This window comes from Dromiciops gliroides, chromosome 3, assembly GCF_019393635.1.
Source record: "Dromiciops gliroides isolate mDroGli1 chromosome 3, mDroGli1.pri, whole genome shotgun sequence".
Lineage (NCBI taxonomy): Eukaryota > Metazoa > Chordata > Mammalia > Microbiotheria > Microbiotheriidae > Dromiciops > Dromiciops gliroides.
In genome coordinates this window covers 465,585,663-465,729,841 of record NC_057863.1, presented here as the reverse complement: position 1 = coordinate 465,729,841, position 144,179 = coordinate 465,585,663, and the positions used below count along the sequence as shown (strand labels likewise).

Genomic DNA, 144,179 nt, shown 5'->3' with positions numbered 1-144,179 from the left:
GATTTTAGCATATACACTTGTTTAGCCACTTATTGGCAAGTGGACTGATGAGATATGTGGATTTTCCCAACTGGAAGGAGATACTATAGGGTTATGGGAGATGGAAGCTCCAGGAGATCAGTAGAAAACCAGGGGATGTGAAAATTTCTAGATCTCTCTCTCTCTCTCTCCCTCCTTCTCTCTCTCTCATTTAGCACTTTCCACTAGCTGAAAAAATAAAAGGAAATTATACTTCCCATAGGCCCCTTTGCTGATAAAGTGGTCTACTGGACTCTAGGTTATAAGATCAATACTTTTTCAGCTTGAGATTTGGGGGATGTAAAGTTATAACCACAAGAAAGATTGTTGGAGGAACACCTTTAAGGCTGCATTTGGCTCTATTGAGTTAAAACTTCTTTTTTGAGGGGGGGGATGGAAATTGAACAAACAATAAATACAATGGGCCATATACAGAAAAAGTTAATCAGATGAAAAATGTCTATTTTGCAGACTTCAGAAAAGAGTTGGATGGCCAATTCATTGCAATAATATATCAGTATATATATTTGGGACGTTATACTGATATATACGGAATTGAGTTCAAAACTGAAAAAGACAGAAAAGAGCAAAGCTGATGGCATTGGGGAATTATATAGTACTTTTAAGGATCCCAACTGTTATCTGTGCAAAGGATCATATGTTTAACATAAATCTTCTCCCAGTAATGTTTTATAGTTGGGAATCTTAGAACACTAAAATCTCCAAGAAATTAAAATTGAAAATAATCCAAAGATGGATAGAGAGATTCATGGTGAGCACAGGTCAGCAACAATCTATGTGTAATGATAACCAACATTCACAAAAAAACCTAAGGGATCTCACTATGAAAAGGAATTTATGCTCAGAACATGAAGTGGGACAGTTATGTACCATGATTGAGGGATAACTAATAGATAGCATGTTCTGGCCTGAGACTGTCTCTTGGTATTTTAGAATAAATATTCAAACAAAATGAGAAATTTGTAAATCATTTAATAATTTAAAAAAAGGAAATTTACTTAGGATTGGCATAGAAGACACCTCAGGTGGATTTAGTTAAGGGAAGGTCTTGTGTCTGCTTTACCCATTGGGATCCACCAGTCAAACTTCTGATGACTTCCCCTCCCCAAGTCTTTTAGAATTCTTTAGACATAGGTGAAGGAGAAGTGACATCAATAGCCTGAGTCATTAGTGCTAAGTCAACTAAGTCTTAAGAAATATAACTCAAAACTTTCAAAGGAAAAAATAACCTAATCTGCATGGAGGAGGGGTTAAGATATTGCTCCTGGCACACTTTACCCCTGTGTGTTAAAGTTGCTAAGATCTGAAGGATCTTCCACCATTTGAAATGACTTTAGGTCTATTAATGGCTTACTCTGACCTCTAGTTTTCTAGAGGCCTGATATAGGTAGAACTAAAGGAGGAAGAGAAAATTGAAGTAGAAACATAACAACAGCAACAACAAAAGCCAATTTTTATAGTTTACAAACAATTTATAAGTTTATAAACAGTTATAAACAGTTACCTCAAGGGTAACTGAATCTGGAAGAGTCCTAGAAAGGACTGAGCCTTGCATCTAAATCATTAAGTCCACATAGTGGTTATGTTTAATCTTCAGTTCATAGTGGGTGCTACAGTGTGAATATGGTGACCATAATAAGCAGTTGCAGCACCAGGAACATAAGGGCTACTGAAAAGATAATGATACTTCCTGTGTAGTCACAGATTATCACAGATCAGGGACAATTGCATAATATTGTCATCTATTTAGTATTCCCTGGTCTGTTTTCCGTGAATTCCCCCTGGAGGGGTGGGAGGAATCAGTAGGGATATAAAAATCTCTGGGCAGCTAGATGGCACAGTGGATAAAGCACTGGCCCTGGATTCAGGAGGACCTGAGTTCAAATCTGGCCTCAGCCATTTGACACTTACTAGCTGTGTGACCTTGGGCAAGTCACTTAACCCTCATTGCCCTGCCAAAAAAAAAATCTTTGCCTCATAAGAGGCCTTTAAAGGACTGTCTCCCTTTTTATGCTGTGGTCTTCTGGGGAATAAGTAGGGGGGTAAACACTTTTGCCTTCACTTTTTGCTATAAAGCAAGCTCCCTCCCATGCTACTCCCTGTTCTTCCTAGATCTCTGTGGAAAGGAATTGTGTAAAGATCACTAGGTATTGTATGGCAGCAATGTGGAGAGGCCTATCAATTTTACATTACAGTAATCAATGGATTACAATGGACCAGTATTTTGTCACATTGGTGCCCACTCTTCTGTCACTTGGCTTCTACTCCTGCAAGGAGCTGATCCAGTGTCCACTGCTCACTACTTGAAGGCTTTTCTCTGTTATTGCTACCTCTTTCCCCAGTTCCCTTGAGGCCTGTGTCTCTGCCTGCTTACTGCTTTGCCAAGGTCACTTGTGCCAGAGCAAGACAACTACTATTACTAGGGTCTGAGGTCTTCTGCCATGTGGTGGGACAGTGTTGCTCTTGGACTGAGAAATACTGCTTTGTCACTCCTGGTGTATGAATGCCCAACTATGGAAGGCATGAATCTACTCCTATCACAGAAAGATGCTGCTGGCCTAGGTTGCCATTACCCTTCTGTATGGGATAGGAGCATTGTGGGGTCTGGGCTGCTACTGCTAGGGCTTGACGCTTAATGAGAAAGAACAGGATTGACATAGTTTTTATCAATGAAGAGGGAGTACCCCCACTGATGAAATCATCAATCATTGAAGTGATGAAGCTTAATATTATAAACAGTTTTATAACTCTCAGGAATCTTTTTGTTTGTTTGTTTTTGTTTGTTTTTTTTTGGTTTTTGCGGGGCAATGGGGATTAAGTGACTTGCCCAGGGTCACACATCTAGTAAGTGTCAAGGGTCTGAGGCCAGATTTGAACTCAGGTGCTCCTGAATCCAGGGCCAGTGCTTTATCTACTGCGCCACCTAGCCGCTCCAGGAATCTTTTTTTTATATGATTCCAGCTTTAGTATTGCTATCTGCCTGGCTCAGTTAATAATAGCTAACATTATAAAACTCTTTAGGGTTTACAAAACACTTTACATATATTATTTCATCTGATCTTCACAACAGCCTTTAAATAGATGTGTAGAGGAAGTCCATGAACCTGAGTTCTGTTAGATTGTGGAAAATATCTCCCCAGAAAAAGTAATCTCTCAGGCCAAGGAAATATAGCTATGGATTTCATACTTTGTACTTTTTATATTTTATACTTTATTTTCCTAGGGACTCCACCATCTTTCCTGACAACACTGGTAAATCTCATTAGACTACCATCAGAGAAAAACATTTCCCAAAAGAGGAAACTTGACCGACTTATGGCAACATCTATGACTCTGAACCATATGTATATATACATACACACATATATGTGCATATATGTATATATATATGTGTGTATGTGTGTATCTATGTGTGTGTATCTATGTATGTGTATACATACATAGATACACATATACACACATACATATATATATATATATATATACCATGCCTTCATTTCATTTTAATCAAGGGATGATGCTGGCTAATGGCCTGTGTACTCTAAATGAGCCTGAAAATCGATAAAAGCCTATTCTGTACCCTAAGTAGCTGGAGCCTCTACCAGCCTGAGCAGTCTTAGTGCATTAATAAATTTATTTTCCTTTCAATCTAGCTATTAACTTTATTTAACTCCCAGTTCTATAGATCCGAGAGTGGGTAAGATTTTCCCAGAACACTTAAGAAATCCTGGCTGGGAAACTCTCACAGCAAAAGCTATTGTTATCCCCGTTTTGCAAGTAGGAAAGCTAAATTTGAGAGAGGCTAACGGACTTGTCCAGGTTGTATAGCTAATATATAAGGATAGATTGAAACATGAGTTTTCCTAGTTTCAAGTCCAGTCCTCTGTCCAATCTATGGAGTAGATACCTGAATGAAAAGTTTTGACTTGAGACTTTTAGGCAAGACATGGATGATTATTGAAAATCAAAATAAACAACATATTCAAACTTAAAATCTTCTAGATGGCTTAAAAGTTCTTAGCACCTCAATTTCGAGGATATTTATGATTCATTTTAATATTTTGAAGACTGGGGAAATCTTTCTGTATTCTTGTTATTGCACTTATGAGAAATCTTTTTTTTATTCTCTTTGGGGCTCAAAGATATTTTTCTTTATTTCCTGATGCAATCCTAGCGACTACATTTCCTTCCTGGAGTCTCCCAGGAGTATATTTCTGCAAAATTCACCTTTTTGTAGTGATTTTTGAAACACTTTCAGAAAGCAGTAGTACAATCTGTCAGCAACCCCTGAGGGGTAATCTGTGGGTTTTAACAACAGCAGCAGTGGGGCTATGATCTTAAATTCAGAAGCTAATAATCAATCCATAACTTTTAAATCCCCATTTAGACAAGTAAAACTGGTAACCCAGAGGTATGAAGAAATCCATTTGAAGCCATTAAAGCAATAAGCTACTCTATTACCTACAACAGAGACAACAGGAGTTCAGGGCTATTCTGAGCAGAGGTTAGCAGTGAAGCAACCATAGTCCTTGCAGTTTGCAGCTCCAAAGGATCAAAAAGCTGCCTCCCACAGCTAGCAAAGCACACCATTGTTTGGAGAGGTAGCTGGCTACCTATAGTATCTGTTTCAGAGAGATTTATATTTATTCTCTGACTTTTTTTAATACTTCCATTTGTTGTATCTTCCGTGTTTAACCCAGTGCTTGGAACATAGTAGGCACTTAATATATATTTATTGACTGATTGATCTGACAACATATACAACATCATGTCTTACTGGTCCATGCCTCTATGTTATGAGAAAAGAAATATCTTTCATTATTCTTTTGTACCACCATTGGCTTCTAAATTTCTCGGTGCTTCCTAGCACTGGTCAAGGTTCTTTTGAATTTCAAAAGCACTTACTGTTTTTAGCCTATTTTTTCTTTTGATATAGTTTATTAGTTCCTTTTGGCATCATACTTATTTGTGTAAGAAAAGAAAAACAGAAACATTCCTCCTCTTCTCCTTGGGCTTTCCCTTTTTAGAAGGAAAACAATCAATCAAAGTTACCTGATATAGTGCAGTAACCCTAGTCCCTCTTCTCTTCTCCAGCTATACAATTTCTTTTTTTTTTTTTTTTTTAGTGAGGCAATTGGGGTTCAGTGACTTGCCCAGGGTCACACAGCTAGTAAGTGTTAAGTGTCTCAGGCCGGATTTGAACTCAGGTACTCCTGACTCCAGGGCCAGTGCTCTATCCACTGCCCCACCTAGCTGCCCCCAGCTATACAATTTCACTTGGTGATCTCAGCAGCTCAGCAGCATGGAATCATTTATCATTTCTATGCTAATGATTCTCAAATCTAGTTATCCAGTGTTAACCTCTGTAACAATTGGAATGACGCCACCTGCTGGAGACTTACTGTAGAAGAGTTCTGCCCATGAAGTGAAGGTCTTTAAGGGCAAGACCAGGAGTCTTTTCTTTGGCGTCAGGAAGTGACGCAGGCTAGTGGGAGGGGGAAGGAAGAGACTGGCGCTCGGTCTCACACTCTTTCCTCTGGACTCTGGTGGAGAGTGGAGATAGAAATGTGCTCTCCTTTTAATAGATAGGAATCTAGGCCTTTCTCTCTCTTTACCAAATTCTTATTCTCCTTAATAAATGCTTAAAAGTCTAACTCTTGCTAAAGCTTATAATTTATTGGCAACCACTCATTAAATGTTTTAGACAGTTTAGCTAGAATTTTAGCCCTTAACAGATGGCTGACCATGAAGAGGAAAGCTAAACCTCAGTCTTCTGATCTTCTGGTTGGGTAAGAAATTTCCCCTACCCTATCCCATTAAATCCAAAGTACTGCTGAATTGCCTGGTGTTTTCCCTTTAAATTTTTTCTAATGGACCTTTTAAACTCCCTAATTACCCTATTTTTGATTTTAGTCTGTTTAACCAGACAAATGGGAGATAAGATCATGTTAATGCTTTGTTTTTGTGGATTTTCTATTTTTCTTTTTATTTTTGTTAGAAGAGCCAGCAACTTACTCACACAAGGAAATATCTCCCCCTCTCCCAACCATGCTTTTTCAGAGAAACCTGAAGAGATTCCTGCAGCTTTTCCCAGTTCTAACACTAATTGTTGCTCTAATTTTGCATGACTGGAGGCAACGACCCACCCTCTAGAAGCTTTTAATCCCCTAGCACCTAGAGGCAAAGTGGGTGAAGAGGAATCCAGGCCTGAGTTCAAAATCAAGTCTGATTCAAATTGCTCTGGTCCCTCCCCTCCTCTCCAGACCCCACCCTCTACTCCTCCCATGGCCAAGCCCATTGCTTCCCCTGCCTGGGAAGTCCAGAGATCTGATGCGCATGCTCAACTTTCTCTAACTACATTTGCAGCTTCAGGTTTAGTCCTTCCCCAGCCTGGCTGTGCTTTTGAGACAATCTTAGAAAACTCTTTAAATTCCAGATATGCTCGTTTTGTTCATAATTTTGCTAACCTGCTTTTGTCTTTAATTAGTAATCTTATAAAGCATTTGTATGGTGAAAAGACTGACAGACAATATAGAGGGGTTAAAGAAGAAAAACTTAAGCTGAATAAGAATGACAATTATCACCATAGTTCAAGACTCCGCTTCTTTTGCCATGGAAGGGTACATATTTTACAGAAATGTAGAAGTAAGCAGCAAGGTATTGATATGAGTGTTGGGGATTTTAGATATTGGAATCAAAAGTGTTCTGAATTCACTCAGAGTAATAATATCAGTTCAGAGGTTACATAGGATTTCTATGCTATTACATAAACATTTTGAAATTAATGGTATGGGTCTATTTTCATAGAGATTTTCATGCTTTTGAGATTGTGTTTTATACTTAGTTTTTAAAACAAGGAGAATATAGTCATGTGATCAAGTTTATATTTTATAAGACTCTTATTAATATTAAATTCATATTCATTTAGATTTCCTTAGTTTGAATTTCATTGTCTTTTATTGTTCCATGTGTATTTTCTTCTATTTGTTTATCTAATTTTGAAAAATTGCAAGATGGTTTTGATTTCATAATACAATGTTAATTCTAGGAGTATTGTGCTCCCATATTCTGAGTTGTTTGTTTTTGTTATTTTTTTCTCAACTGATTATTTGATCAAACTCTTTAAAGCATTTCCTTGGCAAATTGGTTGCCATGGCAAGTGTAAATTGATTCTAGAAGTATTATTTTTGATAAGCATATTCAAAAAAAAAGAGGCGAATGTTTGTAAAAGTTTTCTTTTTTCAAAAAAAGTTTTCTTTAGGATTGTGTTGTGCTTTAACTTGTATTTAAATATGTTCAGATTTTTCACAAAAGTAATTGTATACTAAGTAAAAAAAAGGTATTATTTGAAATTGTTGCATATTTATATATTATATTCTGAGTCACGATGTATTCACATTTTTTGCAATCATTTATTATCCTCAATTTTTAAATCCATATGAGACTAGGGTTATGGGAACTTATCATTTAAGACATTAATTGCCTTTATTCTGAGTTATCAGATGCCAGTTGGCCAAGATACCATCCAATCACAAGAGGAATACATGCAAGAGCAGACACTGAACTGTCACATGAAGGGAGACATGCATGAAGTTAAGGTATGACCAAGAGAATGGCTTTTGACAAATGTTGAGGTTGGATTCTCTTGGTTTAATATTTTATTCTCTTTTTCCCCACAATATTGTACAGATGGCTGGAAGTATTCATCCCACCCATCTCATTTCTACACCTGGCTTCTATGCTCCCTCCTATATGCCTGATGCCATGGACATCTCAATCCCATGCATCTGATTAAGTCTGACTCAGTTTCCTCCAATATGTTTGGTGGCATGGACATATATTCCATCCACCTCTTTTAAGCCTGGCATACTGCATGGGCAGTACATATTGCTCAATGTTCTTTTATGGTAACCCCCATAATTATCTCAGGTGTCATGATAAATACAGTATTGAATTTGGCCTTGACACCTGTTACCAATTATATTAGATTTAAAAATTTCTCATAATGGCATGAGGATAATTAGGCAGATGATGCAAAAAGTGATGAAACAAAGATAAAAATTATTTTTAAAAATTAATATCGTTGGGGGCAGCTAGGTGGCGCAGTGGATAGAGCACCGGCCCTGGAGTCAGGAGTACCTGAGTTCAAATCCGGCCTCAGACACTTAACACTTACTAGCTGTGTGACCCTGGGCAAGTCACTGAACCCCAATTGCCTCACTAAAAAAAAAAAAAGAAAGAAAGAAAAATTAATATCGCAGCAATTATCTTCTCAATTACCCTCCATAAGGGGGGGACTATAGTAATATTATAATTTTAAAGAATGTTTCAATTTTTGTTTTATGTTTTGGAGAACTTTCATTGTTTGATTTGATTATTGACAAAGCTATTTTAAAGTTGTGTTAAGCTCAATTTTGTAGGAAATTTTCCTGGCTTATTACCAGCATCCACACATCAACCCCTGAAAAGACTTCCGTTCCACAACTACACCTAGAGGACATCTGAGAAAAGACTTTCAGAGACTTTAAATGAAAAGTTTTGTTTTGTTTTTGTTGTTTTTTTTTCCTTTTTCTCTTTCTGTTATAATATAAACCATCTGTAATATGTACTCTCTGCAGAGGCCCTCCCTTTGCAAGACCAATGTCAAAGCGTCGGTTCATGAGGACAAAAAATTGCCCCTCTGGACAAAACTTTCCTCTCTCCCTTTTCTATATTGTTATTAACATATTATTAGTTAGCATAGGTTATTATATTCTGTTATTTTTGACTGTTTCATCAAGGAAACGTACCGTTTCTTGAGGAAACAAAGCGGGGAGCTGTAACGATTGGAATGATGCCACCTGCTGGAGACTTACTGTAGAAGAGTTCTGCCCATGAAGTGAAGGTCTTTGAGGGCAAGACCAGGAGTCTTTTCTTTGGCATCAGGAAGTGACGCAGGCTAGTGGGAGGAGGAAGGAAGAGACTGGCGCTCGGTCTCACGCTCTTTCCTCTGGACTCTGGTGAAGAGTGGAGTTAGAAATGTGCTCTCCTTTTAATAGATAGGAATCTAGGCCTTTCTCTCTCTTTACCAAATTCTTATTCTCCTTAATAAATGCTTAAAAGTCTAACTCTTGCTAAAGCTTATAATTTATTGGCAACCATTCATTAAATGTTTTAGACAGTTCAGCTAGAATTTTAGCCCTTAACACCTCTCTGCTGATCTCCAGTCTCATCTCTTTCCATCTGTCTGTTAAACATGTCAAAGTGCATGGACACCTTAAACTCAACGCATCCCAAACTGGACTTATTTTTCCTCCCAAGCCCTCTCTCCTTCTCAACTTTATACTGCTAACAAGGATACTACTATTCTCTCAGACAACCAGGCTTACAATTTAGGAGTTGCCCCCAACTGTTCATTCTCTTTCACTCCCCATATCCAATCTGTTTCTAAGGCTTGTCAATTTTATCTTTGTAATATCTCCTGAATACACACTTTTTTCTCCTCTGACAATTCCACCACCTTAATGCAGTGTCTTCACCTCAGTCCTGGACTACAGCAATACAACTGCTGGTTGGTCTTCCTGACACAACTCTTTCCTGTACTCCAATCCATCCTCCCCTCAGATGTTCAAATGATCTTCTTAAAGCACAGATCTGAATATAAAATGCTCTGCTTCCCCCTGTTATGATGATTGTATGGACCACCTGGATTTGATGGAGCTGCTTTATTATCCAAAAGGATTTTATAAAACACAGGATTAATAAGAGTGAAATGTCCTTTGACTAAACTTCAAACTGAACCTAGATAGCTAGCAGAGAAGTCCCTATCTGCTAACTTCTTTCCTCAGGATCATAAGTTCCTATTTTGTAAAAATATCTGGGCATCCTCCTCCTTGAAAACTCTTTTTGGGAATCATCTAATCTTATTATAGTGTTTCTGTTAAGTTGAACTATAACTGAAATTGTTAAAACGTCCATTCTTATCATGGTATTTGCTTTTAGGTTGATTTGTATCATATTAATAAAACTGATAACACCCGGTAGCCAGTGAACAAAGAAACCTTATATACCCTCAGAAAGAAAAAGTCTTGGAGCTCCTTCTTTGGAAGGGGTATCCACATGATTCATGCTTGCTTGTTTTTGGGACAAATAAACTGGTACTATGTTTTTCCTGTCTGTCTCTGATATGGTTTTTCATGTAGGAGACATTAAGAAAATAATTTCTCTGATTTGTATTTTTTATAGGAAACAAGCATAAAAACAAAACTTGACACCCCCATTCAGTAAACTCCAGTGGTTCTCTATCAACTGCAGGATAATAAACAAACAACGTTTGGCATTCAAAGTGCTTCATAATCTTCTCCCTCCATCATTTTTTTCAGGGCAATGAGGGTTAGGTGACTTGCCCAGTGTCACGCAACTAGTAAGTGTCAAGTATCTGAGGCCACATTTGAACTCAGGTCCTCCTGAATCCAGGGCTGGTGCTTTATCCACTGTGCCACTTAGCTGCCCCCCCATCCATCTTTAGAGTCTTAGCTCTTCTACCTCCCATGTACTCTGTGAACCAATGACACCAACCTCTTTGATCTTTGTTAACCAGACAGTCCATCTCCTGTGTTTTCACTGCCTCATGCCTAGAATGCGCTCTCACTTCATATCCTGGCTTCCCTGTTTTCCTTCAAGCTTTATCTAAAATATTTCCTTCTACAGGAAGCCTTTCCTGATCCCTCTAAATTCTAGTGCCTTGTTTTCCAGAGGAGAAGATCTCCCCATGCCAACATGCCTCTCATGAAAGATCTCCTGTACCCCTCTTCCAAGGAGGAGAAGCAGGAACAGAAGAAGAAGCGCCTGGTACAGAGTCTGGACTTGTATCTCATGGATGTAAAGTGCCCCGGGCTGCTATAAAATCACCACTGTCTTCAGACATGCACAAACAGTGATTCTCTGTGTCAGATGCTCTACCGTACTTTGTCAGCCTACAGGAGGAAAGGCAAGACTTACAGAAGGATGCTCCTTCAGAAGGAAGTAGCACTAATGACTGAATCAAGATGAATGAGGAAGTGTAAAGAATAAAACAAATTTGGTACAAAACAAAATTCTAGTGCCTTCCCTCTATGGGTTATTTTCAATTTGTTCAGCTTATAACTTGTTTGCACATAATTATTTGCATATTTGATTTTGAGCTTCTTAAGAGCAGGGACTATCTCTTACCATCCTCTGTGTTTGGCACATACTAAACACTTAATAGATTTATTGGCTGATTGACTGATTTTCAATGCATACAACACTATGTCCTACTAGGTCCTTGCCTCTATGTTATCAGAAAAGAAGTATGTTTCTTTATTCTTTGGTATCATCATTGGATTTTTACCTAAACATGCCCTTGATTTCAGGCTTGTAGCCCTAGACACCTTACTATATTGGGGGATTTAAAAACAATCGAAAGAGTAATGGAAGAGCTGCACTCTATGTACTTCTCAGTTCTTTCCCTAGGATTCTGTCTTGTAAGATTTAGTAGGATTTATGTAAATTATAGATCACTTCACTCTTTGTGCCTACTTTATTTATATCTTTTGCTATATCACTAGTCCTTTGAAATCTTCCATTCTGCAATTATTAGATCCTATCTACCTCATCCAACAACCCTTATTCCCTTCCCAATTCTAAGACCCATCTAAGAATGCTCTTCTTGATTGGAAAATTCAAGTGAGAAAACCTAGTGAATGGTTTCTATTTTCTGCTAGAGATAAAAGCATGCATCCTGCAATACTGTCAGCTTGATTAGCAAAATAATGGTATTTTATTCATCAATAATAGATTTTACTTGTCAAGATCAAAGTACTTTTGGAATAAAAAAATCAGAAATATACGGTGCAGCTAAGTGGTCTGTTTATAACTTTACTAGGTATTAGAGGTAAAATCAAAATATAGATGGTATCCTTTAAATCTTAATGCAGTATTTAGCTTTAATAGTTTAAAAGGGCAGCCAGAGGTCACAGTTGGTAGTAGTTGGACCCTCAAGGTGTCAATCTCAGTATCTGGAAATTACTTCCTTATATTTTATGACTATTATATGTATAAGGAAAAATCACCATGTTCTTAATCTATATATGATATGTGACTACAAAGTAATGTGACTGATTTTTTTAATATAACAACCTATTTAATTAACTCCTTTAAAGTCAAAGAGGCAACATAATGGCCCATAAGGGCCACAAGTTCATCATTTCCTCTTCAGTTTTAGGGAGTTTATTTTTTTTTAAGTTATAAGTTTAATCAAAACTACAATAAGCTTCCAGATAGGAAAATTTCCAATCTTTAGACAGAAGTCGACTTTCTGACTAACTTTCCATTTGTGTCTATCCGTAATTAACCCTTTTGCTGTTTTGTGGCTAAGACAAAATTCAGTTTGCTAGAAACCTTTACACAATAAAATAGATTATTTTTAGTGTCTATGGATAAACAGGAATTAGGAGGGGAAGTTTGCGGAAAAGGTGACTGTTTTTTGAGCAAAAAAGAAAAGTTGTTCTCCCAGCCTGTATCTTCTGCCTCCAAATGGCTTTAGAATTGGTTGATCATCATATCACTTACTTTAAGTTTTTTGTTTGTTTGTTTGTTTGTTTTTTGTTGATTATTTGAGTCTGACTTTATGGGATGCTATTTGGTGTTTTCTTAGCAAAGATGATGGAGGGGGTTGACATTTCCTTCTCCAACTCATTTTACAGATTAGTAAACTGAGTCAAACAAGGTTAAGTGACTTGCCCAGAGTCACAGAGTTACACAGTGTCTGAAGAGATTTTCAACTCAGGTCCTCCAAACTCCAGGGCCAGAACTTTATCCACTGAACCACCTAGCTGTCTTTTAAGTGGGGTAGAATTGTGTAAATAAATCATACTAGCCTTATAATTAATTAAATCTATCATAACTTGAACATATAAAGGTTGCTATTTTCTTCAAGGTAAGGTGTTATTTTCCTCCATCCATGTAATAATGATTATACCATTGCTCAGAACATTTTGGTAACTCTCTTGGAATTGCCTTGAAAACATGTGACATTCTTTTAAATTTTCTCATGGGTGAAAAATCTCTCACTTTTGAAAATGAATTTGGTTTTTAGAAGCAAGTGAAAGTCATTTAGAGTCAATTCTAGTGATAAAGTGAGTAATCAAGTGGGATATACTTTTTGTAAGAAAAAAAAATAACGTGACTCCATTGTGTGAGATTCCTTCTGATTTCATTCTATAATTCATAACCTGTTTTGGAAGGCAATTCTAAAAGAATTATTCTAAAAATATTTTGACCTATAATAGAGTTGGTAGATTAAATGCATTCTCCCAGGGTGAATACTTTGGAGGAATTATTCATTTTGGTATGTTTAAAAAAAAACAAAAAAAAATCCCCAAAGCATTTTTTAATAATAATAGGCATACATAAATGTATATATAATACATATGTGACATATAGATGTATATGTATATGACACATTTATTTGGTCCTTAATATTTTCAAAATGCATTTTACATCTATTACATTTTTTATTTTAGTATAACTCCTTACTATTTTTTTCAATCACTACTATTCCTCATCATAGTTAAAAATATCCATAGTTAAAAAACATTGATTCTATAATTGTGCTATAGGAAACAACAAATATTGGAAATTCAGAGAAACATGAGAAGACAGATGACCTGAAGAGTGAAATAATTTGAACCAAGAAAACAACATCCACATTGACTAAAGCATGTAAATAGAAAAATAAAATAGATTTCAATGTTAGGTGATTATAATGTCTAAATTTGAATCCAGGGAAGAATTGTAGAAATATAATTACTTTTTCTCATTGCACAGTTGAGAAATTATGGATATGGAATATCCATGTGCATATTGTATTAGACATGGTTGATGTGTTTGTTCATTTTGCTAAAATGCTTTTTTTTCTCTTAAAAAATCTTTGTTAAAAAGGATGACTCAGGAAGCTAAGGAGGAGGAATCTATTTAGAAATGGATTTGGCATAAGAATAAAAAGTATTGATAAACTAAAGTCAGAACAATTGATTGTTGGTTATTACAGCAAAATATCTTATTTTAAAAGATCTTTTTGTCAGGTTTTTTTTTTTTTGTGGGGCAATGAGAGTTAAGTGACTTTCCTAGGGTCACATAGCTAGCTAGTAAGTGTCAAGGCTGGATTTGAACTCAGGTTCTCCTGAATCCATGGCAGGTGCTTTATCCACTGCACCACGTAGCTGCCCCCATTTAAAAAGATCTTAACTGATTTTTATTGGGAAGTTAGTCATGATCATTTCTAAGAAGAAGTCAGTTTGGGTGTTGAGTAAGTTTAGATTTGGAGATATATCTTCATACTGGATAGAAGAGTAGCTATGAATCCAGAAGGCTTAAAATGATCATAAAGCAAATGTTTATGAAGTTTCTTTAGAAACATAGTAAACATGCCCTTATAAGGGTGAGGTGAGACACAGACAGCTTGTGTATTTAATTTATGGCTTAATTCTTGGCCAAGGTATGCTGATTGGTGCTGCAGAATCACTTAATAGATATGGAAATTGATGTTTTACAAATTGTCCTAGTAAAGGAGTCCTAGAGTCTATCCAGAGTTAAAGTGTAATATACCATCCTTTTGACAATCATTACCTTATTTATTTTGTGTGCTCAACATTGTACACATATCAAGGGGAGAAAGAATCAGACACACACACACACACACACACACACACAGACAGACACACAGAGGAACACATAGAGCCAGAGAGAGACACACACACAGAGACAGAGAGACAGACACACAGAGACATACTCAGAGAGAGAGAGAGAGACAGAGACATATAAACAGAGAGATCCTATATTTAGTTGGAGGTTTTGTACAGTGGCCTTGTTCTATACAGTAGCTCCAGAATAAGTCCAAATGACTTGACTGTATACTCTTTGTTATTCGCTCATGTTAATAGTGAACACAGTCACCCTCATAATTATTTTCAGCATCATGGCAATATGACAGGTATGACCTTGTTTATTGTCATAATTCGCCATAGATTTACAAGATTTAACTCCTGAAGGGACTTAAAAGAGCACTGGTCTTATTCAATAAGTGCCTAATATGTACAAAACACATTGCTAAGCACTAGGGATACAAAGAAAGGCAAAAACGAGTTCCTATTCTTAAGGAGCTCATAATCTAATGAAGGAAGACAGCACAAAAAGAAGCATAGAGGAGAGCACAGATGAGGCGGCATGATGAAATCCAAAGGAGTGCAGCTGGGTGGGATATAATGACATCTTTAAATATCCCAGCATTTTACACCAAATATGAAATGCTTTTTGGGTAAATTAATTTTGAATGAGTGAATGAATATATATATATATATATATATATATAGTCCTCCATCTTCCTATCCCTTATTGATAACAAAAGTACTTAAGATAGATTCATGAGGAATCTTAAGGTGTAAGTTTTTTAATTTGAGTGTTTTACATATCTAGTATAACAATTCATAAAATTATCCTTTTGCTCAATATTGTTCATCTATATCACCTCAGTTCTTTTGATATGGATTAAAGTGACAGTTCCAGTTATATTAGAGCTGCTATGTGAATGATCAATTTACAATTCTAGCAATTCTTTGTCTTTAATTTATCAGGGTCTTATTTTGACACCTACTATTGATTTGCCTATACTTTCTCTCCACTTGGCTCTACCACTTACTATGTGGGTGATTTTGGTCAAAACTCAACTTCTCTATATCTCAGTTTCTTTCAAATTTAAAATAAGGGCCATGGTAAGAACACTATCTATTATATGAAAGGTTTTGCTAATGTAGACTATCATAGGTTTCTCTAAAAGGCAAATAAACCATCCAAAGATCCAAAGCCTTAATTAGTTAAGGGGACTAAATCTCAAACTCTTGACATAGTTTTTTTTGCCTAAGTTCAAAGACCCAGCACACAAGGAGTCAGAGATTTTTAAATCTGACACATGCTCCTAATATGAAATGCACTCATAGAAAATACAGAGCCAGAGGAGCTATGTCTGACAAAACTGAATTACTGTTATATGCTTGCAAATGCATTTCATGGCATTGCTAAGTGACCCCATAGTTGTATCATTTAATTCCAATCCTGAACTTGAACCACCAGACCAGTCTAAATTTGGCTTGGTCCACAATTTTTGTCCTAATTTGCAGGTTTAGGTTGACCTAATTGGTAATCTCAGAGTTACAGCAAGAGGAGTCTGTAGAGGAAGATAATCCCAAGGTGATCTGATTCCCTGATACAGATGAATTATACCCTGTGGTCATATTTCTGGTGGTACTTGTGTTTGTGCTTCTGGCCATATACCTTTAATCCTCCATGGGACAGGAAGAGTCATCTAAAAGGGAGTAGAAAATAAACTTTCTATGAGCACTCAACAACTAGGGAAAGATATGACTGTGCTCTTTGTCTTTAAGAACAGTGCCCTGGGGGGCAGCAGGGTGGCTCAGTAGATAAAGCACTGGCCCTGGATTCAGGAAGACCTGAGTTCAAATCTGGCCTCAGACACTTGACACTTACTAGCTGTGTGACCCTGGGCAAGTCACTTAACCCTCATTGCCCCCCCCCCGAAAAAAAAAAAACCACACACACCAGTGCCCTGAAGGTGATAAATTTTGTGAACTATAAGTTTTTGAATTTGTATAACTTTGCATTTGGGAGTGATCATGATCCTCAGGCCAATGACTTGTGGCCCTAGGCCCTACCTGATGACTGTTCCTTTGTATATTGTGTAAGAGCTGTGCTGCATAGCATTTAGGATGCCATTAAGAACTGTGCCATGTGGGCTTTGTTGAGAATCTTTAGTGCCAAGCACTATGGAAAGCATTTGAAAGAACAAGACATTACATCTCCCAACTCTGGACATTTTCACTGGCTGTCCCTCCACACCTGGAATGCTCTCTCTCCTCATCTTTGCCTCTTGTCTTTCCTAGCTCCCTTCAAGTCTCAGTTAAAATTTTACCTTCTATAGGAAGCCTTTCCCAATCTCTATTAATTCTAGTGCCTTCCCTAAGCTGATTATTTTGTATTTTTCCTATATATAGCTTGTTTGTGCAAAGTTGTTTGACTGTTGTCTTCCCCATTAGATTGCAAGCTCCTTGAGAGGAGGGATTCTCAATTGCCTTTGTATTCCCCGCACTTAGCACAGGGCCTAATACAGTAGTTGGTTAATAAATGTATATTACCTGACTTGAAGGAACAATACTTGGGCTTCTTCATGACCCCAGAGAACTTTCCAAAATTGAGTATGTGGACAATTGTGCCAGTTGTTCCCTAGTTGTTTTGCTATTTGCTGCAGACTTAAGGAAGTATAGAGCAACAGAGGGAAACAAGTGAGATATCTCACATCCTTATCCTAGTGTGTGGGCCACTGGGCCATGTGTAAAGCCCACTAATGAAAGGACTTGATGTTTTGAATTAATTGAGAAAAAATAAAGGTCATTCATGATGCTCCTCACCTCGCCCATCTCCCCAAATTCCAGTGCTACTGTCCCTACCATTTTTTGCTCCTTTGCATTCTAACCAATGCCAGCTAGGTTCTCATTATCACTTGCAGGTGATAACACAATATCCCTTGATTTTCCTATTTCCATTCTTTCCTTACTTCAAGCCATCCTTTTGTAAGCTGGAAAAGGGCTCTAATAGTAAAACATAGCAATAGAGAATCTCTGCATATGTCTCTACACCACCAGCATTTTGAGGCTTAGCCAGGTTACAAGAACATTTGCATAGGAAATTATCATGATAGTTAATAAAAGAACCAACAAAGAAGATTATGTGTATTAAGCTCTAACTTCAGAAGAGACTATAAAGGCAAATCACTTGCCTGTGCCCAAGATGGGAAAGAGATAAAAGAATATCACTCACCCTAACTCAGATAGGTGTTGTGACTGGAGACTCTATGGAGAGGACCAAGGACATACCATATAACAAATGCCTCAGGGGTCCTTTTGAGTACTACATAGATGGAAATGTGACCCAAGAATGAGTCCCTATATATGAAGCCTGGGAAGTGTGACAATAAAATGGCACTGGACATAGAATGTCTAAGAATTGGAGAAAAGCTTCTCTGGACAGTGGAGAAGAAGCTTGAGTCAGCAAGTGGCAGTAATTTTGGGAGAGTGACATCTATAGGAGAGCTGGTTGAGATTGATAGTAGTAGAGAGGAAATTGAAGCAGCTGACAGTTCAGTAGCAGAGCTGAATGTGATTTACTATGATAGAAGGAACCCTTGTCTAGTGACAGCAGAGAAAGCAAAGAACTGCCTGCAAGCCTAAAGCCCTCTTTCCAGCCTCCCTGAAGACACAAGTCAGAGCTGTTCTGTGAACAGTACCCCTCACTTTCAATCTGTAGCTTCGTTTGGTTTGAACTCCACAAGACATGGTTCAATTGAATGCATCATTATTTGATTTCTGATGATGGGCATGGTCAGTGAATACAGAATATGCTTGTTAGAGACTTGCCCTAATAATTCACATCTCTTCTCTCACAATGAACCAAAACATAGTTTAAGATACCCAGAGTGGAATGGGAGACCTCAGTTATAATTTGCCTACTACCAAAATAATCTTTCTTATGTATATATCTGGTCATATTATTCCCCTTTTCAAAACATATTTTTGTGAAATTAAAACTTCTTTTCTAGCATTCAAGGCCTTCTACAACCTGATTTCCAAAAAGAAAAATTAAAGTACTCTCCCTTGGTGTACTCCAAGCAAATAGGACTATTTGTCACTTATATATGAAATTTATACATGTATACATACATTCCTTTGTTTACATTGTTCCTATGAACAAAATGTTCTTGTTCTCTTTTGAAATCCTACCAGTCCTTTAAGCCCAACTCAAATATCATTAAACAATAATCAGCAATTATTATTTTTCACTTTGACTTCACACAGTACTTAATTTGCATCTCTTATGTACTTTTCATGATTTATTTGCTATTATAGTTTATATATATGGCAGAGTTCCCTAATAGATTATAATTCTATGAATTTAAGGACTATGTCTTATCTATATTTATGTCTTCTCCAGCTTTCCACATAATATATATTTAACTTATATTCCTTAAATTGAAGTAAACTTAGTTGAAGTGAACTCTTTTATGTGGTTTTCAAAAAAACAACAACACAAACCCATGACATTCTCCTTATTCTTTGATTTCCCTTATCTACAGAATGAAGATACTGTTCTACATCTTACCAGGAAGACATTTTTACAAATACCAATAAGATATTTAATAGAGCAATTGGCTATGAGCAAGATTCATTTCCCTTTCTTTTTAGTAACAAATTTACTTGAAAAATACACAGAAACTATGTTTATTTTTTAAGGACACAAAAAACAATCACCCTCAACATCCTTCAACATGCTTATACAATAAGACCTTAATGCCTGAACTTCCCTTTACTGTATAGACAACTCTTCCAAAGATCACTGTTGTCTACTAGACACTGTTGCCTACCCTTCACAGATTTGGAAGCTCACAATGCATGAAGATTCATTACTGAGGAATAAGAGCAAGTGTATTTCAGCATACTTTTCCAACATCTAGGGACACAGCTAGCTATGCTATATCCTTCAATATACTTTACTTGAATTTGAGAGTTATATATTAGGCTCTTATTTCCCCTTGTTGAATGGAGTAGTAGTAATGTGTAGCACATAACACTCAATTTAGAGAATTTTGCTGTTTAGTGTTGAGGGAAAAGTAGGAGAGATTGATTGTTTCTCTAGCCTCTGAAATTATCCCTTACACCTAGGATAAAAGTAAAGTAGAATGATGTAAGTCTGGAAAAGTAGACTGGTTCCAGATTGTGAAGGACCTTAAATGGCAGACTGAAGAGTTTTTATTTTACATTTCAGGCAATTGAGAATTACTGGTATCTATAGACCAAATACAAATATGTGGTTTGGCAAACCTGTCCAGACAATTCATATTACTTCTTTTTGTAAACTAGAACATATTCTGGCAAAATTGAACTGGCTGTTACCTTAATTAAGCTTTCTGTCCCTTGCCTCTATTCCTTTGCATAGGCTTTCTCTTCCTCTTTTCTGGAATGCACTGCCTCCTCATTTCTGGAATACTTTTGTTTCCTCACTTTGAATTCATCAAGGTTGTCTCATATGCCAAGTCCTACAGAAACCTTTCTTGATCCCACAAATAGTTAATCATTTCTTCCTCCTTAAGTTACCTAGTCTTAACTTATCTTTGAACATGTCATATCCCCAAGTAGATTGTAAACATCATGAAGATGGGAACTCATTTCCCCCACTTCTTGTCTCCTTATCCTCAGAACATAGCACTTTGCCTCTCAAAAAAAAAAAGTTTACTCTTGATTAATTGAAATGAACATCTTCACAGACACTTTTTAAGGGTCATACACAGACATTAAGCTGAAGATAAATTCATCTCTAAATAAACTGGAGGACAATGAAGCTAGGGAGAAAGGGGATATTTTCAGATTCTATCTCCCAAGATCTATTTAAAAAAAGGTACAGTCTTTAAGAGGAAGTTTAGGGGGCGGAGCCAAGATGGTGGAGAGGAAGCAGCAAGCTGCCTGAGCTCTCCTTCTGTTCCCTCAAAACAAACATTAAATCAAGCCTCTGGACGGATTCTGAAACTACAGAACCTGCAAAGAGACAGAGAGACACAGTCCTCCAACCAGAGATAATTTAGAAGACTTCAGGAAAAGGTCGGTCTGACTCGGGCAAAAGGGAGGCCCAGCGCAGGGCAGCAACCCAGCGCCGAGGGGGTCGGGGCAAGTCAGCAGGAGCTGCGGGCCACAGCCGAACAACTGAGGCTCCCGGAACCTGGTTCAAAAATCTGGTGGCCAAGAAGGACAGTGGAAAAACTTACCTGCACCGGCCGAGAGGGCCACGAACGGCGGGATCAGACGCCGGGGTCTGGCGCCTGGCTGGCCGAGCACAATCATACAGGAAGTGCAGGGCGGGGCATCTCCACACATCATAAAGGCCTCAGAGTAAAAGCCCGGTCACACAGCACCTATACACCTGCACAAGAAGCCCAAAACAGGGACCCTGGTGCCCCCAGAGCAGACCTCAACTTAAAGAATAAATAAATAAGGTGCAATAATGAGTAAGAAGCAAAAAAGAGCCCTCTCCATTGAGAGCTTCTGTATCAATAGGGAAGAAGCCAACACAAACTCAGATGAGGACAATAGCCTCAAATTGTCTATATCTGAAGCCTCACAAGGGAAGGTGAATTGGTCGCAAGAACAAAAAGCCTTCCTGGATGAGCTCAAAAAGGATTTTAAAAATCAATTGCAAGAGGTAGAAGAAAAAATGGGGAGAGAAATGAAAGCAAAACAAAAAAACTATGAAAAAAGAATCAGCAGCTTGGAAAAGGAAGCTGAAGAAAACAAAGCCTTAAAAAATTCATTTGGCCAAATGGAAAAAAAGCTGCATAATCTCACTGAAGAAAACAATACCTTAAAAAATTCACTTAGCCAAATGGAAAAAAAGGTGCATAATCTCACTGAAGAAAACAGTACCTTAAAAAATTCACTTAGCCAAATGGAAAAAAAGGTGCATAATCTCACTGAAGAAAACAATGCCTTAAAAATTAAAGTGGGACAGTTGGAAGATAAGGAATCCATGAGACACCAAGAATCAGTCAAGCAGAATAAAAAAAATGAAAAAATAGAAGAAAATGTGAAATACCTCATTGGAAAGACAACTGATCTGGAAAACAGATTGAGGAGAGACAATTTGAGAATCATTGGACTGCCTGAAAGCCATGACCAGAAAAGAATCTAGATACCATATTCCAGGAAATTATTAAGGAGAACTGCCCTGATATCATAGAATCAGAGGATAAAATCATCATTGAAAGAATCCATCGATCACCTCCTGAAAGAGACCCCAAAAGGAAAACTCCAAGGAATATTGTAGCCAAATTCCAGAATTATCAGGTGAAGGAGAAAATACTCCAAGCAGCCAGAAAGAAGCAATTTAAATATCATGGAGCCAGAGTCAGGATTGCTCAGGACCTGGCAGCTTCAACATTAAAGGACCGCAAGGCTTGGAATATGATATTCCGGAAGGCAAAGGAGATTGGATTGCAGCCGAGAATCTATTACCCAGCAAAAATGTGCATTTTCTTTCAGGGGAAAAGATGGACATTTAATGACATTGGCGACTTTCAATCTTTCCTGGTGAAAAGACCAGAACTGAATAGAAAATTTGATCTCAACATACAAGACTCAAGAGAAGTTTAAAAAGGTAAACAGAGGGGGAAAAAAAGTTACCCTATTAGGTTAAACTGTTTATATCCCTACACAGGAAGATAATACTCATAACTCTTAAGAACTGTAAATGTATTTGGGCAGAGAGAAGGACTTTATATAGAGGGTATAAATATAAATTGTCTTTGATGTGATGATACAAAAGAATTAAGGGGATAAAAAGGGAGTCTATGGGGAGGAGAGGAAAGGGGAGGTGGAATGGGATGAATTATATCATATGAAGAGGTGGAAAAAAACCTATTATAACAGAGGGAAAGAAAGGAAGGGGGAACATGGTTTCAACCCTATTCTCATTAGATTTGACTCAAAGAGGGAATAACATATACGTTCATTGGGATAAAGAAACAACTCATTCTTTAGGGAAACAAAAGGGGAAGGGAAAGGGGGGACTGATAGAAGGGAGGACAAAAGCAAGGGAGAAAAGGGTAAAGAAAAGAGAGGGGGGTGATAAAAAGGGAGGGCAGATTGGGGGAGGCAGGGGTAAGAAGTAAAACGTCGGTGAGGAGGAATAGGGTGAAAGAAGGGGGGAAAAGTACAAAGGGGGTAAATAGAATGGAGGGGAATAGACAGTCAGTAATAATAACTGTGAATGTGAATGGGATGAACTCTGCTATAAAACAGAAACGAATTGCAGAGTGGATTAAAAACCAGAACCCTACAATATGCTGTTTACAAGAAACACATTTGAAGCAGAGAGATACACACAGAGTAAAGGTAAAAGGCTGGAGCAGAATATATTATGCCTCAGCTAAAGTAAAAAAGGCAGGGGTAGCATTCCTTATCTCAGACAAAGTTCAGGCAAAAATAGATCTCATTAAAAGAGATAAGGAAGGAAATTACATCTTACTTAAAGGTACTATAGATAATGAAGTAATATCAATATTGAATATGTATGCGCCAAGTGGTATAGCATCCAAGTTCTTAGAGGAGAAGTTAAATGAGTTACAAGAGGAATTAGACAGTAATACTATACTAGTGGGGGATCTGAATCGCCCCCTCTCAGAATTAGATAAATCTAGCCAAAAAATAAATAAGAAAGAAGGGAAAGAGGTGAATAGATTACTAGAAAAGTTAGACATGATAGATGTCTGGAGAAAATTGAATGGGGATAGAAAGGAATATACCTTTTTCTCAGCAGTACATGGCACATTCTCAAAAATTGACCATGTATTAGGGCACAAAAACATCATAGTCAAATGTAGAAAGGCAGAAATAGTAAATGCATCCTTCTCAGATCATGATGCAATAAAAATTACATGTGAGAAAGAGCCAGGGAAAAGTAGAATGAAAATCAATTGGAAACTAAATAATTTCATTCTAAAGAATGAATGGGCCAAACAAGAAATCATAGAGACAATCAATAACTTTATCCAAGAGAATGACAATAATGAGACAACATACCAAAATCTATGGGATGCAGCCAAAGCAGTGCTTAGGGGAAAATTTATAGCTCTAAATGCTTACATGAATAAGAAAGAGAAAGAAGAGATTAATGAATTGGGCATGCAACTTAAAAAGCTAGAAAAAGAACAAATTAGAAATCCCCAATTAGACACTAAATTAGAGATCCTGAAAATTAAAGGAGAAATCAATAAGATTGAAAGCAAAAAAAACTATAGAATTAATCAATAAAACTAAGAGCTGGTTTTATGAAAAAAACAATAAAATAGATAAAATATTGGTTAATTTGATTAAAAAAAAGAAAGAAGAAAACCAAATTACCAGTATCAAAAATGAAAAGGGTGATGTTACCACCAATGAAGTGGAAATTAAAGCAATAATTAGGAAATATTTTGCCCAACTGTATGCCAATAAATTTGACAATCTAAATGAAATGGATGAATATTTACAAAAATACAAACTGCCCAGGTTAACTGAAGAGGAAATAAAATCCTTAAATAAACCCATATTAGAAAAAGAAATTGAACAAGCTATTAATGAACTCCCTAAGAAAAAATCCCCAGGGCCAGATGGGTTTACGGGTGAATTTTACCAAACATTTAAAGAACAATTAATTCCAATATTATACAAATTATTTGGAAAAATAGGTGAAGAAGGAGTTCTACCAAATTCATTTTATGACACAAATATGGTGGTGATACCAAAACCAGGTAAAGCAAAAACAGAGAAAGAAAATTATAGACCAATTTCCCTAATGAATATTGATGCTAAAATCTTAAATAAGATATTAGCAAGGAGATTACAGCAAGTGATCACCAGGATAATACACTATGACCAGGTGGGATTTATACCAGGAATGCAGGGCTGGTTCAACATTAGGAAAACTATTAACATAATCAACCACATCAAAAAGAAAACCAACCAAAATCATATGATTATCTCAATAGATGCAGAGAAAGCTTTTGACAAAGTACAGCACCCATTCCTAATAAAAACACTAGAGAGTTTAGGAATAGGGGGAGCTTTCCTTAGAATAATAAACAGTATCTACCTAAAGCCATCAGCAAGTATTATATGCAATGGAGATAAATTAGAGGCCTTCCCAATAAGATCAGGGGTGAAACAGGGATGTCCATTATCACCCCTATTATTTAATATTGTTCTAGAAATGTTAGCTTTAGCAATCAGAGAAGAGAAAGGAATTAAAGGAATTAGAATAGGCAAGGAGGAAACAAAACTATCACTCTTTGCAGATGATATGATGGTATACTTAAGGAATCCTCGAGAATCAAGTCAAAAATTACTTGAAACAATTAACAACTTTAGCAAAGTAGCAGGATATAAAATAAATCCACATAAATCATCAGCATTTCTATACATGACCAACAAAGTCCAGCAGCAAGAGATAGAAAGAGAGATTCCATTTAAAGTAATAGTAGATAATATAAAACACTTGGGAGTCTACTTGCCAAGACAAACCCAGGAACTCTATGAACACAACTACCAAACACTCTTCACACAAATCAAATCAGATCTAAATAATTGGAAAGATATCAATTGCTCATGGATAGGCAGAGCTAATATAGTAAAAATGACAATACTGCCTAAATTAATTTACTTATTCAGTGCCATACCAATCAGGCTACCTAAAAATTATTTTATACAGCTAGAAAAAATAATAACAAAATTCATCTGGAAAAACAAAAAATCAAGAATATCCAGGGAAATAATGAAAAAAAATTCACAGGAAGGTGGGTTAGCGGTACCAAACCTGGAGCTTTACTATAAAGCGGCAGTCATCAAAACTATCTGGTACTGGCTAAAAAATAGAGTGGTAGATCAATGGAATAGGCTAGGCTCAGGAAATGCAGTAGTAAATGACACTAGTAATGTAGTGTTTGATAAACCCAAAGACTCCAGCTTCTGGGATAGGAACTCAGTATTTGACAAAAACTGCTGGGAAAACTGGAAGATAGTATGGCAGAAATTAGGCTTAGACCAACATCTTACACCTTATACTAAAATAAGGTCAAAATGGATACATGATTTAGACATAAGAGGTGATACCATAGGTAAATTAGGAGAGAAAGGAATAGTGTACCTATCAGATCTTTGGAAAGGAGAACAGTTTTTGACCAAACATGAGATAGAGTATATTATAAAATGCAAAGTGGATGATTTTGATTATATTAAATTAAAAAATTTTTGTACAAACAGAAGCAATGCATCCAAAATTGGAAGGGAGGCAGAAAGCTGGGAAACAATTTTTGAGGCCAGTGCTTCTGATAAAGGCCTCATCTCTAAAATATATAGGGAATTAAATCAAATTTATAAGAATCCAAGTCATTCCCCAATTGAGAAATGGTCAAAGGTTATGAACAGGCAGTTTTCTGATGAAGAAACCAAAGCTATCTATTCCCATATGAAAAAATACTCTAAATCTCTAGTGATTAGAGAGATGCAAATTAAAACAACTCTGAGGTACCACCTGACACCTATCAGATTGGCTAAAATGACAAAAAAGGAAGATAATAAATGTTAGAGAGGCTGTGGGAAAATTGGAACACTAATGCATTGTTGGTGGAGCTGTGAGCTGATCCAACCATTCTGCAGAGCAATTTGGAATTATGCCCAAAGGGCAATAAAGCTGTGCATGCCCTTTGACCCAGCAATCCCACTTTTAGGTCTTTTGCCCAAAGAGATCATGGAAGGGGGAAAGGGACCCACATGTACAAAAATATTTATAGCTGCTCTTTACGTGGTAGCAAGGAATTGGAAGTTGAGGGGGTGCCCATCAATTGGGGAATGGCTGGACAAGTTGTGGTATATGAATACAATGGAATACTATTGTGCTGTAAGAAATGATGAGCAGGAAGAGTTCAGAGAAACCTGGAGGGTCTTACGTGAGCTGATGATGAGTGAGATGAGCAGAAGCAGAAGAACATTGTACACAGTATCATCAACATTGAGTGTTGACCTACTGTGATGGACTATATTCTTCTCACCAATGCAATGGTACAGAAGAGTTCCAGGGAACTCATGATAGAAGAGGATCTCCAAATCCAAGAAAAAAAAAAGAAAGAAAGAACTGTGGAATATAGATGCTGATTGAACCATATTATTTCTTTTGTTTTGGGTGCTGTTGTTTTTTTTTTTTTCTATTTTGAGGTTTTGCATCACTGCTCTGATTCTTTCTCTTGTAACAGGATTAATGCAGAAATAGGATTAATGTTATTATGTGTATATATATGTGTGTGTGTATATATATATATATATGTTTATGTATAGAGATATATAGATATAACCTATATCAGATTACCTGCTGTCTAGGAGAGGGGGGAGGGAGGGGAGGGAGGAAGAAAAATCTGAAATTGTAAAGCATGTATAAACAAAAGTTGAGAACTATCTTTACATGTAACAGAAAAAATAAAATATCTCATAAAAAAAAAGGTACAAATCTTTGTTATTGAAACCATATCTTTAAATCCTAAACAATACAAAGTCATGGACATTAAACAACAACAACAACAAAAACAAAAACAACAATGTAATAGGACTACAATGAGGAAAATACACAGGCATGTGCTGGAACCAGCTCTAACCATTGACCATTGTTAAGTTTCTAGTATGAGCATATATACTTCAAATTGTCAGTGCTTACAAATCAGCACGTGATTATTATTTTGTTGATTGTCTATATTTACGAAAGTATTAGTTCTATAGGTTAAACTTTAAAAGTATGTTTGCAGGTGGAGCCAAGATGGCAGAATAAAGGGAATAACTTCTTGGAGCTTCCCACACGATCATGAAAAAAACCTCCAAATAATGCCATAAGACAATTCCTGAAGGAGCAGAACCCACAAACAGATGACATAAGATCATTTTCCAGCCAAAGATGTCTTAGAAGGTCATTAGGAAAAATTTCTTGGACTAGGGTGGGAGTGGAGCCCAGCCCCAGAGCTGCACCATCCAGCCCCATGGTCATGCCTACACAGATCCAGTGCCAGGCAAGCCGTACCAGAGAAGCAGACCCAGAGAGGCTCTGAATCAGCTACAGTGGCAGCTTCTTCTGGAACTAAGCTCACAGGCTGGTGAGAGGGATGAGCAGTTGGCCCGGGGGGAGATTACAGGGGTCTCTGCTGACACTGAGGTAGAACTCAGTTGTTTTGCCTGTGTTGGGAAATAGGAAGCAATCTTGAGTGGCAGCCCAGGTGGGGAAGGGGTATAGGCTTGCCAGAGCTAACAACCACAGCAAAACCATTTTTTTTGTTTCAAGTTAAAGAGCAAGTAGGCCTAGTATTATTTACAGACCAGAACATAGACCAGGCAAGTTCAGAACTTGCCTCGCCTTAAATTTTACCTCCTGGGACCCCCTGAAGCTTGGGACAGTGTGTCCTAGAAGCCGTGCCCCACTTTAATAAGGAGTTAAAAGTCAAGATATAGGCTAGCAAATCAAACAGACAGAAAAGGGTGCTGACCCTAGAAAGTTTCTTTGGTGACAAGGAATATCAAAATACACACTCAGAAGTAGATAACAAAGTCAAAGCTCCTACATCCAAAGCTTCCAAGAAAAATATGAATTGGTCTTATACATAGAAGTACTCAAAAAGGACTTTGAAAATAAAGTAAGAGAGGTGGAGGAAAAAATGGAACGAGAAATGAGAGTGATGCAGGAAATTAATGGAAAAAATGTCAATATCTTGAAAAGCCAAATGGATAAGCTGTCTGAAGAAAATAATTGCTTAAGAATTAGAATTGAATAAATGAATGCTAATGGCTATGAGAAATCAAGACACAATAAAGCAAATCTAAATAAATAAAAAATAGAGGGCAATGTGAAATATCCCCTTGGAAAAACAGCTGATATGGAAAATGGAACCAGGAGAGATAATTTGAAAATTATTGGAGTACCTGAATACCATGATAAAAAAAGAGCTTAGACATCGTCTTCCAAGAGATTATCAGGAAAAATTGCCCTGATATTCTATAAGCAGAAGGTAAAATAGAAATTGAAAGAATCCACCAATTACCTACAGAAAGAGATCCCAAAATAAAAACTGCCAGGAATATTATAGTCAAATTACACAGCTCCCAGGTCAAGGAGAAAATATTGCAAGCAGCCAGAAATAAACAATTCAAGTACTGTGCAGCCACAGGCAGGATAACACAAGATTTGTCAGCTTCTACATTAAAGAATCAGAGGGCTTGGAATATGATATTCCAGAGGGCAAAAGAACTGGGACTATAACCAAGAATGACCTACCCCAGAAAACTGAGTATAATCTTTCAGGGGGAAAATGGGACTTCAGTGAAAAAGAGGACTTTCAGGTATTTGGGTTTTTGTTTGTTTGTTTGTTTTTGGTTTTTTGTGGGGCAATGGGGGTTAAGTGACTTGCCTAGGGTCACACAGCTAGTAAGTGTCAAGTGTCTGAGGCTGAACTTGAATTCAGGTACTCCTGAATTCAGGGGTAGTGCTTTATCCACTGCACCACCTTGCTGCCCCCCTTTCAGGTATTTGAGAAGAAAAGATCTGAACTGAATAGAAAATTTGACTTTCAAATTCGAGACGAGAAGTATAAAAAGGGAAACAGGAAAAAGAAATCATGAGGGAGGTAAAATGGTTAAACTGTTTACATTCCTACATGGGAAGATGATACTTCTAACACATAAGAACTTTCTCAGTATCAATGCAGTTGTCAGGAATAAATTTAGACAGAGGGCACAGGTGGGAATTGATTCTGAAGGGATGATATATGTAAGGCATTTATTTATTTTTATTTTTTTATGGGGCAGCCAGAGTGGAGTGGCATGCCTAGTGTCGAGCAGCTGGTGAGTGGCTTGTGTCTGAGGCTGGATCTGGTGTCAGGTCCTCCTGGGTCCAGGGTGGCTACTTTGTCCACTGTGTCACCTAGCTAACCCATGATGACAACTTTAAAAAATTTAAGGAGTGAGAGTATCACACTGGATGAAAGGGGAAGGGAGGGGTGGAATGGAGTAAAGTATCTCACATAAGAGAAGCAAGAAAAAGCTATTTGACTACAATGGAAGATGGCTGGGAGTGGGGAAGTGACTGAAACTTACTCTCATCAGAATTGGCTCAAAGAGGTAATGCCATGCACACTCAAGTGGGACTAGTAATATATCTTGCCTTGTGGGGAAGTGGGAGGGGAAGAGGATAAGGGGGGAGGGATGAAAGAAGGGAGGGTAGCTTGGGGGAGGGGCAGTCAGAAGCAAAACACTTTTGAGGAGGGAAAGGGTAAAAGAAGCTAGAAAGTAGAATAAATATCATGGGGTGCAAATAGGATGGAAGTAAACAGCAATAGTAACAGATAAAAACTGAAGCAAAGTCAAGAGCAATGTCAGATGAAGATGAAGAAGAAGATGATGATGGTACTTATTTTGCTGGGCTATTGTGAAGCAAATTCTTTGTCAGGTATAAGGTACTATATAAATGTTAGCTATTTTTGTTGCAATAATCAACCTTAGGGGTGTTTTGTAATGAAATCTCCCTTTAAAGTTCTATACAAATATATTTTACTATTAAAAAAAAAGGTGAGGAGGATGCTATCAGAAAAACCCAGGATGAGCTAATGCAAAGTGACAAGTACTGTATATAAAATAACAGCAATATTGTAAGATGATCTACTGTGAATGACTTAGTTATTTTCAGCAATGCAATGATCCAAGACAACTCTGAAGGACTTATGAAAAATGCAGTCCATCTATAGAGAAATAACTGATGGTATTTGAATACAAATAGAAGTAAATTTTTTGTTTAAATTTTTATTTTTCTGTAGGAAAAACAAACATACATTTAACCCCATTTAGTTGCGATTTCCTTACCTTTTGCCTTTTCTAGCTTGGCAATATGATCCACTGACTTTGGACCCAGAATGTTGTCACCCCAGTGATGATGGATCTCATCATATCTGTTGTAATTATTTTTGATGACTTCTACCAGCTTAGCCAGGGCTCCCTTATCTTCAGGGTTAACCTGTGTGAAGGCAAATCTTGTTCAAGTCTTTCTGTGAAATAAGTGACCCAGCCTGGCTTTTCCTTTAATAATACAGTAAGGAACTCCCATTTTTTGGCACAAGCCAGGAAGGAAGGCCACTAGCTCAATGGGGTCCGCATCATGTGCACTCACTACCAACTATGCTTTCTTGTTTGGTACCAGGGTAGTAACAGTGTTAACACCTACCCTGAGGACAGGTGGTCTCTTAGTGGGGGCATCACTTTTGCCTGCAGCTTTTTATTCAGCTTGAGCCAGCAGCCTTTGTTTCTTCTCTTGCTTTGTTTCAGGTCTGTACTTGTGAGCCAGTTTAAGCAGCTGAGTAGCTATCAGACAATCAAAAGCCTGGGTAAACTGGTTAACTTCTGGTAGCACTTTCAAATGCTTATAAAGGATAGATCTTTGATGCTGCAATATGATATATTGATGCCATGTGACAAATCGAATCAGGTCCCTTTTGGTCTGGAAGTCCTGACCAAGGCCAAAGTTCTTGGGCCATTTCTCAAACAGAGGATTAACCACTTTCTTGGCCTCCTGCTTCTTTACAACAGCAGGGGCCAGAGCCACCATCTTCCTTTTAGCCTTCTTCCCTTTTGGCATCTTGGCTGACAGAGCAAGAAAAAAAGCTGGAAGTATATTTTGTTGTTATTGTTAGTTCCTTTTTCTAAGGTTTTTTTTTTTGTCTGCTATGTTTTGCGTGGCTGCACGTATATAACTTATATTGAATTGCTTGAGTTCTTAAGGAAGGAAAGAAGATAATTTATAACACAAAGGTTTTTTTGTTTTGTTTTGTTTTGTTTTGTTTTATTTTATTTTGGTGGGACAATGAGGGTTAAGTGACTTGCCCAGGGTCACACAGCTAGTAAGTGTTAAGTGTCTGAGGCCAGATTTGAACTCAGGTCCTCCTTAATCCAGGGCAGGTGCTTTATCCACAGTGCCACCTAGTTGCCCCAGAATGCAAAGTTTTAAAAATTTATGTTACAATTTGTTTTTACATGTAAGGTGTTGTGACGTGTAAATTTAAATGTGATTACCTATTACTATCCCAAGTGTAGGGAAAATTAGCTGGGGTTTATCATATATTTGCTACTTAGAAATTAGAGGCTAATGCTCCAATTTGGGGCATTAAGCATTTATTAAAGCATATTAAATATTAGTAAAGAGAGCACACATGGGCCTGCCCACCATTGCAACTGCTCCAGCTTCCTCTCTGTCTCCCTGGAGTGCAAGGACTGTCCGGCTGTGGATGGTTAGATAGCCCCCCAGCGCTAGCTCATGTCCTCACTGCATCCAGCATGGACCTGACAGCAGCAATGGCTGCAGTAAGTGCAGGAGGAGGTGGAAGATGGTGGGAAGGCTTCTGACTTGTGTGGTGGACTGTGGCACCAGGTATACAAAACTTGGATATGCTGGAAATACTGAACCACAGTTAATCATCCCTTCATGTATTGCTATCAAGGAGTCTGCAAAAGTAGGAGATGGAGCCCAAAGGAGGATGATGAAGTGTATTGATTATCTAGACTTCTTTATTGGTAATGAAGCAATAGAAAAGCCAATTTATGCAATAAAGTGGCAAATCTGTCATGGTATAGTTGAAGATTGGGACTTGATGGAGAGATTTATGGAACAAGTGATCTTTAAATACGTAAGGGCAGAACCTGATGATCATTATTTCCTTTTGACTGAACCTCCACTAAATACATCAGAAAACAGGGAATATACAGCTGAAATTATGTTTGAATCCTTTAATGTTCCAGGCCAATACATTATTGTACAGGCTGTCCTTGCTTTAGCTGCATCTTGGACATCAAGACAGTTAGGAGAGCGAACACTGACTGGTACAGTTATAGACAGTGGAGATGATGTCACTCATGTCATTCCTGTGGCTGAAGGATATGTCATTGGCAGCTGTATCAAGCACATTCCAATTGCTGGGAGAGATATAACATATTTTATTCGGCAGTTATTGAGAGAACAAGAAGTAAGAATTCTTCCTGAACAATTCCTTGAAACAGCTAAGGCTGTGAAGGAATGTTATAGTTATTTCTGCCCTGATTTTAGTCAAAGAATTTAACATGTATGATACAGATGGGTCAAAGTGCATTAAACAGTATAATGGAATCAATGTAATTTCAAAGCAAGAATTTTCCATTTGTGTTGGTTATGAATGGATTCTGGGTCCAAAAATCTTCTTTCACTCAGAGTTTGCTAATCCAGACTTCACACATCCTACCTCAGAAGTAGTAGATAAGGTAATTCAGAATTGTCCCATCAATGTCAGACATCCTCTCTACAAGAATATTATCCTCACTGGGGGTTTAACCATGTTCAGGGATTTTGGATGTTGACTACAATGAAATTTGAAAAGAACCTGTTGATGCAAGGCTAAAACTATGTGAAGAATTAAGTGGTGGTAGACTGAAGCCCAAGCCAATTGATGTACAGGCCATTACACATAACATGCAGTGATATGCAGTATGGATTGGGGGATCAATGCTGGGTCCCATACCTTAGTTCTACCAAGTATGCCACACCAAAAAAGGATTATGAAGAGATTAGACCTAGTATTTGCCGCCACAACCCAGTGTTTGGGGTCATGTGTTAAAATTGACTTCATAGATAACAGTTAGGGAAGTGGGGAAGAGCTCATCTTTCTGATTACCTGTTTTGTCTGGATGGCTAATATTAAGATAGGAAACTGACTTGACAAGAAAAAGACCAAACAAAATTCAACAGGAATATTTTAATAAATGTATCAACTTACAAATGTAGAAGAAAGCCAAAATGATTAAAAGTGTTTTTTTCTTTATACAATATTTGAGTCTGTGTGTAACCAAAAGAAGTGGATTTTAGATCTTTCTGTGACCTGATATTTTGTATATTAATGGATTATCCAAGATTTGATGGAATTTAACGGTATGTAGTAGCTCTATTATGCTTGAATTATACTCTTTTTATTTTTACAGGGCAATGAGGGTTAAGTGACTTGCCCAGGGTCACACAGATAGTAAGTGTCAAGTGTCTGAGGCTGGATTTGAACTCAGGTCCTCCTGAATCCAGGACCAGTGCTTTATCTACTGCACCATCTAGCTACCCCCAAATTATACAATTTTAAGTGTACGATGCAATAGCTTGTTTATATTTCATACTTTTTTATACTTTGAGGAAAAAATGTCAAAGATAAACTATTGTATTTGAGGAAAAGGGAGACCAACTTTAAGGTAAATTTTTTAAAAGCTTCATGATACTGGCTTACACACTCATGTTATTCTAGTTATTAAAATTTTCAACCATCTAAAACAAATCTGGTTTTCTTTGCAAGTGCTTTTTGGAACTAAAGCTAATATCTTGGATTAATTGATGCCTGATAATGCTTTCTGAATATTCTTATTCTGTTTCTTACTTTAAAATAAAAGTAAAGACAAGACTGTTGGTCAAGTATTGTATAATTTCAATAGCATATAGAATAAATCACATCTAATATACATAAAATGAAATTATATTGCTATCTTAAAAAATTAGAAAAGGTAGTTGTCTCAATTTATTTTCCTTTCTTTGCATGATTCAGAGATTTAAAAATGCAACGAAAATCTAAACTGCATGATATTGTTGGTGACCAGGAAAAAAGATTCAAACTGTGAAAATTCATTATGCAAATGAAAATATCAAATATTGGTACAGTTATCAAAATGAAAGCATAAACATTGTATGTTTGCATGCTCTTTTTCCTCTTCTGAAGAGCCAGGCTGTCAAAAATTTACTAGCACATCCCTATTTTGACTATAAACATTGCGTGAGTTCAGCAGAATTTCATATTTTCAAGGAATGAAGTCATCATCAACCTGAAAACCTTTGATGTAGGATGATAACAACAACAACAACAACAGGTATTTAAGATTTGCAAAATGCTTTACGTCTATCATTCTGATCCTCCCCACACCTCTGAAAATACACCATCATTTTGGGCCATGCTTTTCAGAAAATCAAACTTAATTTCCTCATGTTGTCCTCCATGTAACATCCACTTCCATGTAATCTGGTAGACTTTTGCACCACTTTTTTCAAAGTTGTTACTTTGGGGGAAGATGGAAACTCCAGAATGTCCACTCTAAAATACATATTCTTAAAGTCAAGCAACAATAGAAATAGAAATTCCATTTAAAATAACTGTGCCCAACATAAATACTTGGGAGTCTACCTGCCAAGACAAACCCAGGAACTATCATGTTTCATGCAAATAAAGTGAGATTTAAACAACTGGAAAAGTATTAATTGCTCATGGGTAGGCTGAGCCAATATAATAAAAATGATGATCCTACCTAAGTTAATTTATTTATTTATTGCTATGCCAATCAAACTATCCAAAATATTTTATAGATCTAGAAAAATAATGACAAAATTCATCTGGAAAAACAAAAGTTCGAAGATATCATGGGAATCAATGAAAGAAAATATGAAAGAAGGTGTTCTAGCAGTACCAGATCTTAAACTGTATTATATAGTGGTAATTATCAAAACAATCTGGTACTGGCTAAGAAATAGAGAGTTGGATCAGTGGAATAGAATATGTACAAATTACACTATAGTAAATTACTATAGTAATCTAGTATATGATAAGTCCAAAGATCCAAGTTTTGACAAAAACTGCTGGGAAAATTGGAAAACAGTATGGCAGAAACTAGGTATAGACCAACATCTAACACCATATACTAAAATAAGGTCAAAAGAGTACATGATTTACACATAAAGGAAGATATCATAAGCTCTGATTCTTCTCTCATTATATTACTCATGCAGAAATATGTTTAATGTGATTGTGCATATATAACCTATATCAGATTACTTGCTGTCTTGGGGAGGGGAGAGGGATGGAGAAAAACTTGAAACTAGAAATCTTATGAAAACAAATGTTGTAAATTATCTCTAAATGTAACTGGAAAATAATAAAATATTTATATGGAAAAAAGAGAGTGTGGAATTATTTACCTGTCACATTTATGGGCAGACGAAGAATTTAGTATGAACAAAATACAGAGAGTAAAACACAATGCAAAAAAGATAATGTTGATTATATAAAATTTAAAAAGTTTTTGCACAAACAAAACTAATATAACCAAAATTACAAGGGAACCAGAAACCTGAGAAATAATTTTTGAAACAAATATCTCTGATAAAGGCCTTATTTATCAATTACATAGAGAACTGAGTCAAATTTATAAAAATATAAGTCTTTCCCCAATTGATAAATTGTCAAAGGATATGAGGAGGCAGTTTTCAGACAAAGAAATCAAAGCTATCTATAATCAGATGAAAAAAATGCTCTAGATCACTATTGATCAGAGAAATGCAAATTGAAACAACTCTGAGGCATCACCTCACACCTATCACGGTGGCAACCATAACAAAAATGGATGTTGGAGGGAATGTGGGAAAGCTGGGATGCTAATACTCTATTGGGGGAGTTGTGCAAAGATCCAACTATTCTGGAGAGCAATTTGGAACTATGCCCAAAGGGCTATGGAATTGTGCATCTCTTTTGATCCAGCAAAACCAATGCTAGGTTAAAGCCCAAAGACATCCCCAAAAAGAAAAAAAAAAGACCTATTTGTACAAAAATATTTATAGCAGCTCTTTTTGTGGTGTCTGAGAATTGGAAATCAAAGGAATGACCATCAATTGGGGCATTGCTAAACAAGCTGTGGTATATGATGGTGATGGAATATTATTGTTCTATAAGAAATGACAAGCAGTATGATTTCAGAAAGTCCTGGAAAGACTTGTATGAACTGATGTATACTGAAGTGAGCAGAACCAAGAGAACATTGTGCACAGAGACAGCAATATTGTTTGATGAAGAACTGTGAATGACTTATATTCTCAGCAATACAACTATCAAAGACAATCCCAAAGGACTATTGTTGAAACACACTATCCACGTCCAAAGAAAGAACTTATATTGAAACTGAAACTGAAGCATGCTATTTTGCACTTTCACTTTTTTCTTTTATTCAGTCTTCTTGTACAAAATGACTAATATGGTAATGTTTTACATAATCATACGTGTATAGCCCATATCTGTTTACCATCTCAGAGGGGGAAGGGGAGGGAGGGAGGGAAGGAGGGATAAAAATTAGAACTCAAAACTATAAATAAAAATATTTATTATTTTAAAAAATAAAATAAAATACATATTTTGGAAATACAATTGTCATTCCTAGTGTCTTTCATACTTTAATCACACAAGAAACAGAATATTTTGTAAACATTTATATTTTAAGGAAAGTGGAATGGTAAACTGGATAAAGATATTACTAATATGTGAAGGAAAAGATTGTGTGTTAGGCATATATTTCAGTCCATTCTTGTAGGCATTATCCTTATAGTTGTCTTAGTAACCGTGCTGAGGAACATAATTTAGTTAGGAAAAAATAAGAGCCTTGTCTTTTTTTTCCCCCTTAACAGTCACCTTTTGTTTGAATAATTAGTTATTATTTTGTTGAGGAATTATTTCTACCAAAGATAATAAATCTTAGAACTGCAAAGATCACAGAGGGAAATTGTTATATTCTTTCTTTCTTTCTTTCTTTCTTTCTTTCTTTCTTTCTTTCTTTCTTTCTTTCTTTCTTTCTTTCTTTCTTTCTTTCTTTCTTTTTGAGGGGCAATGAGGGTTAAGTGACTTGCCCAGGGTCACACAGCTAGTAAATGTCAGCATATGACATTTCTGTTTGTTTGTTTTTTTTTTAGTGAGGCAATTGGGGTTAAGTGACTTGCCCAGGGTCACACAGCTAGTAAGTGTTAAGTGTCTGAGGCTGGATTTGAACTCAGGTATTCCTGACTCCAGGGCCGGTGCTCTATCCACTGCACCACCTAGCTGCCCCAGCATATGACATTTCTAAGAGTACTTTAAGAATTTAACTTACTATTTTAGTAAAACAGCCACAGAAATCTGGATAAAGTCAGGGCAATTGTCTACATTTTAAATATTCTAAATTAGATTTTCATATGCTTATACTGTGTAATAACAGGGCCATTAACACCACAATTGGGAATGAGCTGACACTTTTTTTTTGAAAACCAGGACAAGAAAAATTTTGTGGTGAGGGTTCAAATCTTCCTTTGCAAACTGGAGAGTGTCTGGGTAAATACGTTTTGTATGGACTAGGGTAAAGATTTCCTAAGAATTGTTGTATGTCAAAAACAAAACAAAAACAAACAAACAAAAAGAATTATAGTATGTTAGATTTGAAATAGGCCTTGGAGATCATAGAGAATAGTTCCCACACACACACTTTTTTTTTTTTTTACAGATAAGGCACTTGAGGTGCAAGGAGATAAAGTAATTGACCTTAAGGTCATCCAAATGACAAAACAACAGAGCAAGGATTCAAACCTAGGCGCTCAGACATTTTTCTTCTTCTTCTTCTTCTTTTTTTTTTGTGGGGCAATGGGGATTAAGTGACTTGCCCAGGGTCACACAGTTAGTAAGTGTTAAGTGTCTGAGGCCGGATTTGAACTCAGGTACTCCTGAATCCAGGGCCAGCGCTTTAACCACTGCGCCATCTAGCTGCCCCAGATATTTTTTAAAAAATAAATTTTTGTTGATATATTTTCTTTTGATATAAAGTACATTTTTCAATATATCCCTACTTTCCCCCTCCCAGAAACCTATCCCCAATTATGAAAAAAATTTAAAAGAATAAAACAGGTCAACAAAACTAATCCAAACTTATTTTAAAAGTCTTACATTGTATCCAGGGTTTCATATTTGTAGTTCCCATTTCTACAAATTAGGGAATGAGATACCATTTCATGTCTCTTTGTAGAAAAACTTGGTCATCATATCTTCCCAGCATTCAGTTTTGACTTTTGTTATTGCTCTTTTCATTGTTGTAGACATTATGTATATTGCTCCCCCCCCCATTCTGCTTACTGCATCTTGGATATAAAATATAATGAGATGCATTATATTGTAGTCATTGATAGGACACTGGACTTAGAGTTAAGGGAAGCTGAGTTCAAATCCTGACACAGATACCTCTGGGTAAGTCTCAGCTTTAGTTTGTTCATGTTTAAGTGCAGATAATAATAGCATCTACCTTACAGGGCTGTCTAAGGATCAAATGAGATAACATATGTGAATTGCTTTATAGACCTTAAGCTGCTATGTGAATTCTAGCTATTATTATTACATAGCTAATCTGTGCCTCAGTTTCCTCTTCTGTAAAATGGGAGTTAGCCTCAATGATCCTTTCAGTTCCTTCTCAGTTTTAAATCTATGATTTTTATGATAGACTATTTAACATCTTGAATTTCAGGTCACTTATTAAGATTACAAACTAGACAATGCCATTGTGATCTTAGTTTGCAAGAAAAGTTCCCATGCTCATGAAAGCTTGGGGCTTTGAAATAAGATTCTGTGCTCATGTTTGGAGGAGTCTGAAGGGTATCTTAGTATTATATATGAATTACAAAAAGAAAGCATTTATGTTGGAAAAAGTAAAACATAGTCTTCAGAGAATACATTAAACCAGACCATAATTCATTTTTGGAGGAAGAAGCAACATGGATTTGTGTCTTTTGAAGAGAGACAGAGATAAAAATTATTTTTTCCATATTTAGTTCAATTATGTAAGGTTTATTCCTATTATATTTTTTAAAAACCATCCAGTTAAATAAATGAAGTCCCTCTTTTGGCCTATGTTCCCCTTCATGTAAATATGAACTATATACAAAATTAAACAGAGCTATTTCAAAGTTGAGCTTGTGGGGACCAATTTTTAATTGGGGAGTGCTAGCTAATCGGCTGGCCGCAATATTGGGGCAAGGAAGGAGACCAGCAGCCTCCCTCAAAACAGAACAAGATTTATTTTAACAAGAATGAACTTAAAAAAACAAAAACAGAAACAGGATCAGTAGGATCAAGGGAAAGGAAATAAAATGGGGAAAGGGAAATTATAATACCTGAAAAAATAGCACCGCCCAGGAATCAGCTGAAAATACACAGCAGAACACCTGTCACTTTCTAGCTTCCACCTAGAATGCCCAATTCTCCTCCCCCAAACCTAGAAACACCCCACACAGCCCCAGTCAATGGAATGGCCACTCTGACAGTCACATGACTGCCCTCGCTAGGCTTCCAATCATTATAATTTTCCCAGGCCCATGTAGTGGTGATGACTTGAGGTGCCAGAGCCCTGGCTAGGGCTACAACCAGTGGGTGGAGCACTGTGGTTTGCGGAGCCCCAGGCCAGTACACAAACCTCAAATAACAATTAATTCTTTACAAGCTGAATCTTGAAAGGAACCCTGAGGCTTCAGGAGGCAGAATTGAGGAGGGAATGGGAATAGCCTATAGTCATAGATGGTTTGTTAATTATAACACAGTCCAGATTATTGCATTTGAAGTTTCATTTTGAAGTATTTGAAAGTAATAATTCCATACTTCTAGGCTATGTGGGCATTTCTTTTACTAAGACCATCAGTCACATTTATTAAGTGCTTACTATGTGGTGGATGTTGTGCTGAGTGCTGGGAATACAAATACAAACATAAAGAAAGTCCTTGGTTTCAAGGAGCATACATTCTAAACTGGGAAGACAACACAGAAAAGGGAGCCAGCTGAAAGGGGAGATGACATGGAGAATGGTAGAGAAAGCCTTGTGGAAGTGAATCGATAATGCTTACCTAGGGAGGATTGAAGGCATATATGACCTGAACCTCCTTCACTTTAAATTGGAGGTACTGGGAAATTAGAAGGTGATGCTTCAGAACCCTAGAATCCTTCCAGAGGGAGAAGTATAGCAACCCTTGTATGATTAACCCAGGAGATTGTCTCTGTTAACTGTCATGGCTGGAAATTCATTGCCTCTTCCAACTTATTTAGGTCAACTCCTGTTAGCCAGTTGCTAAATTTTCATTCCTTCCTCCTCCCCTATATCACAAATATTATAAATCAAGGCTTGATTGTTTTGTTAATTGTCTAAACAAGAACATGGTGGAGAAAATGTTAATAATGCAGATTAAACTTAAAATTATGTAATTTATGTTTTTACAGTTCAATTCATTTTAACATTTTTTTTTTACTTAAAATAACCTATTAAAAAGAAAATATTAGAGGAAAAACTCTTCAGGGGATTAAAAAAATTGATAAGAATTGTTGTAGAAGCTAACAAGCTGTTCACAGATTCATTCTCTGGAGATCACTCTTATTTTAGAAAATCTTGTATTCAACATCTGCTTGCATTTTATACATGTCTTGAGTACATATTCTTTCATACTCCTAATTAGGCCTTGCTTTAGGCCAAAGGAGACATTCTTTTCTTTGCAATGAAATCACCAGTCTACAGGTGGTATAAAAGACTGTGTGGCATCATTAAAAGAACCTTAGACTGTAGGCAAGCAGACATGGGTCTGAGTCCTGTCTCTTCTTCTGTTTCTTTGTGAACTTCAATACACCATTTTCCCTCTTTGGACCTCGGTTTCCCCATATGGAAAAATGGACTAGATGATTTCAGGGGATAGAGCACCAGGTCTCTGAAGTCAGTAAGGTGAGTTCAAATCTGGTCTCAGGCATGTAATAGCTTCATGACCCTGGGTAGGTCACTTTAATCTCTGTTTGTTTCAGTTTGCTCATTTGTTTGCTTGTGTGTTGTTTTTAATTTTGTTTTGTTTTGCAGGACAATGAGGTTTAAGTGACTTGCCCAGGGTCAGGAAGCTAGTGAGTATCAAGTGTTTGAGGCCAAATTTTAACTCAGCTCCTCCTGAATCCAAGGTTCATGCTTTATCCACTGTGCCACCTAGCTGCACCCCAGTTTCCTCATCTGTATAATGAGAATAGTAATAGCATCTATCTTCCAGGGTTGTTGTGAGGATCAAATTAGGTAAATAGAAACAATGTTGAGAAATATCTAATAGGACATAAGGTAAAGTAAAAAATGAGTTGAATCTTTCCCAAAAAGACCTTCCTTCACTTTCTCATCTTAGCAGAAGGTAAAAGATTGTGATAAGATCAATATTTACCAGAATGCCACATGCTTCCCCCTCTTATATGATTAGGTTAGTTTTTTCTCTAAAAAACAAGGAAACTGTCCTCAGGATTTGATTGACCCACAGGACCAAGTTTCAAACCAAGTAGGAAAGGAAGCATTTTCCTCATGGCCTCAGGCCATGTCTATGTGGTTTCTTGATCACCTCAAGGCATTAAAGAGCCCACCTTAGAGAGGCATTCCCCCTCAAATACGGCCAGTGTTTTAAGGTTTTGAGAATCACCACATCCTGCCCTAATGTTCAGACAATTTCTGTAAAGAAGAGAGATTATGTCTACAGATCTGAGTACTGTACCCTAAGTTTTCTATGTTATGGCTAAGTAAATCTATTTTTCTTAAGTCTTAAAAGACATACTAGCATATTATTTCACATCAGCATCAGAAATAAAATACCAAGGGAGTACTGTCAGACAGGATCAGCCCAGGACAAACACTTTGAGAGCAAAGTGTTGCATATGTTGTCAGAAGTAGTCACTCTAAACATTGTTTTTTGCTTATTTTGTTATTGTTATTGTTAAAAGGAAGGGTTAAATTGAGGGAGAGGGGTTGCTATCCAGAAAAGACAGTAATATAAAAACAAAAAAGCATCCATAAAACATTTTTAAAGTCTTTCCTAAAATTTTAACAGTGTTTTATATAGTAACTGTAGATTTTATTTTTTAGGCAGCCTTTTGTAAATGTAAACTTTCCCCCCTTATCGATGTGCTAGGGACGTGGTAATACTGTCTGTTAAACTTATTTTTAAGTGTCATGGCAGGAAAGTTTAATTGTGATTTTAGGTAAATTTATTAGTAATGAAAACATAGACTTATGCAGGACTGGAAGAAAAGCACCAGAATTTTCCCTGTCTGTCTAAGCTTTGCAAATGTCCTAACTGAAAATGATTCTAATACCCTGAAACAGTGCATTAGCCAAGAGAAATCAAAGCCTTCAATCAGAGCTAGGAGGGGTGGCTAATATATGTAATAGGGTAAGGATCCAAAAAGAACTTGAAATGCCAGAATTGGGCAAATCTAAAGAGATGAAATTTACTTAGCAAACGCTCTTCCTGTGAAATTCATTCCATCTATATATGTCACCTGGTCCAGATCCTTGTTGCAGTCATCTATCAATCTCCAGTTTATTCTTCCCCTTTATCAGGAAGCTCAGGATCTGACTCAGTCTTCTTCTCTGCCCTAATCCTTGTTCTCATTCTCAGTGACTTCATTATGCTAGTCAGTGTCACCTTGAATATCCTGATCTCTGAACTCATCCATTCCCCATTACTTAAATCTTCATTTGCCCTGAACCACCCTTTGTGATAGTCATGCCCTTTATATTACCATCACCCCAAACAGTTCAATCTCCATAATCCAGACCTCTGAAACTTCTCTTTCCAATCATTACATAGAATTTAGCCGTTTCTCCCACTTCCCCATTCCTCCTAAACTTCTTCATTCTCACCTCAGCCTCTACCTCTTCTAACCCTCCCTGTTTTCCCAGTCCATTAGTCCATTACTCTGGTCTAGCTTCATTTTCCCTCCCATTCCAGTTTTGATTCTATGTTTGACTATATTGATTATACATTATCCTCTACCATTGAAATCTTCTATTCTTACTAGCATGCCACTAAACATTGCTGGAAAAAGTCATGCAGCCATTCCAATTGACTCCAAAATACTCAAGTTATTGTCTCAAGTCTTTCTATATTCCAATCCACCCTTTGAACAGATACCAAAATGAATTTCTTAAAGTGTAGGTCTGATTATATTACTTCCAATTCAGTCAACTACAGTAGCTCCCTATTTCCTCCAGTATAACAGAATTTGAGAGTTAGAAGGGACCTAATTGGGGGCAGCTAGGTGGCGCAGTGGATAGAGCACCGGCCCTGGAGTCAGGAGTACCTGAGTTCAAATCCAGCCTCAGACACTTAACACTTACTAGCTGTGTGACCCTGGGCAAGTCACTTAATCCCAATTGCCTCACTTAAAAAACAAAAACAAAAAAGAAGGGACCTAATTGACCATCTGGTCTAATTGGTATGTGAAAAGAATTTACATTATAACATATCAAACAATTCTCTTTTTGATGGCCACCTCTCAATGCAACACATTCAACTTTTGGACAGCTCTAATTGTTAAGACTTTTTCTTCTTGACAATTATCTAAATTTGCCCTTTCTTGCAACATCTGCCCATTACTTTTGGTGATACCTACTTAAGTTAAAGAAAACAAATCTAAACTTTTCTCTGAGTGACAACTCTTTAAATACTTGAAGACAAGTATCAAGTCCTGTCCTTGTGAAGGTGCGGGGGACACCTACTCCATCCCAAGCCTTTTCTTTTCCAGGTGAAACAAAGTTAATTCCTTCATCCAGTGCTCACATGCAATGGGTTCAAAGCCATGCCTTTCTGGTACTACTTTTTTTGATACTTTTCACCTTATCAATATCCTCAAACATCGCCTGATACATAGTGGATGCTTAAGATATGTTTGCTGACTTTACTGTGGTGAATAGAACTGAACAAAATATTTCAGATGAAATCTAATATGGACAGAGTATAGTGGCACTATCACCTCTCTATTCCTGGAAGCTAGGCCTCTCAATTAGCATTTTGGGCTGCCATAAAATACAGATAATTCATATTGATTGTGCACTCTCCTTCCCATCCCTTCTTTATCTGAACAACTGCTATCTTATCACACCCTCTATTTTAGAGGTTGATTCCCCCCCTGCCCAAAGTATAAGATTATATATTTATCTCTATGAATTTTATCTATGTCAATTCAGCCCAATGCTCATGTCTGCCAAGAACTTTTTGGATCCTGTGTCTTTCATCCTATGTATATGCTATCCAGCCTAGCTTTTGTCATCTTTAAATTTGATGAACATGCAATCTATACTTTTATCCAAGTCATTGATAAAAATGTTAAATAGCATACGGTCAAGTGTAGATCTCTGGGAAATTTCTTGGAGATTTTCTTCCATGTTGACATCAAAATGTTAACATTTGGTTTTCCCACTAGTTTTTAATCCAATTAAATATATTTTATCTATCTTGACTCTCTCCATATGCTCATTAAAAACGTTATGTGGTATTTGATCAAAAGCATGGTTAAAATCAAGTTATATTATATCTATAACATCTCTTTCACCTATTAGTTTAGTAATATAAAATAAATAAACATATGAGAATGTGAATAACTTGCAGTCAGAGACAAATTTTGCTTTATTTTGTATTCCTAGCACTCAACATGGTGCTTGGCATATAGTAAGTGCTTAATAATGCTTGTTGACCAACTGAAATGAGATTATTTTGGTATTACTTGTGCTTGATAAAGCCCATGCTAGTTCTTTTAAATCAGCACTCCCCTTTCTAAATGTTTGTCAACCTTCTCTTTAATGATCTATTACCGGATTTTCCCAGGAATAGATATGAAACTTACTGACCCATGATTGAGAGAGTGTGTAAATCATACTATTATAGGTTTATAGTTAAAAGAAACTGCAAATGTCATTAAGACCACCCCACCTCCCTTTTACAGATGAGGAAATAGAGGTGCCTCCTAGGGAAGTATAGTGAATTGGCTAGGTTTTGGTTTTGTTCTGTTTTGTTTTGTTTTATTTTTCGGCAGGGCAATGTGGGTTAAGTGACTTGCCCAAGGTCACACAGATAGTAAATGTCAAGTGTCTGAGGCTGGATTTAAACTCAGCTCCTCCTCAATCCAGGGCATGTGCTTTATCCACTGCACCACCTAGCAGCCCCCTTGGCTAGTTTTTAAACTCAGGTCTTCTTGTCTTTAAGTTCTACTAAACTATGCTGTCTCTGCTGTCATATCTCCCTTTGAAAATCAAGATATCTCTTCTTTAGACTTGAGACAACTCTCCCCTTTTCCATCCTCTTTCAAATTTCATTGATGGTAGCCAATTTATTTATTATGAAATATAAATTTCTCCCTATAACTTTAAAGCTCTATACAACCTGACTTCTTTCCAAACTTTGTACACATTGCTTCCCTTCCCATATTCTCTAGTCTAACCAAACTGTCCTTTTTACTGCTCCTTCATTTCCCATTTCCTGTGCTTTTATACTAGCTGTCCCTTGTACCTCAATTTCACCTCTTAAAATAATGTCTTTCTTTCAAAACTCTGCTCCAAACTTATCTTCTCCATGAAGTCTTTCCTGATCCTCTCACCTGTTAATGCCCTGCTGTGGGATCTGGTATATAAAAAATGGAATATCCATAAAAAGGATGGAATGTAGATTCCAAGACATGTAGTATGGATATCCATTTTTATTTTTTTTATTTTTTAGTGAGGCAATTGAGGTTAAGTGACTTGCCCAGGGTCACACAGCTAGTAAGTGTTAAGTGTCGGAGGCCAGATTTGAACTCAGGTACTCCTGACACCAGGGCCGGTGCTTTATCCACTGCGCCACCTAGCCGCCCCCATGGATATCCATTTAAGGAAGAATCATGTGCTGCACTTAAAGTACATATAGTCAACATTTAAACCAATCAGTGTCTTTCTTCTTCATAAACATTGCAACCAATGAATAACACTACTTAGAACAAAGAAGGCTCCTTGCCCTAGGTAACCCACATGTGTAAATATCAGAGGGGAATGGGAGGAAATTTGCAGGAATTTTAAGAAATTCACCATGTCCACGTGCCTCCATGGACATAATGACTACCCACCTCCTCCACCATAAGTAAGGCTCCTTTAAATAAATTCTATCTCTATCACCCTGGAGCTACCAATGGCTTTCTTCCATGCTGAGTTTTCATTTGGGTCCTGGGGCCTTATATACCCGAGACCCTGCCTTACCCTACACATTCCCTTAGCAATTTACTTAATATTTAATTAATATCTATTTTGTATACACATATTGGGCATGTGTTGCCACTACTGATAAAATGTAAATTTCTCAAGAACAGGTTCAGTTACATGGTTGTCTTTGCATCCCTAGTATCTACCACAGTGCTTGATGTGCATAGTAGTTACCTAATAAAGGTTTGTTGATTGATTGACAGGAGGAGGACATGATAGTTGTCTTCAAGTATCTCAAGGGTTGTCACCTGAAAGAGGGATTATTTTTCTGCTTTTCCTGAGAGGGAGAAAAAAAACTAGGAAGAATAGAATGAAAATGCAGAATAATTTTTGTCATAATTCACATATTATCTCATTTGATCTTTGCAATAGCCCTTTAAGGTGGTTACTAAAAGTATTGCTATTCCCATTTTGGAGATGGGAAAACTGAAAGAGGAAATGTTTTGCCCTCAGGTAACATTTAAATCCATACCTCTTAATTCTAAATCCAGTGCTCTTTACACTGCACTACACCACACCAATACTTCCTTCTATTGCTACAGGCTAATGGAAGACATTGTGTAATGAAAAAAAATTTGCTTGTATTTGGTTGGTATTGGGGAGTTGTCAAATTTTTTAGATTAGTGGGATAACATCATGAAAGTGTGACCTTATAAATATTAATATGGTGGTGAAGGAGGAATTGGAGGAAAGAGAACTAGAGGCATAACCCTCCTAACCATTAGAAGAATATTGCAAAAGTCCAGGCTTATGAGTATTAACTAGGATTACCAGAGTCAGAATAATAATTACTTTGGAAAGGAAGAGAAAATTTAAAAGGTATAATAAAGGAAAAATTGACCAGCATATGTAAAGGCTCTCTTCCTGTTCTTCTTCTACGTGATTGACCATTTCTTAGTTTCCTTTGGTAAATCAGGATCCATCTCCCATTCCCTCAGTGCAGGTGTGCCCCAAACTCTGCCCCACTCTCTCTATATATACCCTCTCTTGGTGATCTCATGAGGCATTGTTGGTTTAATTATTATTCTCTGCAAGTGATTTCAAATATTTGGATGTAGCCCTAATTTCTCTCCTTATTTCCAGTCTCACATCCTTAGCTGACTGTTGGACATCCTACCTAGATATCCTACACACACCTCAAACTCATTATGTCCAAAACAGAACCCTTTCTTTCCTGCCCCTGTACCTGTACTACACCCAAAGTTCCTTATTTCTATTTAGGGAATGATCATCCTTCCAGTCATTCAGGTTTGCAACCCCAGAGTCATTCTTATATTATACTCTTCACTCTTCCTTACATGATAAATCTAACGACTTTGTAGCAAAATATTATCCAATTCTATTTCCACCACATTTTTCTTTTTTTTAGGTTAAACAGTACAATTATGTTAAACATATTTGCGCATTAGTTATATTGTGAAAGAAAAAGAATAAAAAGGAAAAACAAAAGAAAGAAAAAAGAAAGAACAACAAAAAAAGTGACAATAGTATCCCTTAGTCTTCATTCAGACTCCATAGTTCTTTCTCTAGATGTGGAGAGAATTTTCCATCATGAGTTCTTTGGAATTGTTTTGGAACATTGTATTGCTGAAAAGAGCTAAGTCTATTATAGTTGATCATACACAATGCTGCTGTTACTGTGTACAATATTCTCCTGGATCTACATAATTGACTCAGCATCAGTTCATGTAAGTTTTTCCAGGTTTTCCTAAAATCCATCTGCTCATCATTTCTTACAGAATAATAATATTCCATTACACTCATGTACCACAACTTGTTCAGCCATTATCCAATTCATGGTTATCCTTTCAGTTTCCAATTCTTTGCCATCTACCACATCTTTCATGGAAGTCTCCTCTTTACTCCTTTAATCACCATCCTAGTTCAGGTTCTCATCACCTCTTGCGTAGACTATTGCAGTAACATCCTATTTGATCTCCATCTTTACAGTTTCTCTCATCTATAATACATTCTCCCCAAAGATGATAAAATAATCTTTCTAAAGAACATAGGAAGCCAATAAGGACCTTGTCACTCCCTTGATCAGAAAGTAGGTCCCTGCTGCCTCTAGGATACAAGACAAGCTTGTTAACCTTGCATTTATAGCCCTTGACAATGTATCCTTGGCCTGCTTTTCCCAACTTTTTTCACATTATTACCTCCTCAAGAATACTTTTTGTTTGTGGTTTAGCTGGCCTACTTACTGTTCGTCATACATGGCATTCATTCCCCCTCTTTCATGCCTTTAAATATGGTGTACCTTATTCCTGGAATCCTTTATCCCCTTACCACTGTTTCCTGGACCTCTAAACTCCAAACAGGAGTTCCTATAAGAAGCCTTTCCCAATTCCCACTGTTGTAAGGGCTCCTGTCCCACCCTTATCCCAAATTTAATTGTATTCATTTTGTATCTATTTATTTGTGTGTAGAAGGAATTTGTTCACCCCATAGTTGTGTATCCACAGCAAAAAAAAAAAAAAAAAAAGGAAAGAGACATTAACATGTTATTCAGGTATTATCACTCTGGGATCCCAGTACAAAGTGTTAACACATTCACTGAGTGGATGAGCTGGGTTAAAAATAGGTCAAGCCACTTGATGCTTTAAATAAGCCCTGGAGGGGCAGAAAATGGCTTAATGGATAGAGCAAATAGAGCAGCTGCTCTGGAGTCAGGGGCCTCAGACACCAGCTTTGTGGCCCTGGGCAAGTGATTTTACCCCAATTGCTTCTGCTAAATAAATAGCTAAACAAAGAAGTAAATAAAATCATTTAACCCCAATTCCTTCCAATAAATAACCAAATAAATAAATAAACCTTAGAGAAAGTCTAGGAATTCCAGTAAGGTCCAAAATGGGAATTTGAATTAGAGAAAGAACACTTTCTCTGAGAGATTTTTCTTTTTCCCCTTCATTGGCCACTTCACTTTGAAGGGAAGGTACTCTACCAGTAGATACTTTAGGGAGCAGGGATATGGGACCTAGATTGCTGGTGTTAAACTCAAATAGAATGAGAGCCACCAAACTGTATATAAGGATCCCTTTAGGAAATATTGGCTTAAAAAATCCATATATTAACATTATCTGTGTTCTGTACTATTTATTTATTTATTTTGATAAATGTTTTCCTGATTTTAATCTCATTCAATCCTATGGGAGTTTTCTAGGTTACAATGTGGTCAGCTAGCTCTTTGACAAGTTTGTTTTAGATAGATACGGATAGAGATATATTCATTCAAAGCTAAAAGCAGCTTCAGGAGGCACCTTTGGCAGAAACAAAACAAAATGGAAAACAAAAACAAAATCAAAAACAAAACCAAAAAATTACCTATGGACTTGAAGCAGAGTTTGCCCGAACAATTGAGAGCCAAACTGCAGTTGAAACTGTACAAGGGAAGAAAAGAGGGGAAGCCAGGTAGAACACCAAATAGGACACTGGGCCTGGAGTCAGGATGATCTGACTTTAAATCTGGCCTCACATATACACTAGCTCTATGATCCTGGGCAACTCACTTCATTCCTATTTGCCTCAGTTTTTCATGTGTAAAAGGGGACACACTGAAGAAGGAAATGACAAACCACTTCAGTGTCTTTGCCAAAACAAACAAATAAAAAACTGTGGGCTTCTGTCACATAGAGTTAGACATGACTCTAAACAATAACCAACAAGGAGAACGGACTTAGATGCCTGGCAATAACAGAGAAGTAAGTAGCCTTTGTCACATGTGTTTTTTGATTTGTTTTTCAGTTGTGTCTGACTTTTTGTGACCCCATTTGGCGTTTTCTTGGCAGGGATACTGGAGTGTTATGCTGTTTCCTTCTCAAGTTCATTTTAGAAATGGGGAAACTGAGGCAAACAAGGTTAAGTGACTTGTTCAGGGTCACTCAGAGGTAGTGTCTGAGGCCAGATTTGAACTTATAAAGATGATTCCAGGCCTGGAGTCCTATCCACTATGTTACATAGCTGTCCTGACATGTGTTTGTACTTTAAGTTTAAACCCATCTTTCCCATGAATGCTATGTGTATTAGTGGGGCAGTGTGCCCAAAGTTTATGGTGGTGGTGGGCAGTATTTTGTAGCTATTGTTCTTAATATTGTCATGGGAGATCTGGTTCTTAGATATCCTCAGTTAAAGAATTAAACTCTCACACACCAAGATTTTAGATAAATGTAGGATTCAGTTTTATTGCAATAGAGCAACTGACCAGGAAGAGAGAGCTCCTAAGTCTCAACCTCCCCAAGGAAGAAACTGCAGGCTTTTTATAGGACAGAATGAACAAAGAAAACAATGCAAAGGGTATTCCTTACTTTGTAGGGACCCCCTCTTGTGATACCTCAGGGGAATATTTTGTCCTGCAAAAGTCTCAATGCCTCAGCGGCTCTATCCTTGGGATGGGCCTTATCTTGGAACAGATATTAAGATGTTCTAGAGGCTCATGCCACATACTTATCTCCCCCAAAGGTTTGCACAATTAAGCTCTTCCTTATTAGGGGAGAGGGTTCCTTCCTGCTTATTGAGCCATAAGGAACTGTGAAAATCTGCTGCAGCTCTTTCTTATTATCATTCTGCTATTTCTGTTCCTGTAGCTGACTGAAAACCAAAAGAATTAGGCCATTCAGGCCAGCACAGTACTTTCTCAATGCCATTCTGCTACTTCTGATCCCATCTCCCACCTTACAATGACATCTTTTAAAAAAATTCAACTTTATTTTATTTTCAGTTCCAATTGTCTCCCCATTTCTCCCCTCTTACAGTCACTGAGAAATCTGGCAAAACAAAATCATTACCAGTGTGTATAATCAAAGAAAACAATTCTCTACATCAGGCATATTCACATTCTGCACTCTGATTCCATCACTTCTTTATCCTAAGGTGAATAGAATGTTTTATCATGAGTCTTCTGGAGTTTTGGTTGGTTATTGTGTTGATCAGAATTCCTAAGGCTTTCAAAATTGTTTGTTTTTTGGGGCTCTGCTAATTTTACTTTGCATCAGTTCATAGAATTTCTCTGAAGCTGCTCCTTTTATCATTTTTTTTATAGCACACTGGTATTCTATCACATTCATATATTTTAACTTCTTCATCCAAGTGTGAATGAACATTAGAATTATACCTCAAAGTAGGATGTACTATGCTGGACATATTGTTTGGCTCCAAGTAGAATATAAGCTCCCTAGGTGACATGGATTTATTATGTTACTATCTCTAGTACCTAGCATAGTTTCTGATACAAAGAATTATTTGATAACTGCTCATTGTAATTTTTTATCCACATAACATCAAAGTGAGTTGGGCAGGTTAGAGGTCCTGAATTCAAATTTTGCCTCTGACACTACTTGTATGACTTTGGGTAAGTCTCTTAATCTCTCTATGACTCAGTTTCCTCATTGGTAAAATTATGGGGTTGGACTGGATGGCCTTCAAGTTTCTTCCTGCTCTACACCTATCCACCTTTGATCTTATGTCTCTTATCTCCATTTCACGATAAAGGAAAATTAAAGCATAACAAGTGAGCATTGATTTATCTAAGGTCTATTAACTAAGTGAAGGGAAGAACTCGGGTTTCCTGATCCACACAATCTTTTTATCCACCCATTAATGTATTAAACAAATATTTATTAAATGCTTATTATGAGAAAGGTATTGACCTATATTCTAGGATGATAGGAAGATAAATAAAATATACTTCATATCCTCAGTGATGATCAAATCTGTAGGAATAGTAAGAAAGGGACAACTTCAAAAGAACTTGTGGGATAGAGTACCAGCCCTGGAGTCAGGAATACCTGAGTTCAAATCCTGCCTCAGACACTTAACACTTACTAGCTGTGTGACCCTGGGCAAGTCACTTAACCCCAACTGCCTCACTCAAAAACAAAAACCAAAAAGAACTTGTGAAAGAATTGACAAGAATATTTGAGAATGGGCATAAAGGAGAGTGAAAAGATAACATTCTGAGGACTGGCTTTTATGTAAGTTGAGAGACCTCAAAACTCCATTAGCAAGATTGTTGTTATATTTCAAATTTAAAAATTATATTCAGGGAGAAGTTATATAGAACCCTTATTCTATGAGGGTTAATTTTAAAGCAGTATATCTTACAGGGGAAAATGCAACTAAAAAGATAAGCTAATTAGAATCCTAACTTGAAAGGAAAAAAAAATCTGACTGTTCATTGAGTTTATGTGCACTTCCTTTTGGGTCATACTTTATATTCTAAGTTAAAATACAAATATATATGTTTTAAAAAGTATTTGAGGGCAGCTAGTCGGCGCAGTGGATAGAGCACTGGCCCTGGATTCAGGAGTACTTGAGTTCAAATCCAGCCTCAGACACTTAACACTTACTAGCTGTGTGACCTTGGGCAAGTCATTTAATCCCAGTTGCCTCACCAAAAAAAAAAAAAAAAGTATTTGACATAATGAGTGTTTAATAAAAAAATGGTACTAGATTTTAAAAAAATAATCTTTCAGTTTGAAAAGAGAAATGCAGCCTTGAATGCCGTTGCATTCCCAATGGAATATAACTTGTTTGCAAATTGTACAAATTAGAATTTTGTAAGCATGTCTTTTGTCTTTCATTAGATTTGTAAGATATGTACCATACACAGTAAGCTGAAAGAACAATTTTAAGCTTTGATGGCTGGTGTTAAGTCAGCTTCCATAGATTAAAGATGGTATAAAAGCTGTTGTATCAGCAAATTGCATTGCAATGTTTTGCCATTCTGAGACAGATGTTTATGAAACATTCAAACTATCTACACATTTGATGCCATTTCTTGTTCAACAAATAAACCTTCACACCCAGAAATTTGCAATGTAGCAGTGGACCATTTTAAGTCAAGAAATGCTTTGATTAGTTTTTAATTTTCTCAGTCATTTACCATATAGCTAGTGAGTATTTATTTAGGTAAATTTTTGAATGTAGTAAAAGATATCTTTAATGTAGGCTGGAAAAGGACTCAATTCAATAAACATTTTGCATTTTACACACAAATGCACATCTTTATCATGTTCTTAGAGGGAAAGTTTCTTTGAATTATTGTGTCATGGCTCCATGATAAAGCCAGAGTAGTACAACCCAGCCGCAGTTATTTTAGGATATACCAGCTGTTGGGAACACTAAAAAAAAACAAAACAGCACAGCTGTTGAAAGGCTTAGGTTGAAAGCTTTTGTATTCTCCTATGTGCTAACCGTGTTTCTGATCAAGAAAAGTACAATTAAGTCAATTAATTGACTGTTACAGTCAAGGTCATACAACAATTCTGAATCTCAGTAATTCAGTAGGCCTCTATTTTGTCAGCTCAGTACTTTGGAGGCAGAAATGGTAGGTTGGTGGAAAGGATAGAGAAAAGAAATCCATTCCATTTTAAAGGTACAAAGATTGAGATTTGCAGAGGTGATTCATTCAACTTCACAGAAAGGTAGCTACTTATAAAATTCACTTATCTGCATTTATTATTCCAGACTTGAAGATCCAAGTTTTCTTGTATTGAAAGATTTCAGTAGCCTGAGCCTGTGCTTTCCTAAAAAAAGAAATGACATAAGAATGACTAGGCAGTAAATCATGTTTCTATGTCTATTACAGCAAGGGCCCCCCTATTTTCCCATTGGATCTTTATCTCTATGTTTTTGGTTCAATCACAGTATTGACTGCTTCTTTTTTTAATTATATTGGAAGTGGAAATCAAGGAAAGACAGAAAGGGATTAGATTATTCCTTAGTGGTTTTAGCTTTTTTTTTTTTTAACTCGACTATGTCTTTTAACCAAGTAAATCAATGACTGACATTTGTTACAGTGATGCCCCCACCCACCCAAAAAAAGAGTCACTTCACCTTTCTGGATGAGTCACTTTATCTTCTTCAGTCTCAGTTTCCTCATCTGGAAAATAGGGATGCTAGAATAGATGACCACTTAAGTTTCATCTGGTGGGTAATTCTCTTGTCATATGGATCAGTAGTTCCTAGGAGCAAATAAGCATGCCTCTGTGAAAAAAATTTTTCTGGATGATAGAACATAAAACTCAGAAAGTCAGTCTAGTTTAACAATGATTACATTTATATGAATAACTTATACTGCATTTTTTCTGTTACTTATGACATTACTCACTATATGACCATTAGAGCATCCTTTTACCCACTCCAGTGTTAACATTCTTATCTTTTAAAGCCTTCTCATAACCCCCTCAGTACCCTCAGAAACTCTCTAAGATACAAATTCTAGAGTAGAAAATACTCTTGTTGGTATTAGTTAATCAATAAGCCTTAGCTGAGCTTTTTTTTTCAGATGAGACCACTCAAATAATTTCAGAAAGGGACACAAGAAAGAATGCAAGCTTTTTTTTTCTACCTTAATCTTGTATACACATATTTTGTCATTGAGTAATTTCATTGGTGTATGACTCTTTGTGATGCTATTTTGGGGTTTTCTTGGCAAAAATACTGGGATGGTTTGTCATTTCTTCTGCAGCTCATTTTAAGATGAGAAACTGAGTGACTTGCAGAGGGGCACATTGATAATAAGTATCTAAGGATGGATTTGAACTCAAGAAGATGTGTCTTCCTGATTCCAAGTCCACTGCTTTATGTACTATGCCACTTAGTTGTCACACATATAATACATATCTGTAAAATATACAAAACAAAATGAAAAGTTAAGATACAATAATCTATCAACTCTATTTGGGCTGTAATATTCTATAAAAAGACAGGCAGTCTAACTATGAAAAGTCTATTGAAAAGATTACTTTGATAAAAACAACAAAGTAACATTTCCAAGTATAAAGATTCATAATCCAATATTTTAACAATACAGACTCCATACAAGGTCTACTAAATGTACTGAGGGACTTCCTCATATATCTCTTTAATAAAATGTTTTAAGCCACTTAAAAATTAAATTCCATTTTTGTCATCAAAAATCTACTTCTCTCTCTCATCCTGTGGCATTGCAAAAACCTAGTTTTTGTTAAAAGTGGAACTTGAGCATAGATCTAATATAAGAGAACAAATCTCTATATATGATACCACACTGCTTCACCACTGGAAGAATTCTTTCATTAAAATGATACTTTGGGGGAAGAAGGGTTACGATTAGCTAGTGAAATTAATCATAACATGATGGTCCAGCAAAATTCCTTAAGATAATTGTTTTAAAGGAAATCATTTAATGTATCCAGGATCTCACCAATATGGATATTCTCTTGCAAATCCTAATGATAATTCATCCATATCCTTTAATCCTCTCTAATACTTGTCCATATTCTTCCCCATATGCCCCAAAGTATTCCTCCCAATATACTATAGCCTTTCCTATGGTTACTTAAGAATCTTGCAGAATCATTATTGGAAATCAGACTGACTATGGTTTGTCATTTTTTAATTCCTTTTTTTAGTGACATGCCTTGCCCATCTCCTTTTCTGGTCAAATAAGTTCTTTACAACACTCTTTTAAATGAAAATTATTGACAATTTTCTACAGCTTCCTTATACCTGTCACACATCTTTACATGGCCCCTTGGGTCAACTCAATTTTGATTCTTCTGAGATTGTGGTATTGCATGATTTATAGTCATAAGTATCACCACATGACAAAATGTGAAATAGCCCTATCTTCTCTTCCTTTTCAATTGTAAGTCTAGTCCATATGCAATCTGGCAGAAATTTACACTGACATGAATTCATCATCTTATCCCAGAATCTAGACAACAGAAATGTTTCATCCACTTTATTTTTCCTGTACTTATTGATAAATTAATATCTCTTGCTTGACCATGGATCTCATAGAGGACATCTAGTTATATTCTGGACTTAACACACCTGACCCAATGGGTCACAATCATAAGCATCTGAAGAAATTCATCCTTTCTAACAAATCTTCAGCATATTGGTATAGTAAAAGGCCCTAATTAAAAATCACATAATTGCCAAGGGAACTTGCTTTCTGCTAGGGAGTTTTGGTCATTTTCCTGATGGATAAACTACTGATTTATAATTTGTAAAAGTATTTATTTTTAACTAAATTTGATATTTCATTGTGTAAAGAATTTAATTGTTATTTGAGGTTTTATGACACATCTTTTGGCTAGAATTTTAAAAACCCCGGCCTGCACACTGGCCTGGGGCTCAGGCACCATGCCTCCTTAAGGCACAGTGCTCCACCCACTGGTTGTAGCCATCACCTACGGGCCTGGCAAAATTATAATGACTAGAAGCCTAGTGAGGGCAGTCATGTGACTGTCAGTCAGTGCTGCCAGCCAATTGGCTTGGGCTGTGGGTGGTCAGCCTGGGGTCCACTGGGAAGGAGAAGGGAGGAGTTTTGCCATTCTAATCTTGAAGCTGGAAGCAACAAGACACAGCTATGTGTTCTCAGATGATCCCTGGGCGGTGGTGTTATTTAGGTTGTTTCGTTTCCCTTCCCCCATTTTTTTTTCCTTTCTCTTAATTCTACTGATCTTGCTTGTGTTTTTAAGGTTGTTCTTGTTAATAAACTGTGTTCTGTTTTTGAGGGAGGCTGTTAGTCTCCTTCCTTGACCCAATATTGCGGTGAGCCAACTGGCTACACTCCCCTATTAAAATTTGGTCCTACAATTGGTATACACATGTCATTTCATTCTGCACTCACAGTGAGAAACATCCCCTTCTCTCTACTCAACATAGTTCCCAACTTATTGCAGGTCTTATTACCTCTTACTTAAATTACTGCAATAGCTATTTAAAAAAAAAATGTTTTTGTTTTTATCTTTTGTTTTTATATCATCTAAATTTCTCCAAGAAAACTACCCCTTTCATTTTATTCTGTATATGTCTTTGCCTTTTTAGACATGTTTCATATAAGTAGTAGATTGTGGGGTTTTGTTTTTTGATTCAACTCCCACTCTGCTATTTCATTGGGTTCTTTAATTCATTCATATTTAAATTTTGAGAGTTGTATTAATATTTTCTTTCTCTTTTTTTTTAGTCATTGTCATTTTCTTCATTATGAATATTTTCTTTCTTCCTCTTGTAAGTTTGTACTTTGTCTCTATGATGAGCCTTTCCTTTATCTATTTTAGCCAATCCTTTCCCAATAGGCTTTCTTCCCCTCACCTCTGAACCCCTCCAAACCTTCTTCCTAGTCTATTCAAGACCCTAGTTCTAGAGTTTTACTTAACATTTCTTTATTTTTCTTTCTTTATTGTATTTAATTGTCTAAATCTTCCCCTGTTATTCTCCTTTCTTTCTTCCTGCTCTCAGTTAAGTGATACTTTTAACATTATCTCCTGCATCTACCCTACAGTCTATCATACAGCCATACTTGCTGGTTCTGAGACAATGATACTCCATCTCATCTCTCTTTGTTCATTTGTATTGCTTAGGCCTCAGGCCTAGAATGCTTTTCCTTTGCATCTGTTTCTTAGAATCCCTTTATCCTCTGAGACTGAGTTCAAATATACACTGGTCTATCTAGCTTGCTAGTGCCTTCCCCTCAATGGTTGCCTTGTATCTGCTTGGGATGTACAGAGTGGACCAAAAATCACAAACAGGGTTTCAAAATTATAATAACTCATTTATTTGTTGTTTTTAAATTACAATACCATAACATCATATGCAGTATATATAGGAAATGAATTTACATTCTGTGTGAAAAATCAAATCTCCTAATGGCAAAAACTAAATAAAAATAATTTTCAAAATGTTATTAAAACATTATGACTTCCCTCCCCTGCCCTGTATTTTGGACATACTAATTTATACACATGTTCACATCCATTTGAATGTAAGGTACAGGACTTCTGGGGGTGGAGCCAAGATGATGGAGGAAAGACATTAAACACACAGAGCCCCTGACACCATTATCCCCCAAAACAGAAATAAAACAATCCCCTGGAGCAGCAAAACCACTAAAAGATGAGCTGAGATTATTTCTAGTAAAAGACAGATTAGAGGGTCCCTGCTGTGCTGCAAGAAGAGCCCAACCCGGTGATCATGCCTACACACTCCCCAGCAGGCTGCACCAGAGAAACTTTATCCCCTGAGCCTCAACTCAGCTGCATACCCTGTGTCTTCTGGAGCTAAGCTTACAGTCAGGTGGAGAGGGCTGAATGGCTGGCCTGGGGCGAGGGGGTGGAAAATACGGGATGTCTATGGGACCTAAGGAAGGAATTTGGGTATCCCACCCCAGCGGGGAACCAGAAAGAAATCTTGAGCTTTGGGAGGCCCAGGTGGGGGAGGGGCACAGGTCATCAGAGCTAAGAAACACAACCACACAAAGTTTGCTGGCTGTTTAATTAGCAAGGTGGATTGAGGTTATCTTTAGGACCAGAGAACAGGCCAGGCAAGAGAAACACCTGTCTTCCCTCAAACCAAAACACCTACAACCCTCTGAAGCTTGGGAGAGTGTAGCTTAGAAGTAGGGCTCCATTGTAAGAGGGTGTTCAAAGTCAAGTAAAAGACAGCAAGATGAGCAAGCAAAGAAAGTTGAGAACTATAGAAAGTTCCTTTAGTGACAAGGAAGAGCAAAGTGCACCCTTAGAAGAAGATAACAAACTCAGGTCCCCTACATCCAAAGCTTCCAAGAAAAGTATGAATTGGTCTCAGGCAATGGAAGCACTCAAAAGGGACTTTGAAGAGAAAGTAGGAGAGATATAAGGAAGATTTAGAGAGGTGGATGAAAGCATAGAAAGGGAAATGAGAGCAATGCAGGAGAGTCATGAGAAAGAAGTAAGCACCTTGAAAAGCCAAATGGAAAAGGAGATACAAAAGCTCTCAGAAGAAAATAATTGCCTAAGAATTAGAATTTAACAAATGGGAGCTAGTGACTTGATGAAAAACCAAGACACAGTAAAGCAAATCAAAAGGAATTTTAAAAATAGAGGGCAATTATGAAATATCTCCTTGGAAAAACAGCTGATCTAGAAAATAGATCCAGGAGAGAAAATTTGAAAATCATTGGACTACCTGAACGCCATGACCAAAATAAGAGTTTAGACAGCATCTTCCAAGAAATTTTCAGGGAAAATTGCCCTGACATTCTAGAAGTAGAAGGTAAAATAGAAATTAAAAGAATTCACCAATAACCTCCTGAAAGAGATCCCAAAAGGAAAACCTCCAGGTATATTATAGCCAAATTCCAGAGCTCCCAGGTCAAGGAGAACATATTGCAAGCAGCTAGAATAAAAGGAAGTAAAATACTATGGAGCTACCATAAGGATAAAACAAGATCTAGCAGCATCTACATTAAAGGACTGAAGGGCATGGAATATGATATTCCAGAGGGCAAAGGAACTGGGACTACAGTCAAGAATCACCTACCCAGCAAAACTGAGTATAATGTTTCATAGGTAAAAATGGGATTTCAATGAAAAAGAGTACTTTCAGGCATTTGTGATGAAAAGACCTGAACTGAATAGAAAATTTGACTTTCAAATACAAGACCCAAGATAAGCACAAAAAGGTAAACAGGAAAAAGAAATCATGAGGGATATCAAAAGATTAAACTGTTTACATTCCTATATGGGAAGATAATACTTCTAACTCATAAGAACTTTCTCAGTATTAGGGCAGCTGAAAGGAATACACTTAGAAAGAGGACACAGGTCTGAACTGAATATGAAGGGATGATATCTGTAAAGCATTTATTTTTTGTTTATCCTTGTTTTCTTGTGGGGCAGGCAGGGTGGGGTGGCTTATGTCTGGGGCCAGATTTTAGCTTGGGGCCTCCTGAGTCCAGGGCTGGTGCTTTGTCCACTGTGCCACCTAGCTAACCCATGATGACATCTTTAAAATAAAGTTAAGGAATATGAGGAATGTACTGGAAGAAAGTGAAAGGGAGAGGTAGACTGGGGAAAAATAGCTCACATAAAAGAAACAAGAAAAAGCTTATGGAGGGGAGGGGAAGAAGGGGAAGGAGTGGGGGAGTGAGTGAACCTTACTATCATCAGAATTGGCTCAAAGAGGGAATAACATACATACTTGAGTGGGTATAGTAATATATTTTGCCCTGAGGAAAAATGGGAGGGGAAGGAGATAAGGGGGGTGGGAGAGAGGAAGGAAAAAAGGGCAGATTGGGGGAGGGAACAGTAAAAAGCAAAACACTTCCAAGGAAGGCAAAGATGTTTTGCATAAGTGCACATGTGTGACTTACATTGAATTGCTTGATTTCATAGGGAGGGTTGAGGAGGGAGGGAGGAAGTAAATTTTGAACACAGAATTAGTTCAAAGACCTTAATCTCATCAGAGTGGGCTCAAGGAGGGAATAACATACACACTCAATTGGGAGGAGTAATCTATCTAACCCTGCAGGAAAGTAGGATGAATAAGATAAGGAGGGAAGGGTGAAAGAAGGGAGGGCAGAGTGGGGGAGGTGGTAGTCAGAAGCAAAACACTCCTGAGATGGAAAAGGGTAAAAAATTACAGAAAATAGAGTAAATACCATGGGAAGGGAAGAGGATGGAGGGAAATAGTTATGATGATTTATTATAATGACAAAGTAAATGGTACCTACTTTGCTGGGCTATTGTGAAGAAAATTCTTTGTCAAGTTTAAGGTACTATATAAAGGTTAGGATGAATAGAATGTTAATCAGAAAAACCTGGAAAGACCTACATGAACTGAAACAGAGTGAAATGTACTGTATAGGATTAATTGTTATTTGAGGTTTTTAGGACCCCATCTTTTGGCTAGAATTTAAAAAAACTCCATGCACGCACTGGCCTGGGGCTCAGGCCAGCACCTCTGCAAATGGCAAAGTGCTCCACCCACTGGTTGTTGCTGTTGCCATGGAGCTGGCACCTCACATCACCACTTGTCAACGCCTACATGGGCCTGGCAAAATTATAATGAATGGAAGCCCAGTGAGGGCAGTCATGTGACTGTCAGACAGAGCTGCCAGCCAATTGGCTTGGGGCTGTGTGTGTTCAGCCTGGGGTCTGCTGGGAAGAAGGGAGGTTTTTTTTGCCATTCTAGCTTGAAGCTGGAAGGTGACAAGATACTGTTGTGTGTTCTCAGCTGATTCCTAGGTGGTGGTATTATTCAGGTTGTATTATTTCCCTTTCTCTATTTTATTTCCTTTCCCTTAATCCTACTGATCCTTATGAAAATCTCCATCCATTTATAGAGAAAGAACTGATTGTATCTGAAAACAGATTGAAGCATAATTTTTTTTTGTCATTTTCTTAATATGAAGTTTTGTCTTTGTTTTCTCTCACAACCTGGCTCATGTGGAGATGTTTTCCATGAATACTCATGTATAACTTATATTGAATGGCTTGAGTTCTTGGGGGTTGGGGGTGGGAAGGGAAAGAGGAAGAGAAGTTGGAACACAAAGTTTTAAAATATTGATGTCAAAATTTGATTTTACGTGTAATTTGGAAAATAAAATTCCAAACAGAAAAAACCAAAAAGAATGTAAGGTATAGTGGGCAGCGAGGGATATCCCAGTGGACAAAGTACAGGTCCTGGATTCAGGAGGACCTGAGTTCAAATCCAGTCTCAGACACTTGACACTTACTAGCTGTGTAACCCTGGGCAAGTCACTTAACCCTCATTGCCCCACAAAAAAAAAATGTAAGGTAGTGATTGTTATTGCATTTTCTCTGTATCACTAGGGCTTAGCACAATGTCTGGCACATATTAAGTACTTAATTAATGCTTATTGATTGATCCCCATAAGAACATCTTCTAACCTACAACTTAAAATCCTAGAAAGTTTGGGCTATGAAAGGTTAAGTTATTTTTCCAGCGTAACAAAAATCTTAAGATTCAGCAGCAAAATTTGAACTTAGTTCTTCACTTTTTTGAGGCTCTCTCTTTATGTTTATCAATCAATCAACAAGCATTTATTACGTATCTACGCTATCCTCGACTAGGTGCTAGGGATATACATCATGAAGCAATCCTTACTCTAGTAGAAGAAATTTCTGTACTCTGAATTGTAGGCATGAGCCTGTGAGAAATAATTTTTGTTAATTTATCATAATTAAAAATCTAAGTGTTTCTTCATAGAAAAGTGTATAAACTGCCAGAATTCTTTCATGCTCTCAAACATATTTTAAACATCAGTAATTTTGAAGGCTTCATTTGTAAGATTCTAAAACATGGAATATTTCACAGGCAAGACTAAGAGCAATTATCCTGAGTTTGGACAACATTTAACAATTTGCTTCATAAACCAGAAAAAGAGTAACTTAAATTTTAGCACACCTTTAGAAAAAACATTTCTCTAAAATCATTCAAACTCTCTTTGACTATTCCATTTAGGTATTCTCTTCTCTAACTGGTCAAAGGTGAAACCATAAATAGGTTCCATTAACTGAAATAATCTTACATCTTTTAGGTATATCACTATTCTAATAGCTTGAGGGTATGGGGGAAAGAGGCTTCTAATCTTAGGTGGCTCATTCAAAAGACCCTTGCCCTAATCTAATCACCTTCCTAATTGCTGCAGGGCAGAGGGCTTCCTGGGCTGCTCAGAGGGGAGAAGAACTTGTTTTTAGAATGGATAAAGAAAGATTGATAAGATTTCTCTTATAGATTAGTACAAAGGCTTTAGACTAGGAATATTTTAAACAGCTTTATTAATAATATGAAGGGGAAGGGACTTTGCTTCCATAGGAACTTAAATTCTACACTGAACAAAGGAAATTTATGCAGTATTCTAATGTGTTTAAGCATCCTTGAAATGAGCTCATTCTCCTTAAATGATTTAAAAATACTACCCAGAATTTCATGTACATCATTAATTTGCCTTGCTTTGTTTGCTGGCATCTTCCTCCTCAAATTTTCTTATAGCACCTTTTCTTTATTCATATGTATATTTGCATGTATATCTGATTGTCTCTATGAATGAATGAACACACATTTAATAAGTATTTTGTATGTGACCAGAACTGTGGTAAACACTTAGGATACAGATTGGGAAAGAAGGCAGCCCCTAATCTCAAGGAGCTCTCTAACTGAGGGAGAAAATGAACAGAAGATTTTAGCCGCAGAGCTACAAAAAGCCTTCAGGGCCTAAAGGTATAGGAGCAGGGCAGAAGACAGTGGCCAGAATTCCTTACAGTGCATGAGTTATCTGGCCTGGAAGTTAAGGACTTTGGAGAGGGGTGGCCACTGGAATAGGGATGTAATGCAGTGAAGGATAGAGATTTGGGGAAATGACAGTAATTGGTGTCTAGTTGTGAGTAGATAAAAGAAAGGGGGAACCAGCAAAAATTTTAAAGGTTGGTCTTTCTTGTTTCTTACTTTGGCTGAAACACTCCAGGTGTCCCTGATGGTGTGATGGAGGAAGTACATTGTTGAGGACAGAGGATGCAGCATTTTCTGTCCTTGGCACCCAATGCAGTGCTCTCTGCACAATCCAACATAAATGGATGTTTGATTGAATCAGAACTATGCATAGATAGGATCAAAGTAAATGTCATTATTCTGGTTCCTGTCAAGAAGAAAAGTTGCATTGCCTGCCACATAGCTTTTTTTTCCTATGTGTACTTTGTTTCAGCAATATGTTCTTCCTGTCTTTATCCTTTTTTCTATTTACACTTCTTTTAGCACTACTAGCAATTTGATATTAGAATATATAAGGCATTAGAGCAAACAAATTGGAAAGAATAGCTAGGTTAATAATAATTAATAGCATTTACATATTCATGCACAAAACACCTTCTTTATTTGACTTCATTTGATTCTTAGAACAACCTTGTGAGAAAGATGCTGTTATTATTATCTTCATTCTTTCAGATGAGGAAACTGAGGCTAGGAGGTATTAAGTAACATGCCTAGGGTCACACACCTGGTAAGAGTCTGACATGGAATTTATTTCAGAATCTATATACTTGTAGGAAATCAATTCTCAAGGCACTTGGAAGTGGGAAGGATGCCAAATGTTTTGTAAAAAAAAAAATAATGGACCTCATTATTACCAAAAAGGGCACCAAGTAATGTCAATAATTACCAACCTTTATACATACTTCCTCTCTTCTGAAAAATAATTTAAAAAGCTATGTATATCTATCTATCTATATCTTTGGTGAATGTTTGAGGAGAAAATAGTTAAACATTTGCAAATGATATTCTATAGTACACCACATAAAATTGTCTGAAATGTACATAGAACCCAAAATTTCACTGTGCTTATTCTTTGTTGACTACGGAAAAGCATTGAATTCAGGAGAGAAAAAGACCAACTTTATTAAAGATTCTCCTCCAACAGTGTGCTCTCATGCATGTCAGAATCTTACAAGATGGCTTAAAAGATACAACAACAAAGTAAACTTTAATAGATCTTTGATAATTAATATCAAGCAAAGCATAAAAGAAGGAGCTAGATGTTGGACAAAAGCACAGCATATATTGAAAAGAGAATAGAGAATTCTCTAGAGATGCTGAGGTCCTAAATTCCTGTTCCCAACCTTCCTTTGTTTCCCCAACTCTATCTACACACACACACACACACACACACACACACACACACACACACACACACACACACATGAATTAATTCACTTGAGAAGTCAGGATTTTTGCCATGCAAATTATAGCTTATCTTCTGCATAGCTTCATTGGCTTTAGCCAGAAGTTAAGTCTGCTGGTACATTCCTTCCAAGCAATTAATGTAGTTAGATGTCCCTGGCAAAATTCTACTTCATTATTTCCATTCATCCAGGTCAGAGCAGCTAAATGCCTTTGTCCCACTCTGTGCTGGATTTTCTAGGTGGTCAAAAGTGGAAAGGCTTCCTGGGATCCCAAGGTTGAGGTAAACCTCAACAAAGCTGCAATCATAGCCAAATATAGTGAACTAGGAATGGGAACAAATCTTTGAGAATTGCAGCAATTGCCCAGAGGCCTGGAACATATTGAAGCCTTAGCAGTTGCCATGACTCCACCCCTTACACCAGCTTTGGTAATACTGTAAAGAGTATGCCAAACACTCACAATTTCCTCCTATTTTTCTCCCAAAAATAATCAGTGTACATGTCTTATGGAGTTTTCTCTATCGTACTACCTGCCAAATAAAAACAAAACCCTTTCCTTTTTTCTCTTTCCTCTTATATGTCAATGGAAAGATCTTTTGGGGAGGAGATTCCTTTTTTTTTTTTTTTTGCTTGAGGGGCAATGAGGGTTAAGTGACTTGCCCAGGGTCACAGAAGTGTCAAGTGTCTGAGGTCAGATTTGAACTCAGGTCCTCCTGAATTCAGTGCTGGTACTTTATCCACTGCACCACCTAGTTGCCCCTGAGGAGATTCTTTTGGGCAAAGCAGTTTCAATGCAGCTTGTTTTTTTTTTTTTTTGTGAGGCAATTGGGGTTAAGTGACTTGCCCAGGGTCACACAGCTAGTAAGTGTCAAGTGTCTGAGGCCGGATTTGAACTCAGGTACTCCTGAATCCAGGGCTGGTGCTTTATCCACTGTGCCACCTAGCTGCCCCAATGCAGCTTGCTTTTTAAAAACTTTCAAATTTAATCCTTCATCAATGCTATGGTTTTAAGTATAAAACTCAAGTACATTGTGTATCAACAAATCACATGGTCATCAAAAAGCAAAGTGTCTAAGTTCCATGATTGAATCAGAAAGAAATACCCTCAAAATGAGATGGGGACTAGGGAGTGGATATGAGAAATTTTCTGATTGTTAGTTTTAGTAATTTTGGAACATCTTCCAGATAGTATCTATGAAATCGATACAGAACCTGATGCCAGTGGTGCTTAGTTGGGAGAAAACTTTAGCCAATGGGGTGGGGGGGGGGAGTGGGGAGGGAATAAAGCAACTTTATTATGTGTAGTTAGAGCACCCTCTGGTGGCTACATATATGCATATATCTATCTAGATTAATATCATTTATCTCTCTCTGTTCCCATGTATCTATCTATGTACCAATCAAGATAGCTATGTATGTATGTCTGTCTGTATGTGTCTATCTATCTTTCTATCTATCATCAAACTATCTATCTATCTATCAACATGCCCCTGCTGGTTAATCATTAATTTTCCAAAATGAATGTTTTGCAATAAGTTCAGAAAACCAGAGGAACAAACCAGGTATGAATAAGAATAGGTCTGACAGTGTCCTGACATGTACACTTAGTTTATACTACCTGTCACATTAAAATAACATCAATTCAGAACTCTTTTCTTTTCTCTCTGCATCACAGGTTCTTAAACTGGCACCCAAAGATTCCGAAGAGGTTCACGGATTGATTTCACATAGTGTATGAACTTGAATGGGGGTCAGGGGAAAAGAAACAAATAACTTGCATCTTTATTTTTGTTGACTTCCAACTGGAATGTATCATTTCCTCCTTTTATTTAAAACCATTCTAAGAAGGGGTTTGTAGGCATTACCAGCCTGCCAAAGAGGTCCATGATACCAAAAATGTTAAGAATCCTTGTTCTATGTACTCTCTCCCTTTTTACTCCAATCCTGAGCACTCTTCTGATTCTCAGACATATCTGTCCTGGTCAGCATCTATATTTGAATATAACATAGGCATTTCCAACCCAGAGAGTATCTCTGTTAAAAATTTAAAAAGCTAGCTCCAGGTCTTTACTTTGAGTAAGAATATCCAAATAATTTCCTTTTATGAAGCACACAAAAGTCTAGCTTTAACTCAGGTTGATTTTCTGAAACTACATTGATGAGGTCAGATTCAATTCAACTCATCTAAACAAACATTTGTTGTATGCTTTCCTGCTGTGTGCAGTGCTCTTTGCTAAGTACTGAGAGAAATACAAAATTTAGATAATATTGCATACTCTTATGGGGTTTCTTGTCTAGTAGACAGATATGACACATATCCATTAATATATTCATTTATAACATTTCTAATCCTTCTGATTATACTCAATGTTTTATTTCTCTTTGGCATGACAAAGGCATGGGTAAAGATTTTTTTGGGGGGCGGGGCAATTGGGGTTAAGTGACTTGCCCAGGGTCACACAGCTAGTAAGTGTTAAGTGTCTGAGGTCGGATTTCAATTCAGGTACTCCTGAATTCAGGGCCGGTGCTCTATCCACTGCACCATCTAGCTGCCCCTGGCATGGGTAAAGATTAAGGAACTGAATGTACATTTTAGAATGTTAGCTTGAAAGAGGAAAAGTATTATCGATTTCATTTCCATGAAATGCCTTTTGAATCCCTTACTATTTAGATCCACCTCCATAGCTTTTATTCGTTTAACAAATTGTTCAATAGTAATATTCAATGTTCTGTGATGAGACATTTTCAGGTATCCCTACCCACTTGAGAACTTGAAGGAAACAGATTTTGGATGGGTTTAAGAATAGGGACTTACAAGGTTGTTTCTCCAGTTTGTATCTGCCAGCCCCATAGACATGGGGAAGTAGGTCAAAATCTCTGAGCCAAATCAGTACTTTTCAAAAGGCAGTACAGATTTGAGGGCAGAAGAGCTTTAACAAGTCTTCATGGTTGTGCTGGGGCAATTTGTAGTAAAGGATTTAAGAGGAAGGAAGAGTACTCAAATGGTATTTAGATGGGTAGATATCATGGGAATGTGTAGCTCTTCTGGTACCTCTCAGAAGGAGAATTAGAACCAGATAAGCCTTTGGAATGTGGGAAGAGTGTGGCCACATTGACAGAGCCCCTGAGAGTATCCCCTACTTTGGATATGTCACTGTGTGTCTCCCCTTGGATCCTGATATGTGGGAACATGGTCATGGGGGTTATATGTGATTGTACTTGGTACCTTGCAATTGTCTAGGAGAGTTGATATGAAGTGAGGTTTGATAAAACATCCATCAACATTAGATGGGACTGAGTCTCCAATGTAGCATTTATTTAATAATCTACTTCTATCAACCTCATGAGTAAAGAATCCCTAGAATCATAGTCATTTTGTTATCATAGATAATTTTCCTCTTATATCACTAGCAGACCTGGCACAGATTATGAATAGAATCATGGAATAGGGGCTATGGGAGGTTACTTCTAAGGTGACATTGCAGTAGAATATGCCATTTATGTAACATCTAGGGCTGAACAAATCTATAATCCCAACTTTGGAATGGCCTGCTTTCTTAGCATACCTGTCTTCAAAGGGCAGTAAATTAAGACACTGGTCATTATAGCCATGAATTATAGTCATCATAGGTGAATGAGAGGTAATTATAGGTGAATTAGTCTTCAAAAACAGGCTTATGAATACATAAAATGTTGGGTATAGAGGCCTAAGGGCCTCTATGGATTACAGAGAAATGTAGGAGATTCAACTGAGAAGTCCTTCTAATGAGATACAAAGTTTTCTGTCAGAAAATTAGTTACTTTAAGGGAAACTTCTTAGACATGTTTGGGTACTATAATAAAAAATAATGCAGATTTCACAATGCAAAAATAATTTCAAAAGGCCCAATAACTAGCTACTTAATTTAAAAACTTTGAATAGATATGACCAGTGTTGGGATAAGAAGATTCAGTGTAGGTTGGGAGTGGTTGAATGGACTGTTAAGGATGGATTGGTAGGGAATTTTGTCCCTGTACATTTTTTTCAGAAGCAGGCTCAGAAATTCAATTAGCAAGAGAAAGATAGTAGACCCAACTTTATGAGTGGAAGGAAAGTGTAGAGGAGAGGCAAGAGAGTCCTGAATTAACAGATTTCAATATTCTTTCAATGGGAACTAAAGTAGGAAGTGATGGAACCACTGAAAGATATAGATTGGAGGATACCAAAGAGGTATTTATTTATTTTTTAATAAACATTTTTATTTATACTCTTGAGGTCTAATTTTTATCTCTCCTTCCCTTCCTCCCCCTTCCCCTTCCTGAGGTGGTAAGCAATCAGATATAGATTATACATGTATGATTATATAAAACATCCCCATATTAGGTATTTTGTACAAGAAAACTTGAATAAAAGTAAAAATTGAAAGAAAGTGAAAAATAGCATACTTCAGTCTGTGTTCAATTATCACTTCTTTCTCTGGAAGCAGATAGTTTGTTTCATCAATATTACTTTGGGATTGTCTGGGATCATTGTATTGTTTAGAATAGTTGTCATTCACAGTTGTTCATCACACTCTGTGCACAATGTTCTCTTGGTTCTGCTCACTTTACATCAGTTCATACAAGTCTTTCCAGGCCTTTCTGAAATCATACTTCTTGTCATTTCTTATAGCACAATAATATTCCATCACCATCATATACCACAGCTTGTTTAGCCATTCCCCAATTGATGGCCATTCCTTTGATTTCCAATTCTCAGACACCACAAAAAGAGCTGCTATAAATATTTTTGTACAAATAGGTCTTTTTCTCTTTTGGGGGATGTCTTTGGGATTTAAATCTAGAATTGGTTTTGCTGGATCAAAAGGGAAGCACAATTCCATAGCCATTTGGGCATAGTTCCAAATTGTTCTCCAGAATGGTTGGATATTTTCACAACTCCCCCAACAGTGGATTAGCATCCCAGCTTTCCTACATCCCTTCCAACATTCAATATTTTCTGGTTATGTTATACCTCAGAGTTGTTTTAATTTGCATTTCTCTGATCAATAGTGATCATAAGCATTTTTTCATCTGATTATAGATAGCTTTGATTTCTTTGTCTGAAAACTGCCTGTTCATATCCTTTGACTATTTATCAATTGGGGAAAGATTTGTGTTTTTATAAATTTGACTCAGTTCTCTATATAATTGAGAATTTAGGTCTTTATCAGAGATATTTGTTTCAAAAATTCTTTCCCAGTTTTCTGGTTCCCTTGTAATATTGGTTACATTAGTTTTGTTTCTGAAAAAAAACTTTTTAATTTTATATTTAAACAAAATGATCTATTTTACATTTTATTTTAATCTCTATATCATCTTTGGTCCTAAATTCTTCCCCTGCCTAGAAATCTGATAGCTAAACAATTCCATGCTCTCTTAATCACTCTTTATATGCCCTGCACTACTGGTATAAATCCCACCTGGTCATATTGTATGATCCTTGTGATATATTGCTGTAATATTTTTGCTAGTATTTTATTTAAATTTTGTGCATTGATTTGCATTAGCGAGATTGGTCCATAATTTTCCCTCTCTGTTTTGGTTCTTCCTGGTTTGAGTATCAGCACCATAGAGGTATTTCTTAATGAAGAGTAAGAACCATGCAAAAAATCAGCTTGGAGTAAGCTGCTCTGACCTTGTTCCTGTCAAGTACCTGTTGCATAAGGATTTTCAATGGATAACCATACGTCTTCTTTCTTGTTTTCACCTTCACATCTACTGAGTCACCTTTGTCACAGCCAGTGAATCATCCTCTTTGGTCATTGGGATGTTTAATGAGTGATGTTAGGCAAGTCACCCTGTTTGCTTCAATTTGCTCTGCTCTAAAATGAGCCAGAAAAGTAAATGGCAAACCACTCCAGGATCTTTGTCAAGGAAACCTGAAATGGGGCCATGAAAAGTGTAACATGACTGAAAAAACCAATATTTTTAATTAAAAAGAACACTAAAAGAACTTTTCTACAAGGTAAAACCAAAAGACCCTTTCTTTTCTTTTTTCTTTTCTTTTCTTTTTTGTTTTTTAGTGAAGCAGTTGGAGTTAAGTGACTTGCCCAGGGTCACACAGCTAGTCAGTGTTAAGTGTCTGAGGCTGGCAAAATATTTCTTGAAGAAATATTGCAACCCTAAGAAGATCCAGAGTCTTAAACTCCATCAAATAAAAACATTTGGATGACAAAATGATTCTATTTCTCACAATTTAGGAATTTAGAAAGTGTGGATGTCCACTGCTTCAGAAACTTACTTTTTGAAATGACTTACAATTGGCCCCCTAACACAATATCAGCCAATGAGTTCTCTCCTGTACCATTTGAGGCTGTGGTGGCTGTGCTAGAAGCCAGGCTGTCTCAGGAAGTCTGTAAGAACCTCACGCTTACTGTTACCTGTCTTTTACAGATACCTTTACTTAGTGAAATTTTATTAATCAATTTGAAGAAACCAAAGTTTAAGATCCTCACAAAATTAAAAGAGTAATTGACAATTGCCACAGAATGCACAAAGAAAAAGCTAACTGATTCACCAGCATTGAAGACTGGCAAGAGCCATGATCCAGGGAAGAGAGGAGAAAAAGAAAGACTTTAGCCCTGAAGAAATCAAAATGCTTGGCATTTGAAAGCACTGAAAAACACTGGACCAAGTACAGCAACTCAGTTCAGCAGCCATCTCTATCATCTCCAACTCTACCCTCTACAGAAGGCTCATGGATATAACCATTACCACTTGTACCTCCCCCTCCATGGAGTGCTCCTGTTCCCTCTCACCATGGATGCAAAAATATCCACTACTCTTTCTGCCTCCAACAGTGAACCCAGCTAGCCTAAGGAGCTTAATTAGCTCCATTCAAAATATTCAAAAAGCTACTTTGAAAAAAGCAGAAACCTGTGATCACAGTGCTCCAGGATCTGCTGAAGTTGCCATATTTAAAGTTGCCTTTTTGACACACCCCTTTGCACTTCCACATTTCCACACAGAATAACTGATAAACCAGGAGGGTGCCATTGTGCAGGTGCCCATCAGAGAGAGTCTTTTCAAGAGGGAAATGATGCAGCAAGCAGTTTAAGTATGAATGGCAACTTTGCTTTTTTTTTTTTTCCCCTCTGGCATCTTTTTTGAATTCTCATTAACTTTACCAACTGAATCAGAAAGCAGGGTAACACTGACACTACTCAGATCATAGTAGTAAGTGCACTTTGTGTTGTGATCCTTCCTTCTCCTGTAAAGAGAGCAATAAGGAAACAAATCTGCAATGAATACTTTGTCTATGCCAAAGTACCTTCCAGTTTTGTTGATTCAATTTCATTTCAGCTGTTTTCACAAGAGCACTTGGCCCTACAGCACAGCCCATGCAACCTAAGCATTTGAATAACCTTAAAATAACTTGGGGAAATGGTGAATATCTTTTGTGAGTTTTAACTGGAACATTTCCTAAAATTTGGGATTATTTAAACAGCCACTATAGGATCCCAAATTGATATTTTTTAATTTGAATCTTTTGGAAAAGGGACAACAGAGAATATTAATGGGATCCATCAGATAAAGAACACTTCTAACATTTTACATTGAATAAGTTGAAGACAATTGATGTTTTCTTACGCACAAATAAATTTACCTTTTATAAGAAATAATGATCTTTGAAAAACTGAACATAAATATGCCTTACATATTTTTAATGTTATAGATTCATTTGAAAATATCCTTTGTTTTATAGTTTGCTTAAACCTTTAAACAAATTGTACTTTAAAGGATTGTAGATAATTCATTTTTTAATTCAAGTATACATCACTGTTTGTTACTCTGCAGAAAGAATATCATTGTGTATAAAGTTTCATATAATCTGTGATATATATTCAGTTGTATTTTTTATTAAAATAATAAACCATGTCAAGAGAACTCATCTACTATAAGGATTCTTGGAAGTACTATTTAGTAAAGTTGTGGAGATTTGCACAGTACTGTTTCCCTCTAAATTTTAGTTTTCCTTTTTCAGTCCTATTTTCTTTTTATTATTACTACTGTAAAAAAAAAAAAGCTTACATCTTCCTATTTTCAACCCCACCACTCTACCCACTGTCATACTTTCTCTATTTATAAGATAAATGTAATTAATACATTCCTGGGAATCACCTTCCTGATCTTCAGTAGTGCAGTTGACCAGCTTGTTAATCTGAAAGTTTCACTAATGAGAAATGTGATCTGAATTCAATGGGCAAGAATCAATGATCTGAAAGGCAAAGTGCTATGCTATGTAATGGAAAGATCCCTGACATTGCTTGTCATACAGTGGAACAAATGCTGGATTTGTAGACAGAAAGCTAGGTGGGTTCACATGTCATATATTACTTATAGAGACCCTGATCAAGTCAAATAATGTCTCTCTGGCCCTTAGTTTCTTCAAATATAAAATCATAGGCTGGAAATACCAGAAGTGTCAAACTACCAGATTAAAATGCAATTGGGAAATGTGTAACAACATGAATAAAAAGATAATCTAAATAGAGAATGTTAATTTGTGGTTTTCTAATTTAGCATGCAGCCCAAAGGAATCCCTTTCTATTTGAGTTTGATGTCATTGGACTAGGTGACCTCTAGGATATTTTTTTTCCTTTAAATACTATGTCTGTTTGGGCAGCTAGGTGGCACAGTGGATAAAACACCGGCCCTGGATTCAGGAGGACCTGAGTTCAAATTAGGTCTCAGACACTTGACACTTACTAGCTGTGTTACCCTGGGCCAGTCACTTAACCCTCATTGACCTGCAAAAACAACAAAAAAAAAACAAAATAAATACTATGTCTGTGCTTTATGGCCTAGTAATCAGATCCTAAGCAATTAATCATCAGTAATCATTGATTAAATACCTACAATGTGTCAGGCATTGTGCTAGGAATTGGGCATACAAAATGAGACAAAATAATGGGGGAGACAGCATGCAAACAAATATATATGAAGCATGCTATATAAAGCATAATTAGGAAGTAATTAACCAAGTGAAGGCACTGGAATTAAGAGAGGTTGGCCAAGGCTTTCTGTAGAAGATAGGGTTTTAGTTTAGAATTAAAGGAAGCCAAGTAGGTCAGAGGGAGGAGAAAGAGGGTTTCAAGCATGAAAGGATTGTCTAGAGAAAATGCCAGAAGCTGAAAGAGATGGAGTGTCTTATTTGTGGAACAACCAGGAGGCCAGTGTCACTGGATTGATGAATATGTGTCAGGAAATAAGTTGTAAAAATACTGTAAAGGTTGGAGGGGGCTGGGTTATAAAAGTCATTGAATATCAAACAGAATACTTTGTATTAGATCCTGGGCACAATAGGAAACCATTGGTTTTTGTTGGGTGGTGTAGGGTTGACATGATCTGACCTGGGCCTTAAAAATCAAGTTAATGGGTGAATGGAGGAGGAATTAGAATAGGGAGAGAATTAAGGCAGGCAGACCAAGCAGTAGGTTATTCCAATAATCCAAACACAAGGAGATGAGAGCCTGTACCAGAGTGGTTTCAGTATCTGTTGCAAAAGTGAATTCAAGCCTTGTCAACAGATTGGATGTGGGGGGTGAGAGAAATTAAGGAATCCAGGATGACTTTTAGTTTGCAGGACTGAAGGACTAGAGGACAGTTTTATATTCTACAGTCATTGGAAATGTGGGGATAGATGGGTTACAGGGAAAGATAATGAGTTCCATTGTGGATATGTTTAGTTCAAGATGTCTGCTAGCTGTTCAGTTTGAGATGTCTGAAAGGCAGTTGGAGATGCCAGTGTGGAGGTCAACAGAGACTTTGAGGTGGGATAGGTATATTTGAGAATCATCAACTTAGAGATGTTAATTAAATCCATGGGAGTGAAGTAGATAGAGGGAGAAGAAAAGATGGTCAAGGACAGAACCCTGAGGGACACCTGGGGTTAGACAAGGTCATCTGGAAGAGTATCTAGCAAAGGACACAGGGAAGGAGCAGTCAGATGGTGGGAGGAGGACTAGGAGAGAGTAATGTCCTACAAACTTAGACAGAAGAGAATATCAGGGAGGAGGGAGTAATTTGTAGTGTCAAAGGCTTGAGAGGTCAAGGAGAATGAGGTTTGACAAAAGACCATTGGATTCAGATTTTAGAGAAAAGAGTTAGGTGCAATAATAAGATTGGAAGTCAAATTATAAGGACTTAAAAAGAGAGTGAGATGAGAAAAGATGGAAGCACCTATTTTTGATAGCCTTTTGGATTGTTGCTACCAAGGGCAGAAGATATATAGGATGATAGTAGGGATGGAAGGAATAAATGAAGGGTTTTTTTCAGGATGAGGGGGCCATGGGAATATTTGTAGACAATGGAAAATGAGCCACTAGACAGGGAGATTTAAAGTAAGTGATAGAGTAGGGATGACAGAGGGGGCAACCTGTTGGAGGAGACAAGATGAAATGGGTCGCTTGAAAAATTAGAGGGGTTAGCCTTAGTGAGGATTAAAGTCAGTTCATTATGTGAGGCAGGAATGAAGGAGGAGAAAATGTCAGAAAGCATCTGCATGATAGAAGATGAGAAAGAGGAGAGAAGGGGAGTTGACAGAGAATGGCTTCAATTTTTTTGTAAATTATGAGGAAAGGTTCTCAGCTGAGAGAGTGGGGCATAGGGAGCCATGGGACATTTGAGCAGTAATGAAAAGATTTGGAAGAGCCAATGTGGATATAGTGAGTTTATAAGGAAGATATAGGTAAGTTACCTAATATTAGTGAGGGCCCAGTTTAAGTTATGTAATATAAATCTGTAGTGTATCCAGTTTAAATGGTTGATTGATTTTCTTTCATTCAGCAGCACCTATGAAGGAGCAGACAATGAATTATGGGAGTGATCCAAGGCTCAGGATTGGCTGGGTGTAATCAGTAATATGATAAAGGGGGTAAGAATTCAAGAGAGGAAGACAGTGTAGAGTTGAATTGCTTCACCAAGGAGCCAAGATAGGGAGAAGAAGAAAGAGTAGCTAGTGCAAGGGAATTTGCCTGAAATAAAATATAGGGGTCAAGGGATTGGAGTTCACATTATGGATGAAGAAGTTTTATAAGGGAAGGCAGAAGGAGACATGAAAGTCCAATACATTATGGTTTATTCTTCTACATAGAGGTTGTGTATTTGTGAATTGTGGCAAGAATAATGGTATGAAAATCTTTGTGATAGGGGAGTAGCTCATGGTAAGTGAGTAGGTTGAGGAAGTGAGTGGCTAGATTATTTGAGGGAGAGTCAATATATATGCTGAATTTTCTTATTATGATGGCAGGAGTTGAGGAGGAGAAAATTGTGAGACAATTATCAAACTTACTGAGGGAATTAGTGTGTATTATTAAATGACACATTATAGTGATTTTGTTTTAAAGTGTGCAAAGTTTTTTTTTTATATACACACTTGACTCACATTAAACGTGTGGGATACGTACTATAAGTATTATACCTTGCAATTTACAAATATTTTTCCTCCCTTCCTCCTTCCCTTCCTCCTTCCCTTCCTCCCTCCCTTCCTTCCTTCCTTCCTTCCTTCCTTCCTTCCTTCCTTCCTTCCTTCCTTCCTTCCTTCCTTCCTTCCTTCCTTCCTTCCTTAATTCTATCTTCATCTCTATTTTATTCCTCATAGCTAAACTGTAAATTCCTTAAGGGGAGGGATTATTTCAATTTTTTCTAACACTCCATGTGTGAAGGGATGCAATGTGATGCAGTGGAAAGAGCACTGGACCTATAATATAAGGACCTGGGTTCAAATCTTAATTATGATACAGACTACCTATGTCACCTTGACTTTCCAATTTATGTGTAATTAAGTCAATCAAACTGATTTTGACTTGATTATGGTCACACAGCTAGTATATGTTAAAGACTGGACTTGAAATTAGTTTTTTTTCTTTTTCTGACAATAAAGTTAATCTATGATCCAGGTTGCCAAGCTGCCCCCTCTTTGAAGTTCATCCTGTCCAAATGAGTCTTCATGATACAGTGGTATGTATTTATCATATCACTACTCAGAAACATTCAATGACCTCCTACAGGATAAATGAGAGGACTGATTCTCCAAATACTTTTTGAAATAATGCTGTTTATCTACATCTTGTTCTGGTTCTGATTCTATATAATGTATACAACTATACATTATTATATTATAATTATAATTATACATTATACATATTGTATTGGAAATGTTTTACATGATTGCACATGGATAATCTATATCAGATTGACTATAGTCTCAGGGAGGCAGGGAGGGTTAGAATTTGAAACTCAAAATTTTAAAAAAATACCACAAAAATTTAAACACTATTTCAACATGTAATTAAGGGAAAATAAAATATTCAAAAAAGTAATTCTGGGGCAGCTAGGTGGCACAGTGTATAGAGCACTGGCCCTGGAGTCAAGAGGACCTGAGTTCAAATATGGACTCAGACACTTTTTTTTTTTTTGTGCAGGGCAATGAGGGTTAAGTGACTTGCCCAGGGTCACACAGCTAGTAAGTGTCAAGTCTCTGAGGCTGATTTTGAACTCAGGTCCTCCTGAATCCAGGGCCAGTGCTTTATCCACTGCACCACCTAGTTACCTCTGGCTTCAGATACTTAACACTTACTAGCTCTGTGACCCTGGGCAAGTCACTTAACCCCAATTTCCTCACCAAAAAAAAAAAAAAGTAATTCCTCTGAATTATGCCAATTCTAACCACCACAGTGTTTGAGTACCTTATTATTGTTGAGAGTTACTTACAGATAAACACCTTTAGTTTCAGGAATAGAGACAATAATTCCTCTTGCCCCTTTCCACTATACAACTTTTGTTTGATTTTAATTAGTGTAACAGAGGGATTCTATTTATGCACGGCTATGTGGGCCAGTTCTGGCACAGGGCAAAACAGCCTTTAGGAAGACAGGAGACATTTTCAGTATATTCACCGAGTACTGTCTTTTTACTTGCTTAAATATATTTTTGGATTACCATAAACCCATTTTATAGAAACAATAATTCTCAAAACAATACTTCTCTCAATATGAAATCACTCCCTGCTGAGCAATATAATGTCATTAGTTCCACAAACTATGCTCTTTTTTCCATCCTCTAAGTGTCAGGCTTGTCATTTTAGAACACATATAACCAAGATCATTTATTAGTCCTTTCCATTTGCTGAAAAACAATGCAGTTTTGAGTACTTAGAAGAATTATACTTTTTTTCATTTCTTTTTCAGGAATGATTATTTTGATTTGTCTTCTGTCCCCTTCATTCTAAAAAAAACTGTTCTTTTAAAGGTCAAGGATTATCTCAATACCTAAATTCAATGTCTTTTTTTTTTCAGTTCTCATCCTTCTTGATCTCTCCAGAGCATTTGACACTTACCTCCTCCTTATTGATATTCTCTAATTCCTTGGTTCCCATGACAGCAGGCTTTCATGGATTCCTTCTCTTTCTAACTCTCTATCTAGCTCTCTATTCCCTTTGCTGGCTCCTATTTCTCCTGCCAATCCTTTAACATTTCCCATGATTCTCTTCTTAGTTCTTGTTTCCGCTGTATACCTAATCTCCCTTGAGGTTGGTTTGAGGGCCGGTGTCTTAAAATACTTGAATGACTGTCAGGTAAACAAAAGATTAATAGATTTAACTTATTCTGTTTGGCCCTAGAGATCAAAATCAGGAGCAAAGGGTAGAAGGTAAACAATGGCAGATTTAAGTTTGACAAGAGAAGAAAAAAACAAACTTCCTAACAATTAGAGATAATCAAATTTAGAATGGATTTGCCTGAGTAGTTGGTAGGTTCCCTGTCACTATTAACCTATAAAAATGAGTGAATAACCACTTATTGACTGTTAGAGGGAATGAATCTTGTCCTGGTATAAATTAAAATAGATGACCCCTGAGATGCCTTCCAACATTTTTATTGTATCATGATCTGAGAAGGTTGCATTTACTATTTCTGTCTTTCTTTTTTTTTTAATTTTTTTTTTAATTTTTGCAGGGCAATGAGGTTTAAGTGACTTGTCCAGGGTCACACAGCTAGTTAAGTGTCAAGTGTCTGAGGCTGGATTTGAACTCAGGCCCTCCTGAATCCAAGGCCAGTGCTTTATCCACTGCGCCACCTAGCTGCCCCCATTTCTGTCTTTCTATATTTGACTATAAGGTTTTCGTGCCCTAAAATGTGGTCAATTTTTTTAACATGTGCCATGTACCGCTGAGAAAAAGGTATATTCCTTTCTATCCTCATTCAATTTTCTCCAGACATCTATCATATCTAACTTTTCTAACATTCTATTCACCTCTTTAACTACTTTCTTATTTATTTTGTGGCTAGATTTATCTAATTCTGAGAGGGGAAGATTCAGATCCCCCACTAGTAGAGTTTTGCTATTTCCTCTTGTAACTCATTTAACTTCTCCTCTAAGAATTTGGATGCTATACATGTTTAATATTGATATTACTTCATTATCTATAGTACCTTTTAGCAAGATGTAGTTTCCTTCCTTATTTTTGCCTTTGCTTTCTGTGAGATAAGAATTACTACCCCTGCTTTTTTGACTTCACCTAAAGCATAATATATTCTGCTCCAAACTTTTACCTTAGTCTCTGTGTATCTCTCTGCTTCAAATGTGTTTCTTGTAAACAGCATATTTTAGGATTCTTATTTTTAATCCACTTTGCTATTCCCTTCCATTTTATGGCAGAGTTCATCCCATTCACATTCACAGTTATTATTACTGTCTATTTCCCTCCATCCTATTTATCCCCTTTGTACTTCCCCCCTCCTTCTTTCACCCTATTCCTCCTAACCAATGTTTTGCTTCTTACACCTGCTTCCCCCAATCTCCCCTCCCTTTTTCTCAGTCAACCTCCCCTTTCTTTACCCTTTTCTCCCCTGCTTCTGCACTCCCTTCTATCAATCACCCACTTTTCCCTTTACCCTTTTACTTCCGGAAGAGGAGGAGAAACAGAAGCAGGAGCAGAAGGAGGAGGAGGAGGAAGGGATGGAGGAGGAAGAAACTGTACTGGAATGTATTACGTGTTAACCTGTGATTTCCAGAACAATTAATTATTTCAAGTTAATTAGTGGGGGCAGCTAGGTGGCACAGTTGATAGAGCACCGGCCCTGGATTCAGGAGGACCTGAGTTCAAGTCCAGCCTCAGATACTTGACACTTACTAGCTGTGTGACCCTGGGCAAGTCACTTTACCCTGCAAAAAAATAAAAAATAAAGTTAATTAGTGGGAAAAAGAAATTTAGTTAAAAAATAAAAGATCTGCTATACTTGTCATTTGTGTATATGTATGATTTCTTGCACATCCTACATATTCTCAACCCTTTTACTTCAAACATGCACGGAACTCTGGGAGTTGTAATGGTTGTTTATGTGGAGATATCAGTGACTGTGCACTAAAGACTATGTAGGCCCCCCTGCTGTGAGTGTCTTAAACCTGGATGAGTTTTTTGTGACACTTTGCTCCTCTCTTTACCTAGGCCCACAGGACAAGAGATTCTGGCCCATTTCCTTCTTATGCTACAGCATCCAAAGAGATACCATCAGGCCATAGCCAAGTAGGCAGGTTCATGGAGGTCTCTGCTTGAGCTGAGATATAGCCCCTTGCTGTGATTGGTTATTTCCTGGGTGGATTTGTTGTCAGTTGTTCTTCTCTTCCTTACTTGCTCTCCTTTTTCAGCATCAGACGTCTTGTAACTCTGCTCAAATTTTGGTATAGATTTTTGAAACTAGCAGCAAAGTGGAATGTGGGCCCCCTGCTCTAAAGGACTAACCCATGGAAGGATTATTTGTAACAAATTCCTCATCTTTTCACCTAGCCCAACAGCACAAAAGATGTTGACTAATATGCTTCTTTCTGTGTCATCCAATGGGAATTTGTCAAGCCTCATCCAAGTAGAGAGATGCATTGGGTCTCTGATGGAGCGTAGACACAGGCCCCAAGCTGTGAGTGATTACTGCCTAGTTGGATTTTTTTGTCATCCCTTCTGCTCCTCCCAGCATCAGACTTTTTGTAACTCTGCTCATTGTTTCTGAATAGATTTTAGAGGAAAAGCAGGAGAAGCCAACGTGGCCCCCTGCTGTGAAGTACTGACCCACTGATGGATTATTTCTTACAAATTCCTCATTTCTTCACCTAGGCCAACAGCACAAGACATGTTGGCCAATCTACTTCTTTCTGTGTCATGTAATGGGATTTTCTAAGGCCTCTTCCAAAAATGGAGATGTATTGGGTCTCTGATGTAGCTGAGACACAGGTCCCATGCTGTGAGTGATTACTGGTGAAGTTGGATTTTTTGTCACCCCTTCTTCTCCTCCTCACCTTTGGCTTCCTTTTGGCACTCAGGCTTAGGTCTTCCTGTCTTTTTCCAGCATCAGATTTTTTTCTAACTTTGCTCATTTTTTTTTTTTTTGTGTAGGGCAATGGGGGTTAAGTGATTTGCCCAGGGTCACACAGCTAGTAAGTGTCAAGTGTCTGAAGCCGGATTTGAACTCAGGTACTTCTGAATCCAGGGCCGGTGCTTTATGCACTGCACCACCTAGCTGCCCTTGGCTCATTTTTTCTGAATAGATTTTAGAGAAGAAGCAGTAGGATCCAATGTGGGACCCCTGCTGTGAATGACTGACCCAAAGAGGGATCAACAGGTGGTTGATTCTTTAATGGAAAAAAAACAGAAAACAAAAAAATAATTGTTGGACAAGCCTAATTCAAAAAAGTTGATTTTATTAACAATCATTATCTATCCTTAGTGTAAAAAATGGTACAGGGGATAAAATGCTAGACTTGGAAATCAGGTGACCTGGGTTTGAAGTCAGGCTCATTTAGTATCTATGTGATTCTTGGCAAGTCACTTGACTTCCATGTCTCAGTTTCTTCACCTACTGTGCTTCATGGCCTGTGATCATATCTTTCAGGCTCCACGTGATACTTTGATTCTGATATAAATGCCTTTTTAACATAGGATATTTTAGTGTTTCTTTCTCCCATAAAGCAAACATTTCACTCATTTTCCCCCTTTTCCCTTGAAGAAATTAGTATAAAAACCCAACCTAAATGAAAAGACTTGAAGAACTCCATAACCCTTGATAGAGGGTACCCTGTCCAAAGGCCAAGTGTTAAGAATTTTGTCACAAGCACACTTCCCCCATTGTCCTTTGCCTGTGACCACTTCATTCTCCCAAAGGACCTTGGTTCTTTAGCATCCATTCAGCTATCCCTAGGTTTGATCATCTGCTTCGTTTGAGCCTCCCCCCCCCACTCTCCCTTTAACCTTCCCCCTGTCCCGACAAGGTCTTTGGCTCTGGTCTCATTATTAGTTAGGCCACCTCCTTCTACCCAGGGATCACATGCTATACACCCTTCTTCCACTTCTCCATAGACCCATTAGGCATTATGGAATCGCACTCCTCACTCTGTGCCTGCCTCCACTCTGGTAGTTGCTAGGAGTGACCTTTCCTCCCTTCCATAATTAGTTGGATGTCCTGCTTCTCCACCCCTACCCCACCCCCAACAACCCACCATTTGTTTGGTTCTGTTGCTGGGATGATTGGGCTCTATATAAATGCTGCACCCCAATGGCCTGACTCATTTTTTTTAGCAACTAGGGAAGATGGATTATGACACTATGGAGCCAGGAGAGATGGAGATTCAAAAAAACGAAGGAGGCCCTGAAGCACCTGCTCAAGGCCTCTCATGTCCTTTTTACGGGGTTCCTGAAACAGAGTATGAAAATGTGTCTCTCAAGTAGAGGAGAGCTGCCTTAGCCTTCTACAGCGCCAAACAGCTGGACAAGGGAGCAGAGGCGTTTTGCAAAGAGGGGGGAAGTCCACAAAAAAGAACAAAATAACAAAAAAAAACAAGGCCTGCTCCAGGCTGCCAGAGCCTACCAGCAAGCAGATCTGCTCCTGAGGGACTTGAGGAAGCTAGCTGAAGCCACACAGGTGTTCAAGAAGGTCACCTGCTTGGTCCTATAAATCCGGAGCTCGGACCTCATGGCCATGACCTTGAGCCGCTTCAGCTCCCTGCTGGAGAGCCAGATGCCATAGCAGGTGGTGTGCCTCTCCCAGCGGACAGCCGAGCTCTTTGAGAACCAAAACCGTATCCTGCAGACTGCAGACTTGCATGGCCCAGCATCCAAGTTGCTGGTGCTGTCCAAGGGCTAAGATGACTCAACCGTCTCCCTCAACAAAGAAAAGCACTAAGACCAAGAGATTCAGAGCTTACATGTTTCCATGGGACCATAGGGCAAGGTAGCTCCAGGGTGTGAATCAACAACTTCCTGATTCATGACCCTTTGAGAGTTTGTTCCTTCTCAGAAACTCCTTTCCCACCACTATCCCCTCCAACAAATTAATATTTTGTGAGGTGCAGTAGTCAGTATGGCACAAAGAGTGGATTCACAAAGTGTTGAAAATTGGAGATAAATTTTCATCATATTTAATTCATCACTTTTAAGTAGTAAAATGTTAATTTAAACATTATTTTATTTCTTAAAAGACACATTCCACAGTTTAGACATTCATCATATTCATCATATTGAAATGACATCATTAATTTCCCCCTCCCCCACACTTCCATGCTTTTACACTTTTTCACTTTGTTGACCTACTTGGAGACTCTTCAGTTACAAAAAACTATCCATACAATATATAACACACACTACATACCCTTTAAAGAAATTGCTCCCTGGCCCATATATATTCTACTTAGCTAATTCTAATAACTGTATTTCACATTATAAGTGCCAGATGAGTTGTATTTTACTTATTGATGGCATCATACATGGCTGTACTTCTACCTAAAATGAAAAAAAGTACTCTATGTGGAGAGAATACTATATACCAAGTTTCTTTCAAAATAATGAACAAAGGAACATTGGATTTTGTCAGAAAAATGTGATTACTTTCAGTAAAAAAAAAAAAGAAAGAAAAAAGTGTTTATTAGGAATATTATATAACCAGTCACTGTGCTAAGTTATATGAATACAAATAAAAGTAAAAAGAAAGAAGGTCTCTGTCTTCAAGAAGTTTTCATTCTAATAAGGGAAGATAATAAAAGGGAGTTGAGAAGTAAGAGAATAGAGTAAGGAAAGGAAAGAAAGCAGAGGTGTGTTGGTAAAACGTATACATTCCATACCTTTGAGTTTAATCTGTATTATTAACATTTTTCCACCATTTCCTTTTTTGTTGTTGTTATTTTTTGTTTTGTTTTGTTTTTATTTTTTTTTGAAGGGCAATGGGGGTTAAGTGACTTCCCCAGGGTCACACAGCTAGTAAATGTCAAGTGTCTGAAGTTGGATTTGAACTCAGGTCCTCCTGACTCCAAGGTCTATGCTTTATGCACTTTACCATCTAGCTGTCCCCCTCTCCACCATTTTCTTAAGTCTATCCAGTCAACAACACAAAAAGTTTAGGCCTATTTGTAGCATGAGCCAATTTCCAATGCCTAAATGTTCACACTGAAAATTTAACAATAGCTGCCTCAAGTCAGTACAAGCTACCCCCAGCAAACCACTGTAGTGAAAGTACCCAGCATGGTAGCATGGAAATTCAGAAGAAATCAGGAACAGGGATGATAGGGAAATGAAGGAAGTTCAGAATAGGCTCCTCCAAAAAATGGAGGCTCCAGGAAGAATTCACCCAAAGGAGAAAGGGAGCTAACCTTGTGAAGATATAATCTATGATGAGTGGGCTTAAGAAATAATAGCTCTTCCAAAATGAGGAGGCCCAGGTGCAGAAGGAAGTTCTAGGATGGAAGCAGAATTAGTCCTCAGTGCCTCCTGATAATCACCCAAAACAAAGCTTACTGTTGAATAGGAAAACTTGTCAAATAGTTTAAGTTTTGCAGTAAATTTGTCTCTCCTAAACCAGATTCAAAGGCTAAAGGAAATTAACGTTGTTGTATCATTAAGCCATTACCTTCTAGAGTATAGGCTAGGACCTAATTAATGCTAAAAATGAAGCCCATGAAGTCATCACATGTATTAAATTTTTTTACTGTTCAAAATTACAATTCTTTAAAATATAGTTATTGGTTCCAGTCCAATGGAAATATACACAGTGAATTCAAATAATGCTATCATTTCACAGGATTCTTTGATAGCTATAATTGGAACCTAGCTATATACATATCTATTCCAAAGCCAAAAATACTAGATTGTGACTGCTTATAGAGAGATCTTGTTAGGATGTGTATCTATTTATAAAATAAAAATAATTTTTTACCAGTGACAATGACTCCCCCTACCCCTCAGGGAGGATCTTAATGGTCAAAACTAATTGCTTGTTAGAAATTAGTTATGGAAAATTCTTGTAATTGAATTAAATTATATGTATTTGAACTACATATATGTGTGTGTACTTTTCTCAATTACAATATGCAGAAATTGGCTCTACCTTCCCCACATTGCATTTCTATAAGCAATAGAAGCTAAGTCCCTAGAATAAAGAAACTGACTTTATATGTTTTCTACCTAGCATAATACTTTTTTCCCATTTGGAGTTTGGTTACTCATGAAGTTCCCCTCAAGAATAGCAGATCCAAGTTCATCATTTTTGGTTGCTAACATAGAGACAACAGATAGCTAATCTGGGAATCCTCGTAGAACAGTAACAGGAAGTTTATAATCTCCCAGACCTTTCAAAGCTTGAAAGGCCTCCCTTGGACAAAGGAATGTGATGAAGTAGAGGGTGGGACATGCAAGGATAGAAGAGGATGAGACCTGGTCAAGGCCAAAGTCAAGAACTCTCCTTCTTACCCAGATTATTTTCCCTTGGGGATGTGCTGAATACAGACCTTATTATAAGTTCTCAAAAACCTTTGAACTGGAATGTCATTGAACAAAGCACTAAACCAGGTTATATACTAGGATATATAACAGAAAATTTTACTATTCAATTGTGGGGGCCAAATTTAACATATGGAGAGTTAATTGGGTGGCTCACTGAAATATTGGGGTCCCGGAAATAATGAGGGACCTCAAGGTTCAAATCTCCCTCCTCTCCAAACTTCCTTTTTAGATATTTCTCCCAGACCAATAAGAAAGGAGCCCAACAGCCTCTGTTCCACAAATGAATCAAGTTTTATTAATGAGAATAAAGTAAACAGCAAAGGTCAAATTAATAAAATCAAAGACAAGGGAATAGGGGGAAAGCAATATGGATAATCCTCCTAGCTCTATCCTGTCTATTCAAAAGAACAGAGTTCGTATTTTAACTCACCACCTGGGGCTTGTAGCTTCAATGGAAAGAACAGCTTACAGCCAGGCCTGAAGAATTTGTCTGCCACTGTTGCTGCTGCTCACACCACTGGAAGGAAAGATAACTCCAGAAAAGCAGTGAGCTCCCCTCAGTGAGCATTTAATCTTCCTCTCCAAAAAGGGGAGGTCCTTCAAAAACTGCCTATGGAGAGTGGTTTCTCCTTCTGACCTCAGCAGCGTACATCACTTCAGCACAAGCCAGGTGTGGCCCCTCCCAATGAGTTAGCCAAATTCCAATAATCTAAGCACACAACTAAGAATGGAATATATATGCAAGAAATTACAGCAAAATATTAAAAATAAGCAAATATGATTTGGACTTAGTTCCTTCAATTTTCAGTCTTTTGATTCCTGGAAATAAGCTTCTCTATCACTTTGTGTTTATAAATGCTTGACTCCCCCAATCTTATATTTGTACTTCCAATACAAGGTTTTGTTGTTGTTATTCAGTCCTCTTCAGTTAAGTATGACTCCTTGAGACCCCATTTGGGGGTTTTCTAGGCATAAATAAAGGATTGATTTGTCATTTCTTTTTCCAGATCATTTTACAGATGAGGAAAGAGAAGCAAACCAAGTGAATTGAATTGTCCAGGGTCTCACAGTAAGTGTTTGAAGCCAGATTTGGAATCAGGAAGATGAATCTTCCTGATACCAGTCCTGCCACTTTATCCCCTGTGCCACCTCACTGCCCTCCAGGACAATGGTGTAACTATTGGAATGACGCCACCTGCTGGAGACTTACTGTAGCAAAGTGCCGCCATGAAGTGAAGGCCTCTGAGGGCAAGCCATGTGGTCAAGGTCTTTAGTGTCAGGAAATGATGTTTGCTCATGGGTACTGTCTATCAAGGCTACCAGACAATCAACTTGAGGAGCCTCCCATTTCTGGGAGGAGGACACGAAGTGCGGACGCTGGCAGAGGGGTTCTGTCTCTTTTGGTTCCTGACCTCACCATGGTGAGTCAGATGATATGGTCTCTTAGAAATAGTTAGATTTTTACCTTTCTCTCAGATCCTAATGCTCTTTAATAAATACTTAAAAACTTAAATACTCTTGCTAAAGCTTATAATTTATTGGTGACCACTTATTAGATTTTAGATAGTTTAGCTAGAATTTTAGACCCTTATAATGGAACCTTTTCTATAATTGTCATATCTTTCCACGATTCTATCCTAAGGCTAATTATGTAACCTCAAAAGTTGTAATGAAACTTTGGGCAAGCTGCTTGCCCTCTCTAAGCCTCAGTTTCTTCTTCTGTAAGTGGAGTGGTTGTGCTAGATTGTACCTGAAACCCTTAAACTCAAAACTTCTATGATTACCTACATGTAGGCTTATGCAAAGCCAACTTTTATCACTCCATTATGATCTACTTACTGAACCTAAGTCACATGCTCCATTAAACTACTTAAGGATTTTAGTTCAATGCAATTACACAGCTTTTAAAACCTGATGAAAGCAGCATGCAATTTATAGGAATAAAATAATATTTCAATTAAATGTAGAAGATGCAGTAGGCTTCAAATTATGGGACTGGTATCTAATACTGAGAATCATAGAAATCATTGCTCTGGTAATAGTACTCTAATTTTTTAAAAGGCTTAATGGCTAAAAAAGAAAAAGAAAATAACTTTACTTACTACTGTATGTTCCATATGTTGTTTAAAATTCTAAATGTGGCTTCTAATCTGCCGCCCCCCCAGTTTTGTGGGGAAACTGGTTAAAATCACTGATAAATTCACCAAGAGTTTAGGCTTTTAAGGGTTTATTAAAAGATATAAGATAGTAAAGAGAGAAGGATTGAGAACAGATTTCTTATAGTATGGAAATCCTAGTCTTCCTAAACTCCCATATGAAGTCCTGCTGCCATGCCAATCTCTCCAGCCAAAGAGGATGAACTCTCCTGCCAGTGTCCACTTCCTTCTTCATGTTCCCCTCCCAGAAATGGAAGGATCTTCAAGCTGATTGGCTAGCATCATTCAAATTCACTGGACCCAAAGGTGGTCTCAATGTAAAGTTCAAAGTTTTTAGCTTCTGAAAACAATAACTTCTTAAGTACCCTCTTAAGTACCAGCCAGATGTGCTTATAATCTAGTTAACTGGGAGTAAGCCAGCCGCTGTCAGTCACTCTTATCCAATTCAATCAGTTTTGATCAATCTCTAGGTGGGCCCCTGAGTATCTGCTAAATCTCCTCATCTACCACATTCTATTATCTTGGCACATCCAACATATCAGCAAACATAGGTGAATGGAAACATCTGCAGTAATATTTTTGTATATATGTTAACTTGTCTCCACATAGTTTAATATGTTTGTAGTTTTGTTTTTTGAGTTGCCAAGTCTTCAAAAAAAATCACCTAGTGCCTAGTCTTCTGTTTATTAGCTTCTCCAAACTTAGGAAGGCTCATATTTAGATATATAGTTCATGCCAGACCTTTACTCCAAGTCTCCTCACCTTGTTGAACTTTCCAGAAATTACAGTATGTTGACCTTACTTTTGAGAAGTCAAAGCTGCATCTGGTCACCCTGCTCAATGTAGCTCTGAGCAAACCTCATCTCTATGTGAGCATCCAAGAATTCCTCAACTTCCTTTATTCCTACTCCCTTATGATCATGCTCTGCCCTCTTAATTTACATTTTATTATTTCAGACCTTATTACCATGGAAGTAGTATAGACTATAGATATTCTTATTTTGTGTGTGGGGGGGGCAATGAGGGTTAAGTGACTTTCCCAGGGTCACACAGCTAGTGTCAAGTATCTGAGTTCGGATTTGAACTCAGGTCCTCCTGAATTCAAGGCCAGTGCTTTATCCACTGTGCCACCTAGCTGACCACCCCCCCTTACCCCCCCCCCCACTATAGATATTATTAATGAGTATTCCATGTGAAACTTGGAGGTGCTGAAGTCATGGCAGCCACAGGAAATTTTTGTATGCTACCTTCCCAGTGACCACAGGAATCAAGAGTGTTACATTGCAACTCACTGATCAGGAAGAGATTGTATGATATAATTTGCCTACCAGGCTATACTATATTCAAGCTGGATATAGAACAACTCTAGCTCCAAAGAAGAGATGAGGAAATTCACCTCTCCAACCTTTTTTGGAGAATAAAAAAAAATTGGCATGAAATACTGAATGTATTTAGTGTTTATGATGAATAGTTTTGAAGAATTATTTCCCCCCTCTTCTCTCTTTTATTGTTACTGCCAAGCCTCACTTGTTGGATAATGGAAGGTAAGAATTATATCCAGAATTTAAGGAGGTGAGAAAATAAAAGCTAATAACAACTTTTATTTTTTCAAAAGAATCTTCATATTAAATGTTTTCAAAGAACATCCAGGGAAAATCTCCACTCTGCTTAGACTCACACTTTCTCAAGTCCCTCTAAGCAAATATGATTTAGTCATTAATAATTCTTTTTGTGGAGTATTGGATTATGTGATCTTTGTTTATTTTTTTGTTGGGCAATGAGGGTTGAGAGACTTGCCCAGGGTCAGGATTATTTGATTTTTAAAAAAAAGCTTTTAAAACAGAAATGAATATATTAAACTATGTGGAGACAAATGAAGTGAAAGGGCTAGGTGAGAAGTGTGAACTCTGGCTCCTTGGTTTATGATCTGTGAATACCTTGGTGGTCATCTTTACAGACAAAACTTTCTAAGTTGTGAACAATCCTCAGAGACAATGGAAGATCAGAAGAATTCACACCTTGAAGGAAGGAGGGGCTTCTGGTTGCTAAACTCCTTATATAAGGGGGGAGATAAAGTAGACTTCCCATACCACATTCTGCAAGCACAGCTAAATCCTGGGAACTCTGAGGCTGTAGAGCCCAGAGGAACAGAGAACATGGCCTCTTGCCCAGACTTGTTTCCAGATCTCCAGGAGGAACTCACCTGCCCTATCTGCAGGGAGTACTTCACAAACCCAGTGTCCATTGAGTGTGGCCACAGTTTTTGTCAAAATTGCCTTTTCTGGAGCTGTCGGGAAAACGCTACTTTCTCCTGTTCAGAGTGCAAGAGTGTCTCCCATATGAGGGATTTCCAAGTCAATGGGCGTCTTGGGAAACTGGCATCCATTGCCATAAAACTAAGACCCCACACCCTGCAGAAACCTGAAGGACATGGCAAGTGTGAGGTACATCAGGAAGTCCAGAAACTGTTCTGTGAGGATGACCAGAGCCCAGTCTGTATGTCCTGCTCTCAGTCACAGGAGCATAAGGCTCACACACTCTGTAATATTGATGAAGTTGCTGAGTGCTGCAGGAAAAAACTCAAGGAAACAGTGAATGATTTGTGGAAGAAAACTGAGAAAGTTTTACAAAATATGGATAATAATGAGGTTTTATCTAAACTGTTGGAGGAGGACATAGAAATTCAAAAGAACAATATTTTGTCTGAATTCCAGAAAGTACAACAGTTCCTGGATGAGATGAAGAACGAGTGTCTGTCAAATGTGCAAACACAGGCCAGGGACAATTTGGATGGCCTGAAGAAGAGAATTGGAGAACTATCAAGCCATCGTGATGAACTAATGAAAAGAATCACAGAATTAGAGGAGGAGTGTGAGAAACCTGATATGGATTTTCTCCAGAATAAGAAAGAAGTATTGAAAAAGAATGAATCTCTGCTCCACAAGGAAATAGAAAAGTTCTGCATAAAGAAGAGTGTTTGTCCCATCCCTGGAATTATAGAAGCAATTTCCAGTTTCAAAGTGGACATCACCCTGGATCGGAAGACAGCCCATCCAGCTCTCATCTTATCTGAAGATCTGAAGACAGTGAGCTATGGAGGAATAGAAGAGGAAGTGCCCAATGACAGTGGGAGTTCTGAAACTTTCTTCAGCATTCTTGGTACTCAGTCCTTCACTTCAAAGAGATATTACTGGGAAGTGAAGGTGCCAGATAATGTTAGTTGGTGTGTTGGTGTCTGTAAAATATCAACCCAGCTGGAAGGTTACTTTGTACTTATGTCTGTATATGAGAACAATGCCTACCACCTTTACGCTGTAGTTGAGCATCATCTTCATAGAAAAATCTATTCAAAATATCTCCAGATCAGTGAGTCAGACTTAAAGGTGGGGATTTTCTTTGACTGTGATGCTGGAGAGATATCATTTTATCATGTGAGAGAAAAATATCTCTTTTATACTTTCCCTACCTTTTCATTCTCAGGATGTTACAAGCCCTTGTTCTCTTTTTCTAAGAAAGATCTGATGAATGATTGCTCTTTAACAATATGCCTCTAATTGAGAGCAATCATGGATTAAGTATATACTTATTGGTCAAATATACTTCACACACTATAATCCAGAATCCCTGTGTAGTCTGTAATATGTAAGTAATTGTACTTACTTAACCAAAGGCCATACCCATTCCTCTATCATATCTCTAATTTTCACTGACTTTAGGCCAACATTGTTGTGAACTTTCCCCCATTAATTTATAAAAAGAAAAATCTTTAAATTTAAATGCTGGAAGTTTCCTGAGAGGATTCATCCAAATATACAGATGATATAACAACATATCTCTAGAGAAGTAAAAATGAATAACTGTTACCCTAATTATGTTTCCTAAACCCTTCTTCCACCCCTAAATAAATTATATTGTATTTACATTGCATGAATTTTGTGTTTACTTATTTTTATATATGTTTTCCTTGTGTCCTAGTAGAATGTGAGGCCAGGGACTGTTTCCTTTTTATATCTATATGCTCAGCACCTAACTGATATTTAATAAATGTTTCTTTAATCAGAAAAAAGAGAAGACAACATTACTTCAATGGTAGATAAATGTAATACCAGTTAATAAATCTAAAGAAATATTACTGCAGATGTTTCCATTCACCTATGTTTGCTGCTATGTAGTAAGTAAGGTTATTTTCTTTCTTTTTTACGCATTGTTTTTTTTTTTTAATTTTAGAGTGGTGTCAGCAAAGTAATGATTTCTATGATTATCAGTATTAGAAACCACTCCCATAATTTGAAGCATACTTACATCTTCTACATTTAATTGAAATATTATTTTACTCCTCCTATAAATTGCATGCTGCTTTCATCAGGTTCTTAAAAACTGTGCAATTGAATTGAACTAAAATACTTAAGTAGTTTAATGGAGCATATGACTAAGGTTCAGTAATGTGAGAAACAATGTGAGAAACAGGGCACCACCCCTTGCTGAGAAAGACATGAGGTGACTTCTAAGGTCATTTCAGCATCCGGAAGTCACTTCACAATTCATGGACCACCTTCAAGTCATGTCAATCAATGGACTTGAATGCTACCAGCTAATTATCTGGGAGCTGTGTGGGGAGATTGCCCCTCTGAGGGAGGATAGCTCTTTTTGCCTACTGGCTAGATATGTATATAGCTAGGTCCCAATTATGGCCTTCAAAGAAATCTTGTGAAATGATAACATTATTTGAATTCACCCTGTATATTTCCATTGGACTAGAACCAATAACTATATTTTAAAGAATTGTAAATTTGAACAGTAAAAATTTGAATACATGTGATAACTTATAGGCTTTATTTTTAGCATTAATTAGGACCTAGCCTATACTCTAGAAGGCTATGGCTTAATGATACAACAACGTTAATTTCCTTTAGCCTTTGAATCTGGTTTAGGAGAGACAAATTTACTGCAAAACTTAAACTATATAACAAGTTTTCCTATTCACCAGTAAGCTTCATTTTTGGTGGGATTATCAGGAGGCACTGAGGACTAATTCTGCTTCCATCCTAGAACTTCCTTCTGCACCTGGGCCTCCTCATTCTGGAAGAGCTATTATTTCTTAAGCCCACTCATCATAGATTATATCTTCACAAGGTTAGCTCCCTTTCTCCTTTGGGTGAATTCTTCCTGGGGCCTCCATTTTTTGGAGGAGCCTATTCTGACCTTCCTTCATTTCCCTATCATCCCTGTTCCTGATTTCTTCTGGATTTCCATGCTACCATGCTGGGTACTTTCACTATAGTGGTTTGCTGGGGGTAGCTTGTACTGACTTGAGGCAGCTATTGTTAAATTTTCAGTGTGACCATTTAGGCATTAGAAATTAGCTCATGCTACAAATAGGCCTAAACTTTTTGTGTTGTTGAAAACCGTGGAGAAAATATGAATAATTGAGATTAACTCAAAGGTATGGAATGTATACTTTTTACCAACACACCTCTGCTTTCTTTCCTTTCCTTACTCTATTCTCATACTTCTCAACTCCCTTTTATTTATTATCTTCCTTTATTAGAATGAAAACTCCTTGAAGGCAGAGACCTGCTTTCTTTTTTACTTTTATTTGTATTCATAAAATTTAGCACAGTGATTGGGCACAAAATTTTCCTAAAAAACAATTTTTCTTTCCTTTTTTTAACTGAAAGTAATCACATTTTTATGACAAAATCCAATGTTTCTTTGTTCATTAATTTTGAAGAAACTTGGCATGTAGTATTCTCCCCATCTAGAGTTCTTTTTTTTTTTTTCATTTTAGGTATAAGTTCAGTCATGTATGATGCCAGCAATTAGTAAAATACATCACACCTGGCATTTATAATGTGAAATACACTTATTAGAACTAGCTAAGTGCAATATATATGGGTCAGGGAACAATTTATATAAAGGGTATGTTATATATTGTGTGGATAGGGTTTTGTAACTGAAGAGTCTCCAAGTAGGTCAACAAAGTAAAAGAGTGTAAAAGCATGGAAGCATGGAGAAGGGAGAGCTTAATGTCATTCCAGTATGATAGATATGATGATATCTAAATTGTGAAATGTGTCTTTTAAGAAATAAAATAATGCTTAAATTACCATTTTATTATTTAAACATGATGAATTACATTTTTATCTCCAATTTTCAACACTTTGTGAATCCACTCTTTGTGCTATACTGACTACTGTACCTCATGGAATATGAAATCTGCGTGCCAGGGCATAGTGGTGGGTAAGGAGTTTCTGAGAAGGAACAAACTCTCAAAGGATCATGCCTTAGGAAGTTGTTTATTCACATTATGGGGCTACCTTGTCCTATGGTCCCATGTACATATGTCAGTGATGGTTTCAGAGTACAGTTGGATGTGTACCCTGATCAATATCTCTTCCTTTATATCTGATTATTTTTGCTGGGCAGATTCACAGGGACTGGATGGAAAAGGCACTTCAGGTGCATCTGATCAGTAAGTGGGGATTAATGGGGTTTAAGCGTAGGAAAGACTGTCAACCACAAGAACATTGTGATTACCAATGTTTTCTAACCTTACCTACCTAGATTAGATGAAGTTTGCTAAGCTGATAATTTGCTAAATGTTATCTATAGCCCTAAATGTAGCTGTTTAAATTAGTTTTGGGTTCACAGAAACTTCTCAGAATATAGAAATGTCAATCAGCGATCAAATACGGAGTAATTTTTTGTTAGTTGGGGGCCTAGAAATAGGGAAATACTCACAATAACAGAGTTAGAAAAGGTACATAGAAAGGCAACTAAATTCAGTTCAGGGAATAAAAAAATAATCATCAGATACTATTACTGTTAGAATTAAACACAAATTTCTTTCTTTGACATTTAAAAAGTCCTTTAAAACTTACCTCCAAACTACTCTTTCACACATTAAAAATTTCTCTTTTGGGGGGCTGCTAGTAGTACAGTGGATAAAGCACTGGCCCTGGATTCAGGAGGACCTGAGTTCAAATCCAGTCTCAGACACATGACACTTACTAGCTGTGTGACCCTGGGCAAGTCACTTAACCGTCATTTCCCCGCCCCCCCCAATTACTTTTTTCATGCATATTGTGTCTAGCCATACAGTCCTTTCTGCTGTCCTTCACCCAAGTCATTCATTTACCATCTCCATGCCTTTATAAAGGCTGTCTCCCATGTATTCTCTCTCGCTCTCTCTCTCTCTTTTTTTCGAACAGCGAACCAGCTTTATTCTTTATCATGGGCCCCACTGGTTGGCCTTCTCGTGGGGCTGCTCCTCCTAGTCGTGCTTCAGGCTCGGTATTCTCTCAGCCTGGGCTGGGGGTCGGCCTGCACGTGGCGCAGGGTGATCAGGTGGTGGCCCAGGCGCTTCAGCAGTTTCACCTCCTCCCCTAGGTAGTGGCTCTACAGGAAATAGCAGAGGTGTGGATCCCATTGGCTGGAGCTCAGGGCCTGCAGCTTCAGGAGGGCCTGGTTCAGGCGCTTCTCCAGGCTCAGGGCAGCCTCCATGGCATCCAAGCTGCGGCCCCACTCGTCTTGGGCAGGTTTCTGCATAGCCTGGAGGAGGACCCGGCCCCCACGTTGGTTCTGGAGCCACATAAGGTGCTCAGCGCCCTCGCGTTTCTCCTTCTCCAGGTCACGAAAAAATGTGACACCCTCAGCAGAGCGACATCGTCCCGGGTCGACATAGAGACCCAGGGACAGGTAGGAGTAGGAGGCTTGCAGGTAGAGGTTGGCCAGGCGGCTGACCGCGGCCTCGAATAAGTTTTGGCGGATCTGGGAGGAGGAGCTCATGGCACCAACAGCAACGGGAGGAGGCGGCCGGTCCCGGGGCTGTTTAGTCTCGGAGGCCAGGGGCGGATGGTCCCGGAGGCAGACGTTCTCGAAAGCGGGGGTCGGGTGGTCCCAGGGGCTGGCGGGCTGCAGAAGGACGAAAATCTAGAGCGAGGGGAGCTGGGGGAACCCGGGTCTGTTCCAAACACTGTTGAAGCAAGAACCAGAGCCGGGAGATGAGGTTTTCCATGTATTCTCTTCTAATGCCTGCCTCTTAGAATGCCTAATTTCCTTCAGAAGTCTGTATATGATGTATCTTCTACATAAGGTTTCTCCATATATTCCTAGCTACTAGGGTCTCTTCTCTCTTACATATTACCTTGCATCTCTTTCGTGTATACTTATTTATGTTTATAGTCTCCTTTTCCCTTTAAAATATATGCTCCTGGAGGACAGTCTATTTCATTTTTGATTTTAACAAGTCGGAGATCAGGAAAAACTTCACACTGAAGCCATCATCTAAACTAATCCTTGAAGGAAGACAAGTATTCTGGGGATCAGGATGGGAAAGGGTAGATTGATGATATACGAGTTGGCTCATACAACTGAATAGAGTTGGGAGATAGAATGCCAAGTTTGAGGAACTGCTAGCAAGTTGTGATGATTAAAAATATGAAAGACATGGTATCTGGGTAATTCAATCATTTTATTAATATGTGTCATGGGTTATTAATAAAATGAAGTCTATGGCCATCTCTCTCAGATCAAAGCCCCCTAATTTGTGGTTGGGTCTAGTCCATATACCTTTCCCACTGTAGGAAGTCAATCACACACAATCAAATCTAATTGGTTGCCATCATTTGGAGGTGGATTATATTAAAATGAAGTTGGGGATATATGATTCAAGTAAAGATGACATGGGGAAAATGTAAAGACCACCCCCCCCCAAGCTGACACAAAAGTTCCTGCCTAGAACTGGTTCATGCAAGCCAAATCTCAGCAGTAAAATCTTTCAGTTTATCTAGATAAAATAGTCTGTCTCCACTTAAGGCTCCTTTGTAAGCTTTGGTTTGGGATAGGTTTGACCTAGGTGAGACTTGAAAGACTCTCTCAGAAGAGCTGCCTTTGAGTGTAGGGAAAGGGAGAACTTAAGAAAGAGAGATCACTGGGTCCTCAAGATACTGATTATTGATAATTATTTCTCACAAAGTGCAATTTACCACTTAGAATATATAGAGTATTATAAGATGAATAATGTGAAAAGGATATGAAGGCAAGTTAGGAGGAAACTGAGGAGGGTAACATGAGGTATTTATATTTGTTATATCTCCTAGGGAATACGGAGTCACTGAAATATTTTGAGAATGAAATTACATAATTAGACCTATCCTTTCAAAATAATTTTGGCAGTTGTGTAAAGGGCTCACAACTTCGAAATCTTTTGATGATATTTCAATGTGTTCTCATGAAATAAAGATGACCCTAGGGTTTTTGAGACTATTTCAGTAAGCTATAGAAAACTCTATGAGGATGAAAAGCACTCAGTTTGATCAAAGTGTCATACTAGATCTTGCTTTCCAATTTCTAAGCTACAGATCATTTTCAAGAAACAGATAAGCCAATTACAATGAAGTTCATCACTATGAGACTAGCAATCAAACAATGAATTCTTTGGCTAAATTATTTTTGGATATAAAATGTAATGGCAATATATTAAAAAGAAACAAAAATATACAGGGTGGTACTCAGTCCTTTTTGGCATTATTCTACTTCTCTGTTAATGGTGCTAAAGCAGCAGAAAAGGTCGCAGGGGATGATGAGAATCACAATTTCTAGGCTCCTAATGAATTTAGCATCTGTGGCAATAGCTTCCCCTATATAGGATCCTCAGGAATACTATTCTAGTTTCAGGATACTTCATAGACCCATATCCACTCAAAGTTATATTTCATAAGTCCCATTCAAAGAGTTTATTTATACTAGTCAGCCAGAGTATGTAATTATTTCAAAGCAGTCATTTAATGAAGTAGCATAGTAGAAGAAATATCAACACAATTTTTCCTCCATAAACACAAAGATCATTTTTTTCCATAAATACAAATGCCATCATTTGGAGGAATGGACAGATATAGGGAACCCGTGTATCCAGGACAAACACAGATAAAGACAATTTATGCCTCTGATATTCCTGGATCACCATTTTCTGGTCATCTTGTAGCACTGCTCTCACTGGGCCTTTTCCTCTTTTGTCTCCTTATCCAATGTCTAAGAGGTGTATAATCTCTACTCAGTACATTGACATAGCACACTGTCTCTGCCAACTACTGCTTCCTGCTGGTTTTATGTGGGCTCTGAGAAATGTTCTATTGATCTTATGGACATGGGCTTCTATTGGTCTGAAAAGAGATGAGAACACCAAAGGCTTGAAAAAAAATAACCACCATGGCTCTTTTAGCAATGCAAATAAGAAAACAGCTTTAACTATTGAACCAAAATCATAGAAGAATAATATTTACTTGTGTAGAGTGTATTCTTTGGGAAAGTTTAAAAAGTAAACAAGCAGTCTTTCACAAGTGATATTCTACAGTAGGCCACATCTTTATAGATACAGATTAATCAAAGGCATTACGAACATCACATGGTACTATGCTTATCATTTTTGACTATTAAAAAATCATTTGAATCAGTATCACAAAATGGTCCCTTAAAGATTACTTCCCAACAGAGTGCCCCTCATGCATATGAAGAAATCCTACAATATTCCTTGAAAGAAGTAACAACATAAATTTTGTTCAATTATGCTTTTCTTATTAGTATAAAATGAGGCATAAATTTGGGAGATGTATAATAATAATTATAGATGATAAAGTATATTTAAGTCTGCAAAAGAATTTATTTACTTTTTGTATTAGTGAAATCTTACATATGTTTACAAAAAATGTATCAATCATATCAGTTCTTAAAACATTTGGAAGTTTCTTAAATGAAATCCATAATCACTCAAAAATGTTCAGTATACTTTGACTATTAAACTATGAAAGACATAGTTTCTGGGTAATTTAATACTTTTATTAATAAGGCCAACAGGATATTACCAAAAGGATGGTCAATGACCATCTCTTTCAAACCAAATAAAAAGATGGTGGTGGACTCATAGTTTATAAACCCTTCTAACTGTAGGTAGTCCATCAAATAGCAATCATATCTAATTGGTTGACATGATTGGCGGTGGATTATATCAAAATGAGTTCTTGCTTTCCTTCTCTCTCTTTTCCTCAGCATTGCCCGAGGAGGGGCAGCTCTCTCTTCACTGGCACCATGCCTGCCCTGAGACCCCTCATGAAGCCCAAAATCATTAAGAAGAGGACCAAGAAGTTCATCTGCCACCAGTCAGACTGATATGTCAAGATCAAGAGAAACTGGCATAAACCAAGAGGCATTGACAACAGAGTGCGAAGATGATTCAAGGGCCAGATCTTGATACCCAGTATTGTCTATGGAAGCAATAAGAAGACAAAACACATGTTACCTAGTGGATTCAGGAAGTTTCTGTTGCACAGTGTCAAAGAGCTAAAAGTGCTTCTGATGTGCAATGAATCTTACTGTGCTGAGATTGCTCACAATGTTTCCTTGAAGAATCAAAAAGTCATAGTTGAGAGAGCAGCTCAGCTAGCCATCAAGATCACCAATCCAAATGCTAGACTGAGGAGTGAAGAAAATGAGTAAAAATTTGCACATTTTTATTAGTGTTAAATAAACTGCCAATGACAAAAAAATGAGTTCTTAAGTTATGTGATTTAGATCATCTTGGACAAAAAAGACGTCAAAAAAGGATGTAGATCACATCAAAGATAATCAAAGCATAGTAGCTTACACCAAGGTGTAGTCTAGTGCAAGAAAGTTATTCCAATCTTATCAGTTAGGTCCTTTATAGAAAAACTGAAAGACTTAGAAAGAAGGTGGCAGTATTGAATCTTCCAAAGATATTAATTATTAGTAATTATTTCTGCTAATGCATAGAAAAATACAAATTAAAAAAAGAAGCCAATGAAAAATGTCTCATACATAACAAGCCTCTCAACTGGTTGAACAAGACATGGAATTGATCCATCAGGACCTACATACAGGATAAAAAACTAGGCACATAATAGGATAGGAGGGAGAGACCAAACAGGATTGCATTTGGAAAGTTGTGCAGTGCTCTTCTCAAAGTTCTTCTGGAAGTAGATATCCAATCTTTATTTATTTTTTTTAATCAAAGGTATGCTACTTCTTAGAATAGGTGGGTGGAGGATAGAGCGCTGGCCCTCTAGACAGGAAGAACTGAACTCAAAGAAGAATTGAATTCAAATTTGGCCTCAGATATTTAACTAGTTGTGTGATCCTTAGCAAGTCATTTAACCCTATTTGCCTCAGTACCTCATCTATAAAATGAACTGAAGAAGGAAATGGCAAACTATTTTGGTATCCTTGCCAAGAAAACCCCAAATAGTAACATAGAGTTGTACATGACTGGCACAACTCAACAACATACTACTGCTACATAGACACAAAACATAAAATTCCAAAATATACTGTATCTATATCAACAAAGTTGATTAATAAAGTTGATAAAAGTTTATAAATTACAAATTGAAATACTACTTCTCATGGTAGAGTATAAATTCATTAGACTCTGGATAAAGAAATTTGTTAAAGGATGAAAATAACATTATTTTCAAAAGCATGTCTAATGCCTAGAAATGTGACACAATCCAAAACATTTTATTTTAAATTTTTATTTATTTTTAGTTCTAAATTCTCTCTCTCCCTTTAGCATCCCACCCCAACAATTGAAAAAGCAAAAAATATGTTATTAATTATATACATGAAATCATGTAAAACATTTCAGTATTAGCCATATCAGAAACAAAAACCAAGAATACAATGAGAAAATTCTACTTCAGTTTGTCCTCAAAGTTCATTAGTTCTCTCTCTGTAAGTTGATTGCATATTTCACCATGAATCCTTAAGAATTCTCTTGGATCATTGCCTTGATCAAAGTAGCTAAGTCTTTGATAATTAATCATCATTACAACATTGTACTTCTTTTGTACAATTATTATATTAATACATAGAGGTCTTCCCACTTTTTTCTTAAGCCATGTTCCTTATCATTTCTTACACTTCTATAGTATCCCATCACAATCATATAATGCAATTTGTAGAGCCATTGCCCAATTGATGGATATCCCATCAATTCTGATTCAATTCCAATTCCACAAAAAAGAGTTGCTATAAAAATGTTTGGACAAATAAGTCCTTTTCCTTTAATTTTTTTTAATCTCTTTAGGATACAGACCAAGTAGTGGTATTACTGGGCAAAGAATATTCACAGCTTTTTACCTGTTGGGCATAGTTCCAAATTGTTCTCTAGGATTGCTGGACCAGTTCACAAATTCACCATTAGTGCTTCAGTGTACCTATTTTTCTATATTCCCTCCAGCATTTGTCATTTTCCTTTTCTGTCATGTCAGCCAATATAGGTGTGAGATGGCACTTCAGAGCTGTTTTAATTCACATTTCTCTAATCAATAGGGATTTAGACCATTTTGATATGACTAATGATAGCTTTGGTATCTTCTCTTAAAAACTATTTCCTACTCTGATAGGTGTGAAGTGATGCCTTAGAGTTGTTTTAATTTCCATTTCTCTGATCAGTAAGGCTTATATTCTTTTAAAAATTATTTGAAGAGTAAGATTTAAAAACTCACAACATGATCACTCCAAAACACCTCCAAATAATTCCACAGGACAATTCCAGGAGCAGCAGAACCCACACAAGAATGGACTGAAAATATTTTCCAGTCAAAGATAGCTTGGAAGTTTGGCAGGAGGGGGCTTCTGTGCAGGGGCAGGAGAGGAGCCCAACCCCACAGTCACACTGACACAGATCCAGTCCCAGGCAGGCCTTGCTAGAGAAAGAGAGCCCCACCTACCTCAGGTGCTGAATCAGCTGCAGCACCATTGTCATCTGGAACTAAGCTCATGGTCTGGTGAAAGGACTGAGCGATTGGCCAGGGGGAGATTACAGGGGTCTCTGTTGGTGCTGAGATGGAACTTGGGTGTTTCACCCCTGCTGGCAACCAGAAAGTAGGCTTGAGTGGCAGTAGCCCAGATGGGGGATGGGACCAGCTCATTGGAGCTAACAACCACAGTCAGGAACAAAGTTTTGCTGCCGGTTAATTAGCAAGTTGGCCTGGGGTTATCTATGGATGAGAGAATAGGCCAGGAGAATGAAGAAGCACCTAAGACCCCCCCCCCCACCCCGAAACTTGGGACAATACATTCTGGAAGTAGTGCCCCACTTTAAGAAGGAGTTAAAAGTCAAGTAAAAGAGTGTCAAGATGAGCAGACAGAGAAAGATGCAGACCATAGGAAGTTTCTTTATTGATAAGGTACACCCTCAGAAGAGGATAGCAATATCAGAGATCCTATATCCAAAGCTTCAAGAAAAATATGAATTGGTCTCAGGACATAGAAGCTCTCAAAAAGGACTTTGAAGATAAAGTAAGAGAGGTAGAGGGAAAAATTGAAAGAGAAATGAGAGTGATGAAGGAGGTTCATGAAAAAAAAAAAGTCAGTAGCTTGAAAAGCCAAATTGGCCAAATGGAAAAGGAGGGGACAAAAGCTCTCTGAGAAAATCATTGCTGGGAAGCTAGATAGCACAGTGGATAAAGCACTGGCCCTGATTCAGGAGGACCTGAGTTCAAATTTGGCCTCAGATACTTGACTAGCTGTGTGACCCTGGGCAAGTTACTTAATCCTCACTGCCACACCCAAAAAAAAAAAATCATTGCTCAAAAATTAGGATTGAGCAAATAGAAGAAATCAAGACACAAGAAAGAAAATCCAAATGAATAAAAGAAAAAAGAGAGCAATGTGAAATACCTCCTTGGAAAAAATGTGACCTCAAAAATATATCCAGGAGTGAGTGATAGTTTGAAAATTATTGGACCTACCTGAAAATTATGATCAAGGAAAGAGCCTTAGACATCATCTTCCAGGAAATTGTCAGGGAAAATTGCCCTGTTATTTTAGGAGAAGGTAAAATTGAAATGAAAGAATTCACCAATCCCTCCTTAAAGAGATCCTATAATGAAAACTCCCAAGAATTTTAGCAAATTCCAGACCTCCCAGGTCAAGCAGGAAAGATTTCAAGTGGCCAGAAAGAAACAATTCAAGTACTGTGGATCCACAGTCAGAGATGCACAGATCTATCAGCTTCTATATTCAAAGATCAGAGGCATGAAATATGACATTCCAGAAGGCAAATTAATTGGGATTACAACCAAAAATCACCTACCCAGCAAAACTCTGTATAATCTTTCATGGGAAATGGGACTTCAATGAAAAAGAGGAATTTCAGGTATTTGTGATGAAAATATCTGAACTGAATGGAAAATTTGACTTTTAAATATAAGACCCTAGAGAAGCATAAAAAGGTAAACAGGAAAAAAAATTAAGAATGATTTTAAAATGTCAAACTACTTACATTCCTATATGGGAAGATGATACTTCTAACTTATAAGAAATTACTCAGTATTAGGGTGGATGATAGAAATAAATTTAGACAGAGGGAATTGATGGTGGGGATTGATTATGAAGGGATGATATCTATAAAGCATTTAATTTTTTTACCACCCAAAATCTGTAGCTCCAAGAAGAATTAGCTTCTTTTTTTTTTTTCTGAAGGTCAGACACCAATAGCTCCTCTAACTGTCTACCTTCCTTCTCTGTTTCTCTCACAAGAAACTCCTCAGAAAAACTCCCCTCTCTCTCTTCCTCTAACTGCCTCTGTCTTTCCCACAGGAAGGGGTGATTCTTAGCCATTCTGAGTCTCTAATTGGCTCAGCACACTCACATGGGCTGTCCCCATTATAATCTGGCCAGGCCCATGTGGGTGTGGAAGAGTATTAGGGAAGACTTAGTTACTTAGTTTCGATAAATGTTCCCTGTGGTCAGAGTTCTTCTTGTTTGTTCAGTTATCTCCCAAAGTACATAACCATCTTCTCTTATGCTTTTCAAGCTTATATATTTTTTCAGTCTGACCATAATAAAGCAAAGATAAGGCTATGAAAACCCCAAATCACAATTAATTCCTTACATTGCCCTGGTCAAAATCACTAATGTTCTTCTCTAGCCTTGAACCATGACCCAGAAGTATGATCCAAGATTGCATGTGGCCAATAGAATTGCCAAACAGGACCTGGTCCTGGACCCCAGTACTAGCAAAGGGGCCTTTGTAACCTCTTTCTGAACAGTTGTCTGTCCCTTTAACTCACCTTTAGGCTGAGCTCTTACTAATGTTGCAGCCACTTCCGAGACACACAGCTGGTTTTATAGCTATGTGTACTCAAGGCTAGCTCCCACCTAGTGTCACTGGCCTCTATTGCTAACTTCTTAACTTGTATTAAGCTGGAAAAATGTCTTGAGTTCGTTTTGCTGCTCTAGAATTTAATTTAAAGCATTTTTAAAAAAGTTGTTCGGAGGGATCAATTGCTCTGTTTTCTTGGTTCCATCCCTCAAGCAATACAAATTTTAAAAATATTTTAGAAAATTATGTCATTTTGATATATAATTAACTTTTAGGTCTAGCATTATAACCATGTCTTCCTAGGACAGTAGGTCTAGTTCTGCATTTTTAAGTGTAAAAAGGTAAACAGGTGTCCTAGGATACTTTCTAGGACTTCCTGGTAATACAACCTATAATCATAGCTACCAGAGAGGTTGAAGGTGGAAAATATTTACATGTCATCATCAGTCCTCTTAAGAAATGAAAAAACTATCTTAATGACATAGGTTTTTTGGTGTGACTGGCAGAAGCAATATACTAAAATTGTATACTATTACTCTGACCCACTGCTGTAATTCATAAGTTTTGCTGTGGCCTGAAATACGTAGCAGTTATTACTGTTTCATAAAGCTTCTAACCAAAATGTCATATGCAGTGCACCACTGTGCTTTTAAAATAGTAGGTATTTAATAATATTTTTAAATATTTTAAAATTAAATAGAATGGAATAGAGAGGGTATTGGGAAAGTATTCATAGTAGTAGCAAATAAAAAGGTAATCTCCCAATTAATACAAATAATGAGTTTTTAAGTAGATGCATATGTTCAAATTTGCACTATTTGAAGGTATAATTATTTTAGATATAGTAATTTGTTCTCTCCAAAAAGGAAAACACACATATAAGTCCAAACAAATACATAGAGATACACATATTTGTGTAAATTTTAATTATGTGACATTCCACAGGATTCATTTTTCTTTCTAATCAGGACCCAATCATCCCTCCAAGTGTTTCATTTTGATAGCATTATGGTAAATAGTAAATATCGGTTTATTGGGAAGGCTAAATGACCAGAAAGTTGAGATAACTAGGTATGAAATAAAATTCTATCATTCATTTTCATGAGAAAATATATGAAAATCAAAGGGAAAAATAAGCTGACAAAACAAGTTCACCACCTCTGCAGTAACACAGTTAATATGAGAGATTTACTTTCAAGGCACAAATTCTATGGTCATGGTAATTAATGCACATTCAGACCAGTCTCTGCATTGTCTGTTACAATCCATTAAATTGTAAGCTTCTCGAGGTCAGGGACTATCTTTTGCCTTTTTGTGTCTCTCCAGTGCTTAGCACAGTGTCTTGCACTTACTATCCACCTAATAAATGTTTACTGAAATTTATTATTGAATTGAATTTACATTTATAATATTATACAATTAGAATTGCTGCTTTTATCAAGATATTTAAAATATTATGATACCTTTTGAATCCTCAGAGAAAGACTAAATAATCACTATTTTGTTTTTAAAATTAAGTATAGAACTGTTTAGTGATTTGTAATTGTGTCTGACACTTCGTGATCTCATTTCTGGTTTTCTTGACAAAGATGTGATTTGTCATTTCCTTTTCCAGCTGATTTTACAGATAAGAAAACTGAAGTAAACAGGGTTAATTAAGTGACTTGCCCAGGGTCACATTAGCTAAGAAGTGTCTGAGGAAAGATTTGAACTTAGATGCATCTTCCTGACTCCAGGTCTGCAACTTTATCTGCTGTGCCACCTAGCTGCCCTAAGATATTACATCCTAATTCTTTGAAAATCAGTAATTCATATGTATATTATTGAATAGATTTTTCATTTTAACATAAAACTTCATCCTTTAACTATTTTAAGGTTGTAGGAGGAAAACAAAAACAAAAATATTGGTCTTAGAGTCAGAATACTTGGATTCAAGTCACAGTCTTTTTCGTGTATTAGTTGTGTAACTTTGGGTAAGTCACAACATCTCTAAACTGTTGTAAAATGGAGACTATACAATGGAAAGGACACTCCTTCTGGAATCAGAGAATCTTGATCTAAATACCAACTCTGGTGATTGCTACATGCGATGCTGGGCAAATCACTTACTATTCCTAGGTCTCAGTGTTTTCATATTTAAAATGAAGCATTTTGATTAGACAACTTCTGAGGTATATTGCAGCTGTTATTCTATTAATATACTTGCTCCTGTCCTGCCTACTTAATTAACAATTAATTTAGGATGAACAAAAAGAATATTATAAATCTGAAAGCCCTTGATAAACTCTATAGCACTATACCAATATCAGACATTATTACTATGACTTCTACATTATCATTATAATAAAAAAATAATTTATTAATAATTTTATTGACATGACATTGCTTGTTACTTTATAAACAGAAATTATATAATCCTAATTCCTATAATACAGAAGGTAAAACCAATGTCGATAGAAATAAATTACCACATGGAAGCATATTTCTCAAACTCAAATATACTAAGAACTAGGAAAATATATTTTCTACTGACTATAGCTCTGATCTATCCTTTCTAATCACATAGGCTTTCAGTTGCTATCATCATGCGTACCAAGAGTTGGGAGGGAATAGTGGGATGTGGGAAATAAAATGTAGAATGAGATAGAGCCCATTTATTTTCAAGATAATTGGAGAAGACAGGAAAGTCAATAGCTCCAAAGTCCTAACCACCTCCACAGCTTCAATCTTCAGCTCTTCCCCTTCCTTTCTTTTCCATTCTTCACTAGTCATTACCGTAATCAGAGTATGCTGGTAAATATTTAGCAACAGGCTCTCCAATGGGGCAGTATACTTTTAAGTTTAACCTGCATTATTAACATTTTCCCAACACTATTATAAGTCTAGAAGTCAACAAAACAATAAACCAAGCCCCTATTTGCAGTTTGCCAAATTCAAAGGCATAAATGTTCACACTGAAAACAACACTTTTTTGTAGGAGTTGGTGACACCACAGACCTGAACCTAATTCATTATCAAACATATATTTCTATGAATATTCCCTTCATTTTGGGATAGGATAAAAAGAGTATAAAACAGGTACATAGTACATAAAATTTCTATATTATTAAAAACTTAGAGTACAGATAAAAAATAACAATAATTCAGGCTGTCCACCCATGGATTTACTGTTTTCAGGGACAAGAAGACAGCATAGAAACATTCATTAAGTTCTTAAAAGAACTGGAATATATTTATATCACAGTACAGGGAACCATGTTCCCCAAGGAAGCATAAACACCTGCATTTTCCACTTATTTTGGAGTTCTGTTGCATCCACTTAAGGTTATTTAGTCTTTCAATCTAGCAGTTGTTTGAGTTCAAGAAAGGATATTTGGAAATAATATCAAAGATGAATGAATGTAGTTATGGGTTCTCAGTAGAGTAACATAGTTATCTGTGCTTGGAACTTTGCTCTCTAACATTTTTTCATGATCAGGATCAGAAAAACCTTTGGCAGACTGAAACACTGGGCTGAATCTAATAATATTAAGGGTAATAAGGATAAATATAATGTCTAACAGGTTTAAAAATCAACTTCACAAATACAAGATGGGGGAACATGGCTAAAGAATACTTTATCTGTAAAACTATTGTTTTAACAAAGTTTATTGGACTATAATCTTAATAGTGAACAGGGTAAAAATAATATACATAGAAGTGTTTTGAGGCTTTAAATGACATAATAGGAGTAAAGTACTTTACAAATTTTAAGGTGATATATAAATTCTAATTATTATTATCATCATCATCATTATCTTCTTTCAGTCACCTGGTCTCCAGTCTGATAATTTCATTGAACATTCCACTGAACTTCTAGTGAACTCAAGTGATGTTTATAGAGAAAAAAAATTAAATATTTAACAACTAGGCTGTCCAGAAAACACACACACACACTTTTAAATTTAATCTGCATTACTAATATTGTCTTAAGCCTAGACAATAAAAAATACAATAAATCAAACCCTACTTTGTTGCAATTGCCAATTTCTGAGATGCAAATGCTTTCATTGAAAATTTAACAAGTGGTTCTTGGAAAACCCATTAGTGAAGGTTCCAGTGTACTCCTGGTGATATGACAGTCAAGAAAGCTAAGAAAATCCTAGGGTGCATTAAGAGAAGCTTAGTGGCAAGGTTAATAAGGGAGTGTAATAGTTTTGCTCTAATTTGTTCTCAACAAACCACATCTGGATGATTGTGTTCAGTTCGGGGTGCCAAATTTCAGTAATGACTTACATATATTTCTGAGGCATGTTCAGAAAAAGAGTAATAGAAAATGGACACAAAAATATTCTCAAAGTATAAGACAAATGTTGGGAATTTTAACACTTATAATGAACTGAAGCTAATGAGAAAACTAAGGATGAAAAAGAAAATTTTTTTCAAAGTTATATTGGGTGAAAAAAGAGATCCAAAGAAGGAATTAGAGTGGTGATGCAATGAGGATAACATATGACAGACAGAAGGCAAAAAAGATCAACTTGCTTTGTTTCCATTTTCTCTACCAGGAAGTATGATCTTTGAGATGAAAAAGTCAGAACAAAAATGCTTAGTAAAGAAATGATACTCAGGGTACATCAGAAGATAGAAAATGAAACCTCTCTTCTCTTAATGGGCAGAGTTTGAAACATTTGGCCTAATCAAACAATATCCTATGGTACTGAGAGAATTAGAAGCTATGACCTGGAGCCTGTCTGATTTTCTTTAAAAGATTCTGGAAAATATAAGAAGTACTCCATGGTAGGAGAAGTGAAAATGTTGGTATGACTTTCAAAGATGGAAGAGATATGAGTCTGTGTAATATAGGCTGTTGAGTTTGACTTTAACTCCTAGCAAAATTCTAGAATACAGTAGTGAATATCTGGAAACAAAAACAGTGATTACAAAGAGCCATCGTGCCTTCATTAGGAACAGGTCACAGCAGATTAACCTCATTTCCTTTCTTGACACTGTTACCAAACTAATTATTCAAGGAAATGCTATAGTTGTAGTGTACCTAGATTTTAATGAAATATTTGGCCAAATCTCTCATACTATTCTGGAAAAGGTGAAGAAATATGGGTTGGAAATAATACATTTGGGGCAGCTATATGGTTCAGTGGATAAAGCACTGGCCCTGGATTCAGGAGGACCTGAGTTCAAATCTGACCTCAGACACTTGACACTTACTGGCTGTGTGACCCTGGGCAAGTCACTTAGTTCTCATTGCCCCGCTAAAAAAAGGAAATAGTACATTTAGATAAATTTGGAATTGGCTGAAGGGCTAGATCCAAAGAGTGGCCATTAATAATTCACTGTCGAGGGCAGCTAGATGGCACAGTGATAAAGCACTGGCCCTGGATTCAGGAGTGCCTGAGTTCAAATGCGGCCTCAGACACTTGACACTTACTAGCTGTGTGACCCTGGGCAAGTCACTTAACCCTCATTGCCCTGCAAAAAAAAACAAACAAAAAAATAGTTCACTGTCACCTTAAGAAGAGGTCCCCATCAGAGTATGCCAGTGATCTGTGGTTGGCACTGTGCTATTTAATATTTCATGGGTGGAATGGATAAATGTACATATGGCATGCTCATTGAATTTTCAAATGAAACATGCTTAGAATGGATATATCATATATTGAATGAAAGAGTCAAGACTCAAAGAAATCTTGACAGGATAGACTCTTAGGATGAATCTAATAAGGTAAAATTCAATACAGAAAAATGTAAAGTTTTACACTTGAGTCCATGAAATCAACTTTACAATTATTGAATGATGCAAGCATGACCAGAAAGCAGTTTTTTTCTGAAAAGGACATATGGGTCTTAGTGAACTGCAATCTTTCTTTTTCTTTTTTTTAATCATAAAAATATTTTATTATCTTCCAGTTACATGTAGAAATAGTTTCCAACATTTGTTTCCATAAAATTTTTAGTTTCAGATTTTTTTCCCTCCATCCCTTCTCTCCCCCTCCCAAACAGAAAGCAATCTAATATATGTATAATCACATTAAACATAATTCTGCATTACTTATGTCATGAAAGAAAAATCTAAACAAAAGGGAAAAACCTCCAAAAAAAAAGCAAAAAAGTAGAAACAGTACGGTTCAATCTTCATTCAGAATCCACAGTTCTTCTGGAGGTGGAGAACATTTTCCATCATTAGTCCTTTGGAGTTGTCTTGAATCATTGTATTGTTGAGAAGAGTTAAGTCTATCACAGCTGATCATCACGCGATGTTGCTATTACTGTGTACAATGTTCTCCTGGTTCTGCTCACTTCACTCAGCATCAGTCTACTTAAGTCTTTCCAGGCTTTTCTGAAAATCTACCTATTCATCATTTCTTATAGCACAATAGTATTCCATTAAATTCATTTACCAAACTTGTTCAGCTATTCCCCACTTGATGGGCATTCCTTTGATTTCCAGTTCTTTGCCACCACAAAAGAGCTGCTATAAATATATTTGCATATGTAGGTCCTTTTCCCTTTTTATGATCTCTTTGGGATACAGACCTAGTAATGGTATTACTGGGTCAAAGGGTATGGACAGTCCTAAAGCCCTTTGGGCATAGTACCAAATTGCTCTCCTGAATAACTGGATCAGTTCACAACTCCACCAACAATGCATTAGTGTGAACTGCAATCTTAATAAGCATGTATAGTCCATACTAAAATCAAGAAAACTAACAAGAAAGCATAACCTGGATTAAAGAGGTATCAAGTTTTACAATAGAGAACTGATAGTTGTTTTATTCTTATATTATATTTGGAGGTTTATGTTCAGGTTTGGGGGCACAATTTTGTGAAGGACACATTTTACATGAAGTGTCAAGAGGTGGATCATCATGGTGGGTAAAAGTCTCAGGTTCATCATGTAAGAACACTGTACTTACATCACTGAGAACATTCATGCTCTTCCATAAAACATGATGCAGTGCTACTATTAGAGAAAAATAAAAAGGCTAAATGAATTATCACTCTACTATTTTCGCATTCTTTTTCTATTGTCCCCTGCTCCTTTTTTAGGTCAGGATGTACTCTGTCTCTACAACTACACCTCTATGTGTAACAATAAAATCGACTGCTTTAAAATCCCCACCATGACCTAGGACTCTGTTATTCTACTGTTCCAATTTAAAAGAGATAAGAAATGGAATGATTGTTTTCCCTGCCTCTTACCCCAAGCTTTTAAAAAGAGTACAAAGATGCTTCTTTAAAGTCTCACCCTTTCAAAAGGGTTGAGAGAAACAAACTCTCAAAATATAAGACTTTAGAAACTTAGGGAGGAAATTGCCTTAATTCACAGAGTGAAGAAGGACCCAGAAATCCAAGACCACAGTATAATCAAGTGCTAGCTTCAGGGAGCAACTTCCCATGAGGCCATCTTGCTATACCCTGAAACAGATTATGCCTGAGGCTCCTTCATGACAACCCTCATTATATTCTTTCTCAGATCTTCTTGCTCAATAAGTGCTAGTCCTGGACCCAGAATTTTGGGTTAATAGGCTACCCCAATTTGGAAGGTGTCAGCTGCTTCATTTTAGGGAAGGGGAAGCTTTCTAGTACTTGTTCCTCATTGCCTCTGTCTTTTGTTCTCCCTTGGGTGTCTCTATTTTGGCCATCCAGCTTAAATATTTCAAATAAAGGAGCCTTTTACTTTCAGCATTAAAAATAATTGTTTTCACTTTCAAATAAACTTTAGTCTTGTGGACTAAATACTCTTTAATTGATAATTTCCAAATCATAGTTATTTGTTAATTTCCCATTTATCTACATTCTCAAACAGTGAGTTCTCCAAACTTTCCTATTTTTGTTGAGGTTACCCATGCTTCCATTCAATTAGATATGACACTTGTGATGACAAGTGATTTCTCTCCCTCTCTCCCTCTCCCTCTCCTTCTCCTTCTCCTCCTCCCTCTCTTTCTCTTCATTTTCCCTCTCTTTCTCCCTTTCCCTCTCCCTCTCTATCTCCTTCTCCCCTCATTAGCTACTCTGGGTTCAATGATCATTTCTATGCATATGATTCATAGGTTTAAACCCTTTCCCCTCCTTTATTATAGTACCGCATCATGAAATGCCTATTGGACATTTCAAACTGGGAGTCCTATGCCTCATATGCACTCCTTCCTCATTTCCACCTCTTAGAAAGTTGATCCTCACCCATGCCTCTGTTCTGGTATCACATTTCCTTAAAAAGAATGCCCACAATTATTGCTCTTACTTTCTATATATAAATTCCCTTCTGTTTTCCTATGTTTATGTTTCATAGCCCATGATGCACCCTGCCTCAGTAGAATGTTAGGTCTTGGTGGTCAGGGGCTGTTTTACTTTTGTCTTTATAGGCTTAGAACCTAATACAATGCCTTGTTCATGGGAGGCACATTTTTTCCTCAAATTGAATTGGACACTTTCTAAAAATTAAGAGTCTAGTTTTTAAATCATGACAATCAATCAACAAGGCACTGTGCCAAAACTCTAAGGATACAAAAAATGATAAAAGCTAGCTCCTGCTCTCAAGGAGCTCATGGTCTAATTGGAGAGACAACATTCAAACAACTGCATACCAACAAGCTAAAACCAGAATAAATTATAAATAATCAACAGAGGGAAGGTGCTACATTTAAGGGGGATCAGGAAAGGCTTCTTATAGAAGGTAGGATTTCATATATCTAATCTTATTACTATTCTGCCATCTATTATTAACTTTTTTCTCCTTATTCAACACAGAAATGTCAGTCCTACTAAGATTTTGTTTATCCTACTCAAAGATTCCTAATAAAATATTTTACTTCAATTTTATTTCTTCATAAAATATGTATTTTCTAATGTTTGTATGTTTAGCAATGTCATATATGGATATGGAGCATCATAATTCAGGAGAGAAAGAAAATACAAGAATGAAAGCCTATGTCAGACATTCAAAATTATCACTGAAATGAAAGTAGTTTTGGAGAAAACACTGTGGGTGTGTTTAACTTGGTACAGTGACACATTATGTATTGACTCATTAATGAAATATGACAAGGCTCATTTCCCCACTATCTGTAGTGATAGTGAAATACTCACATTATGTGTTCATTTTAGCAAACACATTTTTAATGTTGCTATTTTCCCCCTGCAGCCACTGATTTGGCAAATACTGGGAAGACCATGGAAACTTGACATATAATTTACAGCAGTAACTGATGCATAGCCATTTTTCAAGGTAGCAAACCTTTAGGGGAGCTTATGCTAACCATCTATAAAATCCCTATTTTCTACTCCAATAAAAAAGAGATGGTTATTTATTATCTGCTTGCTCATACAAATATATCTTCATCCTCCAAACTATGATCTTATTTATTCTTGAAAAAGAAAGTTCTTGTTACTTATCTCAAATTCTATAGCCCTATCCAAGACAGGAAGAATAAACAAATGTTTTCTTTTCTCCTTATTAGAAATGCTTTTGTTAAAGAAGTAATTTAATTCTGTAATATTGTTTCATATACTTTGGTTTTAGGGTAGGTATTAATTCTCTGAACAAATAGATTTATTCTATTTTAAAATTTGATTAAGAAAGTAATTTGATTAGATGTCCTTTCTAACTAATTTACACTCATTCTGCTCAATCATTAGAAGATATAATTACAGAATTAGACCTTAATAGGGATTTCACAAAGCAAAATTTAGAGAGGAACTCCAAAAGAAATGCCTGAAGAACTGTAATTGATTCTCTACCATAAATAACAATAGCAAACCCCAAATATTTTGAAATATAAAACATAGTTAAAATGAAGCATGTGCAGTTGTCATTTATTCTGTGCCATTGAAAGATTCTTGGAAACCTTCCATCCTAAACAATGAAGAGTTTAATGAGTCTTGCTAAGCAATAGCTCTAAAAGAGGTCCTTTATGGACTAATCTAGTACCAGAGACCTTGGATAAAAGGACCCGCATCAGGACAAAAGGTAAAATCATCTGGAGACTCTCTTAGATATTCCTTGGAGTGTAATATGCTGGAAGTCAGGGAGTCTGAATCTTTCAGAACCTTCATCATTCCCCTAAGAAATTTTTATATGAAACCTCCAAATGAAGAAATGGTTGGACCCAGCATGGGACCTACTATGTTTTGTTTCTTCACACCTGCATTTTGAATATTTCTATTTGACTGTTCAAGTTTGAATTTCTATTCAACTCAATAAATCTACAACTTAACTAACACCTTTTTCTTGAAATGTGCTCTCCTTTCCCCAAATTTTCTCTTTGTGACTCAATTCTCCTAAGATTATCAACTTGTGTCTACTTTATATGGACTTTGTACCTATTTTTGTATATTTTGCATTGTATATTATATTGCATATATATTCAACATTTTGTTTATTTTTATGCCTACTTGTACCTACATTCATCCTGTCTCCTTAGAGTACAAGCCTGAGCTGTTTCTCTTTTGTCAATCCATCTTCGGTACCTAACAGCACCTGACACATAGTATGTGCTTAATAAATGATTTTTGATTGATAGAATAACTGAGTAATTTCCATTTTGTATTCTCACACAAAGTTATAATTAAATGGAAAGACGGTTCATAGGCTCTTCTCCGAGCAATTAATAAAGAAGCTGGAAGACTCATCTTGGGGACGACGGTAATAAGAATATCATTTCATGGGAAATTTAGACATTGGTTACAAATTTCCACTGACCATGATCATATAGCCCTACAAAGATAATTGAAACTTATGTGCTAACAATTGGTGAAGATAATAAAAATAGAAATTCAATTAATAACATGACAAAATCCTCCAATTCAAATCAGCATTTATCTATCTCTTTGGAGACTTCAATACAGAGATGGCATTAGGAAAAGATAATGTTATATGGCAAAATTTGGTTTTGGGATCAAGAAATGAAAAAGACTTAAGTTTTATGCTCATACCTGTATTTCAGAAGTTTAAGAAGAAAATAAGAAGCCATTGGATATTGCAAGTACCAAATAATGTAACAAAATGAAATGGAAGTGAAAATGATTTGTTACCAATTTATAAACTATTTCAAAATCAGTTCCCTTTGCATACTCAGAAGAAAAATAAATGCTAAATTATAAGGACTCAAACACACTGTATGTATTTATACCATTTACAAATCAAACAGCTCAAATGTGGGAAGTTAAAAATATCAACTCTATCACTATTTCTTAGAGAAGCTTAACATGTTAGTTATCAAAATGTGAAGACAGAAAGATCTCAGAAACTATGTTGGTTAGGAAACACTCTCTTTGTCAAACAAAAAGATTTTACAGCTAACTTGTTTAGAATATAGATTCATTTTTAAAAGCGTATAGAAGAAGATCAAAGAAGATTATTGCATCACAAAAAAGACACAGTGATTGAGGGGAAAATAAGCCTGCACAGAACCTGGTAAAAGACCCAGCTAAATAATATGTTCTTAGGGACATTTGAAGATGAAACTGAAAGGTGAAAAAAAGAATATATGAGAAATGAAACAAATATGCCAGTATTTCTATGGTGACTAATCTCATCATATCTAGAGAAGCAACATATGGTAGAGTGCTGGACTAGTATTCAGGAAGATTTGACATTGTATTTTGCCTCAAACATGTATAGCCACTTGACCTTTTTCAGTCTTAGTTCTTATATGTAAAATAGATATAATCTCTAATTTATGAGACTTCTGTGAAATCGAATGAGATAATGTACAGCAAATACTTTGAAAAACTTATGGTAAAATATAATGTGAATTTTAACTACTACATTTGGAGTCTACCACCTACTGTACACATCTGATATAAGGTGGGAAGAAGTAACCTTTACAGAAAATTCAGTCCATCACCTGGACATGATTAAATGAATAAAAAAAAATAAATTTGTGCAGAAGTTAGTTCACAAGATTTCAAAAATATTCAGAGATTAATTTTCAAGATAATTCGTGTCTGGGATATATGTTGGGTGAATGGTACTAGTACTTTCCACATTATCATCTTAACCAGAAAAAATATTAATATTGGAGAGAATGATAATTTGCTACTACTTTTTAAGATCAATGCTTTTTAAGGGCAAGTGGCACAGTAGATAGAGAACTGGAATTGGGATCAGGAAGGCCAGAGTTTAAACATGGCCTCAGATAGTTACTGGGTGAGTGATCACAGTCAAGGCATTTAGCCTCTGTCTACCTCAGTTTCTACATCTGTAAAATGGAGATAAGAAGGGCACTTACCTCTCAAAGTTGTTATGAGGATAAAAATATGTTTGTAAAACACTTTCCAAAACTTAAACCATTATATAAATGGTGAAAAAGAAGAAAATCTTTGTGATAAGAAATTCATTCTTTACTCCAAAGATCAGCATTTATTCCATGTCTACACAAAGCAATAATTTCAAAAAAAATACTATATTATAGAGCATGAGATAATTTCATAAAATGCAAATAAATTCACAGATTAAAGTCACCTTAAAAATCTTTTAGTTCAACCTCCTTATTTTGTAGATGATGAACCCCAAACTCTGAAACTTTAATTACTTCTCCAGAATAGTAGCTGAGGTAGAATTAGAATAATTTCTTCTAGTTCAAAATTCATTATTCTTTCCACTACATTTTCTCCCTATGCATTTCTCTAGAATTTTCTGCTTACTGATATAACTTGAGCCAGATCAGTAAATATGATGTTTTTTTTACTAATTGTATCATTTGGCTTACTGTTCCAAGGGAATACATTAGTTGTGGCACATGATTTACAGTTCTAAGTCAATAACAATCAAAAAGTATCATGAACCTGTGGTAGATTTTTTGGGGAATCTCACAGTGAGAGTGAGATGTTTCATATGAAACACTACAGCTAAATAGAAACTTTTGGAAAGTGCTAATGAGATGTACAAGCTCCAAAAACTTAGTCAATGAAATTTTAAAAGACAGAGAAGGAAGAAGGTACCAATTCAACTCATGGGCAGGTTTTGGGTTGTTTTATTTTTCTCAATGTATTTGTGATTGATTTATTATTGGCTTATTTTGTGACAACTATTCTCTTGAAAAATTGGCCTATAAATTAAAATTAATGTATGATCATTAATCCATGTTATGGATGACCATTAACAACATTCTGAATAGTCAGTGTGTTATTCAATTTTTGAAACTCACAGAGATATTCTATAACCCTCCTGATTTTTCTCAATTCTATGGCCAATTGGGATGAAAGAGGGAGGTGGGAGGTAGAGTCAAGATGGCTGAGGAAATGCAGTGACTTCCCTGAGCTCTCCCCTGTTAAGGGCTAAAATTCTAGCTAGTCTGTCTAAAATATCTAATGAGTGGTCGCCAATAAATTATAAGTTTTAGCAAGAGTTAGGCTTTTAAGTACTTATTAAGGAGAATAAGAATTTGGTAAAGAGAGAAAGGCCTAGATTCCTCTATCTATTAAAGGGAGAGCGTAGTTCTAGCTCCCTTCTCCACTGGCATCCCCAGGAAAGAGCGAGACAGAGCCCCAGTCTCTTCCCTCTTCCTCCCACTAGCCAACATCACTTCCTGATGCCCAAAGAAAAGACTCCTGGTCTTGCCCTCAAAGACCTTCGCTTCATGGGCAGAACTCTTCTACAGTAAGTCTCCAGCAGGTGGCATCATTCCAATCGTTATACCCCCAAACCTCTCCAAATAACTTCAAATAATGCCATAAGAAAATTCCTAAAGCACCAGAACCCACAAAAGACAGGATAAAATAATTTTCTAGCTAATGACAACTTAGAAGGTTGTCAGGAAAGATCTGTTGTACCAGGGTAAGAGTGCAGCACAGGCTGCACAAGTGCAGACCCAAACCCCGTGCAGATACAGCCTCAGTCCCAGGAAAGCAGGAGCAGGCGTAGGGAGCCTCTGAATTATCAGTGGCAGCAACTGCTTCTGGAACTAAGCCCACAGATAGTAAGGGGGTCGAACAATTGGCCAGAAAGAGATTACAGGGATCTCTGCTAGTACTGAGGCAGGACTCTGTTGTTTTGCCCATACTCAGTTCCAGGTCATAGTCTTGAGTGGCAGTCTTAGGCAGGGGAGGGAAGAGCACAAGCACAACAGAGCTGGTAGCCACAGTGGAACGGGACTCTGTTCACAATTGCAGGTCAGAAAAGCAGACCTGTGGTTGCTTAAAGACCAGAATACAGGCCAGGAGAGTAGCAAACATACTTCTCCTTGAAATCATAACAACTTGGAAGAACTAAAAACTTACAAATTCCTAGAATTATCTCTGAAACAGTTGCATAACCCCCCTGAAGCTTGGGACAGCTGGAAGCAGTGCCCCACTTTAACAAAGAGTTAAAAGTCAAGAAAAAGATTGGGAAAATGAGCAAACAAAAAAAAATGCTGACCCTATAAAGCTTCTATGGTGACAAGGAATATAAAAATACACCCTCAGAAGAAGATAACAAAGTAAGATCTCCTATATCCAAAGCTTCCAAGAAAAATATATATTGGGTTTAAGCCATAGAAGGGCTCAAAAAGGACTTTGAAAATAAAGTAAGAGAGGTAGAGGGAAAAAAGGAAAGAATCCACTGACCACCTCCTGAAAGAGATCCCCAAATGAAAACTCCCAGTAATACTATAGCCAAATTCCAGTGCTCCCAGGTCAAGGAGGAAATATTGTAAGCAGCCAGAAAGAAACAATTCAAGTGTTGTAGAGCCAAAGTCAGGATAACACAAGATTTAGCAGCTTCTACTTAAAGGATTGGAGCCAATGGAATATGATATTCTAAAGGGCAAAGGAACTGGGATTACAAACAATAATCAACTACCCAGAAAAAAGAGTATAATCCTTCAGGGGGAAAATGGGAATTCAATGAAAGAGAGGACTTTCAGATATTCTTGATGAAAAGACATGAGCTGAATAGAAAATTTGACTTTCAAATACAAGATCCTAGAGAAGCACAAAAAGGTAAACAGGAAAAAAGAAATCATAAGAGATATTAAAAGTTTAAACTATTTACATTTCTACATGGAAAGATGATACTCATAACATAAGAAATTTCTCATTATTAGGGCAGCTGGAAGGAGTATATTTAGACAGGACACAGGTGTGATTTAAATATGAAGGGATGATATCTTTAAAAAAATAAATTTAAGGGGTGAGAGGATTGCTCTGGGAGAAAAGGAAAGGGAGAGGTGGAATGGGGTAAAGTATTCTACATAAAAGAAGCAAGAAAAAGCTTATGGAGTGGAAGGGAAGATGGGGGAGGTGCTGGGGAATGAGTGATGCTTACTCTCATCAGAATTGTCTCAAAGAGGGAATAACATACACAATACCCTGCAGGAAAGTAGGAGAAGACGACAAGGGGATGGCGGTGGGTGATAGAAGGGAGTGTAGATTGGGGGAGGTGGTAGTCAGAAGTTAAACCCTTTTGAGGAAGGACAGGATGAAAGGAGATACAGAATAGAGGAAATGACATGGGAAATGAATAGAATGGAGGAAAATATAGTTATGTAACGATTGGAATGATGCCACCTGCTGGAGACTTACTGTAGAAGAGTTCTGCCTATGAAGTGAAGGTCTTTGAGGGCAAGACCAGGAGTCTTTTCTTTGGTGTCAGGAAGTGACGCGGGCTAGTGGGAGGAAGAAGGAAGAGACTGGCGCTCAGTCTCACTCTCCTTTCCTGAGGACGCTGGTGGAGAGTGGAGCTAGAAATGCTCTCTCCCTTTAATAGATAGATGAATGTAGGCCTTTCTCTGTCTTTACCAAATTCTTATTCTCCTTAATAAATGCTTAAAAGTCTAACTCTTGCTAAAGCTTATAATTTATTGGCGACCATTCATTAAATAGTTTAGACAGTTTAGCTAGAATTTTAACCCTTGAACAGATGGCTGACCACGAAGAGGAAAGCTAAACCTCAGTCTTCTGATCTTCTGGTTGGGTAAGAAATTTCCCCTACCCTCTCCCTTTAACTGCTAAATACTGGCTTACTGGCTGTGTTTTCCCTTTAAATTTTTTCCAATGGACCTTTTAAACTCCCTAATTACCCTATTATTGATTTTAGTCTGTTTAACCAGACAAATGGGAGATAAGATCATGTTAATGCTTTGTTTTTGTGGATTTTCTATTTTTCTTTGTATTTTTGTTAAAAGAGCCAGCAACTTACTCACACAAGGAAATATCTCTCCCTCTCCCAACCATGCTTTTCAGAGAAACCTGAAGAGATTCCTGCAGCTTTTCCCAGTTGTAACACTAATTGTTGCTCTAATTTTGCATGCCTGGAGGCAATGACCCACCCTCTAGAAGCTTTTAATCCCCTAGCACCTGGAGGAGAAGTGGGGGAAGAGGAATCCAGGCCTGAGTTCAAAATCAAGTCTGATTCAAATTGCTCTGGTCCCTCCCCTCCCCTCCAGACCCCACCCTCTACTCCTCTCATGGCCAAGTCCATTGCTTCCCCTGCCTGGGAAGTCCAGAGATCTGATGCGCATGCTCAACTTTCTCTAACTACATTTGCAGCTTCAGGCTCAGCCCTTCCCCAGCCTGGCTGTGCTTCTGAGACAACCTTAGAAAACCCCTTAAATTCCAGATATGCTCATTTTGTTCATAATTTTGCTAACCTGCTTTTGTCTTTAATTAGTAATCTTATAAAGCATTTGTATGGTGAAAAGACTGACAGACAATATAGAGGGGTTAAAGAAGAAAAACTTAAGCTGGATAAGAATGACAATCATCAACATAGTTCAAGACTCCGCTTCTTTTGCCATGGAAGGGTATATATTTTACAGAAATGTAGAAGTAAGCAGCAAGGTATGGATATGAGTATTGGGGATTTTAGATATCGGAATCAAAAGTGTTCTGAATTCACTGAGAGTAATAGATTCAGTTCAGAGGTTACATAGGATTTCTATGCTATTATATATACATTTTGAAATTAATGGTATGGGTTTATTTTCATAGAGATTTTCAGGCTTTTGAGATTGTGTCTTATACTTAGTTTTTAAAACAAGGAGAATATTTATAAAAGCTTTTTATAGTCGAGATCAAGTTTATATTTTATAAGACTCATTAATATTAAGTTCATATTCATTTAGATTTCCCTAGTTTGAATTTCATTGTCTTTTATTGTTCCATGTGTATTTACTTCTATTCATTTATCTAATTTTGAAAAAATTGCAAGATGGTTTTGATTTCCTAATGCAATGTTAATTCTAGGAGTATTGTGCTCCCATATTCTGAGTTGTTTGTTTTTATTTTTTCTCAACTGATTATTTGATCAAACTCTTTAAAGCATTTCCCTGGCAAATTGGTTGCCATGGCAAGTGTAAATTGATTCTAGAAGTATTATTTTTGACAAGCATATTCCAAAAAAAAAAAAAAAAGAGGGGAACATTTGTAAAAGTTTTCTTTTCTCAAAAAAAAAAGTTTTCATTGAGATTGTGTTGTGCTTTAACTTGTATTTAAATATGTTCTGATTTTTCACAAAAGTAATTGTATACTAAGTAAAAAAAAGGGGTATTATTTGAAATTGTTGCATAATTATATATTGTGTTCTGAGTCAAGATGTATTCGCATTTTTTGCAATCATTTATTATCCTCAATTTTTAAATCCATATGAGACTTGGATTATGGGAATTTATCATTTAAGACATTAATTGCCTTTATTCTGAGTTATCAGATGCCAGTTGACCAAGATGCCATCCAATCACAAGAGGAATACATGCAAGAGCAGACACTGAACTGTCACATGAGGGGAGACATGCATGAAGTCAGGTATGGCCGAGGGAACGGCTTTTGACAAATGTTGAGGTTGGATTCTCTTGGTTTAATATTTTATTTTCTTTTTCCCCACAATATTGTACAGATGGCTGGAAGTATTCATCCCACCCATCTCACTTCTACACACCTGGCTTCTATGCTCCCTCCTATATGCCTGATGCCATGGACATCTCAATCCCATGCATCTGATTAAGTCTGACTCAGTTTCCTCCAATATGTTCGGTGGCATGGACATATATTCCATCCACCTATTTTAAGCCTGGCATACTGCATGGGCAGTACATATTGCTCAAATGTGGGAATGCTCATATCCCATCATTTCTCTGTTCTTTTATGGTAACCCCCATAATTATCTCAGGTGTCATGATAAATACAGTGTTGAATTTGGCCTTGACACCTGTTACCAATTATATTAGATTTTCTAATTTCTCATAATGGCATGAGGATAATTAGGCAGATGATGCAAAAAGTGATGAAACAAAGATAAAAATTATTTTTTATAATTAATATCACAGCAATTGTCTTCTCAATTACCCTCCATAAGGGGGGGACTATAGTAATATTATAATTTTAAAGAATGTTTCAATTTTTGTTTTATTATATGTTTCATGTGTAACAACCAAGATTCTGAATTCCCTTAGACATGTTTTTGAGAACTTTCATTGTTTGATTTGATTACTGACAAAGCTATTTTAAAGTTGTGTTAAGCTCAATTTTGTAGGAAATTTTCCTGGCTTATTACCAGCATCCATACATCAACCCCTGAAAAGACTTCCATTCCATGACTACACCTTGAGAACATCTGAGAAAAGACTTTCAGAGACTTTAAATGAACAGTTTTGTTTTTGTTGTTTTTTCCTTTTTCTCTTTCTGTTATAATATACACCATCTGTAATATGTACTCTCTGCAGAGGTCCTCCCTTTGTAAGACCAATGTCAAAGCATCAGTTCATGAGGACAAAAAAAAATTGCTCCTCTGGACAAAACTTTCCTCTCTCCCTTTTCTATATTGTTATTAACATATTATTAGTTACCATAGGTTATTATATTCTGTTATTTTTGACTGTTTCATCAAGGAAACGTACCGTTTCTTGAAGGAAACAAAGCAGGTAACTGTAATGATTGGAATGACGCCACCTGCTGGAGACTTACTGTAGAAGACTTCTGCCCATGAAGTGAAGGTCTTTGAGGGCAAGACCAGGAGTCTTTTCTTTGGTGTCAGGAAGTGACGCAGGCTAGTGGGAGGAAGAAGGAAGAGACTGGCGCTCGGTCTCACTCTCCTTTCCTGAGGACGCTGGTGGAGAGTGGAACTAGAAATGCTCTCTCCCTTTAATAGATAGATGAATGTAGGCCTTTCTCTGTCTTTACCAAATTCTTATTCTCCTTAATAAATGCTTAAAAGTCTAACTCTTGCTAAAGCTTATAATTTATTGGCGACCACTCATTAAATAGTTTAGACAGTTTAGCTAGAATTTTAACCCTTAAACAGTTAGCAATAGCAACTGTGAAAAAAATTTGAAGCAAGTTTGTCTGACAAAGGCCTCATTTCTCCAACATCTAGAGAACTGAATAAAATCTATTAGGATGAGAGGCATTCCCCCATTGATAAATGATCAAAAGATATGAAGAGTTTTCAGATGAAATAATCAAAGCTGTTTAAAGCCATATGAAAACAAAAAGTGCTCTGACTCTATTGATTAGAAAGATGGAAGTTTTGACAATTCTGGGTTACTACCTCATACCTATTACATTGGATAATAGGACAGTAGAGGAAAATGATGAATGTCATAGGAGATATGGGGAAATTAAGACATTGATACACTGTTGGTGGAATTGTCAACAGATTCAAACATTCTGTAGAGCAATTTGGAACTATGGCCTAAGGGCTATAAAACCATGTATACTTTTTCACTTAGTAATACCACTACTAGGCCAATATTGAAAAAAGAAAAGAAAAAAAAAACAAAGTTAAAGGACCTATGTGTAAAAAAATATTTATGGCAAACAATTTCTCATGCAAAGAATTTGAAATTGAGGAGATGCCCATAAATTGATTAATGGCTGAACAAATTGTGGGATGAGATTATGATGGAACACCTATTGTGCTATAAGACACGATGAGCAGGATAGAAAAACCTGGAAAGACTTACATGAGCTAATGCAAAGTGAAATGTACTATATACAAAATAACAGCAATATTGTAAAATGATCAGCTCTGAATGATTTAGCTATTCTCAGCAATACAATGATCCAAGACAATTCTGAAGGACATATGAAAAATGCAATCCATCTCCAGAGAAAGAACTCTCGTGATGCCTGAATACAGATTGAATCATTATATTTTGTTTCTTTTTATTAAGATTTTTTTGTTTGTTTTCTTTCACAACCTGACTAATATGGAAATGTCTTGCACGACTATACATGTAAAACTTATATTGAATTGCTTGCATTCATAGGGGGCAGGGTGGGGAGTTAGGGAGAAACAGAATTTGGAAAACAAAGTTTTAAAAATTGATGTTGAAAATTGTTTTTACATACTGTTGGTGAAAAAAATTCTATAAATTCTATAAAAGAAAGAGGTAGGTATGTCTTGTTCAAGTGTTATAGCTTCCATGGGCAATGATAAGCCTTGAGTTTTAAGACAGAATTTATGGGACAACTAGGTGACACAGTGGGTAAAACACCGGCCTTGGATTCAGGAGGACCTGAGTTCAAATCCAGCCTCAGACACTTGACACTAGCTATGTGACCCTGGGCAAGTCACTCAACCCTTTTTGCCCCACCAAAAAAAAAAAACAGGAGAGAGATAGAATTGAGCTTGGAGATTATGCTACAGAACTAAAATTTTTTGAGGTATTAAAATTATATTTGTTATCATAGAAAGTAATGCCTTAATGGGAAAATTGGTTTTGTGTATACTATGGGTGCTATTTTCCATGATTAACACCTTTCCTATTGAGGGAACTTTTTTTTGGTGGAGCAGTGAGGGTTAAGTGATTTGCCCAGGGTCACACAGCTCGTAAATGTCAAGCATCTGAGGTCGGATTTGAAGTAAAGTCCTCCTGAATCCAGGGCCCGTGCTCTATCTACTGCGCCACCTAGCTGCCCCCAAGGAAACTTTTAAAGAAAGTATATTATAAGCCCCAACGTATATTTTAAAAAGAGATATTTTGCATTGGAGAGAGGGAGAACTGTCTTTGGAGTCAGGAAAACTTAGTTTCGAGTCCTCACCTTAAGCAGAAACTAGAGGTGTGATCCTGGGCAGTTACTTAACCTGAAGCAGATTAATAAAATGAGTAGTTTACTATCTGCATTGAATGAAGGAGTTCCCACAATGAGAATTCCTCATAGTGATGAAATCATGTCTCTGGGTGAAAATATATAACAAAAACAAAACTTCAAAACAGAAAACATAAACTTCAATCAAAATCTGAAAGTCAAGGGTCAATTTTTTTTTTTTTGCATTTCTATTACCTTGTCACATAGTAGGTGGTTAATAAATGTTGGTTATGGATGAAACTAGTATAGAGTCAAGTTCTCATTCTACATCGATCCTACTACAGTAGGTACTGAGTTAGCATAGATTAGTAGGAACAGAGTACTGTATGTCCAGTGACTTAAGGTCTACTCTAAATTGTTTCACAAACCAACAGATTGGGGTCTTAGGAAAATTGTTCCTCAGTAGTAAAATAAGGGTGGAAGAGGTAGGTCTGATGATTTTTCTTCTGGGTTTCCAATATAAAGCTTTTTTCTCTTTCTTCCTCCCCATATAAAGATAGAGCAAGCAGAGGCAGCAACAACCAATACAGAATAACAGACCTGATGATGACATAGTTACTTGCCTTGAAGAGACAACCCTAGATATTGTATTGATTCATTCCTGGAAAAAAAAAAAAAAGGAAAATCCTTGAGATATTCATTTCATATCTCACTAAATGGTGGATTTAGTAAAACCCAGGTTTTTAAGGATTTGGGAGTCATATACTTTTCTTTTTTTTTTAGTGAGGCAATTGGGATTAAGTGACTTGCCCAGGGTCACACAGCTAGTAAGTGTTAAGTGTCTGAGGCCGGATTTGAACTCAGGTACTCCTGACTCAAGGGCCGGTGTTCTATCCACTGAGCCACCTAGCTGCCCCAGGCATATACTTTTAAAAAAATTTCTAGTCTGATCCATTTATTTATGTTCTATCTAAGCCTGACTTTGATTCTTACACATTTGAACAGTGGTTCACAAAGTATGCTTGTAGGCCAATTGATTTCAGCCTACTGAATCTATAATAAATCTTGGAATTGCAAATGCTTAGACAATTTTTGGGTTTCTGAAAAATAATAAAATTCAATTATTTAATTTTAAAAAGCAGTCACCACTTATTTGATGTTTTGTCTGTTATGATACTCATCTCATTTAGTCTAATGAGTTGTAAGTAAGAGTGTGCTGCTACATTTTATTTTATTTTTTTTTAAATAAAAGTATTTTATTATTTTCCAATTACATGTAGAAATACTTTTCAACATTTGTTTATATAAGATTTCCAATTTCAAATTTTTCTTCCTCCCTCCCCTCCCTCCCCCCTCCCCTAGACAGCAGATAATCTGATATAGGTTATATATATATATATATATATATATATATATATATATGTATATATGTATATATATATAACATTAAACATATTTCTGCATTAGTCATGTTATAAGAGAAGAATCAGAGCAAAAAAGGAAAAACCTCAAAACAGAAAAACAACAGCACCAAAAACAAAAGAAATAGTATGGTCCAATCAGCATCCATATTCCACAGTTCCTTTTTTTTCTTCTGGATTTGGAGAGCCCTTTTCATTATGAGTCCTTTGGAACTTTCTTGTGCCATTGGATTGGTGAGAAGAATGTAGTCTATTACAGGTGATGAACACATAATGTTGATGATACTGTGTATGATGTTCTTCTGGTTCTGCTCATCTCATTCATCATCAGTTCATGCAAGTCCTTCCAGGTTTCTCTGAACTCCTCCTGCTCATTGTTTCTTACAACACAATAGAATTCCATTACATTCATATACTACAACTTGTTCAGCCATTCCCCAGTTGATGGACATCCCCTCGATTTCCAATTCCTTGCCACCACAAAAAGAGCAACTATAAATATTTTTGTACATGTGGGTACTTTTCCCTTTTTTATGATCTCTTTGTTTAAAAGACCCAAAAGTGGTATTGCTGAGTCAAAGGGTATGCACATCTTTATAGCCCTTTGGGCACAATTCCAAATTGCTCTCTAGAATGGTTGGATCAGTTCACAGCTCTAGTGCTAGTACATTTTAACAACCAGCCTTTCAAAAAGAAGCACACATGGAATGTTACAGTTTGAATTGCATTATTAATATTTCTCTATCACTTTCTTTGGACTAGACAATCAATTAAAAAAAATAAACCAAACCTTGATTTGTACAGTTTATTGATTTCTGAGGTGGAAATGCTCAAACTGAAGAGTAGGAGCCAGTACTTGCTGGATCCAATTAATACTTGGATGTATGTGTTTTGGTGATAGGCAAAAGCTAGTGGGCTAAGTACTCTTTGAAGTCTTTTGCTGCCCTGGCATTATGTGAGTCAGAAAAAGCTCACAATCATGGAATCATAGATTTAAAGCAGAAAAGGATTTTAGTGATCCATTAATTCCATCTTCTCCTTTTACAAATTAGAAAACTGAGGTTCAGAAAGATGATATAATTTTCCTCAAGTCATGTAGCTAGTGAGTGACAGAGCCAGGGTTTGAACCCAGAGAATCCAGGTTCTCTGACTACAAATCCAAGTCCTTTTTACCACATTATGATTCAAAAGCCCTGCTTTAGAAGAGACTATTAGAGTCAACTGAAAATGTGACAAATTTCTAATGACCAGAAAGTAATGAAATTTTAAAAATCACTCATATATTCATTGAGTACCTACTGCCCAGTTCTCTATACTAATAAAGGGTAATGTACTTCTATGAAGGAACTTATAACCCAATAAGGGAGCCATAACTAACACATAAGAAATATAAAACACAGTGTAAAACTGTATGATGAATATAAGTGCAAAAATGAATGGAGATAATGAAGAAAGCAGGGCTACAAATTATCAGAAAAACCTTTAGTAATAGGATATTAGAAGACAATGGAGAGGCATTTGGTGGCACAGTGGATAGAACACTGGTGGTGGAGTAAAGAAGACCTAAGTTAGAATTTGGCCTCAGAAACTATGTGCACAATCTATCCATAAGATAGTGAGGATGATGGTATGACTCAATGAGTCTGAGAAATAAAACTGACTGGACAGAGACAAGATTATGGATGATTTTGAAAGGTCAGTAGAAGAGTTTGGACCAGAAAATATTTTTAAAAAACCCAGCATTTAGGCTGCAAAGGTCTCCAAATGATGCCTTATATCCTCTTTCTGTTGCAATTTCATAAAATACTTGGTTATATACTTTTACAATGATTTCATGAATACAAAAAAAGAAAGAAAAGTTCTCTATTCTTACTAGTTTAGTGCCCAAATACAATTTCACCACAATCAGGGACAGAATAAAACTAATTTTCAGTTCATTAATTTTATTCTGTGACAAAGATCTTAAACTAGTACAGGCCAAGAAGGTATACTCAATGTGTGCAGAGATAGTCCTTTTCCATTAAGGGAGAAAAAAAGCACCACTGGTTTCCATGGCAACTACTTTCCATCTAGTCCAATTAGGAATAGTCAGTCCTCAAGTGAAAAACTAGTCATGTAGATGTATTTTCTACTCTGAATCTATATAGATTTCTAAATAGACTACAGTATTCTCTTTCTATCAGGAAGAAAATATGGAAATGGCTAAGAACATAAAATGTATAAGATTACTTTGTTTTATTTGCCCCTTTATGGTAGTGAGACTATCTGGGTCACTACTGATATTTAGGGCATGGCAAAGCAAACAAATGGTGTTTTATGAACATAATAAACTCTTTGAGCCTTAAGGCCTGGTTCCCCAAGTTGACCAGAAATTTAGTACCTTAGTGAGTTTTGCTTGCACACCTAAACTTTCTTACAATCTTCTTATACCCAGCTATACACAACTACCTATTATGGCCCATGATTTGTTCTTGTATATGGGTCCAAATGTCTTCTTTTTGTTGACCTTAGCTTCATTGTTTCTCTGAATACATCAAGGAACTATGAGATGCTCAGGTGACAACCTCAAGGGACCTCAAGGGACCATGTTCTCAATATGACTTAGATTCAGTCACATAATTAAGAGTGTGGCAAGGAAAGGATCTTACTATATGACTTGTTCCAAAGTGTTTTACCAAAAAACGGGTTTGCAGCATGGTTCCAGAATCCCACAGTTATCCTGTACATTGACTAAGAGAGCCTTTTGTGGTTCACCATTGCCTGATTTGTGATCAACACATTCAGGAAAAGCTTTCTTGATGAAGAGCTAAGTGCTCTTAAGTCAGTCACTCTGGTCTTCCCTCTTAAGCTCTATGACCCTTTCTCTTGGAAAGAAATGCCACTGTTTCTATTCAAGTTTGATTATGAATAAACTCTAGATTTTTTTTCAGTATGAAATTTTAAATATTCAGACTGTCATTGCTTTTAATTTTAATATAGACTCTAGATATTTAGTTAGTCATCAACCATTTATTAAACATATATACATATACATACAGACATAGACACATACACACATACATGTACACACACACACACACACACACACACCAAGCTCTGTACAAAATGCTGGGGTTACAATGGAAGAAGGGAAAAGAACCCCAACCAAATAGTTCCTGCTCTTAAGAAGTTCATAGGCTAAGGAGAGATATCATGCAAACAAGTTACATTTAAAATAAGTTATATTCAGGATATATTGGAGGAAATCTTTGAGGAAAGACACTAGGGTTAAGGACAGCTTCCTGCAGAAGGTAGGGTGTTAACTTGGACTTGAAGGAAACCAGGGTAGCTAGGAGGCAGAAATAAAGATTCTATTACAACTTAATATAAGCATGTACTACAACTTAAGATGAGACTACTCATATGCTATATGACAACAGTGCAGATATATTTATCTTCATTTGAATAAATGAAAGCACCATTTGATGAGGGGAGAGATTGTTTCATTTTCGTCTTTGCATTATCAGCACCTAGCACACAGTGTGTAGCAGTGAGTGGAATAATCTGTTGAAATATCAGCAGAAACTATTGATTAAGCAGGTAAAGGCAGTGAGATGTAAAGATTTTATTAAGCAGAAACAAATGAGCAAGTAGGAAAATGTGAAGTAGCTCAGAAAGAAGACTTCCTATAATGCAAGTCAGGTTCTCCAAGTTGTTTGCTGATTGCTATAGTAAAGGAATTCCAGACCTCATCTTTCCATATTGTAATATTCAAACTAGTTGGCCCTTCTGTCTTCCTACTTCCTCTACTTGATTTGGTGGTATGTGTAGAGATACCTTAAGTGGGTAGGTGCCGAAGTCGCAAATGAGAAGAGCCTTGAGTCATGCACAAGAGCCAAACTTTAATCACAGGATCCTGAGTTTATATACATTCTCAGATTCATCCAGATGGTCAGTGTGTCTATTCAATCTAATCAATTTAAACAATATAACATTTGAACTTACACAATGATGAATACAGGAACAAAATATTCTTTACAGGGAATGGCCAGCTTTAACTGAAACCCATTGTTCAATGCATTCTATTTGATTAATATGTTTGTTAATAAGTATCCTGGCTACAGCCTTGGAGTCACATTGCCCATCTTCCAACTGGCAACCCTGAGGTTTTTGCATAGGTACAGTATTCATGTTATATTTTATTAACCCATTCCAATCTATCCTCTGCAGGTAGGGTTTCTTCAAATGCATTTATAGAGAATCAGCTATGTCAGTTAGTTAATAGAAAAAATTTGTGTCATTGAATAATAGGGATTTATCCCTCTAGCAAAACTAAAAAGAGACAGGGGAAGTTGCTTCATATTGTTATTTCTTTATATTCCACTTCATTGTGATTTGCATTTGGAAATCACTTTCATTCTTTTCTATTTGTTTCATGTTTTATTCAATTTTACCTAATATGATTCTTGGGGAAATAGAAGTAAAAGGAATTATATTCCTATAGGATATCTCAGTGGGTTTTACAAAGATCTTTGCCTGATGAAACAGATATTTCTATATAATATAATGGTCTGGAAGGCGCTTCCATGGTCAGTAGTTCTGAACAATGCAGGTCAAAGCTTCCGTGTTTCCTTTGGGGAGGCATGCTCTCTGCCATTAAGAAACCAATTAATGGTCCTAGAGGTGCATTGTACCCATGGTGTTGTGTCTTGTCTTTTTTTTTTTTTTGGTAGGCAGAAATTTTTTGAGTCTCTCCCCCTCTAATGATAATCAAGTCATAAGGAATTTAGCTTGAAGGAGAAGAGAAAACATGTCAAATATTATTTTGCCATGGTATAATCATGGTTACAATAGTGCCTCTTCATGACTTGTAGATGACTCTGGGTTCATTTTTCAAGACCCAAATAAGACAGAAAGCTGGAAAAATTGGGATAAGGACTCAGTGATCAATGGCATGTGTCATATCTGAAAACCAACCTGGATAAGTTTGACTTTAGGTTTGTTTTGGGTTTCCTTCTATTTAAGTCAGTCCCGTGATTCTGTCAGGTCTAGAATGCAATAAGGTACTTGTATACCATAAAATAGAATAAAAATAACTATTAGTGATGATGGATTAAAAACAATATGATTCCTAAGGTTAAAATACAGCAATTCAACTTTCAGTATAGAGGCATTCCACAACTGATCAAGGAGGCCTTCTCTTCAGGGCTATAGGAGTTCAAAGAAAACTTCTTAACTAAGTTTTATATAGGCTGGGCCTTTTTTGCCTCAGGAAATGTGAAGGCTTTAGTGCCTTCCCATTTTGTTTAAAGGATTATCTAAGAGTATATAAAACAGTTCATTTCTCCAACAATGTTGATATGGTTCTTTTTGGTTGGTTTCTCTACTAATCACAGCAAGCTAGAGAACCAAATTGGGAAATCTGTTTTTCTAGACTGAAGACCCTTGGTTAAACCCAATAAAAGGTTTAATTTGTATTGGTGTGAGGGGATAGCTGGGCATGAAGAATAGACAACCAAAGTTGGATAAAGAAAGACTGAATCCTGCCTCAAACACTTTCTAGCTGTGAGACTCTGAGTAAGTCACTTAACCTCACTACAATTCATTCTTTTTTACTCTGTAAAATGAAGGGTTTGATGTGATGATCTCTGGTGTCTAAATCCTTATCCTATGAGCCTGGCCTTCTAGCTATAAATTCATTATCCTATGATTTACAAAATCAGCAATCCTTGAATTACTGAATATATACCAGTAACTGTGCATCCCTATTATTATATTTTAATAAGTAACATCATTGTTGTGATAGTATGCTTTTTAAAAGAATTTGTGTTCGTGTTCCTATCCAAATATTTTGAAGAAGTACAAAACTTATCTTATTTCCTAAATAGCAAGCACTAGACTGTATAAAAAACAGCAAGTGTAAAACTAGTCCAGGGAGGAGAGAGATCAGTGTCATTTGGAGCAATATGGGAATTCTTCATAAATAGATGGCATTTGGAGGCAGAGCCAAGATTATGGAGAGAAGCCAGGAAGTTGCCCAAGCTTTCCCTCAAAAACAGCATTAAATCAAGTTTCTAAACAGATTCTGGAAATACAGAACCTACAAAAAGAGAGAGAGACACAATACTCCTACCTGTGATAATTTAGAAGACTTCAGGAAGGGTCTGTCTCACCTGGGTGAGAAGGAAGGGTGGCCCAGCACTGTTCAGCTTAGCTCAGCATAGGTCAGCTCAGAGGGCAGCTCAACACTGCTTCAACTCAACACAGTGGGGCAGCTGAGAGCTGTAAGAAGCTTACAACGGTGAACCCTGTGCCCCAGGAGCAGACTTCAACTTTATAAGTTTAAAAATAGGCTACAACATGAGCAAGATACAAAAAAAGGACCCTTACCACTGACAGCTTCTATGGTGAAAGGGAAGACCAAAACTCAAATTCAGATGAGTTTGTCAAAAGGTCTACAAGTGAAGACTCAAGTGGGAAGAGGATCTTGTCTCAAGACCAAAAAGCCTTCTTTGAGAAACTCAGAAAGGCTTTTAAAAACCAAATGAGAGGTAGAAGGAAAAAATGGAAAAAGAAATGAGAGAAATGAGAGTTACACTGCAAAAAGAAGCACCAAAATTGACTGAGGAAAATAATTCCTTAAAAAATACAATTGGCCAAATGAGAGAAAAAATTTGCCAAATGGGAGAAAAAAATGGCCAAATGGAAAAAGAAGTACAAAAGCTTACTGAGGAAAATAGTGTTTTAAAAATTAAAATTAGGCAGATGGAAGCTGATAACTACATAGGACACCAAGAATCTCTCAAGCAGAATCAAAAGACTGAAAAAAATAGAAGAAAATGTGAAATACCTCATTGGAAAAACAACTGACCTAGAAAATAGATCCATGAGAGACAATCTGAGAATTATTAGACTACCTGAAAGCCATGATCAAGAAAAGAGTCTAGACACCGTATTCCAGGAAATTATCAAGAAGAACTGCCCTGAAATTGTAGAATCAGAGGATAAAATCATCATCGGAAGAATTCACTGATCACCTCCTAAAAGACATCCCAAAATGAAAATTTCAAGGAATATTGTAGCCAAAATCCAAAATTCTCAATTGAATGAGAAAATACTCCAAGCAGTCAGAAGAAAAAAAAAATTTAATATCATGGAACCACAGTCAAGTTTGCACAGGACCTGGCAGCTTCAACATTAAAGGACTGAAGGGCTTGGAAGATGATATTCAGGAAGGCAAAGAAGCTTGGATTAAAACCCCATAATCAATTACCTGGCAAAACTAAGGGTTCTCTTTCAGGGGAAAAGATGGACATTCAATGAAATAAGTGACTTCCAAGGCTTACTGAGAAAAAGACCAGAACTGAACAGAAAATTTGATCACCAAATACAAGACTAGAGAAATATAAAGAAGTAAAAAAGAGGGAGGGTAAAAACGTTGTTCAATGAGGTTAAACGGCTTACATCCCCATGAGGGAGGATAATACTTTTAGCTCTTGAAATCTATATTTCTGTTAAGGTATTGTTATTAAATTGACTTTGATGTGATGATAATAAAGAAAATTAAGGGGCAGAAAAAAAGACTAGGGCAAGGAGAGGAAAGGTGAGGCAGAATAGGTTTAATTACATCATATAAAGAGCCACAAAAAGAACCCATTACAATAGAGGGAAAGAAGAGAGGGGTGAGCATTGTTTCAACCTTACTCTCTTCAGATTTGGTTCAGGGAGGGAGTAAAGTACACCCCCTTTTGTATAAGGGAACTTAGCTTACTCTTGAAGGAAACAAAAGAGGAAGGGGGAATGGTGGTATTGATAGAAGGGAAGGCACAAGTGGGGGGAAAAGGGGCAAGAAAAGGAAGGGCAGTTTATAAAAGGGAGGGCAGATTGAGGGAGGCATTGTTCAGAAACAAAACACTGGTCAAGAGGAATAGGGTGAAAGAAGGGGGGGGGGAGTACAAACAAAGGGGAAAAGAGGATGGAGGGAAAAAATTGTTAATCATCTTAACTGTGAATGTGAGTGATATGAACGCTTCCATAAAATGAAAGTGAATAGCAGAGTGCATCAAAAACCAGAATCCTACAATATGCTATTTACAAGAAAAACATTTGATCCAGAAAGATACACACAGAGTAAAGGTAAAAGGTTGGAAGAGAATATATTATGCTTCAGCTAATGTCAAAAAAGCAGGGGTAGCAATTCTTATGTCAGACAAAGGAAAAATAAAAATTTTTCTAATTAAAAGAAATAAGGAAGCAATCTATATCTTGCTAAAAGGGAAGATAGATAATGAAGTAATATGAATATTAAACATATATGTGCCAAGTGTTATAGTATCCAAATTCTTAGAGGAGAAGTTAAATGAGTTACAACAGGAAATAGATAGCAAAACTATACTAGTGGGGGATCTGAACTTCCCCTCTCAGAATTAGATAAAACTAACCAAAAATAAGTAATAAAGAAGTTGAAGAGGTGAGTAGAATGTTAGAAAAGTTAGATATGATAGTTATCTGAAGAAAACTTAATGGGGACAGAAGCGAATATACCTTTTTCTTGGTGGTCCATGGCACATACTCAAAAATTGACCATGTATTAGGGCAAAAGAACCTCATAGTCAAAGGTAGAAAGGAAGAAATAATAAATACATCCTTCTCAGATCATGATGCAATAAAAATTACATGTAATAAAGAACCATGGAAAGGTGGACTGAAAATTAATTGGAAACTAAACAATCTCATCCTAAAGAATGAGTGGGTCAAAGAAGAAATCATAGAAACAATTCAACAACTGAATCCAAGAGAATGACAATAATGAGAAAACATCAAAACTTATGGCAAAGCAGTACTTACAGGAAATTTTATATCCCTAAATGCTTACATAAATAAAAAAGAGAAAGCTGAGATCAATGAATTGGGCATGCAACTAAAAAAGCTAGAAAAAAGAACAAATTAAAAATCCCCAATTAAATACTAAATTAGAAATCCTGAAAATCAAAGGAGAAATTAACAAAATTGAAAGCAAGAAAACTATAGAAGTAATCAATAAAACTAAGAGCTGGTTTTATAAAAAAAACAAAACACAATAAAATAGATAAATGTTTGGTTCATTTAAGTAAAAAAAAAGAAAGAAAAGGAAATTACCAGTATCAAATATGAAAGGGGTGATTTCACCACCAATGAAGTAGAAATTAAAGCAATAATTAGGAGCTATTTTGCCCAACTCTATGCCAATAAATTTGACAATCTAAATGAAATAGATCAATATTTACAAAAATACAAATTGCCCAGGATAACTGAAGAGGAAATAAAATCCTTAAATAGACCTAGGTGGGATTCATACATGAATGCAAGGCTGGTTGAACATTAGAAAAACTATTAATAGAATCAACCAAATCAATAAGAAAACTAACCAAAATCATATGATTATCTCAATAGATGCAGAGAAAGCATTCAACAAAATACAGCACTCATTCCTGTTAAAAACACTAGAGAGCATAGGGATAGGTGGAGTTTCCCTTAAAATAATAAGCAGTATCTACTTTAAATCATCAGCAAACATTATATGTAACAGGGATAAGTTAGAGGCATTCCCAATAAAATTGGGGGTGAAACAGGGATGTCCATTATCACCTCTATTATTTAATATTGTACTAGAAATGTCAGCTTTAGCAAAAAGAGAAGAAAAAGGAATTAAAGGAATTACAATAGGCAAGGAGGAAACAAAACTTTCACTCTTCACAGATGATATGATGATATACTTAGAGAATCCAAAAACCTGACTGAAACAATTAACAACTTTAGCAAAGTAGTAGGATATAAAATAAAGCCACATAAATCATCAACATTTCTATACATGACCAACAACATTCATCAGCAAGATATAGAAAAAGAAATTCCATTTAAAGTAACTGTAGACAATATAAAATACTTGGGAGTCTACCTGCCAAGACAAACCCAGGAACTCTATGAACAAAATTACAATACATTTTTCACACAAATGAATTCGGATCTATGTAATTGGAAAAATATAAATTGCTCATGAATAGGCCGAGCTAATATAATAAAAATGGCAGTTCTACCTAAATTAATTTGCCTATTCATTGCCATATAAATTAGACATCCTAAAATTATTTTATAGAGTTAGAAAAAACAATAACAAAATTCATCTGGAAAAACAAAAGGTCAAGAATATTAAGGGAACTAATGAAAAAAATGTACAGGAAGGTGGAGTAGCCATACCAAATTTGAAGGTACACTATAAAGTGAGAGTCATCAAATCTATTTGGTACTAAGAAATAGAGTAGTGGACCAGTGGAATAGGTTAGGCACAGGAGACAAAGTAGTAAATGACTACAGTAATCTACTGTTTGATAAACCCAAAGACTTCTGGGATAGGACCTCAGTATTTGACAAAAACTGCTGGGAAAACTGGAAGATAGTATGGCAGAAACTAGGCATAGACCAACATCTTACACCTTATATTAAAATAAGGTAAAAATGGATTCAAAATTTACACATCAAGGGGGATACCATAGATAAATTAGGAGAGGCAGGAATAGTTTACCTCTCAGATCTATGGAAAGGAAAACAATTTATGTCCAAACAAGAGATAGAGAATATTATGAAATGCAAGATGGAAGACTTTGATTACATTAAATTAAAAAGGTTTTGTACAAACAGAAGCAATGCATCCAAAATTAGAAGGGAGGTAGAAATTTGGGAAATAATTTTTATAGCCAGAATTTCGGATAAAGGCCTCATTTCTAAAATATTTCAGGAACTAAATCAAATTTATAAGAATGTAAGTCATTTCCCAATGAAGAAATTGTCAAAGGATATGAACAGGCAGTTTTCTGATGAAGAAGTCAAAGCTATCTATTACAATATGAAAAAAGATGCTCTAAATCACTATTGATCAGAGAAATGCAAATTAAAACCACTCTGAGGTGCCACCTGACACCTATAGATTGGCTAATATGACAAAAAAGGAAAATAATAATTCTTGGAGAAGCTGTGGAAAAATTGAAACACTAATGCATTGTTGGTGGAGCTGTGAACTGATCCAACCAATCTAGAGAGCAATTTGGAACTATGCCCAAAGGGCTATGGGACTTTGACCCACTGGTACCACTGCTAGGTCTGTATCCCAAAGAGACCATAGAAAAGGGAAAAGGACCCACATTTACAAAAATAATTATAGCAGTACTCTGTGATAGCAAAGAATTTGAAATTGAGGGAATGCCCATCAATAGGGGAATAGCTAAACAAGTTGTGGTATATGAATGTAATGGAAAACTATTGTGCTATAAGAAATGATGAGCAGCAGGAGTTCTGAGAAACCTGGAAGGACTTACATGAACTGATGCTGACTGAGAGGAGCAGAACCAGGAGAACATTGTACACAGTAAAAGCAAAATTGTGTGATGAACAATGGTGATAGACTTGGCTCTTAGCAGTGCAGAGATCCAAAATGGTTTCAAAGAACTCATGATAGAAAATGTTCTCGATATCCAGAAACAAACAAACAAACACAAAAACTGTGAATTATGAATGCAGATTGAACCATACTGTTTCTCCTTTTGGACTGTTTTTCCCCCTTCTTTTTTGAGGTTTTTCCCTTGTGCTCTGATTCTTCTTTCACAAGATGACTAATTTAGAAAAAAATGGGGAGGAAGGAGGGAGAACAATTTGGAACTAGAAATTCTGTCAAATCAAATGTTGAAAACAATGCTTACATGTAACTGGAAAACAATAAAATCCTTTAAAAAATAAATAAATGGCACTTGAGCTAAGCTTAGAAGGATGGATAGGATTGGGAAATGCAGATACTAACAAGGAAAATTACCCAAAATACAAGCAAAAGTAAGCATGATATGCTGAGGAAAAACTAGGAAAATAGGTTTGTCTGCTGAGAAGTGAAACAGAGGAATAGGCATTTATATAGTGCCTACTACAGGTTAGAAGCTGTGCTGGGTACTTTTATAAAATTTATCTCATGTTATTGGTGGGGACAGATTCTGTAGGAACTTGAATTCTAATATATGGATTTAGAATTTGATCCTCCAAATAATTATTTGCTTTTAATGATCTTTGAGAGCAGATTTCCCAGCTCAACTTGATAATGACCTCCTAACTCATTCCAGTAGCTTCCATAGACACTGTGGCATACTTATTGACAGATGATTGGGAGGCAGGTGTCTAATAACAACCATAAACTACAGCATGATTCATAAATGCAAAGCCCTATCAAGAATTTTCCCAGAAAGCTAAAGTAGACTTGTGAACATTTTAAACTGCTTCTGAAGGACAGTTGTATATTTTCTCCCCTCAAGAATTTCTCAGTCTAAGAGTGGTGAGCAATGGGAAATGACCTAGGGAAGCATCAGGCAATAAAAAGGGAGATTTATTATCTGACTGCTGGGCTGAAAAAATTATCAGTCATCTCTATTAGGCACATAAGCTGAATTATGGACTGTATTGCCAAAATAAAGTAGTAAGCCAAGAAGATCCTGATAGAAAGCTGGGGCAAAAGTGAGCCTAAAAGCCTTGAAAGGATTACAAAGAGAATACTAATCTTCTGGACACAGATAATAGTATACCATCAGAATAGAAATATGACGCAATTGTATTACTTTATAAGGATGTATGGGGTATACTAAAAATCTCTCCTTCTGGAATACCATCATTATCTAGGCTTACTCAACTTTTAATAAGCAGCATTCCCACAAGAGAACTTGACAGATGTTTAATCCCAATGGCAATCTAGGCATAAATATTTTTTTCAGCCTAAAACCAGCCTTTTGCAAAAGCAAGAATAGCTACAGGACTGATTTCTCAAAGAAACAAGTAAAAAATATAATTCATACAAATTCTGCGTGTGTGTTCACATACAGTTGTTTTAGATACTTTCACATGGATTTTCAAGCATTTTTTCAATGAAAGAAGCCTAATGGCAACCATAACGTTTAAATATTTTTCATAGCTGACACATTCTACTTACTTAGTTGCCTTTCAACTTCTCCTAGGATGACAGGAGTGGTATGACTTTTTACTTTCATTTTTTCTCAGCTATACAGCAATTCTGTAGATTCAGAGTCCCAACTAGAATTTGAGCTTATAATGTATGTTAAAGTTTTTTGACAATAGCAAATACTTGTTAACACTATACAAATTACAGACATCAACTTCTCTTGAAAAAATGGCAAGCTATGTCCTAACTATGCAGAATATGAGAATATGTATGTTTACCCATTGCTGTCTATATGTGTAGTCAGGGAGAATTTCAATCCCATCTCTTCCCCAGCCACACATATTACTGCAAGTATGATCAATATCTAATGAAAACAAATTCTCCATTTTAATGACCTACTTTCACTTCAAAGAAGAAATGAGGGGAAAAATGCACCTCTCTCACCTCTCTGTGGAGATAGGAGAACATGGATTTGGAAAATCGCATATTCTGTCATGTTAAGGGTTAAAATTCTAGCTAAACTGTCTAAAATATCTAATGAGTGGTCGCCAATAAATTATAAGCTTTAGCAAGAGTTAGACTTTTAAGCATTTATTAAGGAGAATAAGAATTTGGTAAAGAGAGAGAGAAAGGCCTAGATTCCTATCTATTAAAGGGAGAGCACATTTCTAGCTCCCTTCTCCGCCAGCGTCCTCAGGAAAAAGAGCCAGAGTCAGCGCCAGTCTCTTCCTTCCTCCTCCCACTAGTCTGCGTCACTTCCTCCCCGCTAAAGAAAAGACTCCTGGTCTTGCCCTCAAAGACCTTCGCTTCATGGGCAGAACTCTTCTACAGTAAGTATCCAGCAGGTGGCGTCATTCCAATCGTTACAGTCCCCCCTGTTGTTCCTCAAGAAACAAAATGTTTCCTTGACGGAACAGTAAAAACAATATAATAACTATTGCTAACTAATAATATGTGAACAACAATATAGAAAAGGAAGAGAGGAAAGTTTTGTCCAGAGGGGCGATTTTTTTTTTGTCCTCATGAACCGACGCTTTGACATTAGTCTTGCAAAGGGAGGGCCTCTGCAGAGAATACATGTTACAGATGGTGTATATTATAACAGAAAGAGAAAAAAAAAAACAACAAAAACAACAAATCAAAACTGTTCATTTAAAGTCTCTGAAAGTCTTTTCTCAGATGTCCTCTAGGTGTAGTCGTGGAATGGAAGTCTTTTCAGGGGTTGATGTGTGGATGCTGGTAATCAGCCAGGAAAATTTCCTACAAAATTGAGCTTAACACAACTTTAAAATAGCTTTGTCAATAATCAAATCAAACAATGAAAGTTCTCAAAAACATGTCTAAGGGAATTCATAATCTTAGTTGTTACACATGAAACATATAATAAAACAAAAATTGAACCATTCTTTAAAATTATAATATTACTATAGTCCCCCCCTTATGGAGGGTAATTGAGAAGACAATTGCTGCGATATTAATTATTAAAAATAATTTTTATCTTTGTTTTATCACTTTTTGCATCATCTGCCTAATTATCCTCATGCCATTATGAGAAATTAAAAAATCTAATATAATTGGTAATAGGTGTCAAGGCCAAATTCAACACTGTATTTATCATGACACCTGAGATAATTATGGGGGTTACCATAAAAGAACAGAGAAATGATGGGATATGAGCATTCCCACACTTGAGCAATATGTACTGTCCATGCAGTATGCCAGGCTTAAAATAGGTGGATGGAATATATGTCCATGCCACCGAACATATTGGAGGAAACTGAGTCAGACTTAATCAGATGCATGGGATTGAGATGTCCATGGCATCAGGCATATAGGAGGGAGCATAGAAGCCAGGTGTAGGAGTGAGATGGGTGGGATGAATACTTCCAGCCATCTGTACAATATTGTGGGGAAAAATAAAATAAAATATTAAACCAAGAGAATCCAACCTCAACATTTGTCAAAAGTCGTTCTCTCAGCCATACCTTGACTTCATGCATGTCTCCCCTCATGTGACAGTTCAGTGTCTGCTCTTGCATGTATTCCTCTTGTGATTGGATGGCACCTTGGCCAACTGGCATCTGATAACTCAGAATAAAGGCAATTAATGTCTTAAATGATAAGTTCCCATAATCCAAGTCTCATATGGATTTAAAAATTGAGGATAATAAATGATTGCAAAAAATGTGAATACATCTTGACTTGACACAATATATATTTATGCAACAATTTCAAATAATACCCCCTTTTTTTACTTAGTATATAATCACTTTTGTGAAAAATCAGAACATATTTGAATACAAGTTAAAGCACAACACAATCTCAAAGAAAACTTTTTTTGAAAAAAGAAAACTTTTACAAACATTCCCCTCTTTTTTTTAAAAATATGCTTATCAAAAATAATACTTCTAGAATCAATTTACACTTGCCATGGCAACCAATTTGCCAAGGAAATACTTTAAAGAGTTTGATCAAATAATCAGTTGAGAAAAAATAACAAAAACAAACAACTCAGAATATGGGAGCACAATACTCCTAGAATTAACATTGTATTATGAAATCAAAACCATCTTGCAATGTTTCAAAATTAGAGAGATGAATAAATAGAAAAAAAATGCACATGGAACAATAAAAGACAATGAAATTCAAACTAGGGAAATCTAAATGAATATGAACTTAATAAGAGTATTATAAAATATAAACTTGATCACATGACTAAAAAGCTTTTACAAATATTCTCCTTGTTTTAAAAATTAAGTATAAAATACAATCTCAAAAGCATGAAAATCTCTATAAAAATAAACCCATACCATTAATTTCAAAATGTAGATGTAATAGCATAGAAATCCTATGTAACCTCTGAATTGACATTAATACTCTGAGTAAAGTTAGAACACTTTTGATTCCGATATCTAAAATCCCCAATACTTGCTGCTTACTTCCACATTTCTGTAAAATATATACCCTCCCATGGCAAAAGAAGCGGAGTCTTGAACTATGTTGATGATTGTCATTCTTATCCAGCTTAAGTTTTTCTTCTTTAACCCCTCTATATTGTCTGTCAGTCTTTTCACCATACAAATGCTTTATAAGATTACTAATTAAAGACAAAAGCAGGTTAGCAAAATTATGAACAAAACGAGCATATCTGGAATTTAAAGGGTTTTCTAAGGTTGTCTCAGAAGCACAGCCAGGCTGGGGAAGGGCTGAGCCTGAAGCTACAAATGTAGTTACAGAAAGTTGAGCTTGCGCATCAGATCTCTGGACTTCCCAGGCAGGGGAAGCAATGGGCTTGGCCATAGGAGGAGTAGAGGGTGGGGTCTGGAGAGGAGGGGAGGGACCAGAGCAATTTGAATCAGACTTGATTTTGAACTCAGGCCTGGATTCCTCTTCCCCCACTTGGCCTCCAGGCGCTAGGGGATTAAAAGCTTCTAGAGGGTGGGTCTTTGCCTCCAGGCATGCAAAATTAGAGCAACAATTAGTGTTAGAACTGGGAAAAGCTGCGGGAATCTCTTCAGGTTTCTCTGAAAAAGCATGGTTGGGAGAGGGGGAGATATTTCCTTGTGTGAGTAAGTTGCTGGCTCTTTTAACAAAAATAAAAAGAAAAATAGAAAATCCACAAAAACAAAGCATTAACATGATCTTATCTCCCATTTGTCTGGTTAAACAGACTAAAATAAAAAATAGGGTAATTAGGGAGTTTAAAAGGTCCATTTGAAAAAATTTAAAGGGAAACACAGCCAGTAAACCAGTACTTAGCAGTTAAAGGGAGAGGGAGGGGAAATTTCTTACCCAACCAGAAGATCAGAAGAAGACTGAGAGTTAGCTTATCCCTTTGTGGTCGCCATCTGTTAAGGGTTAAAATTCTAGCTAAACTGTCTAAAATATCTAATGAGTGGTCGCCAATAAATTATAAGCTTTAGCAAGAGTTAGACTTTTAAGCATTTATTAAGGAGAATAAGAATTTGGTAAAGAGAGAGAGAAAGGCCTAGATTCCTATCTATTAAAGGGAGAGCACATTTCTAGCTCCCTTCTCCGCCAGCGTCCTCAGGAAAAAGAGCCAGAGTCAGCGCCAGTCTCTTCCTTCCTCCTCCCACTAGTCTGCGTCACTTCCTTCCCGCCAAAGAAAAGACTCCTGGTCTTGCCCTCAAAGACCTTCGCTTCATGGGCAGAACTCTTCTACAGTAAGTATCCAGCAGGTGGCGTCATTCCAATCGTTACAGTCAGATTCAGTAGATAAATTGTTTAGCTTGTGCAACTGCCTTTTTTCATCTTAAATGTTCTGTTACAAAAAGATAAATTAGTGAGTAAGAGATATATTGTGACATGAAATGATACAAAACCCACTAAAATATGTCAATAAAATATTTTAAAAAGAAACTAAATTTAACTCCAACTTTGTCCTTGTGTCATGGCATTTTCATCCATGTAATATCTTCTATAAAGAAAAGACTATCAAGAAAACAACATTTTCATTCTGATAGGTAGAAGCAGGAGAATAAGGGAACATCAATGATCCATTTAGCATGATTTGTATGTGTAAAAGCTGTGTCTGATTGTACATTTTATTCAAATATTATATCTAAATTTGATAAATATTCAATGATCTCCTTAGGTAAAAATTTCAGTCAAACAACATAGTTTGTTGAATTTGGATTTACTATAGTTCTAATTGTGGCTAAACTATTGACTCAAACTGAGAAACTGGGACAAATAAGCATTGATTCTCTGTGCATATATGAAATGGGAATGAGTGAG

The 144,179-nt window shown here is 36.7% G+C and overlaps 1 protein-coding gene and 6 pseudogenes across 1 annotated transcript; 5 read left to right on the top strand and 2 right to left on the bottom strand.

Annotated features, from left to right (window-relative positions):
• Positions 1–10,797: 10,797 nt before the first annotated feature.
• Positions 10,798–11,047, top strand: LOC122750566 (annotated as a pseudogene).
• Positions 11,048–30,546: 19,499 nt separating this feature from the next.
• Positions 30,547–31,344, bottom strand: LOC122745385 (annotated as a pseudogene).
• A 745-nt stretch (positions 31,345–32,089) lies between these two features.
• LOC122747794 lies at positions 32,090–33,349 on the top strand (annotated as a pseudogene).
• Positions 33,350–65,448: 32,099 nt separating this feature from the next.
• Positions 65,449–72,041, top strand: LOC122747793 (annotated as a pseudogene).
• An 18,097-nt stretch (positions 72,042–90,138) lies between these two features.
• On the top strand, positions 90,139–91,536 carry LOC122747792 (tripartite motif-containing protein 48-like). Its single transcript, XM_043993624.1, has 2 exons — positions 90,139–90,630; positions 90,859–91,536. The coding sequence occupies exons 1-2, from the start codon at positions 90,139–90,141 to the stop codon at positions 91,534–91,536; spliced, it is 1,170 nt and encodes a 389-aa protein (XP_043849559.1).
• A 3,730-nt stretch (positions 91,537–95,266) lies between these two features.
• LOC122747791 lies at positions 95,267–95,770 on the bottom strand (annotated as a pseudogene).
• A 3,297-nt stretch (positions 95,771–99,067) lies between these two features.
• LOC122750832 lies at positions 99,068–99,475 on the top strand (annotated as a pseudogene).
• Positions 99,476–144,179: the final 44,704 nt, after the last annotated feature.

Excerpts from the sequence above, each read along its gene's own strand:
- LOC122747792 (XM_043993624.1), top strand. The coding sequence starts at position 90,139 with ATGGCCTCTTGCCCAGACTTGTTTCCAGATCTCCAGGAGGAACTCACC. Across the intron at positions 90,631-90,858 it reads AAAATATGGATAATAATGAG|AAACCTGATATGGATTTTCT; the intron begins GTTTTATCTAAA and ends GAGGAGTGTGAG.